The sequence below is a fragment of the Dermacentor variabilis genome, chromosome 7, assembly GCF_050947875.1.
Source record: "Dermacentor variabilis isolate Ectoservices chromosome 7, ASM5094787v1, whole genome shotgun sequence".
Classification (NCBI taxonomy): Eukaryota; Metazoa; Arthropoda; class Arachnida; order Ixodida; family Ixodidae; genus Dermacentor; species Dermacentor variabilis.
This window is the reverse complement of record NC_134574.1, coordinates 26,519,074-26,663,252: the sequence shown is the minus strand read 5'-3', so window position 1 is coordinate 26,663,252 and position 144,179 is coordinate 26,519,074. Positions and strand designations below refer to the sequence as shown.

The following is a 144,179-nucleotide window of genomic DNA, read 5'->3' as shown; positions in this document are numbered from 1 at the left end:
GTAAGACACAGCTGTTATGCACTTTTCTCTTCAGGGATAATGGCAGTCTGCTGTTCATGATCTCAGAATGCCTGCAAAACGCACCCCAGCCGATTCTTATTCTGATTATTTCAGTCTCATGATCCGGATCCGCGGTCACTACCTGCCCTAAGTAGATTTATTCCCTTACCGATTCCAGTGCCTCGCTACCTATCATAAACTGCTGTACCCTTCCGAGACTGTTAAACATTACTTTCGTTTTCTGCAGACTAATTTTTAGACCCACCCTTCTGCTTTGCCTGTCAAGGTCAGCGAGCATGCATTTCAATTGGTCCCCTGAGTTGCTAAGCAAGGCAATATCATCAGCGAATCGCCTATAAGGTATTCTCCATTAACTATTATCCCCAATTCTTCCCAATTCAGGTCTCAATACATGACAGTATCTTCACAATAACGAAGAACTCGAGCTTCGTATGGTCTCTGTCGCTAATGGGTCGAATCGAACCGTGTACGGGCCAGGTTTGAAATCACCGGGCTCGGGCTCGGGCGGGCCTACGCATAGAGCTTTAAGGCTCGGGCTGGACCCGGCCCTGAAAAAGCCCTTGCTCTCCCGTAATCCAGAGTAGATGTAAGCATGAAATGGCCTCCGGCAAAGGAGACTGGTTGGAGATGGTACACAATATTAAAATGGGTGTAGTGAATGTTCGCAACGGCACCCCCCAACACACCACACCACGCCAAACTGTGCCTTGGTCCATATGGACGCAATAGTTTCCTGTCACAGACAGAACCTCATTGCAAGTCTCGTCTCAGTTGGGAACAATTCGGAAGCACTATTCTTTAAAACTTGCTTGGGAAGTAACTAGTGTATGTAATGCTGTCTTGTATGGTTGCCCGGATGATCTAGTTTTGTTCTCGAAACTTGCCCGGATGTTCTCGTTTGAGTGCCCGGATAACAACCCTGGTTTTTGGCTCAAGGTCACTTAATTGAAGGTCGCCAACAACGGGAGCCAAAAGCATTTCGTGCTTAAAATGGCCCGTGCACTGCTTTTGTGTCGAGAGTATAGCCGCGAGGCTATGATGCTGTAAAAAAGTGGCAGTTTCGGCCGAATGGCGAAGCGTCGATTGCGATAGCTAATTAGTAGACAGCTTTACGAAGTACGGTTTTATCGCAATATCACTTGTTGTTGGGCTAGTTGGTCCATGCTTCTTACAATGAAGACGACGCCCTTTCCTTTCGCCTGTCTTGGTGTGTTGCGTCGTTTTCGTTGCAAGGCTTTATCAGCCGGATGAATTGGAAACATTCGCGTACTGACTAAATTAATAAGCATGGTGTCGCGCGCGCACAAGCAAACATGAACACGTAACACGCGATGACCACGGACACTCGTTGTCGGAACGCTGTCGTGAGGAAGCGCGGCAGCAGCAGCAAGTGAAGTGACCTTCGTGCTGTCTATGCCTTCAGCGCAAACTGAGCGGCGAGAACACAGCACGCACAAACGTATGAGCCTTCTGCAGATCGCTTTCAAGATAGGGCGCAAAGTACGCAGACGCTGCCGAAGTAGAACGACCCCCCACCCACGTCCTCCCGCGCTGCCTCCGTGATTTCCTCCCTCGCGCACGCGAGATTGAGCTGCGATCGTCGGTTCCCTTTGCGCGCGGTTGCAAAATACGCAGTTGCTGACGGACAACAACGTCACCCTCACCCTCCCATCCTGCCATCCGTCCATGGCTTTTCGCGCGACGGAAGACTCGGAGCTCGGAGACTCAGAGCTTTCCCGCCCTTGTGCCCGCCTGATTGAGCTGCGATCATCGGCTTCCTTCACGCGCTTTCACTAGTATATCAGCATACGGCGCGACGCGACGATATTATCGTCCTTGGAATTTATACGGAACATCACGGCAACGCCGACGACAAAAACGCGCCTGGCGTGTCGATATAATTGCTATCACAATATAATCTTGCCTCTACAGACCTTTCTATCGGCGAGGAGAAAGGTATCCTCGAACCAGCGTGTCACGCCTTTCTCCTCCTCGCAGCTGGTATGTGCGGATCGCCATTTCTCCAAGCGGCAGTTTGGAATGGTAGCGGTTCACTGCAATTGAATGCGATTCTAACCTATGATCAACCTGCGATATTGCCACGTGGTAGTCACGTATGAAGAACACAGTAGCAACACTGTGAAAGACGAAGCTAACTTTTATTGAGCGAACCCGTGCCCACAAAAACAGGCTTGCACTTAAAGAACGGCGACAACGGCGAACACAGTCGGCGATCGTCAAGATCTGATCAGCAGGTCAAGCGCGTCGGCTTTTATACATCATTCGTCGAATGTACCAGACTAATCGTTGTGACCCGCGTGTCTTCCACAAAGTTCTACACCATTCGCGTCACGCGATGAAATCAGATAACTTAAGGTTCGGTAAAAAGAGACAGCGGATAGAACCATCGATAACTTTCGAGAAACTTCCCGTACATGCAGGCGCGTCTTGCATTGTGCGATAACATTTGTTAGGCGGTGAAACGTGGTCGCCCGATAGAGATATACAAGTACACGTGTCAATATATCCTTCTCTTAAAAAGCATTGACCGATGCTGCAAACAAAGGAAAGTAATAAACGAAAACACCCCAAGCAGAGAAACAACAAAATAAGGAAGTTTTAATAATATTTGGGGTTTTACGTGCCAAAACCACTTTCTGATTATGAGGCACGCCGTAGTGGAGGACTCCGGAAATTTTGACCACCTGGGGTTCTTTAACGTGCACCTAAATCTAAGCACACGGGTGTTTTCGCATTTCGCCCCCATCGAAATGCGGCCGCCGTGGCCGGGATTCGATCCCGCGACCTCGTGCTCAGCAGCCCAACACCATAGCCACTGAGCAACCACGGCGGTTAATAAGGAAGTTCGTCTGCGTGCGTAAAAGGGCTTAAGACGCACCACGTGGACCACTTCAGATCGTGCGCGGCGCCGCTGTGAATGCGTAGAGTCCGAAATAGCGTCGCAATAGCTCTTCACTGAGTCCTCGTCGGTGTATTGTGGTCCAAACCAGGCACGTACCCAAGAGGGGGCCCGGGCCCCCCCCCCCCCGCCCCCGAAAATAAGACACATATCCCCCTACCCGCCCATGCCACCACTTCTCACACACATTCCAATTAAATCGGCGCGAATGAAGCCCGGCGTTGTTCCGTCTATATTCTCCCACAAGAGAAACACCTCGCCACCTCGAAGAGCGGCCTTCGCCAAGAGGCGCTCAGTTCTGAATGAAAAAAAAAAAAAAGAAAATTTACCCATAGAAACAATCCTTGTACTTCTACGGCTGCTAAAACATTGTTTTAAACCAATTTGCTTTTCGTTGTTCTTTAATTGCAGCCCGTCGCGGCACCTTCACGTGCATACTCGCGCGAGCAAAAGCCGCTCGCAAGCTGCGAAGCATAGACGGAAACGCAGAGAGTAATAAATTTTGGTGACCGGACTCCTTGCGTAGCTTCCACAGCGTTGCACCTGAGATATGAAACGGAGTATAGGCTTGCCTAGCGACCTTCGACGTATGGTTGCAGTTACCGTAAAGTTGCCATGTTTACCATACGGCGACGGCGCTAAAACTGCATATCTGTATGTCAACACTAGCATGCAGCACGCATAAAGAGTCTTGATCGAGCCACAATCGTAATGTCGTCGAACCATAGTGTGAATATTGCACACATAATTCCCCTGGCCATCTCTGGATGTGTATGATAAGCAACTTCCATGACTGTACCTCACAGCACTGCATGTGCGCGCTTTGAAACGCGGCACTTATGTTCGCGATCGTGTATCAACACGCAAAAAACCACGGAACTTTAGACAAGCAGCGGCAAGGTGCTTGACATCGCGGAATTATACTCGTGTTTACAATCTAATGAGAAGTTAGTGTTTCGGCATTCTTCCAGCAGCAAGTTCCCAGTGCCACTTTAGCGCGTTTTTTCTCCCGTCATTGGAACGTGTAACTACATGAAAAAACATGCGTACCAGCTAAGATTTCTAACACGCGAGAAGGTGCACACATCGCTCTCGCTGTTGGCACACTCAACATCGTCGTTGCCGCCGTTACCACCACCGTTTTCTGTATCGGCTGTCGGTTCGAACATGTACGGCGAAAATACACGCTGTCCAAGATAGCGAGAGCGTCCCATAATGCTTACAACTCAGCTGTGAAACCAGTACATAACAGCGTGCTACGCTCTGAAACGGCGGCGCCGACCGGCGATCCCCGTGAATGACGTCACAGTGGTCCCGACCAATCACGAGCAACAGCGGCGTTCGCGTGATGCCCTGAGGCGCTGGTGCGCGTTTTCTTGCAAAAAACAGCCGCTTGCATTTGTTTCCGCCCTTTTTAAACGAGATATTCGTGTTGGGTGGACTCGAAACTGTACTGAAAAGGACTTCTTGTTGGGCTAGTTGGTATCTATTCATTATAACATATGAAGACACCAAATAAACAGACACGCACAAGAGAAGAACACGGGCAACCTGTCCCGTTTTCTTCTCTTGTGTGTGTCTGTTTATTTGGCGTCTTCATATTTTATAATCAAAACTGTACATAGCCGCAGGGAACTCATTTTTTTCGAAAAGTGTTTCAGCTTCCCTTTAAACCCGGTCTTAGGGCAGCAGCAGAAGGCACAGGCACTGATTTAGAACCGACAAAAGAGTACATAAGCAAAAAACAATGACAAGTTGGCTTAGACAGTATGCCAGCAAACAGAAATGCAATGAAAAAACAAAACATTACAAACCATAAAAAACTACGCAACCCACAGTGTACACTAGAACAACAAAAGCAGCGATAGAATCATTAACAAAGCAATCATTGTAGGAAAGAATAAGACATGATTGAGCCGTTGACAGAGGCTAATATCAAACGGAGATGTGTGACGACAGTTACTTCAGAAAACAGTCACAAACAACAAATTAATTTGTCTTCAAATATCTCTGAAATGCTCATATAAATGCGATACAGGACAAGAAGTGACTTAGTTCAACCTCCTTTGTCTAGACTGATCCAGGGACCAGGAAAGGGATTCAGTTCGTGGTCAGCTGCTCTGTATGCACGTGGAACGAGTTGCGGCCAGAGAAAATGCCAATTGCGTTTAACTTTTCTTTTTGTTTCATTACTTCCTCGAGTGACGGCTCGCCGCGACGCTGACAGATCCTTCGCACCATATAACCGTGATATGGGTTAGATAAGGTGGAAAATCAAATAATGCGAGACAGCGTCCATCGTCAAACCCTGCAATAACCCTTAAACTCATAGTCAACATGACTGTCACCCGTTAACTCACCTGGTTTTTCCCTAATTCCCACGAAACACAGAACCTCTTAAAAACTTCTTGAAACGGCTACAAACGGCTATAGACGTCTTGGTCTATGATAAGACTGAAAATAGAATTCCTTCTAAACATAACCTCAGCACTCTGAATATGCTAGTATATATTCTATCTGCGGCAAAACCGACTACTGGTGTCACTAGAGTCTATTCTGGTAAACACATTCAGAATGTCTAACTCAAGAACTTTTCTAGATCTTTTTGTCTAAAAGTGCACTAAATGACAAACAACGTGTGAAAAGTGCGGTTGCCGTCGGCGTTAGCGAATAAAAGACGCCACAGACAAGAGGGTTGCAATGTGGGGTTGTTGGTAATGCATCTTCAAGGGGAGTATGGTAGCGCGATTCAAATACGGGACAAGAGAAGACACAAAGGGCTCTGTAGATCAAGCGCTGTGTGTGTCCCTTTGTGTCTTCTCTTCTCCCATCTTTGAATCGCGCTACCTGACTCCCCTTGAAGCCACAGACAAATCGAACTCGTTGGAAGCAACATAAGTTAATCGGCTTTAATGTTGAATAATTTCGCACCAGAACTTCACCAATCAAGGGCGTGTTATAGTTTTCCATACGGGGCGCGCACACGAGGCCTGGAAACCCTTATATGCTCACGTAGCAGGCATACTGACAGCAGCAGGAGCGAAACGCTGGCGTTGCACAGCGGCGTCACAGAGCCACCGCGCTGCGATCACTTCGGCGACACGCTCCAAATTTGTCTGACATCTCATTCCGTGCTGGAAACACTGGGAGGCAGGAAGTTTGCAAAAACGGCCATTGCCGCCCACAATTTCACGGTCGTGGGTTCGTTGCGTCATTCTAAGCCGTTTTGTACATCTATACTGGATATTAACTGGAGTCATTTAGCTCTGATGATGCCGTTTGCCGTGTGCTTTGCATCAGTGCTTCGTGACATCGGCTGTATTGCGTGTTTTCGCCGACGGCTTACTACCACAATGGCGGGATGTGCCTTCGCCGCCTTCGTGTCTCGGTGCGTCTTTGTACGTCGCACGTTCGGATAACACTTTTTCAGGTAAGTGAAATACATTGCACTTCGTTTTTCGTCAACAATGTAAATATTTTTAGGTGTTACCCGCAACAATTCTTGATGGATGGGCTCTTCTGCCCTGCGAGTTTTCGTCTTTACTTTTATACGAGGGTTCTGCTTGTGTTCAGCCGTTCAGCACTACCGCGCTCCACGACTTCCGCAACACCAGTCAAAACTTTTGCCCTGCTTGTTAGTCTTTGTGGTTAACGTAGCACGAACCAACCGAAGGGAGTGCATTCGAAGACGACGCGCTGGCTGTAATGCTGAACCAGACTGAACTGGTCCTATTTTGTGTCCTTTTGTTCTTGCGTGTGCGCGCGTGTGTCGGTGACTATGCAGTTTGTAGCATTACCACTTTATAGCAAAACAAAAATATAACTGTAATGTTTACTTCATCTATGCAATTCCCAATTAAATCGTCTGCTGATGTACAGATTTTACTTGTGTTTTGTTCTAAATAAGCAGCAAAACCTTTAGCCTAGTCAGTGGCGTAGCTAGGTTGTCTGGCACCCGGGGCCCATAGGTCTTCTGTCACCTCGCCCCCCCCCCCCCACCGGTTGTAGTCGAGGAAGGCGAGTATATCCACAATTTCCGGCTTTCACCGCCAGCACAGCCGCCTTGGATACCTCGCACGTCCCCCGGGTCCCCTTCTCCTTCGCTTTCTTTCCCAGAGATCGCGAATGCAGCAGGTATTGCCGGCGAGGAGTTACGGAGTCGCCATCTATCGGAAGCGCCTCGCTGGCGCAGTATGAGGGATCACGCGGCGCGCTCCTCATAGGTTTTGCTGTCAGCGCTCAGTGAAAACACCACGCAGGAGCTCTCCCGGACATTTCTGTGAGTACTTTCGAAACTAGAGAAGGTTTTTACTGTCTAAACAATAATATTGGGCAAACCGAAAGCACAGAATTGTTTACAGACGCTATCTCTTTACCGAATACGTACAGTGAACGCCACTGTGCGCAATTGCAACAATGGAGTCTCCCGAACCGGCTTCTTGCGTGAAAGGTAGGCAAACGCTGAGAGCAAACTATGTGAAATATGTTCTTAAAGTGTTTGTATAACTAAATGGAGCGTAATGGAATGAAGCCTAAATGCAGCGATCGCACAGCTTCGCAGCGACCGACAGCGCGTCCGCATGCTTGTCCGCGCGTTGTTTCGCTTTCGCCGCGTGCGCGTTTTCGCACCGTGCCATGAGCTTTAGGCCACTGAATATGAGCATTTGACAGTATACAAGCAACCATTGTTGCGTGTGCGCTATCAGAGCTGTTCAAAAATAATTTCGTTGTAGAGACTTCGACGCCTACGGGGACTGTGATGTGCCGTCGCGACGATTCAATCTTTTTTTTCTAAATTCTTGGACGTTTCAATTTTATTTCTCGAGTTGCGTCGCAGTATATGTTTATCGGTATTCTCAGCGTGTGATTTCCCGCTGCTTCTCTTTTTGTAATCCAGTGCATTATTTCATAACACAAACATGACCATATGCCATGCTTTCTTTTAATGTGCTTCTTATCGCTCCCTTTCTACTCCAGTCAACATGCCAGTATCTATAGCATCGACAAGTTCATAAACCAAACCATCATGACATTAGTCGGGCAGCGGACTCGGCCTAGCGTCTTAGTGCGCGTTTTGACGCGACAGCGTTAAGGAGCTCGTGTCGCAGAAAAGTCGGCGTCGGCGGCGTTGGCCGTGAGCGATAAATCCCGGCAGGCACTTCATGAATAAAAATCAACTTGCAAGATGGGCTGGGTGGGAACCGAACCAGGGTCTCCGGAGTGTGAGACGGAGACGCTAACACTCAGCCACGAGTTCGATGCTTGAAAGCGGTACAAAAGCGCCTCTAGTGAATGCGGTGTTGCCTTAGAAACGAGCCGTAGAAAGTTATACTGCGGTGTATATCAGTAATTATGAACATGTAACTTACAGAAGTCGCAGTTAGACAAGTAGCGAAGGGCGTTTCCGCTACATTTCTTCTGCGTTTTCCGCACACGCAGAGCCCCATTGCGACAAGCACAGAAGACCCCCTCCTCTCAATGTACGGCGCTGCCCCGACAGGTGGCGCGCCACGCGCGCATTGGGGCTGTGCCGGGACCGGTGCGAGGCGCGTCGCGGCCCGGACTCCCTCTCCCCTGACGACGCTTCGCCTTGCTCCCTCACGGGTTGCAGAATCAAGCGTCCTTCCTTTCCCTAGATCACTATCTGTCTATCTCTCTGCCCGTGCCGATCACGACGTTTGGCTGGCGTGCATCGTTTCCACCTCCGATACACCGAGTTCTTTGGTTCGTTCCGCTTGCTCAGGCGCACGTTTCGTTGCCGCGCCGAACGCTGCGTTGCTCGACGCTCACCGCGTCCGATGCGGGGCGCCTCGTAAGTGATCGCTGCGCCGTAGCCCATTGTCTTGCACCCCTTGGCGGGTCGCCGGGAACGCTGTCGCGTTTCACTCTTGAAGGCGAAGCTTAAGCGTCCTCCAATTTTTTTCGAACATCGCAGACCCGGCGCCGTGGCAGAAATCTTCCTCGCGTCTGCGCTTGCTGCATACCCGAGTTGTAGACGATGACTGTTTGGCGGTTTTATGTTTCACGAGCCAAGCTTCACGCAGCTTCTTGTCCTGCGGCGACGTATGATAAGGCTGACACCGGGTTCCGTTGCGTACGTCCGGCACTGCGGCACTGAGCAGTAACCTACCATGTTGCGCGCCTTCAAAGGCAGCCACTACCTATTGTAATGCTTTCAATCGTTGTAAAGGAGACACTCGAAGCGGGAAAATCTCGCCACTAAATGAAGACCGCAGCGTACAAGGGAACAAACTCTCGTTTCCAGCTGGCTTCGGCGCTCCCGAAGCAGCCGACGCGGCCGCTATGTTCACGTGATCCCTAATACACGTCACGCCGACGGTGGCGCCAGCTTTACAGTGGTGGAGCTCGAAGCCAATACGCGCTGTTTTTTTTTGCGCCAAATAACATAGGGTGCTGCACTGATAACTTGTGATAAGCGCATGTGCACATCTTCTGTCAGACTGTCTGTCTGACAGACTGTCTGTCTGTCTGTCTGTCTGTCTGTCTGGCTTGGCAACCAATACAAATGCGGCATCGTGGAAAATACGGCTCACGTCACAAGTAAAAAAATACATTTCTATAAAGTTTTAATTACCAATTTTAACGGGAACAATGTATTTGCAAAATTGAAGGCCGACATTCATATCTTGCCCAACAACAACTTCACAAAAATCGTCGTAGGTACTATGGCCCTCTGTATTTTGGCTGCGGGCAGCCCTGAAAGAAAACGAAAATTAAATTGTGTCTCAGTGACGCTGATCTCCCCACTATATTGGAAAAACGGAAAACGCCACCTGCCTCCCTGCTGCGCGGGCGCCAATAGTTCTCTTCATTCTGATCAATAAAGCCTTGTTTTATTTGCTGCTATACGGATAAACGTGATTATCCGAGCTTCGGTACCACCAAAAGATTGAGAACAGAATAGAGCACGCTTCGCGCCGATTCTTGGCGTCACCTTAAAAAAAAAATTGGAGGACGCTTAAGCTTCGCCTTTAAGAGTGGAACGCGACAGCGTTCCCGTCGACCCGCCAAGGGGTGTAAGACAATGGGCTACGGCGCAGCGACTACGCGGCCCGCATCGGACGCGGTGGGCGTCGAGCAACGCAGCGTTCGGCGCGACAACGAAATGTGCGCCTGAGCAAGCGACGCAAGCCTGAACCTTAGAAACAGCTCGTTTCTAAGGCAACACCGCGTTCACTAGAGGCGCTTTTGTACCGCTTTGAAGCATCGAACTCGTGGCTGGGAGAAGAGTTATGGGTTTTGGCATGGTGAATGGGAAGAAACGCCAGACTGCTTCGCTCGACTTCGGTGGTCAACCACTGCAACAACCTACCTAGGCGTGCCTCTCGACTCTTATCGCGACCCTGAGCCGTACTGGAATGAACAAGTGGCGAGAGCAAAGGAAAAGACTAACGCGTGGCAGGGGCGACAGCTGTCAATGTTCTCGCGCGCCACGGTCTGTAACCTATTTCTCACGTCCAAGATATGGTATGTCATGAATGTGCTATGTGCTTCGCGGATAAACATCCAAAAAATCCACCGTATCTTAGCCGTTTTCATATGGGCATCGACTTGGGAAAGGACCAGCCGCACAAACTTGTTCTTGCCAGTAAAGAAAGGGGGCCTTGGGTTGGCACATTTATTTGTGCGACAAGTTGTGTCGCGCTTTATGTACCTTCGCGATCAGAATGATGTGTTCCTTCGCACAGTCATCCAAGTGCTTTTATGTCGTCACCTTCCAGGATTTGTTGTATGCTCGTGTGAAGCAATGCATGGTGCTGCTAAAGGTTACCTGCGAGAAGTCGTGCTTGCGTACAGAATGCTGCATGTGCGGTTCTCTGTGCAGTAGCTCGCCAATATTACTAGGAAAAAACTGTATAAGGACCTAATTGACACTATGCTCCCTGTACCGATTTACCGTATGTCAAACCGTGGAGGCCCAGGAGATTTCCTCAAAAGGGTTAAAAGAATGCCAGTACCCCCTTCGGTAAAAACTTTTTTATTTAAACTACACACTAACACCTTATCAGTTAAAACATGGATGCATAACAGGGGTATTTTTGTCCCGTGGTCCATTAACTGCTTCTTATGCAGGAAACCTGAAACGATAGAGCATGCGTTTCTAGATTGCTGGGATCCCATATTTTTCTGGGATGTGCTACAAAGGACTTTAAAGAAAGAGTTACCTTTAGATCCACATGGAATAAGATTCTTACCGGTAGAAACGGAGGCTTTTCCGTATGACGCTATAATGCTCCTGGGCCTCCACAGTTTGTGGAAAGCTAGAACGCAGTTCAACAATGCCGATGTCAATTCGCGACCTACACGTGATCACTTCATTGAATCTGTAGTGCGGTTCAGGGATGTCCATCGGGCACTCCCTGAACAACCAACATGGATTGACATGCTAGATAAACTTGTAGCATTGAAGAAATTTTGATATGTCGTGCCAGCAAAATCCTTGTTGATATGTTTTTCCTTTTTCTGTGTTGTTTGTGTATGTCAAAGCCGGCAATAAAGAAAAAAAAAACTCGTGGCTCTGTGGTAAGGTCTCCGTCTCGCACTCCGGAGACCCTGGTTCGATTCCCACCCAGCCCATCTTGCAAGTTGTTTTTTATTCATGAAGTGCCTGCTGGGATTTATCGCTCACGGCCGACGCCGACGCCGACGACACCGGCTTTTCTGCGACACGAGCTCCTTAACGCTGTCGCGTTAAAAAGAAGACCGCGATGAAGCCCGTACCAGCGAAACCTGTTGGTCTGCACTCGCAATGGAGAGCGTTGAGGGATCAACGTCACTGGTCCACTATTTCATATTTCTTTCGCTACTGCCATACTTGGCGCCGCCCGCAGTGCCAAAGTACTGTAAGTTGTAGCACCCAAAACGATTTTGTTTAAGAAGTTTTTGTTGAATTAATAATATGACTTTTTGTCCTCAATTCTTGAAATTGAAGTGCTTCCTCTATAAGTACTAATTAAGGGATTATGAAGGTTATGGTTATTACTTATCTGCCATATTTTTCACGCTACCGAGTTGCCAGTAATCACAAAGACACATAACTTCATAGAATATTGGGAAGTATCCTTACAAAATTCACGTTTTTTTTGGGGTAAAATTCTGTGCAGCTGACACAGACACTGTACTTGTGACACGAAGTCATACAACAACAACAGTTTTCTGGAACTTTCGAGGGTAAGAAGGAAAGCGTGAAACATAACGGCAGGTTTCGCAGCGGCTTCTCGGAGCGAGCGGGAGAGGGGAATTAAAAGCGAGCTGAACATCGCGGCGCCCGCGACAATATACAGCCTGTCGAGTCATACGCCGCCAAACTCTTCGGCCGCCCCAAGGCTGAAGACGATCAAGAGAATCCCATTCACGACTTTTGACGGCCGCACTTATGCAACGTCGCTCTCAACGAACGTTTCGCCGTAAACGCGAGCGCCGGGCGCGCTGGTTGAACACCCTCTTTCTGCTGTCTTTGTTCGTCTTCGCTGTGCGTTCTGAACGGAAGAGGGACCCAAGAGCCTCACTGCCCAAGAGCCTCACGCCTTACAACGCCTCACTGTATGTTTAGCGACTCCTGCTCCCAGCATGAACGCACGGCAGGAGCGCACCCCACATGAAACGTTCTGCTAAGGCGAATAGTTTAGCGACCATTTTGCGAATTAAATCTTTTAGCCCGAACATTCGTGCAATTATTTCGTGGGGTGTTGGATAGAGTTGCAGCCGACAATTCTGCGGCGCAGCGCATCGGGTACATGAGCTCGGGCTACTGGATACTGGAGCAGTCTTTGCCATTTGCGCCCAGTCGAGCCGGCGGAAAGAGGGTTGTCTTCAGGCGTGCGACAACCCCTCCCCCCCCCCCTTTGGCCCCTTGCACCCGGGGCCCACGGCTCCCCGGCTCCCCCTGTTGCTACGCCACTGAGCCTAGTAGGTGCTTCATCTGGGAGTGAAATCACGACAGCTTGGCATTTATAACTGTGACTGGGACACCGTATTTGTAATTGCAAATCTGCCTTTCAACTGACTTGATGCTCTTATTTTGTTTCTTTCACTCTATAGACGGCTGGACATCCTTCTTGTACCTTGGCGCTAGCTGGATGACGGTACCTCATCATGATCAGTGTAAGCCAATGTACTGTACGCTCTCTGGTTCTCCCTGTGCTTTTTATGTAGGTTAAGGCCAGGGAGCGCTTCGTGGTAAAATAGCTAGTTGGTGTTTCACAAGCGGGCATTTTTTTGCACTGGTTCATTATAAGCTGCCACTATTATAACCAATTTCTCAGTGCCAGTGTACATACACAGTTCTACTACTAATTAGTTTCCCTAAGCCTTACAAAACTTACCTGTAGATAGTCATTGCTATGTAAGAACTCAAAAATTAACTCTTGTGCCATGCAAGTATTCCATACATGAGTAAAAATTTGTTACAACAGTGTACATTACACCTTGCTTCCCTAATGCACAAATGTATTCAAGCCAGTATTTGATTAGTTTGGTACTCTAAATGTTTTCTGCGTGATTTAGTTTCTTTGCAGGAATTTACTGTACAGCATCAGCAAACAGTCTAAGATTTGTGTGTGCTGTAAAACGTTTGCTTTGCCGCTAGAATTGATAAAACATGGGCCGAGGCTTCCATACAAGAAAAACTTCAATTTCGCTCTACCACCGTCAGCACCTGGCTGGCTCTTTTGCAAAATGAATCACATCAGGTAGCTTGTGCCGGACTATTTTTTAACCTTATTGGGAATAAATCACACAGTGATGTGTGGAAGAGCCTGCGTCTGAGAGAGATTGCGCTGCAACATATGTGCGTGTAGAACAGGCATGATGCTGAGGGTTCCAGCAGTTTGCAGAGGTGCTTTTAAAATTTTGTCATAACTATAATTTTACCTATGCTGTTTTTGTCACCTATTTCAATAATATCATTGGAGGTGTTATCAGAATTTAGCAATTTATTTATCCTGGCCCATTAGCCTGCCACATTTGCCTTTTCACTAGGTGGGCAATTATTCAACATGGACCATTACTTGAATACACCTTTTTGTGTACAGTGGCTTCTCAATTGCGAGTCAACATAGATGCTCAGAATTACCTGAGGCTATAGATGCACTGATGAATTTGCTACTATACGAATCACTTTGCACTTTCTCGTGCAAACAGCATGTTAACACTTCCAAGACAGTGGGCAATGTTATCGTTTGATCACATCATGAGATAATTCAATGTTGTATGACGCATCATCCAAGGTGTTGCATCATTTGTGTGTGGTATTGCCCTGAGCCAATTAGGGTCACATGAAAATATATCAACAAAAGTGATTGATCCAGCTAGGAGTGTTGCTTTGGAACACTACTTTATCACCAGTCCTCCTTTGCATGCTACCTGCTTGCTCTGTACTGTGTCATATTTAAGTTTGAAAGAAAGGCAACAGCTAAGCAGTGCAAAATGCCAAAGTTGCTTTTAGTTCAACAATATAAAACGCTATTTAACTTTTTAATTAAAGTAGTGCATCATTTACCTGCAGAGTGGATTACTGTTTTAAACTGATTATATTTTGCAGGAAGCTTCTCAGACTTGTTGACAGGTTGATAAGTGACTTTTTAGCCACAAAGCACCATATATTAATTTAAAATCTGACTTTGACTTTGCTGTGCAATTTAATGAGTATATGCCAGGAAATATACTAGTCGCTTTAAACATCATCACATACATGTTTTAAGATACCCGTAATTTAAGAGAAAGGAGTGGGCTTAAATTTATTTTTAATGTGAGCCAAACTTCTTAGCACATATTGCTAATTGAAGTTCCAATTTCAATATTCCCATTTCCTCCCTTGCCTTTTTTCCCCCTCTTCTGTGCAGGTATTGCTTGCCTATGTCTACAAGAACAGTTGTGTCGAGACACAAGAACCTTGACGCATGGCCTGTGGCAGCGAGCCTTTTTGGGCAGCAAGTGCTGTACTACGAAGGCTGGCCTGCTCTGGTAGCGGCGGCAATCATCTTCAAGATTTATCCATGATCACCTTTGCTGCTATTTGTCACTCTTGTTCATTACACTTTCTGCATCTTTTATAATTTATTAGGTAATAAAGTATGAGTATGTGACATGGTGTGAAGTAGATGTCTTGCTGCATTTTCGCTTGCAATAATCTTTTTATGCATGAAAAGCTCATCGTACAGTTTATGAAAAAAAATAGCATATTATGATTTATCTTTCAGTTCTGGTAACATGCAACGTACAAGGAATTCACTAATGGATGGTATGCCGAAGAACTGGCCATTATTTCTGCATGATGCTGTGCAAGCATGTGGCATTACCTTAAAGAGGCACACCCACAAAGTAAGTTACTATTTACTTTTGAATGAAGCATGGACATCAGAAAAAAATATATTTGTATTGCCAGTTAGAGTGGTTCGCAGAATGTTTTTCCAGATGTGTATTATCCTTTATTTCTTAACTCATTGCAACACAGCGTTCTGTTTCGTATACTGGTGTAAGGCTATTGTGCACCCTGTAGCTGAAACCAGGATGTAATTTTTGCCTGAACTGCAGCATCACTGACAAAATTTTTCTTTGCTGGAAACTATTTCAATTTGGTGAAGACCCAGCAGGGCGAAGTTTTGTCAATAATCACGTGTTTCATGGAGAGATGTTCTTGTTCAGGTCAATGAACGAACATTGGAATGATATCAGCATACAACACAGATCTTGTTTTATTTGCAAAATAATTCTGACAGGCGGCATTCAATTTATTCGTGTAATTAAAAAGCACTAATTGACCAATGAGGCTGTACTACACTATTCCCATGGTTCACATCTGGAAAAACTACCTGTGCATCACTCCATCCGACGATATAAAACTTTTTCTGATGTCCATGCCTCGTTTAAAATAAATTGTAACTGTGGGCAAACGTCGTGTTACTTTAACAGCTGCCGCAAGAATTTGAGGGAATGTCTAATAAAAGTCTTCAGTTGTTCTTGTCAAGCTGTCCATTAGCCAACTTTTAGCGTAACGTTATCAGGGCTTAATGAAGTACTTCTAGACGTCCATGGCTACAAAATGTCTTGATCAAGACAGCTACTAGGCTTTTGAATTAGCCGTTCAAGACATCTTTTAGACATCAAATAGCTGCTTGCGAGTTTCGTGGGTTGTACAGCACTTCTCGTGCAGAATTGGCAACTGGAAACAAGAGTCTCAAGGAGTTGAGGAATTAAGCGATCTACTAAAGGAGAGGACCGAGACAACACCCAAACAGGAAGGAAAAGCGAAAATTAACAAATTTAGTCATTTTTATGAAAATATTTATGGATCAACATCTCTTTATTTAAAAAGGAAGTAGAGAAAATGCCTCTGGAAGTGGAGGAAAATTCCGCTTGTTCTGAATGACGCTCCTACAGTTATCATTCGAGCTGCCTAACGTAGCCACTTCTCTGCTGTGCTTATGTAGGTGTTTTTCTAACCTTCCGCGGTGGGCGAAGTACGTCTAGGATCGCAGCTTCCTGCGGCATATGCAGTTGTACACGACTGGCGGCCAGGCATCGTTACGTAACTTCCCAAATAACAATACGAGTCGGTTGTGGCACTTGTTAGAGCAGTAAACAAGGGATCCAAAAGAACCTGTGACTGTTCCGCAAATACATATTTCTGTATAATTCTTCCAGAGCTAATTAGAAAAACGCTATACAAGTTAAGTCTGCAATGAATCCCCGCTCACACCCTCATAACCGTCAGCCACTGTTCCTCCGCAAGGCTGCAAATAATGCGTACTTCAAACTTTTTCTTTTACCCAAATAAGGCGGTAACTACAAAAATAAAATTATTAGCGCGTAATTTGATACCTTTTCCTTCGCCTATTATGGTGGAATGGTGAATGCCTAATTTTTTATCGAACTGAAATTACATGCTTGCTTCGCTACAACTATTTGTTGTGAAGTTTCACTTGAGTTGGCAGTGAAGTTTCATGAGTAAAACGGGTGCAGCAGTGAAATGAGCTGCACCGCAGACTTTTGAAGACTCCATACATTTTGTCCATGCGTGTTGCACACTTCATTGCTTCTGCCGATGAAAAGACTCTTCAAGAGCAGCAGACGCTCCGGAGGTATCAAGTACGACGCTATTTTAAAAAGGCCGCATGACGACGATTTTGTTTGCTTCTGTGACTGGCTGGCGGAGTAACCTAACTTCGCGTGGTCTGCGTGCCTTTGTTGCCAACTGCAGTTTTTTAAAGTTCTATTCTACTAAATTAATCTTTATTTTACACTTTTGTTTCTTTACCTGTTCTTGGCAGTGCTCTTTCTGCGCTTCTTTCCTGCGCGAGTCCATTTGACGCGGTTCTTTGTTTGCCAAGTAAAAGAGAGGTCTATCGCACAGGCGTACGTGTAAAATACACGTTATTTCATTTCTCTTTTGTGGGTTTACGCGTTTTTATGGCGAATGGTGGGCGTTTTATTCACATTTGTACTAGTAAAGGTACCCCCCCCCCCCCGCAACAAAATCCTGGGTACGTGCCTGGTCCAAACCCAAACACGGTCGCCGGGATGGTACTTGGCGTAGCGCCGTCGGAGGTTGTAGTGTCGGCTGTCACCTGTCGGTACGCTGCTGGTTCTTGATCCGTAGGCGGGTTAGCTGTCGGGCTTCTTCGGGCCGCTGGAGATAGGTGGCGATGTCAAGAGTCTCTTCATCGGTGACGTGCGGCAGCATGGCGTCGAGAGTCGTCGTCGGGTTAATGCCGTAAATCAGTTTCAACGGCGTCCATCTGTGTTGTTTGTTCCACCACCATGTTGTAAGCGAACGTAACGTACGGCAATACGGCATCCCAGGGGCGCTATAACGTAAAACTATTCCAAACTTTTCTATTCCAAGTCTGCAATCAACCCTCCGCAATTGGTGAAAAACTTTTTTGGACTACCCCCACCTCACCTGCCTGTCACTCGACGTCACAAAAACGGCTATAGCTCCCCATCTGATATGACGTGTACACGCTGATTATGCATAATTTGACCGAACAAAAGAAAAATAGTTATTTCTGACTCGACGTCTTTTCGCCCTTAGCCCTCGGCTATTGGTCAAAAGATTTCGGGCTGCAACCATTTTTTTTCAACACGACGTCACAAAACCGCAGAAACTCAAAACTCAGAAACAAACAACAAGCGAGAACGAAGACAATCCTCGCTTAAATGCCCTTGGGACAACCGTCGGTGTACGCTTTCAAATACTCGACGAGGCTTTTTAGCTCCGGGTCTGCTCGTTGCTGTTCAGCGAAGTTTTCCGCACTTATTATTCCAAGGAAGGCGTCGTCATCCTCGTCATCTTGCGGCGGCGGGTCAATGGGGGAGCGTGACAGACAACCGGCATCAGAGTGTTTTCGTCCGCACTTGTAGGTTACAGTGATGTCGCATTCTTGTAGTCTGAGGCTTCACCGCGCCAGCCATCCTGAATGATCCTTTAAATTCGCTAGCCAACACAACCCGTGATGATCGCTGACGACTTTGAACGGCCTGCCATATAGGTAAGGGCGAAATTTTGCTGTAGCCCAAACGATGGCGAGACATTCCGTTTCGGTCGTTGAATAATTGCCTTCCACTTTTGACAGCGACCAGCTAGCATAAAATATCACGCGTTCAAGTCCGTCTTTCCATTGGACTAGGACGGCACCGAGGCCTAGGCTACTAGCGTCAGTATGGATTTCTGTATCGGCGTACTAGTCGAAGTGCGCAAGTACCGGCGGCGACTGCATGCGTCGTTTGAGTTCTTCAAATGCGTCGGCTTGCGGCGTTTTCCATTTGAACTCGACGTCACATTTTGTTAGGTCTGTCAGCGGCTCAGCGATGCGTGAAAAGTCCTTGACAAATCGCCTGTAGTAGACACACATGCCAAGAAATCTACGCACTGCCTTCTTGTCGATGGGCTGCGGGAACTTTGCGATGGCAGCTGTCTTCTGCGGGTCGGGGCGGACTCCAAATTTCCTGATGCGTGGCCCAAGAACAGAAGCTCATCGTAGGTGAAGCGGCACTTTTTCGGCTTCAGAGTGAGCCCTGATGACTTGATGGCCTCTAATACTGTCGCAAGCCGCCTAAGGTGATCGTCGAAATTTCCTGCGAAGACAACGACGTCATCCAAGTAAACAAGACACGTCTGCCACTTCAACCCTGCTAACACCGTGTCCATGACGCGCTGAAACGCTGCGGACGCCGAGCACAGTCCGAGCGCCATAACCTTGAACTCGTAAAGGACGTCTGGCGTGATGAAGGCGGTCTTTTCGCGATCTCTATCGTTGACTTCTATTTGCCAGTTGCCAGACTTGAGATCCGTCGACGAGAAGTATTTTGCGTTGCAGAGCCGATCTAATGCGCCGTCTATCCGTGGTAAGGGGTATACATCCTTCTTCGGGATCTGGTTCAGTCGACGATAATCGACGCAGAAACGTAGGGTTCCGTCCTTTTTCTTCACCAAGACTACAGGAGATGCCCACGGGCTTTTCCACGGCCGGATGATGTCGTCGCGCAGCATTTCGATAACTTGTTGCCTAATAGCGTCACGTTCTCACGTCGAAACTCGGTAAGGGCTCTGGCGGAGCGGCCGAGCGCAGTCTTCGGTCATTATGCGATGCTTTGTGACTGGTGTTTGTCAAATCTCGATGATGTCGAAAAGCAGTCTTTGTATCATCGGAGAAGATTTCTGAGCTGTTACTGCTTAATCATGGGGAGACTTGGATATATGTCGAAGCCTGGTTCGGTAACTATGGTCATCGGGGTAGATGCGGTAGAATCCGAGAGGACAAACGCATTGCTGGTTTCCAGAATTTACTCGATGAATGCGATCGTCGTGCCCTTGTTGATGTGCTTGAACTCCTGGCTGAAGTTTGTCAGCAACACTACCGTTTTCCCTCCATGCAGTAGAGCGATCCCTCTTGCGACGCAAATTTCACGCTCGAGTAGTAAACGTTGGTCACCATCGATGACGCCTTCTACTTCAGCGGGTGTTCCGGTGCCGAGGGAAATAATAATGCTGGAGCGCGGCCGGATGCTCACTTCATCTTCGAGCACACTCAAGGCGTGGCGACTACGAGAGCTCTCCGGCGGTATCGCCTGATCTTCCGACAGCGTTATTGATTTCGACTTCAGATCGATGATTGCGCCATGTTGGTTCAGGAAGTTCATGCCGAGAATGACGTCTCGTGAACACTCTTGGAGGATAATGAAGGTGGCAGGGTACGTTGAGTTATGAATGGCAATTCTTGCCGTGCACATTCCAGTCGGCGTTATGAGGTGTCCGCCATCGGTCCGAATTCGCGGGCGTTCCCATGCAGTCATAACTTTCTTCAACTGGGCGGCGATGGGCGCACTCATGACGGAGTAATCGGCTCCTGTGTCTGCTAAGGCGGTGACTGAGTGGCCGTCGAGAAGCAGGTCGAGGTCGGTGGCTCTTTTTCTTGCGTTACAGTTAGGTCTTGGCGTCTGATCACGGCTGCGTCGCGTTGACCTATGACTGGTACGTGGCGTCGTCAGGTCGTCTTTCGTCGGCGTATTCTTTACTTCCAGACTTCGTCGGGACGGCGGCGTGTCGTTGTTATGTCGTCGAGATAGTCTCTTCGGCGTCCTCGTCGGCGGCAGAGGATCTTCGTCAGTTCGACGAACAGCAACCGCACCTCCATCAGCTACTGCATTTAGTTTGCCGGATATGGGCTCGCAGAGCGGCAATGGTCGGGGCTAGTGTATGGACGATGCTGCGGCGACAGGTAGAGGCCTGGTGATGGTGAACGGGACGGTCGTCGAGGGCTCCACTGAGTGGCGGCGAGGTAGTCGGCGATATCGCGAGGTCGTTCACCAATCTGTGGTCGCGCCGCGTTAACGGCGAACCCTCTGAGTCCCATTTCGCGGTATGGGCATCGGTGGTAGATATGTCCGGCTTCCCCGCAGTGATAGCAGAGCGGGCGGTGGTCAGAAGCGCACCAGACATCTGTCTTCCTCGGGTAGCTGCGCTGGGCGACGGGTGGGCGTGCTGGTGGCGACGGTGGTGGACGACGGAATTGCAGCGTTACAGGGCCCTGGCGCAGTAGTGGAGGGGGACCTTGACGACGGGCGACGGTGGCGTAGGTCATCGCTTCCGGCACGGGAAGCGACAATTCGGGCTGCACTTCGGTAACGCCCAGTGACCGTTGTAGTTCGTGCTTGACGATGTCAGTGACTGAGGACCTGAGGTCACGACGAAGGAAACATCTTGCGCAATTCTTCGTGCACAATGGCCCTGATGGTCTTTTGGAGATCACCGGACCCCAGTGCTTGGATGGCGCACTGCGGCATGAGCACTTGGCGGTTATATTGCCTATTGCGCATTTCGAGAGTTTTCCCAATCGTCGTTGCCTCTGTTAAGAACTGAGCTACAGTCTTCGGTGGGTTTCGGATTAGTCCGGCGAAAAGTTCTTGTTTTACGCCTCGCATCAAGAAACGCACTTTTTTTCTCTTCGACATTTCCGGGTGAGCGTGCAGGTAAAGACAGGTCATCTTTTCCGAGAAGGTGGCGATGGTCTCATCGGGTAGTTGGCCTCGAGTTTCCAGCAGAACTTCGGATCTTTGTTTACGGACAACGCTCGTGAATGCCCGCAGGAAGTTACTGCGGAACAGGTCCCGTGTTGTAAAGGTGGACTCCCGGTTCTCGAACCAAGTCCTCGCGGCATCTTCCAAGGAGAAGTGCACATGTCGTAGCTTATCCTCAGAGGTCACGTTGTTGAAGTTCGAGATCCTTTCGAAGGTTTCGAGCCAGGTTTCCAGATCCTCCAACGTAGCTGCACGGAAGGTAGGGGCTCTCTGGGTTGTTGAAACACGATGGGTGACACTGGGGCTGCCATTGTGGTTGTCTTGGCCACAATCTTCTTGTTCTCAGTTAGAAGACTATGCTCCGGGGGCAGCTGTTGCAGACGGCGGCTTGCTCGATGGTCTGGGACTGCGTCGGTGTTCTATTGCGGTCCGGGCTTGGATCACAGCTTGTCGGGGGAGTCCGGTACATGAACGAATATCACCTCCGCCAGATGTCACGTGGTAGTGACCTATGAAGAACACAGTAGCAACACTGTGAAAACCCGCCGTGGTTGCTCAGTGGCTATGGTGTTGGGCTGCTGAGCACGAGGTCGCGGGTCGAATCCCGGCCACGGCGGCCGCATTTCGATGGGGGCGAAATGCGAAAACACCCGTGTGCTTAGATTTAGGTGCACGTTAAAGAACCCCAGGTGGTCTAAATTTCCGGAGTCCTCCACTACGGCGTGCCTCATAATCAGAAAGTGGTTTTGGCACGTAAAACCCCAAATATTATTAACACTGTGAAAGACGAAACTAACTTTATTGGGCGAACCCGTGCCCACAAAAACAGGCTACACTTAAAGAACGGCGACAACAGCGAACACAGTCGGCGATCGCCAAAATCTGATCAGCGGGTCAAGCGCATCGGCTTTTATACATCAGTCGTCGAATGTTCGAGACTAATCGCTGGGACCCGCGTGTCTTATACAAAGTTATACGCCATTCGCGTCACACGATGAGATCAGATAACACAGAGTTCGGTAAAAAGAGACAGTGGATAGAACCATCGATAACTTTCGAGAAACTTCTGAGGCGCGTCCTGCGCTGTGCGATAACATTTGTTAGGCGGTGAAACGTGGTCACCCGATAGAGATATACAAGTACACGTGTTAATATGAATGGAACGTGCGTATTTGCGACTGTCAACTATTGCGAATGGACGGTTAACTATTTTGTCGTCCACGCTCATTAAAGTTATTCTGCTCAAATGTGTTCTAACATGATAATGCTTGGCAACCAACAATCAGGTGGAAGTTTACCAGGGACGCATTATGAAAAAAGTGCGTGCCGACTAAGAAAATGAAGGTGTGTTCCTTTTCGTTCTGTAACCAAAGTCAGGCTATTCCGTGTGCCGGCCGCCCCAAAACTCATACGGGCTCTCCGTGCTTCTACTTTCGACTTTTGTCTCTGCTTTTACGCTTTGTTTCCCTGCATTTCTGGGAACTGTCGCTCCCTCCTTGCGGCAATGGATGAAGAGATCTCCGAGGATGTTCCTGGTGCGCAGCCGTCAGGTCGGATAACGTCCGGAAAACGTGGAAGTGCGTCAAGCGATACAGACAGCGAGGCCACTGAGTTATGCTCGGACATCTACGACTCGTCGGACGATGACTTCAAGGTCGTGATGAATAGATCAGCAAAAAGAAGACATCTTCGTCGCCAAGTGCTTCTACCATGAAGAGTGCACCACAGCGCTTGCCGTACACTGCTCTTCATGCTCGTGGACCTGGTGACCAATTTGCGGCTCCCAAACAGGCAGGTCCTCTCTTCGTTTCTCAAGAGAATCGCACCAAATGAGACTAAAGACGTGAGAATAAACTCGCGCAAATATGTCCGGGCAGTTGATGCGTTACATCGCAGCGCCGTTCAAGGCCTACGTAATATAACTGAGATCGACAATGTAAAGGTGCGATCAACGATCCCTACAGGCGGCAATGGTGCTGCGGGCGTCATTTATGACATAGACATCCCTTCTTAAGACCTGTAAATACTGATCAAACCAAAGACAAGAAACTTTCATTACGAGGATTTTCAGACTGGGAGGAACACGCTGTGTGAGGAGACAGCCTTTCATTCCACGTCAACGTAGGACGCGTGCGCCATCCAATACAACCATTCGTACCGAAGCCCCTCCAGTGTTTCAAGTGTTCAGTTCAGTTCAATTTATTTTCCTTGAAGACCCCCGATTTCAGGGGTATTACATAAGGTGTGGGTACAACATTGGAATTTACACTCGTTCAAGTAACGTTCAAGTTCAAGCACGCATATATATACACATACATAGTATACACATTCAAGTATATTCACACATGTATACACACATATCAAAGCCTATATATGTAGACATATATACACGTATGTAAATAGAAACAACATATATAAGGAAAAATCATGTACAATGTAGTTGGAGATGGTCAGTAACCTGTTGTAAAATACGGGTGGGCAGATTATGTCGACAATGGCAGGGGGGAGGCCGTTCCAGTCTGCCGCCATGCGAAGAAAAAACGAGGCTAAAATGTTGATGTTCGTGAGCGTGGTCGGGAAATCTGCTTAGAGTGGCTGGTCCGGTATGATATGCGCGCTGCGGGCGTGATATAGGGTGCTTGACGAAGGATAAGAATGTATAAGAATTTGTGGTAAAGACAGAGGGAAGCGATGCGCCGACGTAAAACGAGGTCCGGAAGCCCAGATAGTGATTTCAGTGACGCGACGCTTATGTCATATGAGTACGACGAATGGATGAATCGAGCGGCATGGTTTTGTACCGCTTCAAGAGCGTCGATGAGATATGCTTGATGCGGATTCCAGACTGCTGAGGCGTGTTCTAGTTTCGGTCGTACAAGTGATGTGTGGGCAAGTAATTTCACGTGATTTGGAGCTTTCCGCAAATGACGTTTTAGGAAACCTAAAGTTTTGTTAGAAGCGGAAATGATGGTATGCACATGCGGACACCAGTTGAGGTCGTCTGATACAGTAACACCGAGGTATATATAAGTGTCAGTTGATTCAAGAGCGAAATTATTAATTCTGTATGCAAACATCCGAGGATTATGGCTGCGGGTGAACGACATGCTTTTGCATTTGTTAATGTTTAATGTCATTAACCAAGTGGTACAGCATTCTGAAATATTAGTAAGGTCACTTTGTAGGGTTATCTGATCCGAAGTGTTAAGTACGGTGCGGTAGATAACACAGTCATCCGGGAACATGCGCATATTACAGGTTACATGCATAGGTAAGTCACTGATATAGATTAAGAATAGGAGCGGGCCAAGAACCGATCCCTGGGGGACGCCTGACGTTACTGGAACCGGAGTGGATAGGTGGTTATTTATAACAACATACTGCGATCGATTAGTAAGAAATTCTGTAATCCATGTTAAGACAGTAGGATGAAAATTTAGCTGGGAGAGTTTCGCAAGTAATCGTTGGTGAGGCACTTTATCAAACGCTTTAGCATAATCAAGAAAGATCGCGTCAGTCAGTATGTTACTATCCAGGTTAGTGCGGATGTCATGTAGAAAAACTGCAAGCTGTGTTTCACATGAAAACCCCTTGCGGAAGCCATGTTGTGAAGGATGGAAAAAGAGATTACTGTCAAGGAAATTTATTATGTGGGAGTAGATCACATGCTCCATGATTTTACAGGGGACGCTCGTAAAGAGATAGGGCGGTAATTAAGTGGGGAATTTCTGCTACCTTACTTGGGAACAGGAACGACCTTCCCTGTCCTCCAGTTGTCTGGAATGACTTCTAAAGAAAGTGACTGTGAAAAAATTAGGATGAGATAAAGTGAGACGTTGTGTTTGGTGTTTTTCAAGATTTTGGTATTAATTTCGTCCATTCCAGCTGAAGATGACAATTTAATGTTTTCTATTATGGATGAAATTCCATTTTCACAACAATTTATCGCTGGCATGTCACAATAAAAGTCAAGCAAAGGTAAACATGGGGGTGCGGTCCCTTCATCAGGAAAGACAGTAGCGAACGTGGTGTTGAACAAGTTCGCACAGTACACGTCCGTAATCCTTTCATTCAGATCACTGGTGAGTACGATTTCTCGCGGTTCGTCGCCTTTCAGTGTTTTCGAAAACTGTTTGGGATTAGTTTTTAGTAGTTTGGGCAATTCCAAGTGGTTAAAAGAGTGCTTTGCTTGATGTAGAGTAGAAAGGTAGTTTTTATCTGCTTCATAATATTTCTCCCATGCTTTTGGTTGATCTCTAACCTTTGCAACCCGGAATAGACGTTTCTCTTTATTTTCAAGCCTTTTTAATGTTTTTGTAAACCATGGTTTGTGACGACTGGCTCTGAAACTTACTTTAGGTACAAATTTATAGGGTTAATTCCTTCAGCTTTTCTTTAAAACGTGTCCAATTGGCATCAACATTATGGTGGTGGAAAGTTGTCTCAAATGTGGGAAAAAATATGCTAAGGCCCTCATTTATCGCTTCATAATCACCTTTGTCATACTGATGTATCGTTTTCTTGTACATTTCGCACTGTGTTGGTCGAAAAGAAAAGCCGGCATGAATTACTTTGTGGTCGCTGATTTCATTGAGATAATGGATGTATGATAGGCTTTCGGGGTTGTTGATTAATATTAGATGTAAGATATTGGATGTATCCTGTGAAACACGTGTTGCTTCAGAAACTCACTGGGTCATGTTAAAATTGAGGCAGATATCGAGGAAGTTCCTGGCTTCGGTTAGTCCTGTCGAAGAACACAAATTATCAGTGCGCCAGTCTACTTGCGGGAAGTTAAAATCGCCAAATATTTGTATGTGTGCATTTGGGTGAGCAGCAATAAGCTGACACATGGTTTGGTTAAGCTGGCTGCAAAATTCGGAAGTAGTGTGGGGAGGTCTGTAACAAACGCCTAGTAGTACGGTGTGTGGGCGTGATTGTAAGTCACCCATAATATTTCCAGCTGTGGCTGAATATTGATGACTGCACAAGACAATCGCTCGTGGAATGCAATCAGTACACCACCACCGCGTGTAGATGCACGGTCATTGTGGTACACACGAAAGTTCGGTAGGTCCGATAGCACTTCAGTATCGCTCACGTCGTCAGTGAGCCACGTCTCGGTAAGTATTAGCAGATTACTGCTAGTGGACAATACAATGCTAGACATACGTTCACGTTTTTGAAGAAAACTGCGGATGTTAGTGTAAATTGCAGAAAGTGAAAGAGCATCGCTAGAGACAGCATATGCTCGGTTCCTTTTTTTCTTTTTTTGGCACTTCGTCTGCTATGATAATTCTTTGATGCTGTTTCTACTGTCGTCAAATATGTAACGTTTTTGTAACACTTGTTGCAAGATTGGCCACGTAAAGGATGCCTGCGTGAACGACGTCGCGTGTCCGCGGTGCTGTGAGTCCCATTCAGAAGACGCCTACAGCACACATGTTCAAGTGCCCTAACTGCAGCGGTGCTCACAAGGCCTCATGAACCGATTGCCCACGGGTGTGGGAGGAATTCGCGATCCTCAAAGGAATGGTGCGGGACATTTCAATGCATCGAAAGGCTGCTGCCGCTTTTCGGCAACGTTGGCATCGACACCGAAAACGTTCACGAAATACCGCAGCTGCAGATAGTGACAAGTCATCTTCCGTCAGGATTGCCGCATCAACGTATAGTGCAACCAACGCAGATACAAGGAAAGCAAACAAAGCGGGAACGCTCGTCCGTCCTGAAGAATGGCCTGAGCTACCGAGGGCACAACGCCCTGCGAAGTTACCTCAAAACGCACCGACCTCGACGTCTTCGGCAACTGTTGAAGCGACGCTGGCTGATGATCTCCAGGTCATCAACACTTTACGGTCGCTCACGAGTGCCATTCGCGTTCCACTTAACATGAAATCCTCGTCTGCCCAAAGCGGGCTACAGGTGCTGGACACTTCGAGTCCAGTAGTTGCACCTCTTGGTTGAAACCATGGCTCTCCAGAGGCCGTCGTTTCGTAACGAAGTCTGGAACGCGTCGATATTTCAGTGGAACGCCAGAAGATTTAAGTCACAGATGTCGGACTTTCGACAGTTTGTGTTCATGAATAATTTACCCATCATCGTCGTCTGCGAGCCCCTATCAGCTAACATCAGAGTGTCCGGGTTTGGGTGTTTCATGTCCGCCACCCACAGAGAACGCAGAAAGATAATCGTTTTCACACTACGTGGTCTTGCGTATGTCCATCGTCCAGTGCGACCTGATCAAGACAACCAGTACGTATGTCTGGCAGTAAAGAAAGGCAAGCGCACTTTCACAGTAGTTGGAGCCTACATATCTCCCTCAAGTCGGCTGGACTGCGAGCGGTTACGGCGAATCACGACAGCGACTTCGCAGCCTTTGGTGATGACGAGATTTTAATGCCCACCACTATCTCTGGGGAAGTTCTAAGATAAACTCGAGGGGCAGAGAGAGAGAGAGAGAGAGAAACTTTATTGCAATGGAAAAGATTTGAAGGAGGGGTGGTCGGAGCCACTCAGTCCAGGGCCCCATTGGCCTCTGCCGCCTGCCTGACCTGGCTAAATAAGGACTTTTGTCCTGCCAGGTCTGAGCGGGCAAGCTGTGCCTCCCACTGTTCCATTATCTTACTGGTATTTGGCCTATGAGGGTGCTTAGTGCACTCCCAGGTTATATGTATTAGGGTAGGTATGCCACTGCACCAAGGACAGTTGGCCCTATAACGAGTGGGATACATGGCGTTTAGCAATCTTAAATGGGGGAATACCCCGGTCTGTATTTTACGCCAATCAGCGGCCTCTTCCCCGTTAAGTTGTGGGTGAGGCGGCGGATATTTTCTGCGGACTCCGCGCTGATGAGCAAGGCTGTCTTTGGCATTTAAATTGGTGAAATTTTGTGAGGGATAGTGCGTGTGGTTTGGGTTAGAAGAGGACTCCGTCGCTCGGTTAGTGGACCCCAGAGCTAAAGCGTTAACCTTTTCGTTCCCCTGTACCCCCGCGTGGCCCGGGCAGCAGAGTAGACGATGATGGTGGTTGAAGGATTTGGGAATTATCGCGAGGCTAGCCGCAGTCACGTGCCCCTTGAGAAACATGCGACATGTCTCCTGGGAGTCCGTGACCACGACCGCGTCCCTGCGATCGCCACTGCTAATATTTCAGCCGAAGTGGGGGATCCCGCCGTGGCCGACGCGGTAATTTGCTGTTGGCCCATAGCGTTCACGACTGCCAGGGCGTACCTCCTTTGGTAGTGCTGCCCGGTCGCCTCTGCATACACAGCTGCGTGCGTGTAGTACGTGTTGTACCTTTGGTTATTAGAGTACGCTGATTGAATGTGTTGTGCGCGTGCTTTGCGCCTTTATTTGTTGTACTCGGCATGCATATTCTTTGGAATTGGGGCTACTGTAACTTAGTATCTCATCGAAGGAGGGAGAGATACGGCCTGCTCTGTGAGATAAATGGGGTATGCTGGGATATTGAGTCTAGCCAATATTGCCCTACCAGTTTTTGTGAAGCTGAGGCGCTCCCTCTGTCGCATCAGAGTGGCTTGCCTCAGTTCGTCGAAAGTATTGTGCACTCCTAAAGCTAACATGCGCTCCGTAGAAGTACATTTAGGCAGGCCCACAGCAGCTTTGAAAGCGGTTCGGATTATTGTGTTAGCCTGCTTTTCCTACTCCCTGTTCAGGATTTGGTACGGTAAGCCATACGTTATTCGACTAACCACAAAGGCCTGTACGAGCCTTAGGGTATCGTCTTCTAGCATTCCCACTTTTCGATACGTCACGCGACGTATCATTTGGGCTATGTAGTTGGCTGTGGATTTGAGGGTCTTGAGTGTCTGTACTGCTCTCCCTTCGCTCTGAAGCCAAAAACCCAGGACTCGCATCGTGGGTACCTCTCGGACTGATTGGCCCTCAACCACGATGTTAATTGATCCTCTGGATTTGTAGCCTTTCGCGTATATCCGGATAACCTCAGATTTTTCGCGTGCGCACTTCAGGCCACTCCATGTAGAAAATTTCTCCACCGCTAATACTGCGCTTTGGAGCGTATATTCCGTATCCCCTAGTGAACCTCTGCTCGTCCACAGCGTGATGTCGTCCGCGTAGAGCGTGTAACCTAGGTCGGGTATCCGATCCAGATCGCGCGCGAGGCGGCACATCGCCATGTTGAAGAGAAGAGGAGATAAGATAGCTCCTTGAGGTGTTCCTTTGTCAGGCATTTCAAATAAATCCGAAGTGATTTGGCCAATACTGACGCTCGCCTCGCGGTTGGAAAGAAACGCTCTTAAGTAATTGTATGTGCGCTCACCACAACCCGCGAGTTCAAGTTCCTCCAATATTTTGGCGTGAGAGACGTTGTCGAAGGCTCCTTTGAGGTCTAGTGCTAGGACTAGTCTCTCGTCGCCGTACGGTATATTAGCTAGAATTTCGTCTCTAGTAGGAGGAACGCGTCCTGGCAACATAAACCTGTGCGAAATCCTATCATGGAGTCCGGGAACCAGTTCCGCTCTTCCAGGTATCGCTGCAGAAGATTAGTGTCGTTTGCCTCCGAACAAGAACTGTGCTTGTTAAATGATGGAATATCCACCTTTCAGCATAGAACTGTCTACTGTAGCTGCCCGGACCTCACCTTTGTTTCACGCTCCTTCACTAGAAAGGTCAGATGGTTTCCGGATGTTGAAACGCGGTGAAGTGACCACCTACCCACTTATATTAGGATTTAAGGGTTGACGGGCTCCAAGTTAGCCGGCGTCACTCAATGTATCGACTGGCTGGTGTTCAAATCAATTGTTGAAGACGGTTGTCGTGATGACTTGTCCTCTAGCCTAGAGGACATCATAAAAGGTGCCCTAGAGACTGAGACGCATTCGCTTCCGAGAAAGTCTACACGCACTGAATACGACATTGAGCTGGAGAAGCTTCGTGCAATTCGTCGCCTTGCAGGACGAAGATACAGCCCACGAAACACGGAAGCAGCTATTTGATGTCTAAAAAAAGTCTTGAACGGCTCATTCAAAAGTCTAGTAGCTGTCTTGATCAAGACATTTCGTAGCCGTGGACATCTAGAAGCACTTCAGTAAGCCCTGCTAACGTTACGCCAAAAGGTGGTTAATGGGCAGCTTGACAAGAACAACTGAAGACTTCTATTAGACATTACCATAAACTTTTGCAGCAGCTGTTACAGTAACACGAGGTTTGCCCACAGTCAATTTATTTTAAACGAGGCACGGACATCAGAAGAAGAGTTTATACTGTTGAATAGAGTGATGCACAAGTAGTTTTCCCGGATGTGAGCCGTGGGGATAGTGTAGTGCAGCCTCAATGGTCTATTAGTGCTTTTTACTTAGACCAATCAGTTGAATGCCGCCTGTCAGAATTATTTTGCAAATAAAACAAGATCTGTATTTATGCCGATATCACGCCGATGCTCGCCCATTGACCTAAACAAGAACACCTCTGCATGAAACACGTCATTAATGGCAAAACTTCCCCCTGCTGAGTCTCGACCGTATTGAAATTGTTTCTAGCAGGGAAACATTTTGTCAGTGATGCTGCAGTTCAGGCAAAAATTACATCCCCGTTTCAGCTTCAGGGGGCAGGACAGCCTGACACCAGTATACGAAACAGAACGCTGTGCTGCAATGAATTGTTAAGAAATAAAGGATAGTTCACATGTGGAAAAACACTTTGCGGGCCGCTCAAACTGGCAACATAAGAATATCTTTTTCTGATGTCCATGCCTCATTTAAAAGTAAATTGTAAATTACTTTGTGGGTGCCCCTTGTAATGTAACACATGCTTGCACAGCATCACGCAGAAATAATGGCCAGTTCTTCAGCATACCACCCATTAGTGAATTCCTTGCACGTTGCATGTTACCGGAACAGAAAAAAATAGATCATAATATGCTGCTATTTTTTTCATACACTGTGCGATCAGTTTTTCATGCATAAAACATGATTGCAGGCGAAAATGCAGCAAGACATCTGCTTGACACCATGTCACATAGTCATACTGTATTACCTAATAAGTTAGAAAAGATGCAGGAAGTCTAATTAACAAGAGTGGCTAATAGCAGCAAAGGTGACCATGTATGAATCTTGATGATTGCCGCCACTGCCAGAGCAGGCCAGCCTTCGTAGGAGAGCACTGGTTACCCACGAAAGCTTGCTGCCACAGGCCACTCGTGAAGGTTCTAGTGTCTTGACACAACAGTTTTCGTAGACATAGGCAAGCAATACCTGCACAGAAGAGGGAGAAAAAAGGCAAGGGAGGAAATGGGAATGTTGAAATTGGAACTTCAATTAGCAATATGTGCTAAGTAAGAAGTTTGGCTCACATTAAAAATAAATTTAAGCACTCATTTCTCTTAAATTACTGGTATCTTAAGGTATGTATGTGATGATGTTTAATATTACTAGTATATTTCTTGGCATATAGTTATTAAATTGCAGAGCAGAGTCAGACAAAGTCAGCTTTCAGATATAATATATGGTGTTTCGTGGTTAAAAACGCACTTATCAACTTGTCAAACAAGTCTGAGAAGCTTCCTGCAGAATATAACCAGTCTAAAAGAGTAATCCACTCTGCAGGTAAATGACGTACTAAGTTTATTAAAAAAGTTAAATAGCGTTTTATATTGTTAAACCAAAGCAAATTTGGCATTTTGCACTGTCTAGCTGTCACCATTTTTTCAAACTTAAACTTGACACAGTGCAGGGTAAGCAGGTAGCATGCAAAGGAGGACTGGTGATAGTGTCCCAAAGCAACACTTCTAGGCTGGATCAGTCACTTTTGTTGATATATATTCATGTGATCCTAATTGGCTTAGGGCAATACCTCACACCAATGACGCATCATCTGGGATGATAAATCATAACAATTAAAGTATCTCATGATGTGATCAAACGATAACATTGCCCACTGTCTTGGGAATGTTAACATGCTTGTTGCGCGAGAAAGCGCAAAATGATTTGTACAGGTAGCAAATTCATAAGTGCATCCATAGCCTCAGGTAATTCTGAGCATCTACGTTGACTCGCATTTGAGAAGCCACTGCAAACAAAAATATGTATTCAAGTAATGGTCCATGTTGAATAATTGCCTACCTAGTGAAATGTCAAATGTGGCAGAAGAAGCCGGAAGAAGTAAAGAAAGCCTTGGGAGCTATGCAAAGGGGGAAGGCCGCTGGGGAGGATTAGGTAACAGCAGATTTTTTGAAGGATGGTGGGCAGATTGTTCTGGAGAAACTGGCCACCCTGTATACGCAATGCCTCATGACTTCGAGCGTACCGGAATCTTGGAAAAACGCTAACATAATCCTAATCCATGAGAAAGGGGACGCCAAAGACTTGAAAAATTATAGACCGATCAGCTTACTGTCCGTTGCGTACAAAGTATTTACTAAGGTAATTGCAAATAGAATCAGGAACACCTTAGACTTCCGTCAATCAAAGAACCAGGCAGGATTCTGTAAAGGCTACTCAACAATAGACCATATTCACACGATCAATCAGGTGATAGAAAAATGTGCGGAGTATAACCAACCTTTATATTTAGCTTTCATTGATTACGAGAAAGTGTTTGATTCAGTCGAAACCTCAGCAGTCATGGAGGCATTGCGGAATCAGGGTGCAGACGAGCAGTATGTAAAAATACTGAAAGATATCTATAGCAGCTCCACAGCCACCGTAGTCCTCCATAAAGAAAGCAACAAAATCCCAATAAAGAAAGGCGTCAGGCAGGGAGATACGATCTCTCCAATGCTATTCATAGCGTGTTTACAGGAGGTATTCAGAGACCTGGATTGGGAAGAATTGGGGATAAGAGTTAATGGAGAATACCTTAGTAACTTGCGATTCGCTGATGATATTGCCTTGCTTAATAACTCAGGGGACCAACTGCAATGCATGCTCACTGACCTGGAGAGGCAAAGCCGAAGGGTGGGTCTAAATATTAATCTGCAGAAAACTAAAGTAATGTTTAACAGTCTCGGAAGAGAACAGCAGTTTACTATAGGTAGTGAGGCACTGGAAGTGGTAAGAGAATACATCTACTTAGGAGAGATAGTGACTGCGGATCCGGATCATGGGACTGAAATAATTAGAAGAATAAGAATGGGCTGGGGTGCGTTTGGCAGGCATTCTCAGATCATGAACAGCAGGTTCCCATTATCCCTCAGGAGAAAAGTTTATAACAGCTGTGTCTTACCAGTACTCACGTACGGGGCAGAAACCTGGAGGCTTACGAAAATGGTTCTACTTAAATTGAGGACGACGCAACGAGCTATGGAATGAGCAATGATAGGTGTAACGTGAAGGGATAAGAAAAGAGCAGATTGGGTGAGGGAACAAACGCGAGGTAATGATATCTTAGTCGAAATCAAGAAAAATAAATGGGCATGGGCAGGACACGTAACGAGGAAAGAAGATAACCGATGTTCATTAAGAGTTGCGGAATGGATTCCAATGGTAGGGAAGCGTAGCAGAGTACGGCAGAAAAATAGGTGGGCGGATGAGATTAAGAAGTTTGCAGGGACAACATGGCCACAATTAGCACATGACCGGGGTAGTTGGAGAAGTATGGGAGAGGCCTTTGCCCTGCAGTGGGCGTAACCAGGCTGATGATGATGATGATGATGATGATGATGAATGGGTCAGGGCAAATAAATTGCTAAATGCTGTTAACACCTCTAATCGTATTACTGAATTATATGACAAAATACAGCACAGGTAAAGTTATAGCTATGACAAATTTTAAAAGCACCTCTGCAAACTGGTGGATCCCTTTGCATCATGCCTGTTCTACATGCCCATATGTTTCAGCACAATCTCTATCTCAGATGCAGGCGCCTCCACACATCATTGTGTGATCTCCTCACAATAAGGTTAAAACAGTCGGCACAAGCTACCTTATGTGATTCATTTGTCAAGCGGCAGCCAATTGCCGATGGTAGTAGAGCCAAATTGAAGTTTGTTATTGTATGGAAGCCTGGGACCATGTTTTATCAATTTTAGCGGCAAAGCATACCTTTTGCAGCACACACATAAATCTTAAATTAGACTGCTGATGCTGTACAGTAAGTTCGGGTAAAGAAACTAAATCACACAGAAAACATTTAGAATAGAGAACTAATCACATACTAGCTTGAATACATTTGTGCAATAGGGAAGCAAAGTGTAATGTACAGGGTGGTCCTTTATGAAAGGGAACATGCAAGCGCGTGGCCCGTGCTCTGCGGAGGCTGCTTAGAGCGCCAGCAACAGGCAGAAAGGGGAAGCACGTCTGCTTGTGGCGTGATCTGTTGGCGGCCCGAATAACCAGGCATGGCCGACAGGCAAGCGCATGCTGGAATTAGCTGGACCCGCCTTCCCCCTCCTCGCATGACTTGCGCAAAGAGCGGGGCCTGCAGCGCAACGTCTGCTGCTATCAAACCGCGTTGGATACGCAAGTGCAGTGGAAACGTTGAAGCGCGAATATACGCCCGGTAGTTATTAGGTACTCCTGGCGTACCTATATTAATACGTAAGCATTCTAGTGCTTCTTCCCTCGGAACTTTGTACGTCAGTTCATCTGTTTTTCTGTCTGCAATGCGAGACACGATGCACTACATGTATAGGTTTACATCTGGCCCGACGGAGGTGTATATGAGAATGCCTTATGACTATGCATGACTAGCGGCAAGGTGTATTTCTGAATTAGTAGCGCTCTACATAAAAAAATCCTTTTTCACACTTACCGAGAATGGCCATACCTCCCAGCATTACAGTAACCGTGGGGTGCCTCAGGGCGGAGTACTGAGCCCAATGCTCTTCAATCTAACACTCAATGGACTCGCCAACATCCTTCCGCGCACCGTTAGGATGTCCATTTATGCCGACGACATTTGTATTGGGACGTCGGGTACGTGTTATGCGGCTGCAGCTTCGCGCGCGGCTTCAGAAGGCAGCCACTTTAACATCATGCTACGTTCGAGAACAAGCAATTCATGTATCCTGTAAGAAGTGTGCAGTGATGGCATTTACTAGGAAACCAATGTCTCCGTACGTGATATCCGTCGATGGACAGCTCATCTTACACAGCACAACTCACAGATCTTCTTGGGTGGTCATTTGGTCATTGACAGAAATATCTCCTGGACCCCTGATGTGAATTGAGACAACGCCTGATAGGAATTTGCCATATGTTTAAGTTCCTAGCAGGAAAGACCTGGGGAGTGCCAATACAATCTATGCTGCAAGTGTACAGGGTCCTCTTTACTGGATTACTGCGGTACAGCCTACCGGCCATCTCGAACGCCTACAGATCTAACCTGAATATAATCCGAAGTATCCCAGCCGAAGCCCTCAAGGTATGCCTTGGTTTACCGCGGAGTGCGTCAACGACTGAAGTTATTGCAGTCGCTCAAGATTACGCTATAAGAATGCACATTACCATGGGAACAATGCGTGTGTGCATAAGGCACTTCGCCCGAACCCCTACCCACCACCTAACAAGTCTCCCAGTAGAAAGGACCCACACGACATTCAGTGCAACTGTCTTCGCACACCGTACCTCTCTCAGGTCAGGTTACGCACCTGCGGCAAGGCCTTCGATCGATTCCTCCATGGTGTGTGAGCCGTACTCAAGTAAACCTTACAATCCCAGGACTTCAGAAAATGTCGGACTTGCCGTCATCAGCACTCAAGCACCTTACTTACTACTCTTGTACGAGAAATACAGAGACTGCAAATACATCTGTACTGATGAACTAACTACATCAACCAGTTCTGGTGGCGCTGTAGTTATACAAACAATGGGACTAACCCAGCTGTTCAATACTTGCCATATTACTACGTCTACAGCTGCACAGCTCGCGGCTCTCCGCGACGCGCTTCATGCGATAAATGCTGAAAGTCCTCGAAAGTGGGCAGCCTTCTACGATTCAAGGCCAGCCTTGCACTGCGTGCAGTCGTTTTTCCGACACGGAATTCACGATCAGCTCACGTGCGAAATCGTGGAACTTGTCCATCACTTGAGAGAAAAATGTCATGATATCTCCTTTCAATGGACACCAGGTCAATGCGGTATAACTGGAAATGATGACGGCAGATAAGGCAGCTCGGACGTCAAACAAAGGAGACCGCTGTGTCCGCATTCCTCTCTCACGGACCGATGCTGCGAGACAACTTCGCATTCTAGCACGCACAGTCTCCTTAGCAGAGTGGAATACCGCACATACAAGGCGCACAAGACTGCACAGACTTAATCCTTCACTATAACTCAGACCTCTGGGCGGACTGCACCGACGCGAAGCGTCTCTTCTTTGTCGGTTGTCGCTGGGAGAAGCCTTCACGAGATCTTATTCAGCACTAATCGGAGGGGCTGATAGTCCTGCATGTGATGTTGGGAATGCGAGGAGAACATTAATCACTTATTGTGCCACTGTCCTCAACATCAGGCACAAAGACGATCTTTGTCCAACACTTTGAGGAAATTAGCTTATCGTCTTCTGAGTGAACAGACAGTACTAGAGCCCCGATCAACGGCTCAGAAGGCAGTGAAGGCACTTTTGTGCTTTCGCAGAACATCTAGTTTACACGAGTGGTTTTGACTCAATGACTGTCTGTTCTGTCTGTGCACGTCTCTATACCCCCCTCTCTCTCTTCCCCTTCTCCCTTCCCCCAGCGTAGGGTAGCCAAGCAGACTCTTGATTGTTTAACATCCCTGCCTTCCTTATATCCCTTTCTCTCTCACTCCGTGCTTCCAAATCTCACCGGTAAGCTGTCGGGTAGATGCTGCGCTGGATTACTTAAGAGAACAAACTTGCTGTTGTAGATAGTAGCATTTCGTTTTCATCCCTCTCGAGTCGGTGAGGTGTCTTTGCACAGGCACCACTCGTGACCTTAGAGTTCGCATATTCATGCTACGCGTAGCTTGCATGTGGTTTATCGTGGCATATACGCGGCCACTATCATCAGGCCGTTTTATCTTTGTGAATGGCCCTTCCGGTTCAGTTATATTATAGTTTTTATTTTGTAAAGCTTGTTGCCCGGGTTCCAGGTAAACAGCGCTTAGAGAATTGTACCGAAAAAATACTAGGAGCACGAAAGCTAGCAAAACGTGTTTCCTCCCAGCTATGCTAGTTGCCTGGATTGTAGTGTACGCTAGTGCGGCACACCGCATGGCACACGATGAAACTTCTGATTGTTGTCACCTGAGTGATACCTTAATCGTGTTCATGGCTAGACACCAAATAATAACACGTTGCACGTATGCTATGTATCGACAACGTTCAGCCTTGACTCGCCTCCTATTCGATAGTTGGCAGAGCTGTGGCAGCGCTTCTATGCCAGCCGCCGTTCGGCATTGCGACTATATCAAAGCTCAAAGCTTAGTAACGACGCCCTGCGAAGTTTCCCAATCCCAAATACACGTTCAGATCTCTCAGGAAAAAGCGAAAACTTGTCCCTCTTTGTCAATGGCATCTTCACCATGCATGTTCCAGCGCGATCCCACATACCAGCATAGGGCCGGATGATAGACGAAGCTTGTATCGCAAGATGACGGCGTCCTCAATAAAACAGTCTAGAACCCAATATAACATACCCCAGGTTGGATAGATTACACTAGATTAACCGCACTCTTAAAAAAGTTTACACCCTTTGGGGCTTATCTTGTCCCACAACGATAATCGTCTTGTGCCTTGCTTGCGTTTCCTTTCTTGGAAACTCGGCGCTCGCTACTTTCCTGTCGATAATGTTGTGTCAAGCTAATAACGCGCAAGCCGTTCGTGTCTTGAAAGTACCGGGCTCACAGCGTTGAATAAAAGAAATGCAGGCAAGACAGATGACGATTATTGTTGTGGGACACAATACAACCCAAAGGGTGTACACTTTTTTAAGAGTGTGCTGCCACTGAAAGCGAAGGAAACTGACATGAAAAAGAAGGCGACCGGGAAGATGATAAAAAAAGAAGTTAAAGGGCGTGAAGAGCGATTGGAAAAGGTGACTGCTGGTTTCCCCCGGGTAGGTTAATCCAGTGGTGCCGTCTACGTGAATCTAGGGCAAATGTGTGCATTGCCTCAGCCGAGGGTCCGAACGCCCGGCATCAGCTGAACGACAAGGATCCTCTTTTCCCCTGGCCACGCACGCTAAGCCACGCACGGCTACACGCTGGAGGGTCAAATCCTCATATGCTCGGGTCAGTGATGTCGCAACCCACCAAACGTCATCTTACGCAGACGCTCCTTTGGGGTTTACGTTCTTGAGTTCTCTTGGCGGAGTTATGCGTCTTATATTCATGACATCATCCGTGGGGCCATGCAGTGTCACTTGACAGTGGGATTTGTAAATGAATAAACAGTGAAAAAATGCGAGTGCAACACGCAAGCATGCACATGAATTGAGCTTTCGCAGACATCTCATTGCAACAGCTGAATTTTGACAGCCTCATTTATGCTGATCGTCGTTACACTCGTGTCAGCTGCAGCTGAGTTGTTTTACAAGAGAGCGGCATATCAGAAAGCGCAGGAGGACGAAGCGAAATGGCATTGATTCGGGGGAGAATCGGGTCTTTCACATCCCAGACAAGAGCACACCAGGGCAGGATATCTTGGCACGTCAGACAAGTGTTGCAATACGTACGGGAAAGCCAGATATCATAAATTTAGTGCGGCCAGTTTCCGGCCGTGTGTTTCGAGAGAAACGGTGGCCTAGTGCTCTGCGTTAGAAAACGAAAGGCGCACTTAGTGTATTTGCCTCGTGCGTCTGTTTCTCCGTGCCCGTTTTATCGGTGGTGCCGGAAAGTGTGCGACGACCAAGGTGCGTAGAATCCTTGAATGTGTACGTCTGTGCCCGTTCGCCTTTGAGGAAACGTGCGTGTGTGCACCCTTACGTCGGCAGTGCCTCAAAGACTTCCCGCGCTTCACAGGGTACCTCAAAGGTGCCACCCAAGCACCTTACCACCGCCCGCGTTCGGGCGGTGCTTCTCGCACAAACACACAGCCGCTCTTCGGAGCGTATTCGTGTGGATACAGTAACCGGGAGTCACGCACTGAAGTCACGGTGTCGAGACTACGTGCGCACTGACTGGCACGAAGGAGCCGACGGAAAGGTCCGCATACACTCTTCATTTTGGTTAGCGCCAGTAGCATTCCTTAATTAGGGTTGAGTGAATATCACAAGTTACGAATCGAATGTTATAGACTAACTATTCGTATACTGAAAAAAGAACTGTTTGATATTTTTGAGCACCGGAAGCTAATTAAATATTTGTGAAGAAGCTACGTACTGTTAAAATCATGCTACTGTTCTCTGTGCACTAAACAAAGCATCGCAAGTTTAGAGCGCAGCTCTTAAGCATAGAACGACAGAAAGCTGAGCTACTTGGTAAGGATTCATTATGCATAAAAAGGTGAGGCGTGCAGACAGGACACAAGAGAAGAGAAGTGGACAACACGAACGCCGACTATCAACTGAAGGGCGCACTGAGGCGAAAAGAAGAAAGAAGACACAAAACTCCTCTGCGCAAGCTCTGGAATGGTATCACAACGTGTCAGTCGTGTGCATGTGCCGGTCTACGTGAGAGATAACTGTTAAGGCACTTAATCTCTTCCTTATGTAATGTAATCGAAAGCTGACTAACGCACGCACTTCCAATATTACAGATATACCATGCCTCTACCATAAGACGCGTATCTTCATCCTTGTGCCTGTACAATATAGCGCATTCATCTAACTCTGGCGTGCAGTTACAATCTTGGCAATGTAGGGAAAGATTAGAAGGCGATCCACCGGTTAACGACCTTTTGTGTTCCATTAGCCTCTGATTGATACACCGCCTTGTTTGCCCTACGTAGAACTGGCCACAGCTGAGGGGAATTTTATAAACCACACCCATACGACAGTCATTAAACTGTTGTTCTTATAGTGCTTTACTGGACAAATATCTGTTCGCTTTTTGCCTTTTACCTCTTCCTTTTTCCTCTGTACGGCAGCGCATATCTTACCTAGCTTATTGGGAGCAGTGAAGGCAACATTAACATCATATCTACTTGCAACTTTTTTAGGCCTGTGCGATAGTGAATGAATGTACGGAATAGCCACTACTCTTTTGTTTGCTATTACTGCTTTCTGTAATCACGTCCGTCCCCCTCGAAACCGACTTCTTTAGGTGTTCAACCACAGTGGTCACTCCTACGCTAGGATAACCTGCTTCTAGTAGGCGCCGGACCTGTGCATTAAAACTGGCGCTCATTTTGTGCACGCAGGATCTGGTGAGAGAAGACTTAAGGCACGACATGGCGATTCCGCGTTTTACTACTTTGGAATGCTTGGATTGAAAATTTAACAATGGCTTCGAAGATGTTTGGCGGTACTGCCAACAAACGTGATTTTGTTCGAAGACCAAGGAAATGTCTAGAAACTGAATTACGCGTCGCTGAGGAAATTCCTTAGTAAGCTTTAATCTCCCTTCATAAAGTTTAAATTGCTCGATTACTGAGGTAGCAGCGGAATCGAATTCTTCGCTATTGCAGAAAATCAGGTAATCATCAACGTAACGAAATGTTTTGATAACGCAATCACCTAAGGCTTTCTCTAAGCAGCTGTCAACCTTACTCAGGTAAATATCGCTAAGTATAGGGGCAATTTTTGAGCCAATACAAATGCCTGATTTTTGCAGAAACACGCCATCTCTCCACCCAATCAGCGTCGACATTAAGTACATTGAAATAATTTCTAGAAAAGCTCCCGTGGGAACACCGCATTCGTCAATAAAAGCCGACTCTTGCGCTTGTTCTTTAATGCACTCATTTGCGGAATTTAGCAACCCGTGATGCGGCAAGGAGTAATACAGGTCTTCGATATCCATGCTAAAAGCTGTACAAACACCAGGATTTTCCTCTCTCAAATACTGAACTAGTGCCTTACTTAAACTTTATGGAGGAGGATTAAAGTTTACCAAGGAATTTCCTCAGTGACGCATAATTCACTTTCTAGACATTTCCTTGGTCTTCGAACAAAATCACGTTTGTTGGCAGTACCGCCAAACATCTTCGAAGCCATTGTTAAATTTTCAATCCAAGCATTCCAAAGTAGTAAAACGCGGAATCGCCATGTCGTGCCTTAAGTCTTCTCTCACCAGATCCTGCGTGCACAAAATGAGCGCCAGTTTTAATGCACAGGTCCGGCGCCTACTAGAAGCAGGTTATCCTAGCGTAGGAGTGACCACTGTGGCTGAACACCTAAAGAAGTCGGTTTCGAGGGGGACGGACGTGATTACAGAAAGCAGTAGTAGCAAAAAAAGAGTAGTGGCTATTCCGTATATTCATTCAGTGTCGCACAGGCTTAATGAAGTTGCAAGTAGATATGATGTTAATGTTGCTTTCACTGCTCCCAATCAGCTAGGTAAGATGTGCGCTGCGGTGCAGAGGAAAAAGGAGCAGGTAAAAGGCAAAGAAAGAACGGATGTTTGTCCTGTGAAGCACAATAAGAACAGTTTTACTGACTGTCGTATGAGTGTGGTTTAAGAAGTTCCCGTTAGCTGTGGCTAGTTCTACGTAGGGCAAACGGGGCGGTGTATCAATCCTAGGCTGATGGAACATAAAAGGTCGTTAACCGGTGGATCGCCCTCTAATCTTTCCCTACATTGCCAAGATTTTAACCGCACACCAGAATTAGATGAATGCGCGATATTGTGCAGACACAAGAATGAAGTTACGCGTCTTATGGTAGAGGCATGGCATATCTATAACGGTGGAAGTGCGTGCGGGAGTCAGCCTTCGATTACTTTACATAAGGAAGAGATTAAGATGCTCCGAAGCACCCGTTCCTGGGGATAGCGTCGGCGTCGGTGGTGGCGTAACCGAGCGAACTAGCACAGCGAAAGATGAAAGCGAACCTGTAGCGCAGCGGGGGATGAAAGAAGTGAGGAGGAAAAGGGAGAGGAGGGTGCAGCAGTTTAATGAGACAGAAAGCGGAGGAGCGTATGGTGAAAACGCGAGAAGAAAAGCGTAGTGCGGGAATGATGCCTACAAGATGGCGCCAGAGTAACGCGCACCGTCTAGGAGGTCTGTCGGTGGCGAGTGCTATGAATCGCGCCCTTGCTTTACCAAAGCACTGGCTTTTGCTATCTCTAGATTAGCAAGGCAGTCGCGCCGCACTTCGCTTCACTTGCAACGGACTGCAGGAGGCAGATTTTCAGCGCCAGCCAATATACGGCGAAATGAAACCGCATATAGAGCTTCGCTAAAATTTCGCATTAGAAGGAGAAAAGAATAAAATAAACTTTAACGAAAAGAATGGTTCGGCAGTTTTGTTTGTGGTGGCCTCAGGTGGGAGAAGGAATAAACTTTATTTTAGTACAGCAGATTTATGAGGTCTTGGCCTCTCTACCTAGATGACGGCCTCGATCCCTTGGGCCCTGGCGCCGTCTTCGGCCAGCTGGTTTGCCTTAAGTTGGTCCTCCGGGGTAGAGCTGAGCAACGCAGTCTCCCACGGCTCTCTGGCCTTGTGTGTTTTATTCTGTGTGGGTATCCGAGGACAAGCCCAAACCACTTGTTGTGGGTTCACCCTTCCTTGACAGAATCTACATCTATCCGTGTAAAGGTCCAGGTTGTAGCGTTGGAAGGCCACCGTGTTCGGATATGTATAGAAACCGCCGGCGATTTATTTTGCCATTTTCATTTTATTTGCGCAGTTAAAACGTTTGCCTGCAAGGCAAAGCAGATAGATTGCGTTGCATGGCGCGACGTTTGACTGTGTGTGTAGCGACCTGCTGCTGCAAATTGAACCATGCGAGGTTACTCCACTGACGGCTGAAGAGCCACACACGAACTATTAGTGCGGTCTTCTGCAGCTTTGATCGCTTACCATTATTGTGAGAAGGCGCGCCCTCAGTTAAAAATGTTAACAAAGCTAGAAAGTATTGAAGATGCAGGGATTTTCGGCAATCTCGATAGTCGCTCTTAAATTTGTCTTCCATTTACAGAAAATTACACAGGAAATGTGTGTACCAGCGCACATTACTTTTTTAAATAGCCGACGCTTCTACGAGAGAAACTAGACGCTATAAGTGGCAGCTGGGAATCGTTGAAGCCAAGCAAAACATAAAAAATGCGCTTTATTGGTAGATATGATTAACTTTTTGCTTTCATTCATGTATGGAATAAAACAACCTAGAGCGAGGACAACACGACGACAACGCTCTAAAAAGCTGGTGATATATAGTTATATTTTGATACCACTCCACAGTTTTGCTGACTAAATTTTCAGGTTTGAAAAATATGAATAAAGCACGAAGTCGACGCCAAGAGGGAAACGGATTCTCCTCATTTAAATGGTCGTATCGTTTCCTTCTTCGATAGTTTATTCACTGTGCCCTTCTTTATCTCGGATTGGACGCAGGCCTTAGGGTTATAATCGTTTTTAGGTGGCTAAATGTGCAAGCGACTGTCACTGGTGAAGATAAACGGGAACAGCTCACCAGCGGCGCTTCCCGACAGAGGCATCGCTCTCACAAGGTCGGCGAGCAGCGTGCGACCTGTTTATCGGCCACGTGTAGCTGAGAACTAGTGCCGCCGGCTGTTGGCGGTTCCCGGATTTGCACGATAACATCCACAAAGACTCAGAGACACGCAGAAATACGTTTGTTATCGTGTACTCGTATGCAGCTCCTCGCTGCGTTTTATCCTCGAGATATGGGAAACCATGAGCTTTTAGCGTCCAAGTTCGTAGCATAAAATGTTTCATCTTTTTCACTTTCCCTACATTTCTTCAGATGCAGAACAATTTTATAAAGAAAACACAGTATGGGTTTTGCCATAAATGTCGCTTGGTTATACGACGAATTCTGCATGCGTATGGTCTAGCCTTTTGCAAGGCACCAGATTTCTACCGCGGTCCTGCGTATTAGTGCCAGTCTCCTGACTTGAGTGTCCGACGCGGTGGACTGCAGAATTGACAGAAGACTGGGAAAGTTAATGGAAGTTGCGGCTTAAGTGTCGGGGAAGGGCGCGAAGTTGGGCGCGAAAATAGGTTTACGTGTCGAACGCCAAGGGGAACGAGGGGGTCGCTTTTTCTTATCTTCAACCACGTGAAACCAAGTGGCAATGAAGTCAAGGAAAGCACAACTGTGGCTTTCAATTCAAATGTACAAGTCAAAAGAAAAAGAGTAATGAGGGTGGACGAACCAGCGCAACCTTCGCGGCAGGTTGTATCGGTCCGCGTCGATGCGCTGCCTTTGTTGAATGCGATGTCGCGCCAGCTGACCTGTTTCTTTGGCCCTCTGTGTAAAGTCACTGATGTCAGGGTCCTGTTCTGTTCTGTTCTGATTGAGCTTTCTATTTTCAACGTAGAATCAATAAGGAAAACCGAAAAGAAAGTGGACGAAAAGACAAATTCCCGCTGGCGGGAACCGAACCCACAACCTCCGGATTACGTGCGCGATGCTCTACCACTTGAGATACGGCTAGGGCTATCAATCCGACCACTATCTTGGACATTTGTGCGTGCATACGCGATCTGGCTCAGACAGCCAGCGCCGCACCAGCGGTGTGGCTGTCTGGTGGCTGGTATGAGTCAGTTTTATAATGGATTGCGTCAGATAGGTTGTGAACGAAGTTCCTCGGTCCGTGATAATAATTGCAGGGGCACCGTGTCGTAATACTATCCTGGTGACAACGAATTCAGCCACTGCAACAGCCGTTGCACTGATTTGAGAGGATGCCTCTGCATATCGGGTTAGGTAATCCGTCGCTACTACAATCCATCCTTTCCCTGATGACGTTGTCGGAAAGGGACCGAGCAAATCCATTCCTACTTGTTCGAACGGGGCTCCTGGGGGGCAATGATACAAGGCAGAAACATATTTAAACCATGCGCACAGGTTCGTGCGCCCCCCCCCCCCCCCTCAAGAGGATTACGGCGTATTGGAAGACGACAAAATGATGTCACGTGTTTTTGCCGCACGCACTCGCATCGTAGGTGGCCGTTGTCGGCGTGTGCAAGAAGGAGAGATGAAGCGACGCTAGATAGAAGAAGAAGGCATTCCCGGTCTCCTGTTTAGAACGTGGCGGTCCTTTCCATAGCTGAAAGAGGAGGTGATTGTACCAGCGACACGCAACTCCCCCACGGCTATCCTCGCCTTAGATCTTAAAGGGGCGTTCGATAACGTCAAGAATACAGCAATCTTACAGAGGCTGAACGCGCTGGGCTGTGGGGCCAGGACGTACTCCTACATCAGAGATTTCCTCTCAGATAGAAAAGCCATCCTAAAGGTCGGGGACAAAGCCACAGACCTCTTCCTACTGGGCATGGCGCGGCACATCACAGGGCGCAGTGTTATCCCCTCTCCTTTTCAATATCGCCCTAATAGGCCTACCGCCGCTCCTCGATAACATCCCAGGTAACCATGCGGCATGGCCTATATGCCAACGACATTACCATCTGGTTATCCACAGGGTCCATCGGGGAAATGGAGAACCGCTTGCAGGAAGCTGCAGACGTGGTGAGCGACTGTGCTAAGTCATGCGAGCTCAGCTGCGCCCCCCACAAGTCGGAGCTACTCCTGGTCTCACCGCGAAAGAAGCACACATCCGACTCGCCCACTATCAACATACATCTGGAAGGGCACACCATCGTTCCGTCTTGGAGCGTAAAGATATTGGGAATGGTTTTCTAGTCGGATCGCACCAATACAATATTAATTCAAAAGCTTAAGAATACAACAGCCCAAGTTACCCACATGATCCGGCGAATAACAACCAAGACAAGAGGCATGGGGGAGGCGGACACGTTTCGGCTTGTCCAAGCCTTCGTCGTGTCTCGAATAACTTACGCTATTCCATACGCACTTCTCAACGCGACGGAACTCAAGAAAACCAACACAATGATCAGAAAGGCATACAAGCAGGCGACGGGCTTGCCAATAGGTACGTCCACAGAACGCTTACTACGACTAGGTGTTCACAACACGGCCGAGGAGCTGATCGAGGCACATTCATCCAGTCAGTGAACAAGGCTGGCGGTTACGGAAGCGGGGAGGTCCATTCTCTTACGCCTGGCGCTTTCTGCCCCTCTGAGCCATCCGCCGCCTCAGACTGTGAGCTTACGCCATGCCATCCGAAGCAACATCATCGTACGTCCTCTACATCGAAATATGCACCCAGTGCGCCATGCAGAGCGAAGGGAGGCCCGAGCTCTCGCCATACACAAGCGATACGGGACTTTGCCCTCTACAGCCTACACGGACGCGGCTTCTTACCCCAGACGCGCAGCCACAACAGCCACCGTAGTCGTCAACAAAGAACATCGGACCAGCATTTCGCTCATACGATACAATCCCATCCAAGCCGAGGAAGCGGCCATAGCCCTCGCGCACTCCCAAACAGAGGTTGAAGTCATAGTGACCGACTCCCAACAGGCGTGCCGCAACTTTTCTAGCGGCAGAATTCATACCACTACGCTCCGGATAATCAATCAAATGCCGCCAACGAGATCAGTCTGGGCGCCAGCTCATCAATGCATTCCTGGCAACGAGGTCACTAACCATGTGGCTCGAGATCTGACCCACCGAGCCGACGCCGAGGAATCTGAACCCGAGCGCATGCACCCTTTAATCTCGTACCAAGACATCACACAACCCTACAAGCTGACGCGCAGAACATATGCACCCCCACACAAGTCACTATCTAGACAGGAGCGATTCCACCGAGCTCTACAGGTTAATACATTCCCCCACCCAACCAGAAATCACCTCATAGCACCTACACAATTCTCTCCGCAATGCCGCTTCTGCGCAGAGCCCGGGTTCCTCAGACACATAGTAGGGGGTTGCAGAGCGGCACCGTTCCTCCGAACCCTTACCCCACTAACGAGCTTTGGGAGAGAGCCTTGGCCAGCTCCGACCTCGAGGATCAGCAACGGCTGATTGCGAGGGCCCAGGACGCGGTCCGAGCTCAAGGCATTCTGGAATGAGGACGGCTCTCCAAAGCTGCATTCACCCAATAAATGTGTTTATTCTCTCTCTCTCTCTCTCCATAGTTGTCGCCTCGGAGCGGAATTCGGCAACAGTGGGTGGAGGGCTGCGAACCAAACCGGCAAAAAGCTCCTGCTTCACACCGCGCATCAGGTGCCGAAGCTTCCTGTCCTCGCTCATGCTCGGATCGGCCCGGCAGAATAAGCGGGACATATCTTCGAGATACATTGCCACGCTTATCGTTGTTTCGTTGGCTACTTGCTTGCAAAGCGGCTTCAGCTCTTTCCCGGCGGTCTGTGCTCAGATACGTGGCCAAGAGCTCCCGTCGGAAGTCATCCCACGACAGGAGGACAGCTTCATGGTTTTCAAACCACGTTCGTGTACAGTCTTGCAACGCGAAGTAAACGTTGCGGAGGTTCCAGTTTTCGCCCCATCCATTGTAGTCCGCGATGCGCTCGAAGCCTTCCAACAAGTCCTGGGCGTCTTCGAAGGTGTCGCCGTGAAAAGGCTCGGGCGTCCGCGGCTGACCAACAACGATGCGGGTTGAGGCTGTCTGTGTTGTCATTTCAGTATTGTCTGCTGCCGATATTATAGTTTGCTCCGGCAAAAGAGGAAACTCAGGCGGCTCACCACGTAGGTGACGACTCGTGCGCTGGTGGACAAGCGTGAGCTCGTTGGGTCTGAGATGGCGTGGCTCCGGGTTGCTTTCTCCAACTCGAATTGGGCTGGAAATCATTACCCAGTACCTCCACCAGAATTGTAACGAACAGTTAAGGGAGTCCAGACACAACTATTTCTTGTGGGCTAACTTGTGCCCGGGGGGTAAATAAAAAGGACTGCCGCGTTCTAAACAGGATATGGGTATCGGGAGGAAGCGACGGGCATATCGAGACAACGCTGCAAGAAGCGGTCAACGCCATCGAGGAGCAGCTGGGCGGGTCTGGACTCGTTTGCTCTTCGGCCAAGTCAGAACTGCTGGTGATTCCACCGACATGAGCGGGCAGGAAAAGAAAGAATATGGAGGTCAAGTACGAGCGACCCAAGATCGCGGTCAAGACAGCGGGAGGACAAGTAATACCGGAGGTCGAGAAGATTCGAGTGCTCGGGCTGCTCATGCAGCGAAATCGAGTCAACGGTGAAACGGTCAACAAGCTCGCGGGCAAAGCGGCCGCGGCAACGAGACTCATCAAGAGGGTGTCCAACAGAAGAGCGGGGATGGAGAAGGAGAGCCTGACTAGGCTCGTTCAATCCTTCGCAGTTAGCCACATAACGGACGTGGCCGCCTTCCACAACTGGAGGCCGAGCGAACGTAACAAGATAGACGCCACCATACGCAAGGCGTATAAGGCGGCACTCGGCCTCCTCGGGAGCACGATCACCGAAAAATTCATGGCGCTGGGAGTCCACAACACGCTGGACGAAATAGCCGAAGCACAGAGAACGGCGCAACTCGAGCGTCTCTCTGAAACGAGAGCCGGAAGAAAGATACTGCGGGACCTTGGCCTCGAGCCGAGGGAAGGTGAGCAGCAGAAAGACGTACCTATACCGGATAGCATCAACAGAAAGCTCAGGGTCTGCCCGATTCCGAGGAACGTGAACCCCGAGCACAACAAGGAGCGGAGGTTGGCGAGGGCCAGGGCTCTCGTGGACCTCCACGCCAGAGACGAAGGCGCCATCTACGTGGACAAGGCGGAGTATCGAGGGAGCAGAGACGCATACGCGGTGGTGGCTGTCGGGGCATCGACGGGTGCAACAAAGACCGCGGCGAGCGTCCGGACTCGAGATGCGCACCGGGCGGAGGAGGTGGCCATTGCCTTGGCCGTCTCCGACCCCGGATGCACTACAGTGTTGTGTGACTCTAGAACGGCAGTGAAGAACTACGCCAAGGGTAGGGTATGTAGTGAGGCTGCGCGCATACTGCGCAAGGCCGAAGACATCGGACGCAAAAGCGCTGTGGTGATCAAGTGGTTTCCGGCCCACATGGGCAGTGACGTGTCGGAACGCGGGAACGTAAACCCCAACGAGACGGCCAACTCGGCCGCGCGAGGACTAACCAACCGTGCAGCTGCAAGCACGGCCGACTCGGAGTGTTGGTCGCGGTGCAGTGCCAAGGACAAGATGACCACCTTCAACGAAATAGTGAAGTGGTACAGACTTAACAGACAGACTATGCCGCCACCTCACCCGGGGCTTACCCGGAAGGAGGCGGTGCTAGCTAAGCACGTGAGTCCGAGCGTGCACGCGAGTGACGTGTGTAGACTGTGCGCTAAGGAGAGAGTCACCGCGGCTCACATCCTTTGGGACTGTAGTATAAATCCAGGAGAAGCCAGCGAGACGACGATCCTGCCGAAGCTAGAGGCTGCAACGAGGAGCTATGACCAAGATACACAACTCAAGGCCGTCCAGCAGGTCTCGGCAGCTCTAGAGAGGCAGCGACCTCGCGAAACCGAGGAGAAGGGGGCAGCACCCCCAGGAAGGGGGCGCGGCCCTCTCGGATCCGCAGAAGTAGCGAGGAACCAAGACCTCAAGGAGCACAATGCACGAGACTGACGTAGTGGCCGCGTCGCGGTAAAAGCTTGTCCTCCCTGCGTGGAGGTAGCCTAACCGACTCTGCAGGCATTTTCACTAAAGTTGTTCTCTCTCTCTCTCTCTATCAGGAATGCCTCTTTCGTCTTCTCTCGAGCGTCGCTTACCTCTTCTTCTTGTACACGCCGACAACGGCCACCTACGATGCGAGTGCGTGCGGCAAAAACACGTACAATTATTTCGTCGTCTTCCAATACGCCGTTGTCCTCTTGGGGGTGGGGGGGGGGCGCACGAACCTGCGCGCGTGGTTTAAATGTGTTTCTGCCTTGTATCAATATATTTCACACGGGGAGGCACAGGGAGTAGACAGCAACCATCTCTAGGTTAGTTGCCAAAGTTAATGTCGCGCTCATCATGAGTTACAACGCGAAAGCGCTTGGCAAAGCGGTCGCGCGTTGTAGCGGTTACTGAGCGTAACAATACCTCAGCGACAACTAGCTGTGTGTGTAGAATAACGGGACCAGAAGCAATGCAATGCGTGATGGTGCTAAGGTGCATCTGATGGTGTTAGTACGCACCATCAGGTGCGTACTAAGAGGTACGCGTGCACCTGATGTTGCGTACCTCTGCGGCACCGGCGAAAGAAAAAAAGATCTTTTTGCACTGCGTACTTGGGCACAACAGCTAAAAGCTTGCAAATGCTTCAACTTGGTTTAACATTGGACACGTTTCTCAGAGTAACGAAGGGCTGCAGAGACAATGTCAGTCGATTCACTCGCCGATAGGCACAAGTGAACGACGGAGCGCTGAAACCGAACGGGTGATGTTGAATTCCAATGGGACATCGCGAGCGCTCTGACGGATCACGAACAGAGCTCCGACTGAGATAGCTCTCATCCGCTCGCACCAAACCTTGCGAATGGAATGCGTGCGCTCCCGCCGGATCCCAGCGTGCGGTCCCAGCATTTCATGCGTTTTTCACCGACATTTCGCAAGAGCATCGCACGTGTTGGCGCGCTTGTCCGCATCGAAATAATGGATCACGCAGGCCGCTTTGCGTGTGTGAATGCCAGCCCAGCAGTGAGTGTTTTGGTGAATTCGATGATTTCAGGAGGGCCGGAAACGCAAGGTACGCGTTCATGTTACGGTCTCTTTGCGCTGAACAGATGTGAACACGAAAGCGATTGCGAACGCGGCGTTGCCACAGCAGTTGTTTATGGGCAAAGGGTCTGTAGGTTTCTCTGTAGACGTCGAGTGTATCGGCAATGCAGTTTTCTAAATTCATTTTATTTCAACATTCGTCATTCACGAATTAGGGAGTTCGAATAAGTGTGGAAAGCATGACATCAAGGCGACTGTTTTAATCCGTGTGCCGTCTCGCGCTGAGCCTATAGTTGGATGCCGTCGCTCGGCACTGGCATCTTCCACTGTACTGTCTGTATTTTGCGGGATAGAGCACACTTTACCTAACAAAGTAGGGATAATGGAGGCTACATTTAGTAAGCAGTAACTACAGTTACTGCCTAGAGCTGTATCACAGTCTGTACCGCAAGCTGTCAGCTTTGACGCAGCCATGAGCCGTGTATTGGAAGTGTTTCAATGACTCGTGATAATGCTCTTGTGAAATTGAAATGATCATTTGACCTCACAGTTCGATTACGAAAATTATGCATTTCAGACCCCACTGGTGCTTGCTCGACGAATTCATCCTCTCAGGTGATACAAAGAATACGCTCTTGCAGCAATAGGCACAATAACCACAAGTAATCAAATATATGTACAATACGTCAGTGAATGAAGTGGAGTGCAGTATATTTCTGAAGACCTTAAGCGGCATTAAACTATGTAGCTTACATTTCTCAGCATGCTTATATCGACCTACTGTTGTTGCTTAGTGGCTATGGTGTTGGGCTGCTATACACGGAATTTCATTTGTAATCATGATTCACACCCATAATTTTTTCAGGACAATCTCAAGGTGCAAAAAGTTGTAACTGCGGTAAGTTGGTGCTTTCATGAATCTTGTGCTGCTGTCTTGGAACTGCTACTATAAATGAATGAGCAGCACCGTGTGCTACGTAACATAGCTTTGTTAGTAAAAAAATGAATTTATTATCCCATTGCATATACGTCCCAGCCACTCCGACGCATGAGTGCTGATTAGCCTCGGGTAATAATAAGACTCGTATGAGCAGTTCCATTTTTTGTTTGTGTAGTTCAGCTTTTTCTTTTCTCATTTCTTCTCTGTACTGTTTCTTTTCTTCATGTTGCAACCTTCTCTTCTTCATGAGCAGGTTTTTGGTCTTCTTTTAACATTTGAAGGCGCTCCATTTCTTCAAAAACAGTTTTATTTCTTCTGCTCTTGCAGTTGACACTGCACTCTTCGATTTGACAATTTCTTGATAGAATTCGCGTGAGGCACTTGGCTGCGAGTTCTCCAGAACACTGGCAGGTTCAATATTTTTTTTAACATAAAACATTTTTTTTCGTTTCCATGTAATCTGCAATATACTTGCAGAGGATGTGTTCCAACAATTTACAAGCAGTGCATGTAATAAAAATAGGACGGTAATTGTTCACGTTGAATCTGTCTCCTTCTTTGAAGATTGGCACTACCCTGCCCATTAGCCAGTCAACAGGTAAAGTACCGGTCTAACGATGCCCTAGAAATTTGTACTAGGAATTCTGCAACCGAGTCGCTATAGCGTTTCGGAAATTCCTTTGGTATGTCATCTGGCCCTGATGATTTCTCGCAATTTAGTTTCAATAGGAGCTCTAATACTCCTTCGTTCGAAATTTGAATTTCGTCTCCGCATGTGTCCCGTGATTCCCGCATCGGGGGGTCGATTTGACCAGGCGAGAACACTGAGCAGAAGAAATGATTGAATTCCTTTGCCACGAGGTGTGGCTTGCTGCAAAAGCTATCATTCACGCGAAGTGCAGTTATTGCTGGTTTTGAACCGGTCAGGTATCTCCAGAATCTGTCCGGACTATTTAGCATGTAATTGGTCAAAGCAGTTGAAAAGAAAGTTGCCCCTGGCTGTCTTTAATTCAATTCGAACCTGCGCGCTATAAGAACAGATATCGTATCAGGGTTTCTTGAATTTGCCTGCCGGGCGCGCCGTAGTCGGTATTTCAAGTGAATAATGGTTCTAGTGATCCTCGGGATTGTCTTTTCTACGCGTTTCCGTCTGACAGGTATAAACGGCGATAAACAATCTGCAACTGTTGACTTAAAATATGTGCAAAGACGCTGCATATCATTTCCCTGTGGTATCGTGTCAAGAGCTATCTCTATATGATCGAGGATTGATGTGTCATCTGCCCTTCGAAAATTTAGCACGTGCGTATTACAATGTTTGGCAAAACCCTTATTGTCTATCCTAAGGGTGGCTGCTATCGTTTTATGGTCAGATATTCCATTTTCTACACCGATTTGTCAATTAAAGCTGTCATCCGATAAAAATACCAGATCAAGTATTGAGTGGCATAGACCCTGTATTCGCGTTGGTTCATTTACCACTTCAATTAGTATGTTTTGCCATTATTTCAAACATACAGTCGCCTATCGACAGTATTTTATATGTTTGCGTTCCAGTCAACACCAGGCAAGTTAAAATCGCCCTTTAGTATTGACATACTACTACTACTACTACTACTACTACTACTACTACTACTACTACTACTACTACTATGTTGCTATAGGAGCGATCTTGGCAGTCAAGAACACCAGGGTTTCCAGACACGTGGTGGAAAGAGAAACAATGCTGCACTCACTGATACATGGAGAGATGCACTATAGTACAAATAACCTTTAGCGCAAGTATTTTTAAAAATAGGTGAATGCCGACTTTCTAGAATTCATTCGACAGTTTTTCCATGTTGGAAGGAAACGTCACAACTGATAAACTCACGGTGAGGAGAACGTCAGCCACCCTTAGAGGGATTCTGTGAACAGAGCTCTCTGATAGATCAGAACGGCTTGCCACCTCCCTCATGCTTGTTTTGTTGGCTGCATACCTGCAAATATTTAGCGAAGTAAATAAATTTGCAGGGAATAATAGAACGCCGGTCTGAATTACGATGGTTTTTCTATGCAATTTATTAAAGCAGAATGAATTTTCGCTCTTTTCACTCGCCTTTGCGAGGCTAAACACGTTAACGTTTGGTATTCCAGTTATGCAGTTTCTGAGAACAGTAGCGGAGGTATTACAGCAATGGTATACCTGTTAACGATATTTAAACTCTGCTTCAGTGTACAAGCGATTACGCAATAACCGTGAAAATACACGAAAAAAAAAAGTAGCTGCGAAACAAACGCCAACTGGCATTTGTCTGTAGCGCGAGCGGCCGGGACGCTTCGTTACAGCGTGACCATTGTTTAGCGGCTACAACGCGGGTGGGTTGCAACCTAATCTACGTCCGATCATGGTGACAGACTGGGACCGTAGACCACTGAACTCCGGCCGCCGCACAACACTAGTAAGCACATTCTCGACGAAAAGCAGCGCATTTATGCCTCGCTTCCCGGATGCGCCGGATGGCAAACTCTGCGATCTGACAACAAGCTTCTTTTTTCAATCAATAAACGGCGCGAGAAATGGGCACAAGTACGTGAACATAAGTAAACTCACCATATAGAAGTCAGCACATGAGTTTCTGCAGATTTTGTGGGCACTCCGCCATGGATGCTTGACGGGCACGCCGGCGAAGCAGCAAATCTAGCAATCAGTTGCTCAGCTGCAGGTCGCGACAGATGAAAGTGCCTGCGGAACTAGGTAAAGAGATAACATTGCACAAAAAGGCTTTTTTTTGTTTACACTAGAACCACCTTGAGCTGTACAATACCTTGTCGTCCGAGTATCGCCGAACGACTTCCTCGACGAAGGCAACCACTTCAGGCCTCTTTGCAGGCAGGCGGAACATCACATCAAATGCCCATTGGCACACAGCAGCGTTACACTCACTGTCCGTGTCGGAAGAATCATCACTGGACTTGGAAAATGTAGTGTCCGAGTCGGAGCTGTCGCAATCTAGGAGCACGAACAAAAGTGCACGGCGCGACGCAGCGTCCATGTTTTCCATGTTGTCCAAAGCCGCCCGCAACCGGAAACAGGCGACCGTGACAGGAAGCAGAGGCGGGTGGAGGAAATACGTCACGCGGAGTTCCGGTCAAATCCGCCGATTTCGGTGGAGCAAATATTTTTGCTTCACGGAGCGATCCAAGATCGGCGGCTGGTTCCAATCTCCCATTAGAACATACAACTCACTCTCCCTTTCTGGCATTGGAATAGCATTGCTCCATACAGAGCAGAAAAACTTGATCATGATCTACCATGGGAATTAATCATCATCATCATCATCATCATGACTTTTATTTTCACCACTGGATACACAAGGTGAAAAAGGGAGAGCCGAAAAAAAAAAAGCCGAAATTTCTTCGGCTTGACAAAGCTCCGGTGTCCCAGACAGGCACAGTAGCGGGTGGTGTATTAATAAAATCACGCATAAAGTAGGGATGTAAGAGTATTTTAAACACAAGTACATGTAGAGCGGCGTAGTAGAAGACTAAATATTGAAATACATGGGATTGCGGAAACCGAGGGGGAGAATCTACTTGAGAAGGATAATAACCTAGGTGCACAGCTGGAAACGCAACCCATCACAGCCCAAGATATAATCGCTGTTCACAGATTGTCGGCCAAGACAGGGAAAGCGCGCGGGATCATTTTGCGCTTCGTGCGCCAGGAGACTAGAGACGCTTGGATGGCCAAGCGAAAGCGTTTGCGAGAAAAGAGAAACAGCGTTTTTATTAATGAAAACCTAACCTCACGAACCAGAAAGCTTCTTGCTGCCACTAAAGAATGGGCGAAGAATGCAGACTATCAGTTTCTTTGGCATTCAAATGACAAGGTGATGATGCGCAAATCGAGTGGTGAACCAGCGACGGTAGTGAAAGACGTGAATGAACTCCGGGCCATCAGCACCTGAGTCTTCGTTTTTGGTGTTACTGATCTCATTCCAATGGAGCAGCTCGGTCTTATCGATAAACAAAAATGGTTTTCTTCTTTTGCTGCAGTTAAAGGCGTGAGCTGTTTACATATGAATGTACAATCTGCTTGTAACAAACTTGGTGAACTAGAAACCTTTTTCGATGACATAAATGACCTCTGTGATATCATTATGTTATGTGAAACCTGGTAATCAAGTGACGTTAATATTCTTCGACTACCGTAAAAGAAAACACTTTGCTTGAACAGAACAACTCGACGCGGCGGTGGTGTCTCTCTGCTGGTGAAAAATTCCATACCTTGTGACATACTGGAAGACTTTACAACAATAACGCATGATGTCGAGTCATTATGCATTCAAGCTGATGGTGTTATATTTGGTGTCTGCTATCATCCACCAGACGGTATTGTGCAGGAGTTCGTCACTTTTGTAGATCATCTGTTGGCGTATGCATGCGAAAACAAGCAAAAAGTGATCCTTGGCGGCGACTATAACATTGACATGAGTGCATGTAGTGCTAAACAGCATGACTTATTAAATATAATCTTGTCGAACGGTTGTGTAAATGTTATAGAATCGAGTACTAGAATCATAATGTCCTCGGAGGGTACGTTAGATCTATTTATTACAAATTATGAGCCTTCATATGTGAAAAGCGCTGTTTTAAGCAGCCCAGTTGGTGATCATAATCCAATATACATTTTTATCGAGCGCCAATAAAAAGGTTAACAAAAATATAACTAGGATATTTCAGAACATCAATGAGCGTACAATGGCAGCGTTTCAAACAGAATTACAACGAGTAAGTTGGGAGGACGTAATTGAGGAATATAATGCAGAAAGAGCCTACAATATCGTTATTGAAAAATTCTTAGTTGTGTAGAAGAAACACTTCACCGTCAAACAATATAAGCCCAAGTCGTGCAGAAAACCATGGATAACAAGAGAGCTATTAAAGAAAATAAAAAAACGCCAGAAGTTGTACGCCAGATTCATTAAAACTCGTGAAATTGCTGATCTTAAAAAATTTAAAGTTTACGGGAACAGTCTAAACAAGGAAATAAGGAAAACCAGAGATAACTATTGTCTACAATCTTTTTTATTGTGTGATGGAAACTCAGAAAAACTGTGGAGGAACCTTGATAATATATTAGAGTGGAAACAACGCGCAGAACCTATTGAAAAAATTTGCCTAGAAGGTCGTTTACTGTCCGAAACAGACATGGTGAATGCCTTTAACGAATACTTCCTGAACAGAGAAACACAAGCGCATACGCGCCCGAAAACCACTCTCTCCCTACCCGGAAACTCAAACACAATCTTTTTCCATCCAACTAATGTTGGCGAGGTCTGCTCTGTATTTATGGCAATGAAAAACTTTAAAAGTTGTGATTCAGACGGCCTGCAGATAAAACCCATAAACTATGTCATACACGATATAGCCCCCATTCTAGTTCATATCTATAATACCTCTATTGCTGAAGGCATCTTTCCGTCAAAAATGAAGGTTGTTAAAGTCATTCCAATATATAAGAAGGCAGACAGACTCAATATTCAAAACTATCGCCCCATATCAATTTTACCGCACTTTTCTAAGGGACTTGAAAAAATAATATTGATCCAGTTAACATCCTTCTGTGAAAAATATCGTGTTGTAACGAAAGCTCAGTATGGCTTTCAAAAAAACAAATCAACCCAGTTAGCACTACTACACCAGAAAGACCATATACTGCAAAATTTTGAAAGGAAGCAACTGACAATAGGTATATTTATAGACTTTACTCAGGCCTTCGATCGTATTAACCATAACCTATTATTAACAAAGCTTGATACGTATGGTATCATGGGCCTCCCACTGCAGTTAATTAAGTCATATTTAGAAAAAAGACGGCAATATGTGCACATAAATAACTTTAAATCGTTTTCTGGAGAAATAAAAACAGGAGTCCCACAAGGAAGCATTCTAGGACCGCTGATTTTAACTTATATATAAACGATATTGTTATGATCTATCCCAAGGCAAAATTTATCATATATGCAGACGATACTAGTGTGTTTATTTCATCGGCATCCTATACTAGTTTAATAAACAGCGCAAACCAGTTTCTCCAGAACATATCCTCATGGTCTATAGAAAATTATCTAAAATTAAATTCAAATAAGACAAAAGCCGTAATCTTTTATGCGAAAGGCACAAAGATTCCATAAAGCCACACTTTAGAGATGAACAATGAGAGCATAGAAATAGTAAATGAAATTAAAGTATTAGGTACATACTTCTCTAGCACGCTAAACTGGGATCGACAAGTAGACTCTGTAGCACAAGAGCTTAGCCGTATCACAGGAATGCTAAATAAGAACAGATATCGTCTACCAACAACCGTAAAAATATTAATTTACCACTCACTATTTGCATCACACATTAATTATACGCACCTTGTGTGGGGCACAACAACTGAAACTAAGCTCAGGAAAATACTCTTACTACAGAAAAAGATCGTACGTATCATTGCAAACGTGCCATATCACAGTCACAGTGAGCACCCCTTTAAACAATACAACACACCTACAATCTACTCCTTCGTATATGGCACTCAAACTCAAACTCTGAAAACAGCGTATTTAATGAAATTGCTTGTCTGCAAAGAAATACAGCTACCTACATCACCCGTCACGGAGAATATTGGTCTATACCCCCCTCAAGAACCAACTACAGTTTGCAAATGACGAAAAATAAATTACCCAGACTCCTTAATTCATTACATGACGCTGGCATTGACATCATTAACATAACACGTTCAGAACTGTCGTTACTTATCAGAACCTTCTCCTAAATAATGAATCAAGCGTAATTTCTTTTTCACTTGTATTCACATGTGTGTCTTGTTAAATGTTTGTAATGACATAATGTTTGCTCGTCCTTTTCTTTCCCTTAATTATTCCAATATTAATCGACCATCGTATCTTTTCACCTTTAATTATGCATCGTCAAGTGTACGCGATTTTCACTTTTATTTACGTATTGCCAAGTGTATGTAATGTGGTGGTGCGTACTATCTGCATAGCTTTTATTTGTCCTTATCCCATTTCTTTGTTCCTTTTTTGTTTGTTCCGTTATAGAAAATTCTCTTGAATTGATTGATGATTGTAATTAATATTTATATGTAATGTTCTTTGCGTATGGTCGATTGCGCTACTCACTGCCACCATGTAACACGGGGGCTAAGGGCACCTCAAGCTGCCTCTTTGCGGCTTTTATCTTAGCCCCCATCATTGTATTTTAGCAATGGAAACAAATAAAGAAAGAAAGATACTTTCATGTTATTAACTAGAAACTAGTTATAATACAGTTGTTTAAAATAAGTCCCAGTATACAATTACAATCTGTTATCTTGCATATTACTCAATCGCATATACCGTAAGCATGCAAAAGCAATATATATATATATATATATATATATATATATATATATATATATATATATATATATATATATATATATATATATATATACATATATATATGGTAGTGACTACAGTGACGGGGCCCGGTACTTTAACATGTGCACTACAGTGACGGGGCCCGGCACTTCAACATCTACACTACAGAGGCGGGATCCGGCTCTTTAACCGCATTGACATGACAAAAATACGAACATATGTATGGACATGTTGATATAAGAACGGTAATCGAGGTCCCATGACCATGATCGTATACGACAAAAGGTGGAGAATAGCGTTTTTGCGATTTCGCTAAGTTCCATGTTTGGGGCCCTCCTGCATACACGATACATTTTTGTTGCACATGAATATTTTCTCAGCGATCAGTGTTCAAATCTCGATACATCTTGCGTGAAGGTTGGGCTGAAAAGTGGCTTCTTCGTAGCGCGTAGCTCGTGGAGAAATGTTTAGGAATTTCCCCCAGAATAAGAAGACAACAAAAAAAAATAGTGTTTGAAACAAGTTGTTAGGCTTACATGAGAAAATACTCAAGCATGACAAAAAAAAATTGTGCATGCCGGAGGGCCCCAGACTTGGACCTTTGCGAAATCGCAAAATATGCATGCTCCATTTTTTGTCATATAAAACGCTTTCCCAAGACAACTAGAGCATTTCGAGCTCAGGGGTATTCCTTTGTGCCAACATATTTGCCCATCACATATAAAAATTCTATAGAAAACAAAAAAAATGGTAATGGGACTTTGATTAGCGTAATATTAACACGCCCATATTGAGAAAACTTTACATAATTTCGAAAATTTCACACAGTTCCGACAATACCACACTTTACTTTTTGGCGCAGATGTGACAGACACACATTTAAAGTGCAGCCACTTCAGGCACGCGTCACACCCAATGGCGTTATCATGAACCCTTTGGCGACATGCACTACATGTCCACGAACTATGATTACGCTTGTGAGTAATTGTTGCAGTGGGAGCGGCCCAGCCATCATCGGTGAAATAGTTCCGAATCTCACCTCAACTCTGTCGTCCAGAACTGCTGAAGGAACTTTCCCAGGGGCGACTTCAATTCCTTTTTCACCAATCTTGTGTCCCCTGATAGCCTTTGGAGACATGGAACAACATACCCTCCAAAAAAAAAAGCACAACATTTCGGGAAAACATTACAATCATATTTATTAGCTATAAACCACTGATTTGGTGCCTGTATTCCTGCTTGGCGTTCTCTTCTTTCCGGTTTGATAATTTATGTCACTGGTAATATTTTTTATGCATGCTGTGAAAAATTCTTTTTTCTTCTGTTTTTAATGTGCTAATGTGTTGCATTCATTCTCTGCATTGATCCCCCTATGCTTGTACCGAACGTGTATTATATTTCGCATCCGGACCCATCCACTATATTTCGCATCTGGACCCAGCCTATTGGGTCCAACAGTTTTTTGCGTATGCACTGTAACACCTATTATGATGATAATAAAGAAAGGACGAAAGTTTACTAGAACGGAAAGGGAACGGTACAAAGCGCATTAAAAGAAACGCATGGCATATGTTGATGCTTGTGTAGCACCAGACAATGAATACTGTACTGGATTAAGAAAAAGAAGCAGCGGGTAATTGCTCGCTTAGAAGACCGATAAACATCCAGTGCGATGTAACTTGAGAAATAATGATATTGAAGCTTCGGAGACTTTAGAAGAAAAGAAAAAGAAAGCACTGAATCATCGCGACGGCACAGCACAAGTCGCCGTATAGACGTCGAAGTCCCTGGCTATAACGAAATTATTTTTGAACAGCTCTGATAGTGTACATGCAACAATGGTTGCTTGCGTACGTGTCAAGTGCTCATACACTGCGGCATAAAGCTCATGGCACGGTGCGAAAACGCTCTCGCAGCGAAAGCGAAACATTGGGCACGCGGATGCATGCAGACGCGCAGTCGGTCACTGCGAACCCGTGCGATCGCTGCATTGAAGCTTCATTCTGTGATGCTCCATTTGTTTACACAGATGGCCCACTATAAGAACTTATTTCACATAGTTTTCTCTCAGCGATTGCTGCCTTTAACGCAAGAAGCCGGTTCGGGGGAATCGATCGCGGCGACCGCGCGCAGTGTCCCAGCTTACCGTACGTAGTAGGTAACGAGATAGCGTCTGTAAACCATTCTGTGCCTTCTGTTTGTCCAAGATTGATATTTTCAAGGTAAGATACTTCTGTCATTTCGCGAGTACTTGCAAAAATGTCCAGGAGAGCTCCCGCGTAGTTTGTTTATTTAGCGCTGATAGCCAAACCTAGCCATGCAGAGCGCGCCGCGTTATTCCTCAGACTACGCAAGTGAGGCGCTTCCCACAGATGGCGACTCCGTAAGCACTCGCCCCGCATTAGAGTTTTTGTAGGAAACTCTATGCTCGCCCCCAATACCGACATCGTTAAAGGATCTATAAACGATGGTTATAGTGACGGCCCCGTCGCTACAGTGTTGTTGTTAAAGTGACGGGTCCCGTCACTGTAGTGCTGTTGTTAAAGTGCCGGGTCCCGTCACTGTAGCGCAGATGTTAAAGTACCGGGCCCTGTCTCTGTAGTCGCTACCTATATATATATATATATATATATATATATATATATATATATATATATATATATATATATATATATACACACACACACACACACACACACACACACACGTAACATCGCCCCTGTGCCTTGTGTGGAGCATAGGCGAATACATGGCTCACTTATTCTTACACTTGCAGGCTATTTACACTAGAAAGAACATCCTTAAGGAGTATTGGCACAATGGACCAAAATCTGCCGCCTTGCACTACGCGGCACAGCAACATCCAATCACAGCGCCCACATGGACGAAGCAGATTAGGTGCTCGCGGCGCAATCGACCACGGCTCAGCCGCGTCATGCTCGTCTGCGGAGTTTGGTTCGTTGTGTGAATACCCCTTAAGTGTGCGTACGAAACATTAATCAAAGAGTGTCATCCCTTGAGCTAAGACCCGTCTATGGCCCACGGGCTAGCACTGGCTTTGCATCTCGCGCAACAAACGCACATTTAGACTTCCTCGGAGAGACTGGTCTCCATACGACACTTTAGTTTATTGCGGTGTGTGTTTTGTTCATGTTATGTATTTATCGCAGCTCCGTGCATACCATTTCACTTTTCTGTGATAGCGACCTGCAGTAGCATGCCAGGCATGCCGCCCGGCAGACCTCTCCAGTACTTTGTAAAGATCCCACCTCTCTCTCTAAGCGCCGAGAACGAAAGAAGCACGCGACCCTCGCTCTGTGCACATAGCTGTACCATCTGCTACTGCAAAGCCGCTGACTAACTAGAACACCACAAAGCAAACTCACTTGCGTCAGGCACAGAGCTACACAGCTGTGGGACATTTCCTTCCCTCAGCTGGGCGTGCAGCGTGTACTTTGATGATGATGATGTAGGGGGTTTTATGGCGCAAGGGCCAGGAATGGCCAAAGAGCGCCATGTCTGTGGTAGTGGGTGTGCAGTGTAACTATGATTACTATGAAATTGGTGTGACGTGGCTGTAAAGGGGCCTTAAAGCATACGCTCTAAAGTGCGCAAAATCTGCGTAATAAAATTATGGCGATGACATATGACTTGTACTATGAACATTTCGATGCATTTAAAAAGAATGATACGATAGGTAAAATATATCAGATTATAAGAAATGCTAGAGCACTACTGCCTCCTTAGAGCCCTTGAAAACACAAGGGCCTGGAGGCATGTGCTATGCAAAACAATTATCGCAGTGGCATCCTCTGAAGAGAGGAGGCGCTGCGAATGCATGGGACTAATAACATTAAAACCACATCTCTGAGAAAACCTAGGACTGTGTCTGTATTAAAAAGCGGTTCTGGACCAAGAAACATCGCAGGATGAAGGGGAATGTGCTGTCGGTATGCTAAGGAAAAATGTCTCTTTCTCTCAGATTCGGCTTCCCGACACTCCAGGAGGACGTGGAGTACGGTCAGCCTCTCCCCGCATCTACCACAAGTTGGAGGCTCACTTCCGGTGAGTAGAAAGTTACGGGTGCCAAATGTGTGTCCTATTCTTAGACGACAGAATAGGACATCTGTTCGGCGCGATTTTGTAGTAGAGGGCCAGAATCCTAACTGTGGCTTTATCAGGTGGAGGTTATTATTCGTTTCCGCGTCCCACATGCGTTGCCAGTGGTCCCGCAATCTCCTTCGCAAGAAAGGCCTCAGATCTGTGACAGGCACCGCAGCGGTAGGGTTTACAGTTTGCGATGCGATTGACGTGGCCATCTCGTCCGCCAGAACGTTGCCTTCAATTCCCCTATGGCCAGGTACCCAGCATATTATGATATGCTGCTTAGATGAGTACGCTTTACACAAGACGGAATAGAGTTCATTAAATACGGGATTTTTATGTTTGCTGAATGTGATTAAGGCCTTCACGACGCTTAGGGAGTCTGTATAGATCGCTGCTTTTGGAAGTTTCGATTTTCTTATATGCTTCACAGCAGAGAGTAATGCGTAGGCCTCGGCCGTAAATATGCTTGTTTCCGGATGCAGTACGTCGGATTCCGAGAAGGATGGGCCGACGGCTGCATAGGATACCCCGGCATTTGACTTCGAAGCGTCTGTGTAAAACTCTGCACAGGAATGCTTGTGCTGGAGTTCTAGGAAATGCATTCTGATTTCGGCCTCAGGAGCGTGCTTTGTAACTTGAATGAAAGATGTGTCGCATTGTATCAGCTGCCACTCCCAAGGAGGTAGCAGCTTGGCTGGATGCATTAGGCGAAGCTCGAGGAGTGGAACATGCATTTCTTCACTAAGCTCCCTCACACGCAGCGAGAAAGGCTGTCTTACGGAGGGACGATTCCGAAGGAGTGTAGCATATGTCATGTCATTAACGGTATTAAAACACGGATGTTGAGGATTTGAGTGGACTTTCAGAAAATACGTTTGGCTGGTGTATGTTCTCTGCAGATGAAGTGACCACTCATTTGATTCTACATATAGACTTTGTATGGGACTCGTTCTGAAAGCACCAGTGGCCAGTCGGATTCCTAGATGGTGGACTGGGTCTAGCATCTTTAGCGCGCTCGGGGCGGCAGAGTTATATACTACAGCACCATAATCCAATCGAGACCGAATTAGGCTCTTGTATAGGTTCATTAAACACTTCCTGTCACTAGCCCATGTAGTCTGGGATAGAAGTTTCATTAAGTTCATTGTATTTAGACATTTTTCTTTCAGATATTTAATGTGTGGAATGAAAGTGAGTCTGTAGTCAAGTATGATACCTAGGAATTTGTGCTCTTTGCTGACAGGTATTCGTTGTCCACACAGTTCTAAGGAAGGATCCGGAACCAGGCCTCTGTTTCTTGCAAAAAGAACACAAGAGCTTTTGTTAGGATTGATCTTAAATCCATTCTTGTCTGCTCACATTGAGACTTTGTTCAGGCCATGCTGGACCTGTCTCTCGCACACTGCGAGGTTACAGGATTTGAAAGCTATTTGTATGTCGTCCACGTAGACAGAATAAAAGATTGCCGATGGTAATGAAGCGCGAAGCGTGTTCATCTTCACGATGAAGAGTGTGCAGCTGAGCACGCCTCCTTGGGGTACACCCGTTTCTTTCGTAAAAGGACGCGAAAGTACATTACCGACTTTTACCCGGAAGGTACGAGTGGACAGATAGCTTTCTATCAGATTTAGCATATTACCATGGATGCCCATTTCTGACAAGTCTCTTAAGATTCCGTAACGCCACGTCGTATCGTACGCCTTCTCCATATCGAGGAATATGGATAAGAAGAATTGTTTGTGTACAAATGCATCCCGGATATTTGCTTCTACACGTACAAGATGGTCAGTTGTGGAGCGCCCTTCTCGGTAGCCGCACTGACAGGGATCAAGGATTTTGCTCAGTTCAAGGAAATGAATGAGTCGCCGATTAATCATTTTTTCAAACACCTTACAAATGCAACTTGCGAGGGCTATCGGGCGGTAACTTGCCACTGAGGAGGGGTCCTTGCCTTGTTTCAACACAGGGACCACAATGGCTTCCTTCCATGCGGTTGGAAGGTACCCTGCATCCCAAATGGTGTTGAAAAGTGGGAGTAGTGTAACCTGCGTGTCATTGTGTAAGTTTTTGAGCATTTCGTACATGATTCTATCAGATCCTGGTGCGGAGCTGTTGCATGCGCTCAAGGCAGCCCTCAATTCGGCAATACAAAAAGGACGGTTGTAAGGCTCATTCTCTCGACCTTTTCTTGTTAATGGCTTACGTTCTTCTGTTTGTTTGTATTTGAGAAAGGGTTGTGTATAATTTGTTGGACTTGACACGCTCTCAAAATATTCCCCAAGTGAGTCTGCCTGGTCTTGCAGTGTATCGCCCTGTGTGTTTACCAGGGGGAGTGAATATGTTTGCCGCCCTCTAATCCTATTAACTCTTTTCCAGGCTTTGGCCTCATCCCTAAACGAGGTAATACTCGATAAAAACTTGTGCCAGCTTTCTCTTCTGGCCTGTCGGCGGGTTCGCCTGCCTTGGGACTATTTTTTTAAAGTTCATAAGATTCTCTGCAGTGGGAGAAGCGCGTAGCAACCCCCACGCCTTGTTCTGATTCTTACGGGCGATCCTACATTCACTGTTCCACCACGGTACACGTCGTTTGCATGCCAGACCACTCACTTCGGATATGCGTTTTGATGCGGCATCTATTATGAATGATGTAAGATACTCTACAGCAGCATCAATTTCTAAAGAAGACATGTCGGCCCATGAGATGTTAGTGAGAGTTCGAAATTTCTCCCAGTCGGCTGTGTCCACCTAGGAGCTTGCGGAGAATATTCGTTTTCTTTAGATGTTCTTATCAGTATAGGGAAGTGGTCGCTCCCTTAAGGATTGTTCGTAACTTCCCATTCGAGTTCGGGCAGTATGGACGGGGAAACTATGCTAAGATCTATTGAAGAAAAGGTTCTGTTTGCTAGGGAGTAATACGTGGGTTCCTTCTTATTCAGCAAGCACCCACCTGAAGAAAAAAGGAACTGTTCAACAAGACGACCTCGCGCGTCTGTACGAGAGTCGCCCCACAGGGAGCTGTGCGCATTGAAATCCCCAAGAACAACATAAGGTTCTGGCAATTCGTCTATAAATGACTGAAATTCATGTTTGTTTAATTTGTAGTGTGGGGGTACGTAAAGGCAGCAAATGGTGACGAGTTTATTTAGAAGAACAGCTCTAACCGCCACTGCTTCAAGGGGCGTTTGTAGCTGTAAACGCTGACAGGAAATGCTTTTATGAATAAAAATGGCAACACCGCCTGATGATACGACAGCATCATCGCGATCTTTGCGAAACTTGACATACGGTCGGAGAAAGTTTGTGTGTAGTGGTTTTAAGTGTGTTTCCTGTAGGCACAGCACTTTTGGATTGTGTTTTTGGATAAGCTCTTGTACGTCATCAAGGTTCCTAAGAAGACCTCTGACTTTCCATTGGATTATTTGTGTATCCATATTGGAAGTAAATAAGTGCTGTGTGTATGGAAACGTTGGTGATGTCTTAGGTTACAGAGCTCTTTCGAGGCCCTGTAACGGGAGTTCTGCCCTTTTTGGAGCGTTCGAGGGAGCCTCGCCGCTCCTTAGGCGCTTGGTACGCCTTGAGGATAGGTGTAGTGTCCATTGCCTCTTGTGAGGCGCCGGACACATGCTCTTGCGAGCGAAAAGTCACCAGGGAGAGTCCCGCCTTGGAGGGCAAGACCCCTGCGCCCACCAGCCCGGAGGTCGATGGGTCTCCTGGGGGATTTGGCTGCGCCGGCCGTTGCCAGCGCTGGAAGGGACCTGGGAGGTTGAGGCAGCCTCGGCTGCACCCAACTTCGGGGTCGATGGTCCCTTCTCCTCGGTTGGCGGAGCAGCGCTAGCTGCAACCGCCGCGGGGGCAGACGGCGTAACTGGCGACTCACTCACTGTGGGTCGGACAGCCGCCGGAAGCCTTTGTGTCGCTGCCCCCTGACGCGTCACATCGGCAAAGCTTTTCTTGGGCAGGTATGAAACCCGCCTGCGTGCTTCTTTGAAAGATATGTTTTCTTTAACCTTGATTGTAACTATTTTTTTTTTCATTTTTCCATGATGGACAGGACCGCGAGTACGCGGCATGTTCCCCATCACAGTTCACGCAGTGGAGAGAGTTCTCACAAGCTTCAGAGGTGTGTTCGTGGGCACTGCATTTCGCACAGGTTTGGCGGCCTCGGCAGCTCTGCGAGCTGTGGCCGAAACGTTGGCATTTGAAGCATCTCATGGGGTTTGGCACATATGGCCTAACAGGAAGCTTGATGTACCCGGCCTCTACAGACTCGGGCAGAATACTTGAGCCGAAAGTCAATATAAGGTGTTTGGTCTTGATTTCTTTGCTGTCACGCCTGATCTTAATTCTTTTAACATTGATAACATTCTGGTCACTGAAGCCCTCCAAGAGTTCATCCTCAGTGAGCTCCAGCAAGTCATCGTCCGAGACAACACCGCGGCTGGTGTTCATCGTACGGTGCGGGGTTGCAATTACTTGGGTTTCCCCAAACGACACTAGTTTTGTCAATTTCTCATATTGTTTCTGATCGCGGAGCTCCAAGAGGAGATCACTGCTTGCCATCCTCGACGCCTTATAACCTGGACCAAAGACTTCAGTCAATGTCTTAGAAACAAGGAATGGTGAGATAGTTCGCACTGGTTTAGCTGGTTTTTCAGAGTGGATCACGTGAAAACGAGGGAAGGATTCTTTTTGCCGACCAAAAAACTGGAATACATCATCGGTGCGCCCTCTTTTCTGAGGGCGATCAGGAAGCGGAGGGAAAGAGGTTGCCATAAAGGGATTGAATTTTCGGCAATAACGCCAGCCACCCACCGGGGTGTCCTACAAGGGGACGCTACAGGGACTGTAAGAACAGGTCCTGCAAACGCCAGCTGTACGTTATCACTATAACCAAATATGAGATAACCTAGGTTGGAAAATTGGAAGTGAGAGGAAGATAGGAGAAGACAGGTAAGATGGAAAGTAAGAGAAAGACGAAGGTTGGAGGGAGAGCGAGAGACAGGAAAAGGCAACTACGGATTTCCCCCGCGTGGGTCAGTCCGGGGGAGCCGTCTACGTGAAGCAGAGGCCAAAGAGGTGTGTTGCCTCCGCCGGGGGGCCTTAAAGGTCCTAACACCCGGCATCGGCTCAACCTCCAGGATCCCCCTTTCCCCGGACACGGCTAAGCCGCGCACGGTTACACGCGGGAGGGTCCAACCCTCGTGTGCTCGGGTACGTGGTGTCGCAACACACCAAACGCCTGCCAGCGTGTACTTTATTTGCGTCTTAATGAGGTCATGCAGCAATGTCAGGAAGAAAGTAATGATACGACAAAGCAAAAAAAAAACAGAAAAAGGAACGAAGAGGATGTGCGCCGTACTGATAACATTTTTGGCGGGTAAGAGCTTACGTGTAATGCAAGAATAACGCAAATTAAAAAGTGAGCTAGAAGAGTCCTGCACAAACCTAAGGATACTTGCTCTGTACTGAACATGAAAATGTTCATTTAAAACAACTTTTCATGTGCAAGACGAAAAAAATAACTCCAGAAAACTAAATGTCGATTGGAAAGCAATAGAAGTCGTGCCAAGTAGATACGCAATAGAGCAGTGTCCGGCCCACATATTGTACTCCCTTGCTATTTCTGCACGGCGACTTCTTAGCTATAAGGCACTAGAATTCTGGCAAATTTATTTTATCAGTTAATGGCATCCTGAAGAATTTAGAGACTTCCAATGCCTCAAGTGTTCAAGGAACGACAACAACAAGGAAATCCGAGGGACCTCACATTTTTGTTAATCAAGCATTGGAAGTAAGAGACAATCAAAGCTACAGGGAGGCATTTGTAATGTTTGATTGAAATGTGGAAAAACTAAGCAATATCTTAGCGCCGCTAACTCTCTAATTTTGTGATGTCTAGGCAGCTGCGTTCGCGTACGTTACGAACGATCTTGAACGCTCTCATTCATCAAAGTGACGTTTCCATGCCTTGTACCACTTACCCACTTTCGATTTCGTACACATAATGACGCGTTTCCATCATAAAGTTGTTTCCATCCATGATGCGTTCAAGTGTGATCGACACACATCGTGTTTTCAGTAGGATACTTCCAAAGTGGGTGAAGTCAGGCTCTACCGCTACAGGTTTGCCAGATCGATGGTGTGATCGAGCCTCTTCCTTCCAGCGGAACAGCTCTAACCATTCGGCCACGATCGCAATGCATGATTCGGTCGTGCCCAAGTTGGTCTCCCAAACGTGGCGCGTGCGTCACTTGCAAGTTTCCTGAATTCTTCACTCGTGACCGCCAGCGTTTGGGACGCTGTGTTAGACTTCGGGATCGGCCTTAGTTTTTCAGACGGCGATGCTTTTGGGATTAATTGGCTCGCCTTCTTTAGGTCTGACCATGGCGCCTCACAGTGAAGTCCGTCTATAATGTTGTTTGTTTTTCCATCCGTATATTTTTAATTCATTCAACCCTCAGACTCTGCCAAATAACATTGCGTTATTAGTAAGATACCACGAAATTAAAGTGGCGAAAAGGTAATTTGCGACAGGTAACTTGCCGCGCGTTCTACATTGCGCGTGCCGTGCTTCACTGTTACGCTACCTATCGCGGTCTTCATCTCGCTCCCTTTCACAGAGGGCGTTTGTGCACAACATTCCCTCGGCATTGTAAGCCAGTGTCGTTCATAGTCAAGGCGGCGGACATGAAACGTCCTGGTAACTGCAGAACTTACAAAGTAAGTGAGCTTAGGGGCAGGCAACTGGTCAATAACCCCTCGTATGCTACCTCGTGTTATAAAGACTGCCAAATTCGAGAATAAGGGTATCCCAGGGCTGATATCATGGGTAACAACACCTACATCAAAAATTTTACCTAGGAGTAACGTGCATTTGTTAAGGGTATTTCAGCGGTTTTTTTCTTTCTCGTTTCGTGTTGCAGTTACGTAACTTGCACAACGGCCAACCATCAAAGACCATCGGTTCTGAGGGGTAGGTGAACGTGAGGACTAAATTTATCTTTGAAACTTAGCAATGAATCAGTAGCATAAAGCATGGAGCGCACTAAATTGTAAACAATTGTATAAAACAAATTTTATCATCAGTTCTGGTAATCATATTTGCTACGAAGCCTTCTGCAAAACAAGAATGTCATATTGTACTTCGTTCAAGTTCCCTTTCTCTTGAATATAGCAGTGGTCGCATTTCGTTGTCTTTAACGTTTAGGCCACTGATCCCACAAAGATCGACATCGATAAGATTCCTGTTCTCAGGCCATATCAACGCGATTAGAACTTGCGGCTCTCAGAGACGCTGTTGACTACATACATCAACAAGACCCTAACCGATGGCCCATATCCAGTTATCCGATGGCGGTCCTCAAAACACTGCAGTCAAGCCTGATTCAGGGTCCTCATCAACAGCCGGTGTCTGAGATCCGAGAATTTGATCACCGCGCTTTTAATAACGGGCAGATATTCAAATTTCACTGGCTGCTGGGTGAAATTGTGGCATCGTCGGCAGCGAAAGAGCTGAAGAAGCAGCACGTCCGGCCTACGAACAAGTCCAGCGTGTGCCATTGACCCTTTCCCGCAAGCGAAACAACCTGCTGCTTGTGGCTGGAAGTGGCGTTCACGAACGCTTGCTCCTACCGTAAGAGAATGGGCGAGAGCCCAATGTGCGACCCTTGTAGGTGCGAGGAAACAATCGAGCCCTTATTGTGTGCCTGTTCTCGCTACGACGTACAACGCCAATCTCTCCCGACAACTACAAACCGACTGGACTCGAGACCGTTGTCTCAGTCAAAGATACTCGGACCGTGGCCACAGCCGTCCCTAGCACAAAAAACGGTTCGTGCTCTAGTACGGTATACTTGGAGCGCACCGGTTTGATATACCGTTATGGTCGCCCCGTGCATCATCCCACGCGCACTCACTGCTCGCACTTTGTTATCTTGAAGAATGCTTGACAGGGGCATTATATAAGGGGCACGTATTTACATAAATACATAATTGAACACGTAAACTTCAACAACAGAAAGAAAAGTAAAAATAACTACATGAGATAAAGTGTTAAATACGTCAGTACAAGTATAAAAACCCCAATTACAAGCTAAAATTGCACAAGCAGATAAGTGCATTAACACAAGCCAGCTGAATAGTGAAGAGTGCGCATTGGCACTCTCCTTTAGTGTACAAGGGGAAATGATGGCGGCGGTTTCGTGGGGCAGGTTGTTCAAATCTGTAGCGGCATGGCAAAAGAATGAGGTGGAAAAGGTAACAGTGCGCATGCGAGGTCGGCCCTTTCTTGGAGAGTGTGCCGCGTACGATGATATGTTCGGGAGGGCATATGGTGGTTGATTACGTGAGGTGTGATGAACTTGCAGGATACGTCGTTAGTTATTGTCACACCTAGGTACTTGTAAGAATGCTTAGCACGCACGGAAATGTTATTGTGTATTTGTAAGGAACTGGATCGCGCCGACGAGAAAATGCCGTCAAGTTGCAGTTATTAGGGTTAAGTTCCATTAACCGACGGTCGCACCATTGCTTTAAACAGCTAATGTCACATTGAAGAAAACGTTGATTAGATATGCTAGTAATTATTCGATAAATGACGCAGCAATCTGGTGAACAAACGAACGTTGCGAGACGTACGTGAACGGTTAGGTCATTAATGTATATTAGGAAGAGCAGGGGCCCAAGAACAGAGCCTTGCGATGCACCGGAAGTCACTGGTAGGATGTTAGATACGCAGCTGTTAATGTAGCGAACTGAGATCAGTTTGTCAGGAACGCTTCGATCCATCGTAAAATGTCGTGGTTAAGGTGCGCAAGAGACAGTTTCAGTAATAGACGTTGGTTAGGTACCTTGTCGAACGCTTTTGCCAAATCAAGAAATGCCGCATCTGTCTGGAGGTTAGAGTCTTAGTTGGTGTGAATATCATGCAGGAAAATGGCCATTTGTGTTTAGCAGGTAAAAGCCTTTGCAGAACCGATAGGCCATGAAGATTCAAAGCATTTATTCGAGTAAAGAAACTTCATGATTTCTGTGCACATGCCACATTCCATGAGCTTATAGGGCACACTCATTAATGAAATGGGGTGGTAATTAAGCGGACTATTCCTGTCACCTTCCTTGGCAATGGGAACCACCTTCGCCACTGTGCAGTCGTTTTTCTTTAAATTATGGGATTTTACGTGCCAAAACCACTTTCTGATTATGAGGCACGCCGTAGTGGAGGACTCCGGAAATTTCGACCACCTGGGGATCTTTAACGTGCACCTGAATCTAAGTACACGGGTGTTTTCGCATTTCGCCTCCATCGAAATGCGGCCGCCATGTCCGGGATTCGATCCCGCGACCTTGTGCTCAGCAGCCTAACACCATAGCCATTGAGCAACCAAGGCAGGTGCACTGTGCAGTCGTATGGCACATGAAAGTGACTGCGAGAACAGCAAACACAGGAACGGCGCGGTGACATATTTAGCATCCCTTAAGTTTCTGTTGTGTCTTCAAGTACGATTAGCCTACTTGCCAGAACACATGTTTATTGCCACTTGCAATACAACGGAAACCAACCACAAGGTACTTACGTGGCCGTCTTATATAGCTATACAGAGATACTAATCAGTCACGTCACACACACACACACACACACACACACACACACACACACACACACACACACACACACACACACACACACACACACACACACACACACACACACACACACACACACACACACACACACACACACACACACACACACACACACACACACACACACACACACACACACACACACACACACACACACACACACACACACACACACACACACACACACACACACACACACACACACACACACACACACACACACACACACACACACACACACACACACACACACACACACACACGCACGCACACGCACACACACACAGGCACGTGTGTTCTATCTCAGATACAACAATTCAAGGCCTCAGGGACGTCAGAGTGCCACCACACGCTCTAAGGGGTGATGACACAACAGCCCCCCCCCGAAGTGTTCTTAGTATCGGTCGGGCGGTCGTCCTTGCCGGGTGCTGCGTCGAAGCTCCTGTTGGGAAGATGGCGATGCGCCACCGCTGAACTCCCTGCCGGCAGACGATGGGTCCCGAGGGGTGGCGTGTTCTTTGTTAGTAGCTACTGCCTGCTCACCTACTTGATCGGTGTCAGGCGTCTTTCGCTCACCGTCGTCGTTTACAGGGTGTGCACCTAGAGACCTGCAAGACACGATGTCTTGGCTATATGCTGGCGGTCGGTGTCTGGAGACGGCGCTTGAACCGATTGCGGGAAGCAGTCCTCGAATGTACGCGGTCGCAGATTATCAACATGAACGTACCGCTCTTCGTTCCCTATCGCGACCACATAAGTGCTTGAACTCACATTTATTTACCTTGCCGCTCAACCACTCCCCTTCCCTGGGGCGTGGGCCCTGTACAAGGGCGCCTTCCCCTTCCTCGAAGTCTTTCCACGCACCTCGTCGCTGATTTGCCGACTGCTTTGTTCGCTTAAGTTTCTTTCATCCTTTGTTCGATATCCGGATGGAGAAGGCTCAACCTTGTCCTAGGTTTCCACGATAAAAATAGCTGGGTCGGTGAGTCTTCAGTGACCTCCGTTGGCGTGTTCCTATAGTTGAATAGGAACTAATCAATCCGGTGCTGGAGAGGCTTCGTCTGCCCATATCTTTGTTCATCCATGACCTGCATAAAAACACTTTTTTTTAAGTCTGTGCACAACGCTCTGTGCTACCTTTCGATGCCTGGTGATAAGGAGGCGATTTAGTGTGCCGAATGCTATTCCGTCTCATAAATGTCTCGAAAAGTGCTGATGTAAACTGCAGGCCATTGTCTGTTACCATTTCTTCCGGTAACTCATACGCGGCAAATACTGTGCGCAGTTTCTCTATTGTCCTTTCGCTACTTGTTGACTTCATGACAAGCACTTCAACCCACTTTGAATAGGAGTCAACTAGCACTAGAAACCAATGCTGGTCACGATTGGCAAAATTTAAGTGCACACTTATTCCACCGGCGCCTATAGACACTCCCTATGACATTACAGGAACTTTGGGTGGCGCATTTTGGGTCAACTGGCATGTGACACATTCTTTCACTGTTTGTGCAACGTCTTGCGTAAAGCGGGTCCACCACACGTGGCCTCTAGACACCATTTTCATACGTGACATTCCAGGATGACCTTCGTGCAACAGCGAAGGCACTTTTCCGAAGAGACATTGGCACTATCACTTGATTTCCCCACGTCACGCATTTTCTGTCAACAGAAAGCTCACTTCGTCGCACAAATATTGTCACGTGGACACGTGTACTTATCTTTATCGGGCGACCACGTTTCGCCGCCTAACAAATGTTATCGCACAGCGCGGGACGCGTCTGCATGTATCTGAAGTTTCTGGAAAGTTATCGATGCTTCTATCCGCTTTCTGTTGTCGCCGAACCTTATGTTATCTGATTTCATCGCCTGAGGCGAATGGTGTAGAACTTTGTGGAAGGCACGCGGGTCCCAGCGATTAGTCTGGAAGATTCGAAAATGGGTTTGTCCTCTCGGATTCCGCCGCATCTACCCCGACGACCATGGTTCCCGAACCAAACTACGACATTAATCCAGGTCTCCCCTTGATTAAGGAACAGCAACTGAGAAGCCTGCTCTGACGATGCAAAGGCTGCTTTTCGACGTCATCGAGGATTCGACAAACACCAGTCGCCAAGCATCGCATAATCACCGAGGCGTGCGCTCAACCACTCCGCCAGAGCCCTTACCGAGTTTCGCTGCGAGAACGTGAAGCTATAAGAGAAGAAGTCGACGAAATTCTGCGCGACGACATCATCCAGCCGTCGAAAAGCCCGTGGGTATCCCCTGTTGTTCTGGTGAAGAAAAAGGACGGTACTCTACGTTTCTGCGTCGATTATCGTCGTCTGAACAAGATCACGAAGAACGACGTATACCCCCTCCCACGGATAGACGACGCATTGGATCGGCTCAGCAACGCTAAATACTTCTCGTCGATGGACCTCAAGTCTGGCTATTGGCAAATAGATGTCGACGAAAGAGATCGCGAAAAGACCGCCTTCATCACCCCAGACGGCCTCTACGAGTTCAAGGTTATGCCATTTGGAGTGTGCTCGGCGCCTGCAAGGTTCCAGCGCGTGATGGACATGGTTTTAGCAGGATTGAAGTGGCAGACCTGTCTCGTTTACTTGGATGACGTCGTTGTCTTCGCCGGAAATTTCGACGATCACCTTAGGCGGCTTGCAACAGTGCTAGAGGCCATCAAGTCATCAGGGCTCACTCTGAAGCCAGAAAAGTGCCGCTTCGCTTGCGATGAGCTTCTGTTCCTAGGCCACGTCATCAGCAAGTCTGGATTCCGCCCCGACCCGCAGAAGACAGCTGCCATCGCAAAGTTCCCGCAGCCCAATGACAAGAAGGCAGTGCGTAGATTTCTTGGCATGTGTGCCTACTACAAGCGATTTGTCAAGCACTTTTCGCGCATTGCTGAGCCGCTGACACAGCTAACTAAATGTGACGTCGAGTTCAAGTGGGAAACGCCGTAGGCCGATGCATTTCAAGAACTCAAACGACGCATGCAGTCGCCACCCGTACTTGCGCACTTCGACGAGCACGCCGATACAGAAATACACACTGACGCCAGTAGCCTAGCCCTCGGTTCCGTCCTAGTCCAGAGAAAAGATGGACAAGAACACGTGATAGCTTACGCTAGCCGGTCATTGTCAAAAGCGGAAAGCAATTATTCTACAACCGAAAAGGAATGCTTCGCCATCGTTTGGTCTACAGCGAAATTTCGCCCTTACCTCTGTGGGAGGCCATTCAAAGTGGTCAGCGATCATCACGCGTTGTGTTGGCCAGCTAACCTAAAGGACCCTTCAGGACGGCTGGCACGGTGGAGCCTCAGACTACAAGAATACGACATCACTCTAACATACAAGTCCGGGCGAAAACACTCAGACGCCGATTGCCTATCACGCGCCCCCAATGACCCGCCGCCGTAAGATGACGAGGATGACGACGCCTTCCTTGGAATAATAAGCGCGGAAGGCTTCGCCGAAATAAGGTTATCCACGCAACACTGTCGATTGGCGATGAAATACCCTCTGCTAAAACGGCCATGGTCGGCATAGCACTTGTTGCATTAGTACGTGAGGGAACAGGGTAAGTGGTAGGTTCTTCTTTAAATACAGCGACAAAGATTGCATTAAAAAGGTTCACGCACTCAAGATCCTCTTCTCCTTTTCTCCTTTCTTTTACCCCAGTGTAGGGTAGGAAACGGAATGCTCGTCTCGTTGATCTTCCTGCCTTTCTTCTTCTTGCTTTCTCTCTATCTCTCTCCAGTGTTTGCCTGTGCCACTGTGAAGGCCTAATGCAGTGTGGATACTTCACCTACTTGCTCGTCGTAGTACCCTAGAACATTAGGATTCTCCGGAATGTGAAAACTCCCGACTTCACTCCCTTGACCCTTCGTTGCAACTTGGACTACCGTCTGCTCTATCTTGATGCGATCCAAATTTACTGTGTCGCTTGTGGCAGGGCGTCGCCTTCACGAACGCATACTTCTTCCTTATCGACATGAAGAACACGTGCCTCATGCAGGGTTTTTGATTGCAACGAGACCATATGACATATCTTACGATACTGTCCCTCTTTTGACAGCTAAAGGCAGGCATTGCGTGCTGCTTTGACTCGACATGATGACAGAGCGTTCATTTACCAACTTAGCAAAGAAATTCGGCAGAGCCCATGACTTTCAACGATAATGAGATCAGCATAGTTAAGCAATGTACCGACACACCATATGACCGAAACCACTTTTATTTAGAATGTGCAGTGGTTATTCTAAGGCTTTCTTGCTTCAGCTGCAAGTGACATACTATAGGGTTATATTTTTTTACCTACACTTCCTGCAAGCTTATAAAGACTAGTGTAGTGTCGGGCCGAGGCAATGACGTCGTGTGCTGCACTTGGATGACTGGTCTGTGGCCAATCAGCGCTTGCTGCACGTAGTGTTCTGCATAAACAAACGAAAGGGGCCTGGCATTGCACTTCGTCTGACTTCGCACCCACTGGCTGCGTGTATGCACTTGCCTGAGCATTAAAAGCCGATGTACTAGTTTCCTTTAAGCAACAAAACCAGGTAAACTGCATCTAAAAAGTGTGAATAGGCAGCCCATGAAAACAGCTTTTCTGTGCTGTGAAGAGATTTATTGGGTGCGGACTTAGAGCGGAATGGAATAACGAACAGGCGATGTCAATGACAGCGTGACGACAATCAGATGACGATTCTCAAATCATCACGACGGTATAAAGAAGGCAGCGTGACGCCAACGGCATGGAGACAGTGGGATGACGACGAGTGTATTAAGATGAGGTGACAACGGCAGTATCAAGAAGGCTGTATGATGACGAAGGCGGGACGACGGCGATGTGACGACAATTGGTTGACGAAACTGGAACGACGATGATGGAACGACCACGACGGCATGACGACGATGGTATAGAAATAAATGCATGACGATGACTGTCCAACGACAACGCAATGATCAGAATGGCATGCCAGCGGCGGCATAATCACGATTGAACGACGACGACATGATTACGATAGAAATACAAAGAACTAATGACTCAGATGGAACGAAGAAGGCGGTATGACGACGCTGGCTTGATGATAGTGGGATGACGTGTGTGAAGTGATGAAGTTGCTGAGACTACACTCTTAAAACGGTTGCACCCTTTGGGGAGTATATTTGTCCCACAACAGTAATCGTAATCTGCCTTGCTTGCGTTTCCTTTCTTGAAAACTCGGCGCTCGCTACTTTCCTGTCGAGAATACTGTGTCCCACTGATAACGCGCAAGCCGTTCGTGACTGGGAAGTACCGAGATCGCAACGTTAAAGAAAGAAAACGCGGGCAAAACAGGTGACGATTACTGTTGTGGGACAAGATAAGCCCTAAAGGGAGTAATTTTTTTAAGAGTGCGGGCATGGTTGACGAAGACGGCAAGACGAAAATGCTCTAATGACGGCTGTGTGAAAATTACGAGTTGACAACGGCGTGACGACACAATGACGACATTTGTGCGATGTTTTATTGACAGTGTGGGACGACAACAACGACATCGCGGCAACGCTATGACAACAAGTGCATGACGGCCTGTGTATGACGACGACGCAATGTCGGCGATGGCATGAAAACTGTGTGAGGGCAATGGGCTGGTGACAGGAGCATCACGACGAGGGCGTAACAATGACTGCGTGACGATGACTCTATGGCGACAATTTCATGACAATTACGCCGTAATGTTGACGGCATGGCGGGAATCGGATGACGAATCTGGAGTCGCGACGATGGAATAACCACGACGGCGACAGCATGAAGACGAATACATGAGGACTCCATGACGGTGATGGCGTGACGACTATGGTATGACAAAAGTTGCACGACGATGATGGAACGGTTACGACAATGCGACGGCCACGATGGCACCACGATCACGAGCAAATGTGTTGCTGCCCAAAGTATTAGACAACTTGGGTCATGGGGTCAGTGTAAAAGGTGTGACAAAATAGAGTTTTAGAATGAGGGATCTAATGCTCTGGGTTCCCATACGGCGTTGGGTAGGCTGCTCTCGGGTTTAGAGGAGCAGCAGAGTTTGAGAATTGGGTCAAACGCAGGCAGCGTTGTGTGGAGCGCTCGGGACGCTACAGTGAGAAACAAATAAAATGGTGCTTGAAAGCAAGAAACTTTCTTACAAGTGAAAATGAACAGAATGGATTTTAGAGCTTCCAAGTTTTTCAGTGAAACACTCGACATCGATTATCCTCAAATCGAAGGATGTCACAGAATTTGTAGACAATAGAGAAACAGTACCCGCCGTATTATTTTGAAACTTAGACGTTCCCATGAGAAAAGTTAGATTCTTAGAAACGCATACAAGCTGTAGCGCTCTCGTGTACGCATATCTGAGGATTCTTCAGACAACGTGCGATGTGCCAGAGGAAAGTTGTGAGAATTAACCAGAACTTAGCGTAACAACGACTCCTCCGTGGCAATAATGTACGACCACGTGTCTATCGATAATGTGTGCTTCAACAGAGATACGCATACTAACACGATTGTGAAATCTGATAATCACGACACGGGGACGTCTCCATCAGCCATTGTTTATAATTGTATATTTTGTAAACAATGGCACACTGAAAAGTGCGGCGTTCGCATCGCAGTCTTTACCATCCTCTCTAATGCTCTACCATTTCCAATAGAAGATATTGAACGTACACAGTTCTCTGGCAAAACTGGTCTCGCCCGTCATCTTTCCTATGCCGTAGTTGCGAGGCATACCCGCCGTGGTTGCTTAGTGGCTGTGGTGTTTATTCATTTATTTATTTATTTATTTGTGAGACCATCAAGGTACATAGTTGTACATTGCAGAGGGGAGGGGCGAGAACACATTGGAAGAGTAAGAAATAGTAAAAAAAAGTAATTAGTAAGGCAAAAAAAGAGTAATTGGGTTGCTAAGCACGAGGTCCCCGGATCGAATCCTGGCCACGGCGGCCCCATTTCGATGGGGGCGAAATACGGAAGCAGCTGTGCATTTAGATTTAGGTGAACGGTAATGAACCCCAGGTGGCCCGAATTTTCGAAATAACTACGGCGTGCCTCAAAATCAGATCGTGGTTATTGCATGTAAAACCGCATAATTTAATTTTTAATGTTGCGAGGCATCTGTCGAGAGGCTGAGCCAGTGTTTTCATATGGCCACGTGTATTTTCTCCACATTTCTAAACAATGTTCCTCTTTATTTTTCTTGTTAAATGGGGAAACTCTACTTTCTTACACGCGTGAAAAAGTTATCTGCTATTAGAAAGTTTAAAACAGGTGGTTTGTTCGATTTGTGCCTGCTTCTAAAGAAAAGTCGCTTCCCCTGTGTAACTTTATTTATGGTGTTTTGAAAGCAGATGCCCATTTATTTGCTGTTTTCTATTTTGCTGAAGATGTATAGTCATAAGCGATTATTGCTGTTACGTATGCGTCGATGAAGGTTACGTTTGAATACGTCATCTTGAGAAACTGCGAGGTGAGCAGGTAACGTGATAGGAAAAAGAAAGGTATTCCTTTCGAGAGACAAACATAGTATGCACCGACAATCCTTATCGCCGTAGTCTTGGCAACGCACCACTCGAACTCGGAGGCTCTCCCTGCACAACCTCTCGATATTCCTTTGTTACAACGGTGACGAGTACACGTGATACGTAGAGTATGCCCGTTGGCTGCACCGGCAAAAATCCTTTGGACAGGTGCACTGATCTCCCTCACTGCACGCAGTCTAGGTCGTGTCATTTCTGTAGTCTAGTGACGCTCGTAATTTTCAGGGCATCGCCGAAAGGTGGCCGACGCGGCATGTGACGTCATCATTTGTGAGTGAAGGCATCGGACGTCGCGGAAAACTGGAAACCATAGTTTTCAAGCTGCAACATATCCGCGGAGCGTTTTGCTGGCCATCTGGTAACGAATCAAAGACTCGCAAGAGGCTCTTGTTTACCCTTGTCCGACTGATGAGTGGGGACATTAAGCGGCTGCTACTACAGCAAGCAGGAGGCTGCTGGCTTGCATAACGTCGCAGGGCGAACATATAAGCAATCAAAATCAAATACACCAGGTATATTGTGGAGATTATTGGCGGGGCGACGACGATCACGTTTATTCCAAGGTACCCCTGTGGGTTCCAGCTGCTGACGTTCATTTCGACTACTCAGAGTCGGCATCATTCCGAGCTCGCGTTACTGTCATCGTCCTCAGCCTGTGCCAGGAGCACCGGCGTAGACGGCAGCCGCAGCTACAATCACGTTCGCTTTTGCGGTGGGCCGTGCAGGAAGAGTGCCTGTAGCTGAAGCGCTGGTCCTCTACATGGCGTCCACCAGTGCACTGCGACGGTTGGTGAGCACCATCCTGCTCCTGTCGATCGGAGTATTTCGGTGTGCACTGATGACGATCAGCCTCGCTCTTCAAGTTCTCTTGAAAGGAAAGCGCGTCTTGAAGCCTAAGGAACGCCGCGAGGAGCCCGAGTGCCTGCGGGACCCGGAGTTGGGCTCCCACGAGTTTGTCACGCTTGAGGTGAGTGATATAGCTAAGTCTATCGAAGCTCTGGCAACCACCAGTGGGATAATCGCTAAATCTCGCTTACTAAATAATTCGTGTATTACCTTAATTTCGTAACACCCCTGCCTAAAGTAGCGATAAATCTGTGCTGTGCACTTCGTTTAATTACAAAGGTTGTACCAAATGGGCATTGCTTTAACTTCTCTGAACTGCTGTCAGAGTCAAGGAGTGAGGGAACCCTCTCGGGTAGTGATTGCTTTTTAGAGCGCAGTTATTAGGCGCCGTTCCTGCGCCGAGCGTCAGCGTCGGTGTCGGCTGCATAAGAGGCGTAAACGTGCGCACGGAGACCAATGAGAGCGGTCCATTCAGCGACGTGCGAGCGGGAATCTTGTCATGCGGACCTGCCAAACCGCTCAGTGCGTACTCGTGACTGGTCTCAACCGGACCGCTCGTTTCCTACTGTCGTCCGCTCACGTCAGCTCTCGCTCGCGCTTGCTTGGTTTGCTCGGTTTGGTCTTGTTCGCTCTTGCTTCGGTTGATACGGTTTGCGATTGTTTTGTAATCTGATTCTATGCGCGACGCGAATTGTGTAGTACTTTCTGAAAGCCACGCAGCACCAGCGATTTCAGTAGAACCTTTGGCGAGTCATGCGTAAAAGCCGACGCGCTTGACCCGCAGATTATACTTTCGACAATCGCCGACTCTGCGACATGTCTCTCTCAACTTCTTTGCCTCAATATATGGCGAAATGAAAACGCGTATAAGCTGCGCTCAAATTTCGCACTAGGGAGCATCATAATCGCCTGTGAATTTTTTTCTTGCGCTCTCTGGTGATTTAATGTTATTTTAATTGATCATGAACATAGGCGAATCGGTTACTTATGACGAAGCATGAAGCCAATGCAAGCGACCGAACGAACTTAAAATTTTGCTCAGCACGTGTGCAGACTTTCTTATTCTTCTGCTATAATTATATTCCTCAGCAAAATGTTGCTGCCATTCCTGAACAGAAAAACTTGTGAAAGTATGGTCAGTTCACTCAAGTGAACTCCCAGCGTTCCTTATCTAAGGACAGCGTACCGTCACAACCGCGAAATAATGAATGTAAATAAAGTGATCACTAGATAAGCTTCGTACTGTCGCATCGTGATCGTTGCAAAAAATTAACTTAAATTATGGGGTTTTGCGTGCCAAAACCACTTTCTGATTATGAGGCACGCCGTAGTGGGGGACTCCGGAAATTTCGACCATCTGGGGTTCTTTAACGTGCACCTAAATCTAAGTACACGGGTGTTTTCGCATTTCGCCCCCATCGAAATGCGGCCGCCGTGGCCGGTGATCGTTGCAAGTAGAGGCTGGTTGAGCATTTACATGGCAGTTCCATTCCAATGGAATCAGCATAACTAGGACAGCTACGCCTTGAAAAGCGCTTAAACTAGCTAACTTTGCTCGTCAGGAGTGATAAGTCCAAGCTTTAGATACGAAAGCTTCAAGAGCGACGGTCTGAAATGTCGTTGGTGACCAGCCGCTTAAAATGTGACAGGGCAACGACGCAGGCGTTAGCTGCTTGTTTTACGCCAGCGATGCGCTTGCGTCGCGGCGATCCATCATGGCGACAAGAGGAAAGACGCGGGAGCGAATGCACGTTTAGTGTGCCCGTTGAAGAGCTCTGCAATCGCGGCGCTCAAGCGGGCACGTCGCCGGCCTTCTCTTTTTTTTTGTGTGTGTATTTAGCGATCCTTATTTAGGACGCAAAAAGCGATTACGCAGCAAGTACGAAGTGAAAAGCTGCCAAATTAAATGTTTCATAGAGCGCTTTGAAGCTTTCTCATTGGAAGCTTTGCTTTAAAGTTAATATTTGTGAAGTTCACTATGCTTCGATAACCGTACAGTAAGGTTGAATATATGAAATTGCGCGGCTTGCTACTTACTCATACAATAGCCAACAAAATGCAATTAGCCCTGTGCACCTACATTGTTTCACCCCATGTGACTGTCGTACATTTTCTGCGCATGCCCCTTCTTGTATATATACACATGATGTGGCACCGCAATACAATATTGTTGGAAGTCAGCGCTGTGTATGTCGTCTATCGCTGTCCTTGTCCTTCGCGCTGTACGTTATTTTTGATCATGAATTACCAACTAGCCCAAGCAACCACCCTAGTTCTAAACCTCGAATAAAGTTATCTAGGGCTCCCTGTATACAGGCACCAGGAACGAACCTCTTGATTTAGCTATGAAGCAAATCTTATTCATATTGGTTCAGCGGTTTCCAACTTAAAAATTATTTCATCGCTTCACATATTTCTATACTGAGCAGGGACGCAACACATTGTTTTGAGTGAAGCATGTTGTGCATTCCTCGTGGGTTGGAGCTTTCGTAGAGGAAAGGTTACATGTGCCACGACAGTGGACGTAACTGCTTTTTATCTATCTTCAGGACGCAGAACAATGCGTGTTTTTCTTTAATTGGAAACATTACCTCGCTCATGAGACGGAAAATCCGGGCAGTTGCCGTTACAGCCGACGGTCCGAAAAGGCTACGAACCCTCGACCTTTGCTGGGAGTCGAGGGTTCAATTCCCATAATTCAATTATGGGGATTTACGTTTGAAAACCACATTGTTGTTATGGCACACGCCGTAGTGGGGACTCCAGATTAATTTGGACCACATGGGGTTCCTTAACACGCACCTAAATCTAAGTACACGGGTGTTTTCGTATTTCTCCCCCATCGAAATGCGCACGCCACGGCCGCGATGAACAAAAACCGTTGAAAGTCAGCGCTGCGTTTGTGTACTTCGTGTGCCTCCTTTGTCTCCTTGGGTTATCGCGCTGTAGCCTTCTACTTCGGTGTTAAGGCGAAGTTAATTAAGGCCCAGTTAATTGGGATAGAGTTAACTAAGGCACTCTATCCCACGACCTTCGTTGGGAGTCGAATACTCGACCTTTTATGGCCTAAAGCGTTGTGGCTATAGCCGCAATGCTTTCGCACTCATCGGAATAACTAGGTGCCTCTTGAATTTAATATTTTCTGCACCGCAAAATATCGGTGTCGGGCATATGTACAGTTTTTGTATGACTTAAGCTATGTCACCACATTCGTGAAAAAAATGGTCAGTTGTAGCCCAAAAGTCACAAGTGGATTTTTGGTTTCTAAAGCTTACGTAGTTGGAACCTTTAAAATAAACATTTGGGAAACTGTGAAAAAGATTTATATAAATCAATATGTGCTGAAACATGGGTGTTGCGCCAGCAGTTATAACTACGAAATAGCAAGTGCATTTCACAAGCGATTTAGCGGGTGCATAACCAGGATGATTACTTGTGCATTTAAGCACCAGAATCGCCACATCTCTAAGCTAAGGTGCGATATCATAAAAAAAACACATCCAGCACATTTTTTTTCGAACAATTGGCCATAGTGTAAAAATTTACCACCAGTTCTTAGTCATTCTGCTTCAATGCACAGCCTATAGTATAACAAAACAACACACACAATTTTATGCAAAAATTTTTATTAGAAGGAAAGTTATCACTGCTCGCGTTACTACAGGTTGAAAAAAAATCACGTTTACAGAAAAATGGATATAAATATTTAATGCAGATCTCCAAGCAATAAGAAAGCATTAAATATGTCTATAAGCCACCAGGCTCATAGCTTGGGCCCTCCTTACACGCAGCGCCAACGGCTTTTGTTCCAGCTGAAGCGCGCAATTTTTTTCTCACCTGTTTTGCGTGTCCAGCTGACAGCTGGTTACAGTCACTGTTGTGGCACGCCGTCGTCGTGCAGTAGCCAGGTTCGATGCCTGCCTGGTTCAGAATGTCCAATATCCCCCTGTTTTCATCATTTAACAGTGCCACGGCATCATACAGCCCAAATAAATGAATGGACAGGCTTACGTCTACATCTTTTTGGATCCTCTGCCAAACCATCCCATTGAAACACTCATTAGCATTTTGAGTTTTGCAATACAGACACTTCTTTAAAAGTTCCTCGGAGCAAAGGTCGCTGCACACGGCTTTTGCCTTATTAAGTATTTCATTGGGAAGTCCTCCCTTATGATTGTAGCCCCCTTCTTCAGTTCTTTTGCTCGGTTGAATCCGCACCAGCTCTCAACTCCTTGATGGCAAAGGCCATGCCTGGGGCAGTAGTCTGTAGAGCTATAAGGAAATAAGCTTGCGAGTGTGGCTTGCTTCCTAGCGGTTAGGTTTCCAACGCCAGCCCTGATAACAATTCCATAATAATTTTGCAGCCGATCTATGAGGACACCTGACAGTTTTCTTTTCCTCCAAGGCCGCGTTCTGTCTTCCTTAGTTTCCTTAGGCGGCAGCCGACGGGTTTCTGCATATGTCCTACACATTCAAGCTTGGGAACGTTGTCTTTACCATTTTTCACTGCAGCATTACCTTTCAAGTCACCATCACCATAGAACCCCACGTACTTGAGTTGCCGTGTAGTTTCATATCTCTCAAACATGCGATATAATCCGCCTCCGTCCATGGCGCCAGCAGTACCAGCATGGTTGGCGTGACAGTTCGTATGGTCTTCTTTCCACTCGAGCTATTTCACGCTTGGATGATTCAGTTTACGTTTTGAATCACGAGCTCTACATTTACTGGAGAGTGCTCCTTCGTCGATTCCTTTGCCAGTATTGACAGAATCAATGAGACACACCCATGCAGGGACCAATGTCCGCGCTTGTGCCATGTGCCTTCCCCTGACACGCCACACTCGTTTTACTCAACAAGACTGCGCACTTCACTGGCAGCATTAGCAATGGACATCATGGCAACCATGTGCGCAGCTTGACAAAGCTTCGAAGCCGTTTTCTGCTATGTAGAACGCCAAGGAGGTGGTAGCATGTTCGTGACTTTGCAGAATGTAACAGCAGCTTTGTGTCCTTCGCCAAGTTGCCGCATAGCATGCACAAGGCTCACATTGTTTTCTATTGCACGGCCAGTCTTTCTTGAAGACTCGAAAGTACATTCAAAGCCATACGAACCACACTTAACGCCATACGTAAACGAGACACCACAGCGGGTGCGGTCGTCGAGTTTTAGCGAAATGTTTTTGCATTCCGAACAGGCCAAAGGTAATAAATGGGAGAAAGGATCTGAATATCTACGATCCTGTTACTTTCGAGGGGTGAATCTCGCAGTGGGATGTCACGGCTCTGCTTCACATTGCCTGGTTTAGCTGCACTTGCCGAAAGTGCGGCGTCCACGTGCTCCACGCCGTGTCCACGCTTGGTGTACCGACTCCCAAAGAACTTGCGTCGGCGCTTTCCTATCGCCCGGTACTTGGCCATAGTTCAAGGAATACTGAAGCTTTCACTACGAAAGGGTAGACCTGTAATCCTGCGAGCTCAAATTGGTTTGTGAACAAGCACAGACAGCTCAGACAAGAGTCAGCGCGAACGTGAACAACAGAATGCCGGAGCACACCGCCACCCTCTAGTAAAAACTCTAGTGGAAAGTCGAGAATATATGACGCCATCAAGTGCTTTAAAAAGCTGTTTTACCGTGCTCGGGTAATTTGTTATTACGTAATATATAAGCGAAGCGACATTTGAGGAAAGATTGTATATGGTTTGGAATAAGAAACTTCCAGTTTCGGATTCGTGTAGGAGGGGTTGGAAAAGTGTCATAACTTTTGAACGGCTTAAGATAACCTAACTATTTTTACTAAATAATCTTGAATAAATAGGAATATTACATATGCCAAATAAAAAAATCCTTCTTTTTTTCAAAAAAATGCGTTTTTGAAGGTGGTGACATACATAACTTTAAGTACAGCATAAAATTCTGTATACATCATTGCGCGATGCGTAAGATTTCGCCTTATGCTCTACTATTGCTTGAAGCAGTAAGCGAACGTCGTTCAGCGTGATCAGCGGACATTTTAAGAAAATAATACACGATGCAAGAAGTCAAATTTCAAGGCGAACCAAAAGCAACAATTAAGCCAAGTCAAAGAAATTGAGCAGCGTTTCAGGGTGTCCATAATGTCAGTTACGCTAAGACGAAGCTCGCGTAAGTGAGAAAATCATCGGAGATTACCAGTGCCAGTATTGTGAAAATGTACGTACCAGTTCTCGAAACGTAACATGTTAAGTGATAAATTGTTAGCATGCGCTGATAATGCAAATTTAGTCACACTGCTCTTAGACATTAGAAAATGCTATTTTGAATTTCTCGAGCTATTGGAGAACGAATGTGCTTACGGCAGCCCCACTTACCAATTCCGAGCTCATGTTACTTCAATAAGGCACTTCATCCACTTCTTTACTGATCGTAGTTTCGTGTAGTTCCATTGCTCTCTTAAACACATGGCAAATAAAAACAGATGTTGCTATAACCAAGGTGAAATCTTGCGCACACGAAAGGTTTTGCTGCTCCAGAAGGTATCAATAACATATGCTTGTATAAATAGATGTAAAACAATTTAAAAAATACATTTAAATGTTACATTGGCCTATATACGTGCGAAAAAATAATCGAATTGCGCCATAGTAAGCATCGAATTCGTCTTCATAAATAACGCAAAGTAAAAAAAAAACATTATGAAAGACCAACCCCGTTTCCCATACGAGAGTGCTTAGCATGCTTTGGAAGGTGCTTATTTGTGGCACTATGGTTGCACTATATGTTATGCGTGGCTCTCCTCTTATCACCGTACCTTACATGTACGATTGCCAATCTAGTTTTCAGACCATCTAGGCTCTAGTTGACTTTTAAAAAAGTCATATTAAACTTTTCTTCTTCTATCTTTGGCTCTGTAACATCATCGAGCCTGCCATCTTTTCCGCAATAGCAGGTTTTCTGGAATTCTAATTTTCTTGAAATGCTCATAACCGCCGTAGTGGCTTAGCGGCTATGGTGTTGCGCTGCTAAGCACGAGGTCGCGAGATCAAATCCCGGCCGTGACGGTCGCTTTTTGATGGGGGTGAAATGCAAAAACGCCCCTGTCCCGTACCTTGAGGGCACGTTAAAGATCCCCAGGTGGTGGATGGATATTTCGATGCTATGAGCTTCTTTGAAACGTGGCGGTGGGTTGCCCCACCAAGCTATTGTTCTTATTTGGCCGAATGTCCTATCTATATGTAACAATAGATGCAGGCACACATACAAAAAATTCGCGCATTAAACTTTCTGAACTTCTATTGGAAACTTTATTTTTGTACGCTTCCATTGTTTGTGGTGTCGCTGCTTCTCTGCTGCCAAACCGCCAATCGTCTCTTACTAATCTCTACTACGGGCATGTTTACTTTCCCCTTGCTATCACTGGGGTTCATGTGGTATTCAAGGAAGCCACAGGTGCCTAAATTGACCACTGGGTAGATATCTCCACATTATAATAAAACATGTTCCATAGTTTCCCTACCTCAAATTTACCGGAGAAAGCACATGCTTCGTCCTTGGCGTACCTCGCTTTATAACTACGCGTCCTAAGACATCCTGATCTGGCATCGGAAAGCCAACAGCTTTCCTTTGAGTTATCATAAACTGTTTCTTTCCTGATTTCGTTTTTTCCTCTTCGTTACTCGTAGGAGGAATAAACTTTATTTGCGCACAGCAGATTTGAGACCTAGGCCTCTCTGCCTATATGACGGCCTCGAGTCCTCGGGCCCTGGCGGCATCTTCGGCCTGCTGGATTGCCTTGAGTTGGTCTTCCGGTAGACAGCTGAACAACGCGGTCTCACACTGCTCTCTGGTCTTGTTTATTTTACTCTGTGTGGGTGTCCGAGGACAAGCCCAAACCATATGTTGTAGGTCCGCCCTTTTTTCACAGTATCTATATCTATCCGTGTAAAGGTCCGGGTAGTAGAGGTGGCAGGCCACCGGGTTCGGATGTGTATCCGCTTCTAAGAGGCGCCATGCCGTCACTTGCCGTCTATTTAACGAGGAGTGTGCCGGGGGGAAATGGGCCCTTCCCAATTTATAGTGCTTGGTGATCTCGTTAAAGCTGGTCATCCGGTCTCTCTCCGTTCCCAGTATTTGTTGCGTGTCACCTGCTCGGCCTGTCAGTTGTCGAGTCAGGTTGTGCACTACTTCGTTCCCGGGAAGGGAGGAGTGTGCGGGTGCCCATATAATGTGAAAGTCGCGATCTTCACGAAAGTTGTTTAAAATTTTCAGCGCTTCCGGCGAGACAGTGCGCTATTCCCACCGCATTTTGCCATGCCCTCAAAGGACACTGGTGATGCACCTTTGCTTGCGGTAATGTTTTATAAACATCCAGGTGTTTATCTAACACTAAATCTTTCTGAAACACTCCTGTCACTTCCGTCAACGCCAATGCAAATGTTCCGTTCTGGTTAACATGCCTGTTTTTCTCCGCTCTTCTGTCTCTCTGTCTATTATTCTCTATTTTGGTAACACAGACATTAAAGTTACTTAAGTTACGAGAATGCAAGTGCCACTGGTGTATAGCGCTTTGTTTAAAATTTTACAAAAATCACGGCAAAATATCTGTGATGCTACGAAATGCAACAAAAGCAAAAGATACCCGCCGAAAAATTGAACCTTTCTACAGGGTGCCCCGGCTAACTTTAGCCAGGATTAAAAAAAATTACCTATGCCACCTGCGCTAGTAAATATTTCGCCGCGTCCGTAGTAGTTCCCTTGCGAAACACAGCAAACATACTTTTCTGTTCTACGCAGTATATTAATGGACTGATTATTTATTGTATCAACCGTGTTCAAGGAGCTTGTGGGGCCTGTTAAACGCTGGTGGGTACTACTCTTAATTCATAAATGTCCTAAAATAAAGGGTTCACACAAATAATTGGGAAAATAATATAGTGAGAGCAGTTCCAAAGTGCAACCGTACTCGGCTTCCGGTTTAGAAACTATGAGTTCTTATATGTTCATAATGCAAAGAAGGGGTAAGTGCAGACACGCACACAACAGAAAAGGACAGCACGAACGCCGACTATCAACTGAAGGAAGCACTGAGGCGAAAAAAAGAAAGAAGGCACAAAACTCATCTGCGCATGCTCTGGAATGGTAGCACCACGTGTCGATCGGGTACACGTGCCGGTCTACGTGAGAGGTAACTGTTAAGGCACTTAATCTCTTCCTTAGGTAAGGTAATCGAAGGCTGACTAACGCACGCAGTTCCACCATATTTGATATGCCATATCTCGACCATAAGACGCGTATCGTCATTGCTATGCATGTAAAATATCGCACATTCATCTAACTCAGGCGTGCAGTTGCACTCGTGGCAGTCTTGGCAATGTAAGAAAAGATTAGAAGGCGATCCACCAGTTAACGACCTTTTATGTTCCATTAGTCTCTGTTTGATACACCGCCCCGTTTGCCCTACGTAGAAATGGCTACAGCTAAATGGAACTTTATATACCACACCCATACGACAGTCAGTAAAATTGTTCTTCCTGGTGTGCTTCACTGAACAAATATCTGTTCTTTTTTGCCTTTCACCTGCTCCTTTTTTTTCTGCACGGTAGCACATATCCTGCCTCGCTTATTAGGAGCAGTGAAAACAACATTAAGACCATATCTACTTGCAACTTTTTTAAGTCTGTGTGATACTGAATGAATGTACGGAATAGCCACTACTCTTTTCTTGCTATTACTGCCTTCTGTAATTATGTCCGTCCAACTCGAAATCGACTTCACGTTCAGCCACAGTGGCCACTGCTACGATAGGATGCCCTGCTTCTTATAGGCGCCGGACCTGTGCATTAAAACTGGCGCTCATTTTTCGAATGCACGATCTCGTGAGAGAAGACAAGGCATGACATGGCAATTTCGTTTTTTTTTACTATTTTGGAATGCTTGGATTGAAAGTTTAACAACAGCTTCGAAGATCTAGGGGAGTACTGCCAACACACGTGATTACATTCGAAGACCAAGGAAATGTCTAGAAACTGTATTGCGCGTCTCTGAGAAAATTCCTTGGTAAACTTTAATCCTCCTCCATTAAGTGTAAATTGCTCACTTACAGAGGTAGCAGCGGAATAAAAGTCCTTCCTATTGAAGAAAATCAGGTAATCATCAACGTAACGAAATACCTTAATAAGATAATCGCCCAAGGCCTTCTCTAAGCAACTGTCAATCTCGCTTAGGTAAATATCACTAAGAATAGGCGCAACCCGTTCGTGTTGTCCACTTCGCTTCGCTTGTATCCGTGTCTGCACGCCTTACCCCTTCTTTGCATAATGAATCCTTGCCAACTAGCTCAGATTTCTGTCGTTCTAATTTGTGCCTAGGTACTAAAGTAGAAAGCGACGTTCTTAAATTCCATTTGTGTGTCACCGTCCGTTTGACAGAAGCTTTGGCAAATAAAGCAGAAAACAATAATGTTGATGGGAGAACGCAGCAGAAACTAGCGTTTCAGTATCAATGCCGAGATATGAAAAGACAATCTTTAATTATGTTTAGTCATGCGCTCACATGGTATCGTTTTACCAACGACGCAGGATGTGACGTTGCACTACGTGTCGGCCGGAAGCAGAGACAAGCCGCTGGTTCTGCTCCTTCACGGCTTCCCGGACTTCTGGTTTTCCTGGAAATGCCAGATACTGGACCTAAAGAAGGACTTTTGGTACGTTCGCCAAGCCCTACACACGTGCTGTGAGAAGGGTTTCAGACATCGCATGTTAAGGAGCGAGTTTTTCGTGTGTAGGCAGTTGAAGGGTAGATTTTTTGGGGGGGCGTGCCTATGGCTTGATTAGTTATTTTCATAATCATTTTCATGTGTCTAATTTCTGCTTGCAGCAGGACCTGCGATGTTCAAATACCCATGTCTTGCGTTAGCTGACTTCATTCAATGCCAGCCAATTTCCCAGTATCTTCAGAGCGCCCGTACATTTACCTTCCTCAACTGCGCTCATTCCCTTCTCTTGGAACCTGTTCTGCCCCTCTAAAGGCTTCGTCACCTCTCAACGGTCATCTGCTGTACGCGCTACATTACCTGGCTAACTAAATGCCATCTTAATATCAATGAGATTATCTCGTACGCGTGTTTTTTGTGTCGTACATGCGGTTGTCTTCCAGTCTCATAACATTACGCATAAAATATCTTCCCCTGCTCGTTGCGCGGTTCTTGCCTTCTTCTCAAGCTTCTGTGGCATTTTCCGAGTTTCTGCCATAGCTATATATTAGTGCTAGTAACATTCAATGAGGCACCTCTCTTTTTGACAGAATTGACAACAATGTTATTAGCAGCACTTAAACTTGCTTAAAAGCTACTGCACCTACTACAATTCATTTTATCCGCTAGAAAATTATACCTCCTGTAATCTGGGCCTACTTATACTATTCGACATGATGCTTTTTAGCCCAAAAACTCGAAAAAAAAGAAAAGACAGAGGCAAAAGTAAAAGAAAGACGAGCGCTTTCCTTTCCTTTTGCCTCTCTCTGTTTTCTTTTTATTCGAGTTTTTGCGCTAGAAAGTATCATGTTAAGCAAACACCAACTAGCCCAAGAAGGAGTCCTCCTCAACTATAGTACTCGACTTCGTTAAATATACCCCCGTAGAGTTTCGAAAGGGTGCACTCAATCACCAGGTATTCCATTGCTGAGGTACTGCAGATTGCTTCAGTTTTGTGGGCGACAAACTTTAAACCTTCTTTATAGCCGATTCAAGATCTGGACACTTCCTTGTTAGTTATATTTGGCCTTGCTTAGCTGGGCGATATCGTCTGTGAACCGCTGTTTGTTGAGGTGCTCCTCGGTATCATCATCATCATCATCATCAGCCTGGTTACGCCCACTGCAGGGCAAAGGCCTCTCCCATGCTTCTCCAACACCCCGGTCATGTACTAATTGTGGCCATGCCGTCCCTGCAAACTTCTTAATCTCATCCGCCCACCTAACTTTCTGCCGCCCCCTGCTACGCTTCCCTTCCCTTGGGATCCAGTCCGTAACCCTTAATGACCATCGGTTATCTTCCCTCCTCATTACATGTCCTGCCCATGCCCATTTCTTTTTCTTGATTTCAACTAAGATGTCATTAACTCGCGTTTGTTCCCTCACCCAATCTGCTCTTTTCTTATCCCTTAACGTTACACCTATCATTCTTCTTTCCATAGCTCGTTGTGTCGTCCTCAATTTGAGTAGAACCCTTTTAGTAAGCCTCCAGGTTTCTGCCCCGTAGGTTAGTACTGGTAAGACACAGCTATTATATACTTTTCTCTTGAGGGATAATGGCAACCTGCTGTTCATGATTTGGGAATGCCTGCCAAACGCACCCCAGCCCATTCTTATTCTTCTGATTATTTCCGTCTCATGATCCGGATCCGCCGTCACTACCTCCCCTAAGTAGATGTATTCCCTTACGACTTCCAGTGCCTCGCTGCCTATTGTAAATTGCTGTTCTCTCCCGAGACTGTTAAGCATTACTTTAGTTTTCTGCAGATTAATTTTTAGACCCACTCTTCTGCTTTGCCTCTCCAGGTCAGTGAGCATGCATTGCAATTGGTACCCTGAGTTACTAAGCAAGGCAATATCATCAGCGAATCGCAAGTTACTAAGGTATTCTCCATTAACTTTTATCCCCAATTCTTCCCAATCCAGGTCTCTGAATACCTCCTGTAAACACGCTGTGAATAGCATTGGAGATATCGTATCTCCCTGCCTGACGCCTTTCTGTATTGGGATTTTGTTGCTTGCTTTATGGAGGACTACGGTGGCTGTGGAGCCGCTATAGATATCTTCCAGTATTTTTACATATGGCTCATCTACACCCTGATTCCGTAATGCCTCCATGACTGCTGAGGTTTCGACTGAATCAAACGCTTTCTCGTAATCAATGAAAGCTATATATAAGGGTTGGTTATATTCTGCACATTTCTCTATCACTTGATTGATAGTGTGAATATGGTCTATTGTTGAGTAGCCTTTACGGAATCCTGCCTGGTCCTTTGGTTGACAGAAGTCTAAGGTGTTCCTGATTCTATTTGCAATTACCTTAGTAAATACTTTGTAGGCAACGGACAGTAAGCTGATCGGTCTATAATTTTTCAAGTCTTTGGCGTCCCCTTTCTTATAGATTAGGATTATGTTAGCGTTCTTCTAAGATTGCGGTACGCTCGAGGTCATGAGGCATTGCGTATACAGGGTGGCCAGTTTCTCTAGAACAATCTGTCCACCATCCTTCAACAAATCTGCTGTTACCTGATCCTCCCCAGCTGCCTTCCCCCTTTGCATATCTCCTAAGGCTTTCTTTACTTCTTCCAGCGTTACCTTTGGGATTTCGAATTCCTCTAGACTATTTTCTCTTCCATTATCGTCGTGGATGCCACTGGTACTGTATAAATCTCTATAGAACTCCTCAGCCACTTGAACTATCTCATCCATATTAGTAATGATATTGCCGGCTTTGTCTCTTAACGCATACATCTGATTCTTGCCAATTCCTAGTTTCTTCTTCACTGTTTTTAGGCTTCCTCCGTTCCTGAGCGCATGTTCAATTCTATCCATATTATACTTCCTTATGTCAGCTGTCTTACGCTTGTTGATTAACTTCGAAAGTTCTGCAAGTTCTATTCTAGCTGTAGGGTTAGATGCTTTCATACATTGGCGTTTCTTGATCAGATCTTTCGTCTCCTGCGATAGTTTGCTGGTATCCTGTCTAACGGAGTTACCACCGACTTCTATTGCACACTCCTTAATGATGCCCACAAGATTGTCGTTCATTACTTCAACACTAAGGTCCTCTTCCTGAGTTAAAGCCGAATACCTGTTCTGTAGCTTGATCTGGAATTCCTCTATTTTCCCTCTTACCGCTAACTCATTGATCGGCTTCTTATGTACCAGTTTCTTCCGTTCCCTCCTCAGGTCTAGGCTAATTCGAGTTCTTACCATCCTGTGGTCACTGCAGCGCACCTTGCCGAGCACGTCCACATCTTGTATGATGCCAGGGTTAGCGCAGAGTATGAAGTCTATTTCATTTCTAGTCTCTAGTCTCCTCGGTATCATCTACCCCTAATTCGTTCCAGTCTAGAATTTTATTATTTCTTGCACTCATTCAATGACGAATCGTATCGTTACGTGAGGACTTTATTTGCTGTTATTTTGTGCCACCGTCTCCCAACTGTTTCAAGAATATTTTTTTTCTGGTAAGGCTGCTAACCACAAGGTCGCGGGGTCTAATCCTAATAAGGGTTACGGACTGGATTCCAAGGGAAGGGAAGCGTAGGAGGGGGCGGCAGAAAGTTAGGTGGACGGATGGGATTAAGAAGTTTGCAGGGACGATATGGCCACAATTAGTACATGACCGGGGTAGTTGGAGAAGTATGGGAGAGGCCTTTGCCCTGCAGTGGGCGTAACCAGGCTGATGATGATGATGATGTTTTAAAAAGCGGCCGAAAATGCAGTAGTCTTGAATTTGTCAATGTCAGAAATGGCAGCGATGGAGGGAGGAAGGAAGGTCGTTCCAGTCGGCACTGGTCTTGGAAATAAAAGACTGATGACTCATATTGGTTCCAAAAAATGGAACACCAACTTTAAACATGCGATCGGAGCGGGATGAATTGTATGAAGGGCGAGCAATAAGATGATTCTCTAACAATGGGTTATGGTGATACATATTGTGGAAAAGGCACAGTCTGAAACATTTACGGCGCAATGAAAGGTCCGGTAAGGTAAGTGTGTTTTTCATGGTCACGGGAGTAATTAGATAAGATGAAACGTCTTCCGCGATTTCGGATGAATTCTAGCGCGTTTATCTGTGGGATTTCAATTTCAATTTAGTTCAATTTATTTCCAACAAAATGTTGGGGGTCCTCCAGGCAAAAAGTTGTCATAGACAACTTGAGGGCGCCTGGGGACCATACAGACAGCAGGCAAAGTGATATATTTACAAAAGAAGGGATAGGGATACCATACTGCGGAAGCACATTCTAGCTTTGGCCGCACTTATGTTTTGTAGAAAGTTAGCTTTATCGGCCGAGGCGCAGCAGAGAAATTTCGACGCAAGTATTGGAGAACCCTGTTAGCGTTATTAGTGACATGTTCGATATGTGTATACCATTATAAGTTACGTGAAATATGAACGCCTAGGTATTTGTGCGAGTTGACTGATTCAAGAAAAGTGTTGCGAGATAAGTAAGTAGGTATGTTGTCGGTGTTGTTTGTGCGACTCGATACATGCATTGTTTTACATTTATTAACAGGGTACTAGACTTTTTCATTGATGCAAACGGTGGAAATCATACGGAAGTCAAGAAAATCGCCCTTAAAACGAATTGCGCGTGCAGTATGATCAGACGCCTGGAAGGAAGACACAAGGGCATGAAAGAAGATAACCTAATCAGGCTGATCAACTCGTTCGTACTTTGTCATATTTCATACGCCGCTGCCATGTACAACTGGACGTTCAACTCAAGAAGCTTGACGCAGCGATCAAAAAGGTTGTTAAAAGCGCATTGGCGCTCCCAATTCGATCCAGCACTGAAAAATTGCTCAAGTTAGGAATACACAACATGACCATGGAGATCGCGAAGGCTAAAGAAAAACCATGAATAGCGAGACTATCTACAACCAGCACGGGAAGATCAATCCTGGACAAGATCATCATCAACCCCATTACGGATCCAGCAAAGTACACTAAAGTTCATCAAGAATTTGCGCACAACATAATTGTCGCACCGCTACCCAGGAATATGCACCCAAAACATAACATCAAGAGAACAGTTGCACGAGCCAGGGCGTTAATCAAGAAAATGGATAAAGGGGGCAGAGGAGCCTGCTTTGTTGATTCGGCTGCCTACAAGGATCGAACTAAGTTCGCGGCGGCGGTAGTGGATCATTAGGGCAAATGCACCAACTGCCCCACGGTCTACACTAACAAACCTGAAGTCGCTGAACAAGTTGCCATTGCATTAGCACTAACAGACGATAGATTCACAGAAATATGTAGTGGCTCGAAAACAGCTATTAGCGCTTTCAATAGGGGAAAGATTGCCCCACAGGCTGCGGGAATAGTTTACCAAAAGCAAACAAATGTTACACGTTACATTTATTGGTTCCCGGTACACCATGGGACACTTGATGACATTCCTGTCAATCCCAATGAATCGGCCAACAGCGTCACCCGCGACCTTACAGACCGGGCCGCTTTTACACATGGTTTTGATTCTGCTGGATTGGAAAACCTACAGTGAGAGACGCTCATTACATACAATTAAATTACAAAACATCACTACATGAAAAGGAGGGAGTTTCCACCCCCTCACTATAGGCTAAACGGAGCACGAGCAATTATACTTAGGCAATTACAAACACAGTCTTATTATTCACCTGTGCAAATAAAGGAATGGTATGACGTTGCAGACATGAATAATATATGCCAAGCATGCGAAAGGGAGTTATGTACGCTTGAACATCTGCCCTGGGAGTGTGGGTCGCTCGGCCATGGCATTTCCCGGAGTCGGTTTTTAGGAATGATGAGATCTCCAGAGCATATCCCTCAAGTCCTGGCTGTCCAGTACGTCCGTGAGAGGGCTAGGAGGCTTGACCTCCCGGTCCCAACATGGGACTAGCCAGGCAGGTGGCAACACCTTGTACAGGACCAGAATAAAGCTTTTTCCTCCTCCTTCTCCTACATTTATTAACGTTTAGTCGCATAACCACTTATCGCACCAGTGGGATATGCTTGTAAGATCGTCTTGAAATTTATCAGAATCAGTGTGGTTAGTTATTTTGCGATAAATGACGCAGTCATCTGCGAAAAACCTGGTAGTTGAATAGGAGATGCATTTAGGACGATCGTTAATCTAAAACAGGAAGGGGAGAGGTCCTAGTACCGATCCATTCGGTGCACCCAATCTTACGGAAGTGTCAGTGAATGAACAGTCATTAGCAGAAACGTACTAGGTTTAATTAGATAGAAAGCTTTTAATCCAGTTCAATACATTAGGATCAATGGTAAGCATGCTAAGTTTATGTATGAGGAGGTCATGTGAAACAGTGTCGAAAGCTTTCGCATAGTCCAAAAACGCGCAGTCTACATCGAAGCCCATGTCAGTATGACTACATAGGTCATTAGTAAAACATATCAGCTGCGTTTCGCATGAAAATGTTTTCCGGAAACCGTGTTGTTCAGCCGAAAAGAAGAAATTAGTCTTAAGGAAATTGATCAGATGAGAATGTATAATATGCTCCAATTTTTTACATGGTATACTTGTGAGTGGTATAGGACGATAGCTATCGAGATAATTAGTGTTACCTGATTTAGAGACCGGAACAACCTTTTTCGACCCTCCTATCACTTGGAAGTACCGAGGAACCTAGAGACTGCGAAAAGAGCATTGGAAGCATGGTGGAATAATATGGTTCAGTAATTTTCAGCATTTTACCATTGATTGAATTTTCACCTGAGGATGAAGATATTTTCAAATTTTCGATAAACTTTTGTATGCCGACCGAATCTATAATAATGGAATTCATTGGTACATAAGAACAATAAGCTACATACGGTAGAGTAGTCGGAGCATATTTGTAGAAAACGGAAGCAAATACATCATTTAAAAAAGAACAGCACTGGTTTGGAGGGATCGCGACATTGTCAGAACGGGCTAGCTTAATTACTCTGCTTTCTTTGCCACCAACAATATTGCAGAATTTACGTGGATTAGATCGCAGTAGGGATAGGAGAGTCAGCAGTAGGGATAGGGATAGGAAAATGACTTTCTGCATTTATAATAGCAAAAACGTATTTACCGTGAATTCTACGATGTGCTGTCCAGCGTTCGGAAAGGTCAGTTGCTTTGGAGCGACGAAAAATACGCTTCTTTTTGTTGCGTAGGCGGCGTAGAATTCCTGTAAACCATGGAGAGGCAGGATTCGAAACAATCAGTCTTTTAGGGACATAGCGATCTATTAGTGTAAACAGTTTGTTCTTGTACAATGACCAGTTCTCTTCAGCGGTACGTTCAGAAAAGTTTAGTGTGTAGTCAGCAATGAATGATACCAGTTCAGTTGTAATGGATGTGGTATCGGTGGCATTGTAATCACATATAGATTTAACGACTCTTTTTGGAGCGAACTTTCTTCTTAAGTGTCAAGTGCAGAAGCGAGTGGTCATTGATTCCTTTAAGGTATGTTCAAGGAGAGACCAAATCAGGAGCTGTTCTAAAAAAGAGATCTGAAGTATTAGAGGAAGTGCTGGTAGTGCATGTAGGTTGATGAATTAGCGGGGTTAGATCGAAATCGGCGCAGATATATAAAAAATAGATGCACTCGGAAGATGACTGCGTTTGGGAGTGAGCAACGTTTTACCACACTATGTTTAACAGTTAAAATCACCTAGTAAAAATTAATGTGATTTTCGGTACCGAACAAATAATTTGTTAAGGACATCATGGAGGTCAGTGCAGAAAGTAATAGGTGAGGATGGGGACCTATAACATGCGCAACAGACAAGATTTCCAGTGGCAAAGCTACATGAGTGCAAACTATTTCTAATGGCGAATCAACAGAGACAGTGAAGGAATTGATAGCCGAATTCACGGCAATCATTACACCTACACCTGTACGAAATCGCAATCGTATCTGTAAAAGTTATGTTTTTTTAGTCTAGTATTTCACAATTTTTTATTTTTCTGAGAGCCATGTTTCCGTGAGAACGAATATATCAGCTCAGCATGCGTCGATATGTGATGACAGTGATGTTCGTTTGTTGCTGATACTTGGGAGATTCGTGAAAAGAAGTGGTATGAAGTTTGTTGGCTTTCGAACATGAGATAGGGGCTACGCTGCACCTAAATGTGAAGATTGAAAACCCGGTGGTCTGTTGTCTTGTTTTCGAGTAATCGCGATCCTAGCTGGTTCGATCTCGCATATTTCATCTGTAGCTGCGCAATCACGTAGAACTTTTTCCTATGATACTCATCCCTATACGGTGTGTTTTTCTAGAAAATAAAGTATTTTTTGCAAGTCAGTTCTGAATTAGCCTATAAAGGGGAGAAAGTGTCAGGAAAGAGAAAAATTTCATCCGCCCGAATGTAGACCGAAGCTTCAAAGAAAATCCGTACGGATTTATCAGAATGAAAGCTTCGCAGTTGAGGAAAATATTTCTCCTGGTCCGCGATCATTAAAAATAGAAATTTTAAAGTAACTTTATGGTATCAGAATTTTATGATAGCATCATTCTAGTCATCCAACTGGATTGCTCATAGAGGCAGACATTACTTGCAAGAGAAATCCTAATGCATTATCGACTAATTCACAAAAAATTGGTAATTCGTTTTTGAAATAATTACATTGCGCCACAAATGGCAATTTACCACGCGCAGCCGGTGAGTTCGCATGGCCTGTTCATTTGAAACGAATTTTCCGGATGCCATCAGTTTCGAAATATTCATCCCCAATGCACAGGAAGAAATTCATATGTGTTCCAGTTACATTTGTGCTTCCATTAATAAAATCGCTATCATTAAAAAAGCAAGTGGAACGCTATTGCGTTTTACTGCAAGTTTTACGGCCCATATCTCGAAATATGCGTTATCCTTAGAAGTCGTTCCAAGCGGATATGTCTTTCAATTTTACTGGATAAAATTCGTAAACTGCAATATGTGCCTTGAAGTAAGCTATTAAAAACTAATGAATAAGTTTTGTTAAGTACTCGATAACGCATATCGATTTTTCGTGGAGTAATGTCCACGTTTCGGGTAACCCAGCTCAAGGAATACAATTACGCTACACGCGACAAGCCATTTATAAAATTTCGTTTAGCGTAAAACAAATACCGCGTAAACGTAATGTCTTCATGAGTGTAAGTATACGTACTCAATCATAAGCCCTTTCGTATTTTATGAAGGCCAGTTAAAGGAGTTGTATAGGTTGTGGAGGTGTCTGAATAATTTGTTAGATCACGTGTGTTCTTATTGCACGGTACACCTTATTCTACCGGTTGTAGTTTACGCACTTGATTTAATCATATCGGCAATCTCTCTCACACATACCCGTGTACACACGCAACCCCCCCCCCCCCCCCGTTTCAAATACATTAATTATGCAGATCCAACCCGTATGTCGGAGTCATGTGAAGCGAAGCTTTTATCAAACTGTTTAAAAAATGCTACAATTTTGCCCATTTCGTGAAAGCATTAAGGAAACAGGCGCACAGCGCATATGTGCACTCACCCGTGCTACGCATTATTATGAACCCTTATATCGCCATATATTCCCCATTTCCTCTTGTTTGTTTCTAATGTACCCGACTCCTTTTGGCCGATTGCCCGTTGAGGGCATGTGCAATTGCATAAAAATAATCAACCTAATCAACGCACGAACACGCTCCTTAGCTAAATCTCCTTGTTTTTGGCTAATCCTTCTTGGTGCCATAGTATGGAAATCGAAATCGTCAACACGCTGTGGTCATCTTAAAGAGACAGTTGGTGTTGTCAGAATATGCACCGTTGACTTCTTGGCTAATCTCCTGTTGCGGTCATTTGACATTGTACCGCCGGATTTTCGGCATGCGCCATAGTATAAAAATGAGCATCATCATTGTCAACATGCGGACACGCTTCTTGACCGATTCCTCCCCGTGGATATGTGACATTGTAGGAAATCATACCCATCATCCGAACCCGGCGACCACCTAAAAGATCTACTCGGTGGCGCGACATGTACCCTCTGCTTCTTCTTTAATCCGCCGTCGTAGGTGTGCACCCGTAGTATTAAAATAATCACCGTAGTCAACACGTGCCGACCATAGGTAGTTGGAAAGCGCTAGTTGACGGCATTACGACGACCGCCTAACAATAGAGACATGATGGCGACTGTCTGAAGATGACGAAATGATGACGGTGACATAATACCGGTTGAATGACGACAGTGTGAATTCAGTGCACAGATGAAGAAAGATGGACGTCGCTGGAATGACGAAGACAGTATGAGGACGATGGCGAGACAATTGGATGACGCCACTGAAAGGACAATCACGAAAGTACAGCGTGACGACTGCGGTATGACGACGACTGCGTGACGACCATGGCTTTATAACGACGGCATGACAAGAGTCGGATGACAAAGCTGAAATGATGGCAATGCAACGCCAAGTCAGCCTCATGACTCCGAACGCATATCCAGAGGCCCAAGCTATCATCAACTTTTATGACTGGGTCGGAGTAGAAGGCGTGACGACTACCGCATGATAAGTCAGATAACTGACCTGGTATGAAGACCATTGAACGACCCCGATGGCATCACTATAGAAGTGTTGCAATGAATGTATACGTGAGGAAAAACCAGACAGACGCTGTTGGCTCGTGCCCACAAACTATATTTGAGCAGGGCCCACTCAATCAGGCGGGAGCGGGACCAAGCGCCGTTGGTGATCGATTTTGCAACCACCGATTCCACTGCTCGCGCATTGTCAGCGTGCTGAGCGTGCCATCGTCGTCTTTTTGGTTGGATCACTGCGGCACGTAGTAGCGCGCTACAGGGCCCCCTTTCTAGCAAGGAATCCATGAGAATGGGACGAAAGATGAAGTGCGGATGGTGGTGGTGCGAAACGCACGCGGTGAGCAGGACTGGCCCGGTCGGGAAGGAATGTGACAGCAGAAGTGGCTAGAGAGTCTGAGTCAAACTAGGTAGGTTTCAGACGGTCGACGGAGACCATATCCCGGCCGTTGATGAGCAATAGAAAGTGTTGAGGTGCACGCTTGGGCACCTTGAACTGACCATCAGACGGGGGGTCGTAAAGCACGACGCACGGCGTCGTCGCGCACAAAGACGTGCATGCAGTTCGGAACGTCAGCATTGACGTATACAGGACCGGGGCAGAACGTTGTTGTCGGTGAAACGACGGCACGCATAGCGCTACGCAGACGGTAGGCGTAGTCGGAAACTTCAGCAGGTACGGTGGGCGAGTCGTCGAAGAATTCGTCAAGGACTCGAAACGTGTTGCCAAACGTAAGCTCGGCGGCACTGGAGGAAGAGTCACCGCGGAGAGCGATTCGGATGCCAAGCATAACGATAGAAGGCGCTCGATCCATGATGAAGGAAAAGTTGAAGTCATGAGTGAAGCCTTCACTTGGCGGTGAAATCGTGCAATGATCCCATTAGATATCGGGTGGTAAGATGTAGTCTTGATGCACTTTACGCTGAGGAGCCGCGATAGATTGGCGAACACTATTGAGTCGAATTGATAATGACGGTCAGTCGTAATGGTGGAAGGGAAACCGTAGCGGTTAATCAAGCGTGTGATAAGTGCTCGAGCTGTCGAGTCCACCGCTATGTCCAGGAGGGGCATCGCTTCAGGCCATCTGGGGAACCTGTCAATGCAGGGTGACAGGTAGCGACGGTTCCCGCCGGGAGGATGGGGTTCGATAGTATCGACGCGCAGCACAATGCGTTGGCGGGCTAGTTGGTGCGAATCCATGAATACTTTGATTAGCGCAAAAAAACAGACACAAGAAAGACGACAGGACAAGGCGCTTGTCCTGTCGTCTTTCTTGTGTCTGTCTTTTTGCGCTAATCAAAGTATTCATGGATTTATCGACATGCAGATGGCTTAATGGGCGCCCGGGGATGGGAATTTGCCAATAGGAGGCGATGCACTTAAGACTGTTCGCAGTTGAAGCACGCTCGTGACCAGTGACGAATGTCAACGTTGATACTAGGCTACACACAACGAGAACTGACGAGTCGCGGTGTTGCGCGAATGCCAGGATGAGCCAAAGAATGGAGGGAATCAAAGACGGCCCGGCGGTATTGGTAAGGCAGGTTTGGACGAGGACGACCGGTCGACGTATCATAAACGAAGTTCACGTTGCAGTGAGCTGGAGCTCGGCGTGGATACTCTGGGCGGCAGCCACAGTCATAAAGTCGATGACCGGTCAGCCGTGATCCGTTGCATGCATAGCTGCGCGGGAAAGTGCGCCGGCAACAGCGCTGGACTTTTCGCTGGCGTGACGAGTGTCGCTGGTGCATTCAGAAATGTAGGCGAGCTGTCTTATTTCGTCGGGAGCGTAGGAGGTGCTACTGGACGGTAGGGCAGAAGTCAGTGGTTTATGGTCAGTAAGGACATGGAAGGCACGCCCCTCGAGCAGCTCTCGGCCGAACGTGCTGTAGCGACGCTCAGGAGGCGCAAGCTTCTTGGAAGAGAAGGTGATGGCCTGCCAAGCACGAGCAGCTAAGTGCTGCAAGACCGCCGATAGCGGTGTCCGATGCGTCAACTATGACGGATGTTGCGGTATCCCAAGTGGGGTGGACGAGGAGCGTCGCGCCAGCAATGGCCTCTTTGAGGCCTCTAAAGCTCGGCAAGTGATGTTGTTCCAGGGCGTGGGAGTATTCGCTGTCTTGAGGCCAGAGAGAAGGTCGTGAAGAGGCTGCAGTATATTGGCGTAGCGAGAAAGGAAGCAGCAGTAATACTTGGCGAGGCCAAGAAATTCGCCCAACTGCCTGGGGGTGGATGGCTGAGGAAACTCACGGAGGGCTGTGACGCGGTCGGGAGTGGACGAAGGCCGTGTGCGTTGACGCGAAGGCCGAGGAAATCCAACTCCGTGACGCCGAACTCGCTCTTCAGACCATTAACGACAAGACCAAACTTGCTGAGTCTTGCGAGCATTTGACGTAGATGGAGCTTGTGAGTTTCAGCGGTGGTTCTGAAGAGGAGGATGCCATCAAGATAGGCAAAGCAGCATAAGCGTCGTAATGGTTAGCCAACGAAATGCTGAAAGGTCTGGGCCGCACCACGAAGACCGAAATGCATGCGCAGATATACGAAAAGGCCGAAGGGTGTTATAATGGCTGTCTTGGGAATATCTGAGGGTTCCACAGTAATCTGGTGGTAGGCTTTCACCAGTTCGACCTTGATGAATATGGTGCAGCAGTGCAGTGCCGACGTAAAATCCTGATTGTGGGGCTATGGGTGCCGGTCCGGGACAGTGGCCTCGTTGAGAGCATAGTAATCGCCGCAGGGGCGCCAGTCATAGGTCTTCTTGGGCACCATATGGAGGGGTGAGGCCCAAGGTCTGGAGGAGGGATGAATGAAGTCGAAGTCAAACTCGTTTTTGGCGACAGCTAGACGCGTCGGGCTCGACGCGAAGCGACGAGCCCGAGCAAACACGGGAGGTTCGATCGTGACGATATGATGTGTCACACTGTGAGTGAGCGAGGCCTAAAAAGAGGGTGGTCAGAAGACGTCCAAAAACTCGCCAAGGACAGCTGTCTAAGGGTCAGGAACGGCCATGTGTGTCTGAAGAAGCCAGGGCGGTGGAGTGCGACAGGAAACGCCTTGGACGGTTCAGCTCATCTCGGAGTCCAGGAAGCGGCTCTGCCTATAGACGTATATACCAGCTGGAGGGGCAAGGGGAGCACTTGCCCCCCCCCCCCCTACAGTCAAAAGGGGGGGTATGTCATTTGCCCCCGCCACTTTTGAAAGAGGGCACTTTCGGCAGCAAGATAGAAAGTCCGTTAAAAAAAGCTGAAGATAATTTTTTTTATTACTAGAGTGACCACGTAAGTGGTGCTTTTGTTTACTACGTATATCCTTGCTTGGCCGACAATGGTCGTCTTGCGTGCCTTCTCGGGACGCCCTGTAGCGGATGACGCGTGGGATTCCTGCTAGTAACAGCGCAAAATATAGACAAGGGACGAGAGAAGAAGACACCACAAGCGCTTGTGGTGTCTTCTTCTCTCGTCCCTTGTCTATATTTTGCGCTGTTACTAGCAGGATGGAAAACCAACAAGCCCAAGCTGCTATTCTAGCGTGGGATTCACCGTACACGCTCGCGTTGCGGATAACGCGTGGCGCTGGGCAGTGCCCACCCTAAGAAACTGTCAGCTTGCGCAACTTGTATCATGCCCAGTTATTGGGGACCACTATATCCGTATTTTAAAACACAATCAGCTTAATCCATTTCATCACCAGCTAAGCGGGAGGTCCCGATAAATTATTATAATCAGCCGCGCCCATCGACTGCTGTGCCTTACGGCATGAAATCGTTGGACTTATCGGCTGCTTAACAATTTAATCTCTGTCCGTGGCAGCGTTGCTGTCTCAGTATCTTATCACAATCGGAAATATAATGAAACCTCTTGCAAGTATAACTGCCGAATTTCATTGTGCAATGACGACTTATCGTAGATATGCTCGTGAAAATGACCTTGGTCGATCTCACAGAGCCATTTGAATACCAATAGAACACCGACTTTTTCTAAAGACATGCGTCACTCCTGACTGACGATTTCATTTTAAGGCTGCTTCTAAATAAGAGCTACACCATTACTTGTTTCCTGGCGGGAGGCAACACGGCAGATATTTCGTATTTTCGAAAAATGAGGGCCACTTTTTGGGGACGTGTGCCGAAAATTTGCACTGTGTAGGTAGCTTGCGTACTCTGACAACAGTAACTGACTGGTCGCTTTATCCCAATTTTTATGCGTTATACACGGCATTTGGTTGTTTCCCCCGGTATCTTTGTTAAATGTGCGAGAACGTTGTTTATATTTAGTCAACGTACGAAACAATGTTCCGAGTGACGAGCGATATGTGTTTACTCTGTGTAGGTTTACTACACCCTTTGTAGAGAGTCGCTCATTGAAGCGTTCCAGGTGTGTCATACTGCCGTTATACTAAATATTTCCTAGACTCCTAAAACAACGCACGAGGTACGGACGTGAAATTCCGTGAAAATAGGAAAATTTTTAAGCGCTATGCATTGCGAAACTGGCTTTCCTGCTTTACATGCAAGTGTCGCAGATAATTACTTAACACTTGTTTTTTCATGCATTTCTGTTAAATATCTTCAGTCACGAATTACGATCGACTGTCGATAAATGTGTGAAATTTAAATAATTTTATCCCGAGCTGGGAAGGAAACTCCATATAGAAAGCAAGTCAAGGTGGGAGAATGACTGTGCACATTATAGTGACCTATCATAATTACATAGTAATTAAATATTTTACTGTACAATCAGTGACGCTACGTTTCGTCATTAAATATATTGAATCCCCCGCTCGAATTACGCGCACAGGTTAGTTATTGGTCACAAGCATTACAACAAGGGAAGAATTAACCTTTCGCGAATACTACCGAAACGCCCGACTTCAAGCGTCCCGTCAATGACGGCAGTGCCATCATGAAAGCGGTCGTGTGAAGCGATACATTTAACTCAGAAGTGAAATGGGCGTACTTTAGGAGTGCAGAATGTTCAATTTAATAAAATCTTAATGTTCATTGTCTATTACTTGTAACCAGTGCACAGTGACGGGAAAAATAAGTCGCGTTCACAAACGTGTACGCCGTGAATGAAGCAGATATTACGAGATTCGTAGTTTATTTCTCCGCTGTCCTCGGTGAGCTAAACAAAGCATGTTGTTTATATCTAAGGAAAGTTAGGGGCACGGTTTGGATAAGGTGTAGGCCATGTTCCAAATGGGTGGTTGAAATGCGAATTTTCCAGTAGAATACGTATGCAAGGGGTAGCTTTATTAGCGTGTTTTACGAGTGGTGTAAGACTTAGACGTCTGCGCCGGCATAATTGCAACAACTGAGGTGAAATTTGCTAACATAAGGGGAACAATGCTCCAATTTTATGTGTGATGGTAAATAGGAGTCGATCAAATGCAGCGTTAAAAAACTTGTAAGCAAGTGTTCGAAAGTATCATGCTACAGCTGTTTCCCATTGTCCCAAGAGCACTCTGCGTTTCACATATTTTGTACTTTGAATGAATAGGCAGCATTTTAAGTGCAATGTGTAGCGTAGTTTAAACTTTCTGGCTTATTTAGAAGCGTTAGGAATAATTATTGAACCATCATCTTTTTTTCCTTTCAACTTTTCATTGGTGATATATTAGTTTCGCCTGGTGTATTCGCTAAACTAAAGGAGGTAGCTTCATTATGTTTGGTGACTGTATAAGGAAAAGTTAAGGGGTGATGTGGAGGTGAAGTTCAAAATGGATGGGTGATCGGGGCTTTCGCCATAAATTACGCATGCAAGCAATTTAGCGTGTTATGAGCGTGTCTAACGAGCGGGAAAGAACTGAACCCGCTGCCCTGGCAGAACTACAAAAGCCGCCAAGGCCAGATTTAGAGAAAATTGATGGCACACTGTGGAAACTTTCTGTGCGAAGTTAAATGCGGTTCGATCAAACGCAGCCTTTATAAACAATTTCTTATTCAAGCGTTCACAAGGGTACCCATTAAAGGGACACTAAAGGTTACAATTAAGTCAACGTGGACTGTTGAAATACCATCACAGAAACCTCGAAACGCTTGTTTCGTGCCAAGGAGAGACTTATTTTAAGAGAAAATGCGTTTTGAAGCGTCCGCGTACCTCTAGCGCAGTTCAAATCGCCCGCCCTCCGATCGAGGAGTACTGACATCATGGTCTCATAGTGACGTTGCGCCATCGGTGAGTAGAACGGCGTCCGCAGACGGCGCTACGGCTTTTCTGCGCAAAACGCGAACGCGCGGCCAGAAACAGAGCCAAGACAGAGCCGACAGCAGAGCGAAAGCGGGAGTATGGTGGCTAGCGGAAGTAGAAACGAATTACGTCCCACATTACGTCCCACGGCACACGGAGAGTCCGTTTTCGTTAAACTATAGGCTGCGGCGAGCTCACAGCGTGGTCGGCGTGTTCTATGAGAAGTGACGAGCCTTTTCGCACTCGCAACAGGGCATAAAAATGTGCGAATCAACGCAAAACTCGGCCTAGAAACGTGCTTCGCTACAGCCAGGGCTCAATACGACCTAAGCTGGCACGACCCAGATGTCGTTTCCCGCACCGCCACCAGGCGCCGCTACTATACCTCAAACTCCAGCGCAAGACGCCCATAAGCTGGTACTTCATTCTATGACGCTAACTTCGACGCTCGTCGCAATGGACCCTGACACCGACAGATTGGCTCGCGATGGTGGGCTCAACTTCAGCGATTTGAGCACCGACGAGCGCGACCTGCTGCTGAGGGCTCGCACTGCCGGCGTCGTTGCGTACTACGACGGCGGCCTCGACACCGGCTCTCCGGAGCGGGAAAGCAACGAGGGCTTCCCACGACATCACATGGACGTGGCATTCTCGCTGCTTGTTCCAAATGAAAGTTTCGCGAGCCAGCAGAACCCTCACAGCACGACGCGATAACGAAACTACTGAAACTCCAAAGCGTGCGCGGCGCAGAGTCGAGCGCGCAGAGTCGAGCGAAAACGAAACGTTTCGTCACCCATATTACTGAAGGGTAACGTCAAAATGTTATTTTTTCTTAGAATCGAATAGACGTAGACAAGTAGCATTTTTTTCCGTCTTATAATCGAATGAAATGATATTTTTAATACGAGTAGTTGAGTATTAGTAACACAAATTATGAGGAGTCCTTTCGTCATCGGGCTAGTACCGGAATGTCGCGGGGGGGTCTCAAATCGTGTCATGCATTTACCTCAATTTCTCGGTTACTAAAGCTCTGTTCGCGATTATATTGACGCCTTAGACGTTCTAGAACATTGCTCTACCACTTTAACTTGAGTTTCTGGTAACCTTTAGTGTCCCTTTAAGTTGGCTGTTTCCGCAACTAGGGATGCCCTGGAACGCGACGATATGCTCAGCGAGAGAACCTCTTTGAGTGTAGACGAGATCTGCCGCCTTCTCGAACTGTGCCTGTCCAATACCTATTTCACCTTCCGAGGCAGCTACTACAAACAGGTTAAAAGAACTCCTATGGGGGCCTCGATTTCCGTTGTCATGGCCAACTTGACTATGGAGAGCATCGAGGAGAGAGCTTTAAATACATTTTCTCCGAAACCAAAAGTCTTCCTCAGATACGTGGATGACTGTTTTTGCATCGTGAACGCGAGCCAAGTCGAAAACTTGCAGAAGCGCTTAATTCCATAGACCCGGATATACAGTTCACATATGAGCGCGAACAGAACGGATCACTCCCATTCTTAGATGTACAAGTTACACGAAAAGACGGCATTCTAAAATTTTCAGTCTACCGCAAACAAACCCACACAGGCCGCTATCTTCCTTTCCAATCCGACCATCCGGCAAACCACAAGGCGTCTATTGTAAATTCTTTATTAAAAGAAGATTAATTCTTTATCAAAAGAAAGAAAAGAGAACGGTTCTCAACGAATTTAAGAGGAATGGCTACACAGATTACTTCATTCGAAAAAGAACCAGACAACAAAAAAGAAGAAGCAAAATGCGGGACCTTCAGCCGTTGACTTCTCCCCAACCCCAGAAGCGAGTGTCCATTCCGTACGTCAGAGGTACCAGCGAAGCGCTCAGCCGAATATTAAAAAAAGAAGGTCTCAAAGTGGCGCACAAACCAATAAACACTTTCAATATCCTCCTCCCTAAACCAAAAGATCGTCCACCTAAAGAAAAAGCTCAAGGCGTCGTCTACAAAATCAGTTGTGCCGACTGTCCGGCGTCGTACATCGGGGCAATAAAAAATCTAAAAGAAAGGGTCAGACAACACGAGAACGACGTCAGAACATTCAACCGTATTCGCAGCGTCGTCGCTGAACACTCTGAAGACGCCGATCACAAAATTGCTTTCCAGGAAACTGAAATCCTTCAAACAGAGATGAACTGGCGAAAGAGACTACTACTGGAGTCATGGCACATTCAGAATACGGGGAATAACATAAACCGCGTGAAGGGCAACCTACCCTCGGCGTATGTCCATGGCCTTGGCGACATGACGAAAAGAAGAAAAGGACGCGCAGCCAGGTAGACTCCCGCTTGTTTCACCAACACAAAAACGTTGGCGCGATCCTGTAACCTCCCCTCCCCCCCGCCCGACTCCCATAAAGGGCACCCTCGCGAGCACTCTCCCCAGCACCGGTCATCCCTGCACCACGGCAGCCGTCAACAACCTCCCCCCCCCCCTTTCGTTTCCGCCCACCTTTCCATCTGTAAAGTGCCTCCCCACCTCCCGTGCTCCCCCTTCCTTTCTTTACAAAAGACGCTTTAAAAGCGGCACACCGCCACCCCCCGAAGAACAACCCCCTGAAGAAGGAGCCGAATGGGCTCCGAAACGTCGGGCTAATAAAATTCAGTTATTTGGTTGGAGTCAGTCTCAAGTCCTAATCAATTTCCCAACCAGACAGGCAATTCTGTCGCAATGTTTAGCTTCAAATAAATAAATGGGTATAGCTGTGGTTGCGCTCTGTGTTTCTGGTTACCACATTGTCGCATGACATGTCACTGGCCCACCTCCTTCATCACTTTTTACATAACGTGTTCTCTAGCAAAAATAAAGTTGGCAGTTTGCGCTTCATCTGTCTGCGGTTTTGTTCCCTTCTCTGTAGTTTTTAGCCAGTGTAATACTCAGCGCAATGTAACCATGTAGAAAAAACTATTCGTAGTGCAGTGGGCACCAGATTGTCATGGCCGACGACAGTCCAGAACCAGCAGCACATACAAAGAAAATTAACGTCATACACAGCGACACCCTTCATCACACTAAAATGTAGAAAGCAGAAGCTAAACAACTAATTAAAAATTATATCGAACAGCTTGACAGTGATGTTGACCATAAGTGCTCCGCATATTCATCTGCAGACTGATATGTAGTACAGAGTAAACTAGTATTGGTTTTGCATTTTGGTCTCGCGTGCAGGTTTTACATAAGGTATGCAGCGCTACCAGTAAAAAATAATAGCAGGGTGCCGCAATATGTCACATACTGCGAGAATTGAGAGGAAACCCTGCGAGGTGAAAGCCTTTATGAAACCTTTTAAACAAAATGCGCTTCAGGCTTGCGTTGATAAATAAAGCTACGGACAACTAACTGGAACCATCTTCTGTGCTCGTAATAATTATTATCTACTGCTAACTGCTACGGTTTGCGCCGCGTGGTCACCGCTAATTATGAAGCTTCCGAAGGTCAATTTTCGTGCTCTTTAGGCACCATTTCACTCTAACCTTTCATGTACAACATATCCAACGCCTACGGCCACTTTTAAACGTCTACTTTGTTAGAAAAGCGAGCCCTCAGCAGTGCTGGCACTCATTGCCTTCGAAGTAACCCAACTGCACGCAAAGTAGAAAAATGAATAAGAACGTAGTTATGGGGCCGTATAAAGTAAAACTATTCCAATATGTTTTTATTTCAATCTCCTGACGTCAAATTTGCGTAACCGCCGAAGCAACCATCGGGCGGTCACTTGCAGGGTTGTCTCAACAAACCAATCCAATGCTCGCCTCGTTCACAGGAGGTAACATTTATTTGCTTGAAAAACGAATTACATTGCCTGCACTGAGTTGCTTGTCTTGTCTAATTGGCTCACAAGAGGCGAGGAGCATGCTCAAGTCGAGAGGGATTCGATGGGGCCGAGCCACGGCACTGAATATCGATAATCGGATGAAGAGGGTGGTGCCGGCGTCTGCGATTGGTCCGCTTTCTCTTACTTAGCTTGCGGTGGCTCGTCGACAATCGCGGTGGCATGCAACGGAAGCTTAAGAATCACGCTAAAACGGATCCTCAGCAAAAAAGAGTTGGCAGAACGAGGTGGTAAACGTGCCGAAAGTTCTCGAAAACGTTATATGGCCACGCAGAATGGTTTATTACACGCAAATAAACCCATGCTCTCGTGAAGGAGCGAGCAGCCAGTGCCGCAGCGATCGGTGGCAGCCATCTTTTATTCCTTTCGGAACGGGGCAGCCTGCGGCTATTCAGAAGAAAATTCAGTTTTTTTCGGCATATTAATGCATCTTTATCGCGTACACGTCACTTTGACGCGGTGAGTTTTTGCGCTTTTGTGACGTCGCCTGAGAGGCTGGTGAAGTGGGTGCAGCCCGAAAACTTTTGACCAATAGCCGAGGGCTGATGGCGAAAAGGTGTCGAATCAGAAATAACTACTTTTGTTTTGTTCGGTCAAATTATGCATAATCAGTGTGTACACGTCATATCAGATGGGGAGCTATCGCGGTTTTCGTGAAGTCGCGTGACAGACAGGTGAAGTGGGGGTGGTCCAAGAAAGTTTTCGGCCAGTCGCGGTGGACTGATTGCAGGATTGGAATAGAAAAGTTTGGAATAGTTTTACGTTATAGCGCCCATGTTTGCTGGCTTTAGTGTCTTGACATGGATCCTTTGGCGCAGGTGAAAAAAAGACGTTGGTATTCTTTTCTGTGACATGACGGCACAAATGAACTACCTCAACGCTTCGTATCATTGGACCTCGCTGCGTACTTTGTCAACTTCATCACGATTTCATCATTTATTTACCCTTAAGGGCCCCTGATGGGGCATTACATAAGGGGGGTGTAACAAATGGTAACCACGGGTCACAAAGATAAGACACATTAATACAGTTTGTAAGAACTGGTAAACACCGTAAACACCGTAAACACATGAAAATGAAAAAAAAACAGACAAGAGGGCTTACTACTGGGTCTGTGGACAAAACTGGTGTAATAATAACACTTTAAATTCTACAGAATTTGTTTCACTGACGATAGCGTCAGGAAGTACATCCCAATACAATATGGCAGTCGGCAGAAATGATTCATTGAAAGCATTAGTTGAACCTTGAATGCGTTGAACACTGACACTTAAACAGACGTCGTGATGATCTCATGGGCTGCAGAATTAGGCTCTCACGTAAATGAGGAAAATGATAACACAGCTTATGAAAAAGGCAGAGACTCGCTATCTTACGACGGCATGCCAGGGGGGTCAGACCAACCGAAGCTTTGGTGTTATTAACGCTCAACCGAGAATCATATTTGGATGTTACAAAACGAGTAGCTCGATTTTGTATAGTCTCTAACGCCTGGATTAGGTACTCCTAATGGGGGTTCCAAATAGGGGACACGTGTTCATGTTTGGTACGGATTAAAGATTATTCTAACCGTGGGCGAAGCAAACGCGAGTGATCGTCTAATGAAACCTAGTCATTCGGAGACGCTTGCAGAGAGCGACGTGATGTGCTTTGACCAGCTTAGGTTATTGGTTGTTATTTCTATGCCTGTATGCCTATAAGATTCCACTTGTGATAGCGTGGTAGTTTTTAGTGTGTATGAGAAATGTAGGATATATCTTTTACGAGACACGTGCATAAACTTACGTTTTGATATATTTAACTGCAAGAGCCAGGTCGAACACCAATTTTTGATTAAGGTTACATCATACTGCAGCAATGACTGACCGTTAGTAGTAGAGATGTGTCGGTAGAGAACGCAATCATCAGCAAACAAACGAATGGATGACAAAATTTCAGCAGGAATGTCATTCATAAAGATTAGGAACCGAAGCGGGCCAAGAACAGAGCCCTGAGGGACTCCGGAGATAACGTTAGTAGGGGCAGAAGGGCGATTTTTGATGACGGTGTAGCGCGAACGATTAGTTAAAAAGCAGTGAATACATGAACGCATCAGCGGGTCCAGTGAAAGGCGAGAAAGTATAGTCATGAGACGCTGGAGAGGAACACGGTCGAAAGCCTCAGAAAAATCAAGGTAAATGACGTCAGTTTGAAAGGATGAGTCTAGGTTTAGGTGCAGGTTAGTCGTGAATTCAAAAAGTTGAGATTCGCACGAAAAGCCAGACCGAAATCCGTGTTGGTTTGAGAAGAAAAAGGAATTATCATCCAGGTGCTTTGCCACGTGGGAGAGTAAATTATATGTTCAATAAGTTCGCATGCAATGCATGTTACCAAGATAGGACGATAATTTGACGGATCGGAGTGGCTTCCTGCCTTCAAAACTGGTACCACTCTGCTTACCTTCCACTCGGACGGAATTTCGCCACTGGAAATAGACTGCGTGAAAATTATTTGTAGTACGCGACTGGATATCACTTTTGTGCTTTCAAGGATTTTGGGAGATATGTTGTCCGGCCCAGGGGCACTGGATATCTTTAAGTTATCAATTAGTTTACAGATTCCTTCTGCCGAGATACTAACTAGTCGCATTTGAGCGAAATTTGGGCTGAGCAGTATAGGAATATTAGCAGCTGGTTCCTGAGTGAAAACGGACGTGAAGTACGCATTCAAAACGTCAGAACGAAGCTCCTTCGGAGCGACAGAACCATCCTGATATAGCAAAGAGAAGTTATGTGAGCCACTACGGTTGGGAGTTAACAAACTCCAAAACTTTTTTGGGTTATTTCGGATCATGTCTAGTAAGGACTTGTTGTAGAAGTGTCGTTTCGTGCTCCTCAGCAACTTCGTATAATTATGCAGACATTCTAAGTACTTTTCTCATTTTAGTGCTGAATTCGAGCTCTTGGCTTCCCTGAACAACCGATTTTTGTTTTACATAATTTTCCTAATGAATTTGCAAACCACGGTTTCCTGGCATCATCGCGAATGCAAATTAGGGGTACGTAGGATTCTATTAGGGATATATTTTTTTGCTTTATAGGAAGACCAGTTTTCATCAATAGACCTATTAGGAGCTGATTGTTCAAGGTGTTGGAGAAATTCGACCATTTCCTCATTGATTTTGGAAAAATCTGCTTTGCTGTAGTCGCGAATGTACTTTACTGAACGTTGGCGCGAAGGAATTGAAATATCGAGGTTGAACAACACTAACATATGATCGCTAAGACCGTCGGTGGATGACAATGACTGAATTAGCTCAGGATTTGGCACAAGGACAAGATCAAGGGTGTTACTACCACGAGTTGGTATTGCAACAGTTTGAGGGAGGTTGAACGAAAGAATAAGATCCAACATATCTCTGCATTGACGTGAAGATGCAGTTACGTTGTCCCAATCGATATCTGGGAAGTTAAAGTCACCGCAAATCACGAGGCTTGCGCAGGGAAACTGGTTTTTAATATCAAGTAGAATGGTACTAAGGTCGTCAATAAAGGAGTGATCAGAATCAGGTGGCCGGTAGCAGGTAATGAGAATAGTGGCCGGATGAGCCAATGAAATGTTCACACAAAGGATTTCGCTTTTACTACTGATTTCAACCGGAGAAGAAACCAGGGTGCCCTTAACAAGAACCATCACGCCACCTCCCCGGCGACCACATCTGTCACACCGGAAAAAAGCGAAAGACAGCTGATCTTACAAAAGTTCGTTATTCTGTATATAAGGTGTGAGCCAAATTTCGGTGAAGATGGCGATATCTGTGCTGTTGTCATCCAATGAAGTTTCGACAGCGTCTTTTTTTGGGAAATAGCTTCGGATATTGGTCAGTAAAACTGAAACAGATTTATTTCTTGGGACAGGGTTAGCACGCTAGGGAGTTCCCAAAGGTTGGTGCACCAAGCGCTTAGGTGCATGCGGTGAGCACTATGAACTTAGCTCGACCACAGAATCAGTTCCAGCATCGTACACAAACTATTTGTTGTTCATAATAAGCTTATCATAACGAATTGTGAAAAAAGCAGTACTTTGCTGACCATACGAAAAAGGTTTCGTCCTTGCCAAGCACACGCGCACAGAATAGTCTTCACAGACTGAAATCGACGAGTTTTTTAGCTTTGGACTGGCAGACAGAATTTCCCCTTTGTCTTTGAGTCTCATGAAACTGACAATTATCGGGCAGTTCTTTCCTGGCTGCAAGCGGGCAAGTCTGTGGGCACGTTCGATATCATGACTATTAATGGTGATATCGAGCTCCTGGGAGCAGAATGAAATGATACGTGGTTCAGACTGTGACCACGTTTCATCTTGCTTATCGGTGATACCAAAAAACAGTAAGTTTGAGCGGCGGAGATGATTCTCGGCGTCGTCGCATTTGTTCGAAAGTAATTTAATATCTGATGAAAGTTTAGCCATATCAGGATCGGCTACAGAGCTTGCGTAACTTAACTGATTTGTTTCCGCGATTTTTTCCAAGGCGTCGACTGACGAGGAGAGGCTTAAAATTGAATCCTCCACCTTCGACTGAGCAGCGCGAATCAGCGCTAGTTCACTTAACACAGTATTCTGAGAGCATTCAATGCGTGATATCGCCATAGCGATGAATTCAAGAAACGGCTGAGGAATACTGTTCCCATCGGGTCCTGGGTTTACTTCGATGTCCCCAGCCAACACTAACAGAAGGCATACGACGTAGGCGTTGATACATTGGTGACAAGAGGTGAACAATGTTTTTCGGAAGCAATCAATGGCGTCAGTGGGGCACGACACCGCAAGCAGAAATGCATTATGAGAGGGAATGCAATTAATATTCGGCAAATAACCAACCTGCATGAAAAAGGGCATTCTCGTGACCAGCATAGTTGCGGTGGCGTGCCCCGAGTGATTGCAGCATGGTGGCGGTATTTGTAGTCCACCCGAAGCAGCTGCGCAGAGCGTAGCACTTGGTTGACAGATGTGAAATAGGTCCGGAGTGAGAGGCAGCGGGTACGGCCCGGTGGCGCCTGCGTTGACTGTGCTGTCGGTTTGTCGCCAAACGTCCCAGTGGTAGTTCAGGTCGCAGCAGCTGCCTTGACAGCACAACGGTGTTGACGTGGCGATCCATAATAGTGCGGCCTGCATAAAAAAGGGCATTATCGTGACCAGCATAGTTGCGGTGGCGTGCCCCCGCAACTATGCTTGTCTGATAGTCTGTTGATTTGGCTTGTCTCGTTGTATGGTCCAGTGTACGACTTTAGAAAAGTTAATGCGTCTTTCGCGTCAAATATTTATAACAACATTAAACCCACAAAGTTCCAGAATTTAAAATCTAAAGCACGACTTTGGAAATGTCAGTGCACCATTCACATCAATTCTTTATTAGAAATTTATACCCATAAAGTTTTAGAATGGAAATCCGTGTGCTCCGTAGATTACGCGACCTCTGCGAGATGAAGCGACGAGCCTTCTGGCCATCAAAGCGCCCTTGAAAGTTTGTGGTCGCAAGGAACTCCTTACCTTATGTGACTCCCGGTGCATGGGCGTTGCCGAGAAATCCAGCCTGAGTTTCCAATATTCGCGCTCAAATTACTTTCCGAGTGTGAAAAAGACATTCGGGACAAAATTCAGAATGATTTCCGGTGCCGTGGTTTGTTTTGGTCAGTGGTGCATGACAGCATAAAAAAAATTTAGGGAGGGCCTGAAGCCCCATAAGACCCCCCCCCCTCCCCTGGCTACGCCCCTGGATGGATGGATGGATGGATGTTATGATCGTCCCCTTTGGAACGGGGCGTTGGGTTGCACCACCAAGCTCTTGCTATTATAGTGCTCAATGTCCTACCTAGGTTAAACAAGAAAAAAAAACACTATGAACTCCCACAAGCAAATTTTCTGATCCCCTATTGCGAACTTTGCTTTTGTACTTCTCTTTTCTTTTCATTTCTCTACTTTTCTTCCACCAATCCTCCGATCGCCTCTTACTAATCCCTATTGCGGACATGTTTACTTTTCCAGAGCTCTCGCTGAACCCAAGGGCTTCAAGAAGGCCAGTGGTGCCTAAATCGACCGCAGGGTAGACGTCTTCACGTTCTACTAAAACACGCTCCATAGTTTCCCTAGCTTTACCGCAGCAAGCACATGCTTCTTCTTCCTTCTTATATTTCGCTTTATAGGTGCGTGTTTTAAGGCATCCCGATCTCGCTTCGAAAAGTAAGCGTCCCTTTGAGTGATCATAAATTGTTTTTTTCCTGATTTCGTTTTTTCCTCTTAAGTAGTTACTCATGGCAGGTTTCTTTTCTATTGCCGCCACCCATGATATTATTTCAGCCTCTCTGACTTTCCGCTTGATGTTCTTTGTTGCTGTGTTGCCCACCCTACAGGCCGCATACTTGCTGGTCAGCTTCCTGCTTCTTTTCCTCCACTGTCAATCAATGTTTTTCCTTTTACAGATACCTCAACACTCTCCCAGCCCATTTTCTTTCTTCCATATTCCCCAGTCGTTCTTCACAACCAATTTTACTGCGACCTTCCCTCACTTCAAAACTAGTCCAGCCCATGTCACCCGGCACAGCTTCATTTGTAGTCATCCCGTGACCATCCAATGCGAGGCGTCCCACTAACCTTTGGTTACCATCGAGTTCTGATTGTACCCCTGATTTAAAGCAAGCAACCGCATTGCCAAAAGTAAGTCCTGCAACCATTACACTTTTCCACATACCTCGGAGCACCTTGTACCTATGGTATCTCCATAGCGCTCTCTGCTTCATTATAGCTGCATTTCTCTTCCCCTTCACTGTTATTGTTTTTTCCTGTGTTTCCATTTATCTATTGCCTTCGTTTATCCATATACCAAGGTATTTATATTCCGTTACCCGAAGTATTTCCTGGCCCTGTATTGCCACTGTCTGTTCACTCCTTTCGTTGAATACCATAACAACTGATTTTCTAACGCCAGATTTTCAACCTCAATTATTGCCTTGCTGTCTACAGATATTAGTCAGACATTGCAAATCACTTTGCTTGTTAGCTAGCAACACAATGTCGTCCGCATAAAATAAACCTGGAAGCGGCTGCTCTACTATTGTACCCGCCTGTTTGTATGAGAGATTAAAACCGATATTACTTCCTTCTAGCACCCTCTCCATCCCCACCATGTACAGCATAAACAGCAGCGGGGATAAAGGGCACCCCTGCCTCAGTCCCTTGTTGATATGAACTTTCTCCGCGCTTCTCATCCCTTCCCATTCAACGCAAACAGTATTTTATAGGTAAATCTCTCTCAAAAGCTGTAGACAATCGTCGCCTAAACCTTCCCCTTCCAGAATATTCCACAAAATGTGGTGGTCTACGTTGTCATATGCTCCTGTAATGTGTAAAAAGGCCACATACAATGGTCTGTTTTCTACTTTTGATATTTCAATACACTGAGTAAGAACAAATAAGTTATCATCCAAACGCCTACCTATTCTGAAGCCATTCTGAAGTTTTCCCAAAATGCCATTATTCTCTGCCCATGCTTGAAGCTCTAATTTGATTGCCGGTATTGCTAGCCTGTATATAACCGATGTAATGGTCAACGGTCTATACGAGTAAATTCTATCTTTCTCCCCCTTTCCTTTATTAATTAAATTCGTTCTACTTTGTCGCCAACTGTATGGTATTCGTCTATCTTTTAAAGTTATTTCCACTGCTTTCACCAGAGCTTCCTTACTTTTTGGTCCTACTTCATTAATCAGCCTAACGACAACCTCGTTTAGCCCCGTGGCTGTGCGCTTAGGAATTTTCTATTCGGATTTCTTCCAGCTGAACTTTGTCAGCACCAGCTCCTTTTCTACCTGGATCTCTTTCATGATGTTTTTTTCTTCAAATACAGCCTTCCCATTGCGTTGGAAAGATTGGGCTATTATTTTTCGGATGTAATTTTTTGCCGCTTCTCCTACCAGTCTATTTCCATCTTCGTCTAGGATATGTTGTTGTATTGTTGTTGACTTCCTGCATAATAATTTTATGTGCTTCTAAAATATTCCAGGTGCGGCCTACTTTTTCTCGCGTATTTCTGGCAGCCAACGTTCAATTTCACCTTTTATCTTTGCTTGCGCCAGTATTCGAACCATAGAATTTTCCCCCGGTATATTTGCCATTTACTGGCTACTTCATCCTGCGGCAATTGCGCCTTCTTTGCTTGCCTGTGCTCTCGGGATGCTTTCTGTCATTCGGCGATCACTTCTCGTATCTCCCTGTTCAACCAGCTTTTCTTTTCTTTTTTGAACGAACATGTTGTTTCTCTTTCCGTATTTATGTTGTTATTACGCCTGGAAGCTCACTATATTCCCACTCTTTATTTGGCCATTTGCCGAGTTCTTCCTCGACTCTAGTGACTATGTTTACTATCTGTTGAGCGTTCAAATTCGGACTCGCCATTTCGCACTCCTTGCTCTCTTTCCAAACTACATATCCCATTTTCAAAATGATGTGTTCATGGTCACTCCCTATACCCTTCCTCATCAATGACCATTTCTCTCAACTTATTCTGAGTTCCTTCTGTCATCAGACAGTAATCAATGATTCGTTGCCTGTTCCCCACTTCCCACGTGATCTGCACTTCACATAACGAGGTTATGTTGCTCACAGAGGTCTAGCGTCGACTTCCCGCTGTTGTCGGTATAGCCATCTAAATCCTGTATGTGGGCATTTATGTCACCTAATAGGATAATTTCAGCACCATTCCCGAAACCCTTAATATCAGCGCTTATGCATTCCACTAACTCTTTATTCTTCTCTGCGCAATTATTTCCGGTCCGCAAATACGTAACGCCCAGCCAATTTTTTCCCCACTCATTGTACCTGATAACCAAAGATGCTCTTGACATATTGAATTTACTCTTTTCCATTTTTCTTCCTGATGAATGAGCATTCTGACTCCCCCTCCCTTTCTTGCCGACTTAGTTCTATTTCACCCTTCCCAAACGTAATTCTCAATCACTGGCGGCTCTTCCGAGTCTCTAAGGTGCGTTTCTGTAACCGCATACACCCCTATTTGTTCTCTATTTAACTGCTCCTCAATCTCTGCCCAATTTTCCTTTCTTCTGCCGCGCTGAACGTTTATGTAGCCTACTGCATGGCGAGCTCTCTTTCTTGCTTTCCTCCTTTTTCTGTTATTGGGCCCGCAGGGGCGTCTGCGTAAGCAGGCGTTTGGTGTGTTGCGACACCACGTACCCGAACACACGAGGGTTGGACCCTCCCGCGTGTAGCAGTGCGCGGGTTAGCCGTGTCCGGGGAAAGGGGGATACTGGGGGTTGAGCCGATGCTGGGTGTTTGGACCTTTAAGGCCCCCCGGCGGAGGCAACACTCTCCTTTGGCCTCTGCTTCACATAGACGGCACCCCCGGACTGACCCACCTGGGGGATATTGGCAGTCGCCTTTTCCTGTCCCCCTCTTCAATCTTTTTCTGTCTCTCTCACTTTCAATCTTTCCTGTCTTCTACTCACTTATTCTTACTTCCGTATTTCTGGGCGGCGAGGGTTAACCGTGTGGCATATATTCAACCTTGGATATATACATTAGGTTATAGTGGCGCTGTATAGCTGGCGTCTGCAGGTTTCTTGGAACCTGTAGCGTCCCCTTGTTGGGCTCCGTGGTGGGTGGCCTACACCGCCGCCGAATTTTGAAACCATCCTATGGCAGAAGCGTTCCGCGACTTTCAGATCGGCCTCTGAAAAGAGGTCGCACCGAAGCAACTTTCCAGTTCTTTTTAAAACCAAGCGAAGACACATTTCCGAAATACCATGTTCTTCATAGTGAAGGCAACACCACCGTTAGAAAACTGTCACCATTCATAGTTTCGAAATGCCTAGCAAACACAAATGGATCGGGTTACAAGGCCTCAAAGATGGCTAGCGGAGACCTCCTCCTTGAACTGACCAAGAAAGGTCAACTATGAAAGCTCGCCGAACTCACCAATATCGGTGACATTAAAGTAACACTCTCTCCACACCACTCACTCAACACTAGCAGGGGAGCTATATCTGAAGAATACTTCTTGAACCTCAGCGACGAAGCGCTCCTCGAAGGATTTCAGGAGCAAAACGTAATTAAGGTTCAGAGAATCACACTACGACGAAATGACCAACAGATCCTGACGAAACATGTGATTTTGACATTTGGTAGTAGCACTGTCCCTAGTTTACTCGACGCAGGATATCTGAAAATCAACGTCTGACCGTACATACCCAACCCAAGACGATGTTTCAAGTGCCAGAGGTTCGGCATGCATCTCAATCATGCAGAGGAAAGGAAACATGCGCGAAGTGTAGTGCCAACGACCATCCATCTGACAACTGCAATGCTCCCGCACAATGTGTCAATTGCAAGGTCGATCATCCTGCTTACTCGCGGAGCTGCCCTTGCTGGAAAAGAGAAAAAGAAATAATTGCGATCACAGTAAAGGAAAAGATTTCATTCTACGAAGCGAGGAAAAGGCTAGGGCACTTAGCTCAAGCAAGCTATGCCAGTGTGACGCGGCAGGGGGCAGCGTCACACCGGCCTCAGGAATCTACAGGGTCCACGTCCGGTACCCCTGTAGAAACCCCCACCGCCCCCTTGGTGGCTGCAGCCAGTGATGCTCCATCAGCAACGAAGACGGCCCAGCAGACCACGGTGCCGCAGGGCCCGAAGTTGAACCGTATCCCACGGCCCGAGACGCGCGTCTCGGCGCCTGGCTCTCGATCGTCCAGTGCCTCGGAAAAGGCGATGGAGGTCGATCCGAAAACCCCAGCGTCATTGACGCCTAAAAACCCGCATTCATTGGAGCGCTTACAGAAGGATAAGCATATTATACCTTCGCTGAGAAAAGGAAAGGTAACCTGAACGAGGGGGGGGGGGGTTACCGCCTTTCATAAGAGTAATCAGCTTTTAAATACATGTCACCTACAACTCGTAAGCTCACACACATAAGTAACTTTTTTTTTCCAATCCCAATAACATGGCTTTCATCATTCATTGAAATTGCAGAGGCCTAATTCACAATCTAGGTGATATCAAAGCCATTATAAATAAGTTATCACCAGTGGCATTCTGCCTTCAAGAAACGAACCTAGCACCAAAGCATACAAATTTTCTTAGAGGTTTTACAGTCATAAAAAAGGACCGCGAGTACTCCAGTCGTCTATAAGGAGGTGTCGCTATTGTCGTTCAAGGCGGCATCCCTACACGGAACGTTTCACTAAATACTGCGTTTGAGGCAGTAGCTGTCACCATTTTAACTTTTAAGAATGTCACCGTCTGTTCGTTGTACATCCCTCGCCATACCCATTTCACAACTCGAGACATGGAAAATTTAATTAGCCAGCTGCCGGAGCCTTTTGTTTTAGTTGGAGATATTAATGCTCATTGCACTCTTTGGGGCAGCGATAAGAATGACCAAAGAAGACAACTTATCGAAGATTCTATTTTAACAAACAACATCTGTCTTTTAAATTCAGGTGCGCCAACTCAGTTTTCACCGAGTTCACGTACTTTTAGCTGCATTGATTCAGCATTTTGCTCTCCGGATATCTTCGCGATTTTAAATGGGATGTACTGGAGAATCCATATGGCAGTGATCATTTACCTGCCTTAATCCACCTTACATCAACACTAACCATTATATCCCACAAACCACGCCACTGGAAGTTACAAATGGCTGACTGGGCAGTTTTTACGGATAGTGCCAGGCTGGAGGAACTTATTTTAACAGACCAAAGCATTGAGGAAATTAATGAAAAGTTTACCAATTGCATAATTTCTGCAGCTGAAAAGGCCATTCCGCAATCTTCTGGCGTGGTTCAGAAAAACCTGAATCCTTGGTGGACACGTGAATGCACCGCAGCAAAAAAGCAGCAGAACAAGGCCTGGGGAATTTTACGCAGATACCCAACACAAAACAATTTTCTCAATTTCAAACAAGCCAAAGCGAAAGCTCGATTTATTCGGAGACAGGCGGAAAAATTGTATCGGCAGAAATATGTATCTACAATTAATAGCACCGTCACATCCAAAAGGATGTGGGACTAGGTGAGGAAGTTTAAGGGGACTACTCACCATACACGATACCCATACTTACACCTTCAGGCACTCAGACAACACTACAAGAACAAGCGAATATACTTGGGGGACGTTTCTATAACGTCTCTAGCTCGGCTAACTATGCAAACAGGTTCTTAAAATACAAACTTTCAGCAGAAAAAGAGCAACTACCAACTACTTGTATGTCAAGGGACGAATACAACGCTCCATTTACGTTACAAGTGCTTAACAGGGTTCTCTGTGCTGGCAAGAAAACTGCAGTAGGTCCTGACCGGATCCATTATTCCATGCTTGCACACCTATTCCCAGCATCCGTAGATGCTCTCCTTAAATTTTTCAACAAAGTACTTGAATTGGGAATCATGCCAAAAGGGTGGAAAAACGCAATAGTTGTGCCTCTTTTAAAAACAGGTAAATCCCACATTCACAAGGAGCTCTCGACCCATTGCCCTGGCTAGCTGTTTGGCGAAATGGTATGAAAGTGTCGTAAATACCAGATTAACTTTCACGCTTCATATACGGAATTCCATTGATTTTCATCAGTGCGGCTATAAAAAAGGGTGTTCAACGACAGACCACCTCGTCCTACTTGAACACGAAATATGTGAAGCATTCTTACATAAGCAGCACTGCCTGGCAGTGTTCTTCGATTTAGGAAAAGCATATGACACCACGTGGTGGTTTGGAATCTTACGTGACCTTGCCGCGTTAGGAATCCGTGGCAAAATGCTAAACTGTATCGCAGATTTTATGTCCAACAGAACATTCCAAATCCGTCTAGGCACTGGGCTCTCGCGCTCGTTTATCCAGGAAAACGGCGTGCCACAGGGTTGCGTACTTAGTACAACACTCTTTATAGTAAAAATGAACTCTATCAACATAGTCATTCTCACCTCTGTTATGCACTCCATATACGTCGATGATCTGTAAATAGCGTGCCGCGCCTCAAACTTGCCAACATGTGAAAGGCAGCTCCAGATAACAATAAATAAGCTAATGGATTGGGCTGAGAAAAATGGCTTCCGCTTCTCTACTCAGAAAACTGTTACAGTGCTATTTTCGCAAAAACGAGTGATGTACTTAGACCCGGATTTAAAATTGAATGATGTTGCGCTGCCGGTAAAACAAGAATATAAGTTCTTGGGAGTCATCTTTGACAAAAAACTAAACTTCCTTGCCCATATTAAAGCACTAAAGATTAAGGCAAATAAAGCATTGAATATTCTCAAAGTGTTATCTCATAAGCACTGGGGTTCTGACCGAACCTGTCTTTTACGTATTTACCGGTCTCTTGTTCGTAGCCTTTTAGACTACGGCTCCATTGTTTACGGTTCAGCCAGACAGTCCTACATCCAACGACTTGATCCAGTACATAACCTTGGACGGCGACTGGCCAGTGGTGCCTACAGAAGGTCACCTATTCAAAGTTTATACGTTGAGTGTAATGAACCCTCATTACAGTAACGCAGAGCATTACTCACTTTCTCTTACGTACTCAGAGTTCAGTCATCACCGCAACACATTTGCTACAACATCCTCACACAATGCAACTCACGCCTACACTATACAAGTGAACCGAACATGATTGAGCCGCTTGTCGTGCGATATGTGGATATGTCCGGGATTACGACATTCCTCGCGAAGTGCTCCTGGTTGCCAGAAAGCCAAAGCGTTTGCCCCCGTGGCACGACTTTCAACCGTTGTGTGACTGGACGTTAACACATTTAAAGAAGAAAGACACCCCACGCGAACACATTATACAAGAATTCCGTGCTTTCAGGACAAATATCAAAACCACATAGAATTTTACACTGATCGCTCTAAAACGAAAGAACACGTGGGTGTGAGGGTCGTAACGAAAAATTGGGAAAAAGTATTCGGTTGCCACAACACGCCTCTGTTCTCACAGCCAAAGTTTTCGCTATATGGGTTGTTGTTAAAAAGATTATTGCTGATAAACACTAAAATGCAGTCATATACATAGATTCGTTAAGCACACTAAAGGCTCTACACCTGAAATCTGAGTATGAACCCCTGATAGGAGACATTTTAAACATCTTGGAGCTTAACGAATACGGGAGGTCAATTCATTTCTGCTGGGTTCCAAGCCACATTGGGATACCAGGTAACGAAGCAGCTGATAGATGTGCATCGATGGCAGCGCACAAAGACATTACAAACACAACACTCCCATATAATGATAGCATCCGCGCAATTAGAAAGCCTTCACGGTAAAATGGCAACGCGAATGGGACCGTTGTGCCGACAAGCTACATCTCACGAAACCCATAGTTGGCGAGTGGAAGTCATGCTATCATCAGGAGTGGTTCATCGAAGTAGTTTTATGCCGACTACACATTGGTGACACACATCTCACACAGAATTACTTACTCACGAAAGAAGACACACCAACATGCGATAAATGTCAACAGCCAGTAACAGTTATGCACATATTACTCACATGTACGGAGACTGAAACACACAGACGAACACTTTTTCAGAAATTATATCAACTGCACATGCATTTACACTCTGCTCTAATTTTAGGTGATGATCCGCTAGTCCCACTATATGACGTCCGTTAATTTCTAGACGACACTGGATTTTTACATAAAATATATATTGCTAATGGAGCTTTTTCGTTGATAAACTGGATTTCAAAACACCTCGTGTTTGGAGTAGCATAGCCTTAGCTGCTTTTGCGCCACTAAACCCCATTTAACTGACTAACTTTTCTGTTATTGACGGCGATGCTATACTGAGGTTCCGTTAGGGGACCTCAGTATAGCATCGTGTGCTCCTGAGCGCCCGTGGGCCCCTCAAAAAGCAACAGAGCGTCCAGCAAGTCGCAAGCCCACTTCTCGTGCAAGCCTGTAATTGAAGTGGATCCCGTCTCCTTGAAAGCCTCCCCACCTTCTCACTTCCCTGTTTACTTCGACAACTTCGAAGCCTTTCTCTCGGCTCATTTTCGATATCGCCTCATTTGCCGCCACTACGGCTCTTTGTATGTGACTGTCACGTACAGGCACCTCCGGCACCGTGCACACCATGGTCTGCACCTGAGGAGACAGCTCGCGCAAGTCATCCATCCTCTTCACCAAGCGCTGGGCTAGTCCTGTCCCTTTCCTGTTTAGGACGTCATTTAGCCCACCTGCTACTATTGTCACATGGTGGTGACGTTGAAGAACACAGTAGGAATACTGTTAAAGACAAAACTAACTTTTACTGGGCGAACCTGTGCCCACAAAAACAGGCTACACTTATAGCACAACGATAGCGGCGAACACGTTCGGCGACCGTCGAAGTTTTTCTGATCAGCGGGTCAAGTGCGTCCGCTTTTATACAGCAGTCGTCGAATGTTCCAGACTAATCGTTCGGACACGCGTGCCTTCCACAAAGTCCTACACCATTCGCGTCACGCGATGAAATTAGATAACACAACGTTCGGCGACAACAGACAGCCGGATAGAAGCATCGATAACTTTCCAGAAACTTCGGATACATGCAGGCGCGTCCCGCGCTGTGCGATTACATTTGTTAGGCGGCGAAACGTGGTCGCCCGATAAAGTACACGTGTCACTATGACAGGGTTGCGTACGTGGGCATTTTCCGCGAGCTTTGCTTTTGCTCGCTCCATGACAGTACCCAGCGTCCATTCCGGAAATGCCCCTACCGCCACTCTTTTATCGCCATTCTCCCTCTCCACAGTTGCTTCTGAGCAGCAAATTAGGTTTGAGTCACCGGCGATAATCACCATTTCACTTTCTCCTACCTCTCCCGTCTTCCCTTTGTCCTTTTCTGCGTGATTCGCACTTGACAAGGGGCATTGATCCATGCGCTCCTGCTTTTCCCGCATGGCGGCATCAAGGTAGGTGCCGCTCTTTCCAGCTAACCCCTCACTATGTTGCACGCATTCCACGTACTTTGCTGGCACTCCCTTTCCTGTCACGTCGGGGCACTGCGTTCCATTGTCACGCACATTCTCATTCACAATGGCGGCCCTGTTCAGCTTTTCTTCGGCTGCTTCAAGTCGCTTTTCAACTACCTTCCGTGCATCAAGCTCCCTATTTAGCTCATCTTGAGCTCTTCAACCTGTTTGACATGCTCTTCCTGGAAAGCCTCCGTTTTCTGCAGCCTAGCATCGACATCACAGTGTGTTCCGATTGACTCGATTCCCTCTGCATTCTCATCCGTCCCCTCATCTGGCATGAGGGACCCCTCGCGCACTGTCTGCTTTCCCGGCTTTCATGCCATGTATTGCACGGCTTTTTCTAATGCAAATACTATAACACTATAATTATGAAGAGCACGTGCCCTTTGGCAAAAACCGATACGCACAGGATCTAAATCCTTAAGATGTCGCAAATAACTCTGACCAATGTTTTAAAAACAATCAATGCAGCAGAGACTTAAGGTATGACATTTTCGCACGTGTTCAACCACGCGGCCACGCTCTTACTTTTATACCAAAGCAAAATCCCCGATACCAAAGCACACACCGTTAAACCACTAATAGGTATTAGTCTGCCACTTCCAAGCTACTACTTAAAGCCTGTAAAGACTTTAAATAGTAGCTTGGAAGACTTAACGTCTCACCCGGTTGCAAGTGTTGAAGTACGTGGCACGAAAGGATGCTCTGAATGTCGTGCCAAACCACGAAACACATCCGCGCACACGAAATAAGAGAGAGAAAAAAGTGAAACTGCCCTATGTATATTTAAAGGCTAAAGAAATTAGTAAATCAAAAACAGAAGAAAGCTCAAAGCATGCACAAAGAAGTCTTATGATTTCGTCGCCGCCACGGAGCCCTCAAAAAACATGTGCATCCGCGACAAAATCCTCTGAGTGCACGGCAAAGCAACGCCACCGAAAGGAAAGTCCAGGTTGTGTTGAGCAAAGCGGGGAAGGAGAAAGGAGGCAAAACCTCGCGGAGAAGGAGCGTAGGCGGAAGCGCGCTCGGCTGGCCTTATTTGGCAACAGCTACGAGTTCTGTGTGCGCTATTAACGTGCCGGATGCGTCTATTGACTGAGCTGCCGAGCGAGAATGACGGAGCAGCTCGGCAGGCCGAGCGCGAGTCGATGGACTCCGAAGCCGTCGCCAAACAAGCTGAACAAGTCCGCCAAAAGTCGTTGGCTTGGCGTGCCTAGGAGACTCCAGAAGAGGAAGCACGGGAAAATGAATGATGTGAATAGTACATAACCAAACTATTTGATATAATAAAGACTGTGCATTTCCTTACAATGTCTTACCATAGTTCCTAATGACAATATACACTTTATCAAAATAAAAAAGGACATAAAACATTCAGACCGAGATATTAGCCTGGAAAATGCCGCAAATTTACACAACATCAGTGCATTTCTCAAATATTCTGTGCGCAATGCACAAAAAGAGAATAGCACCCATACGCTTGCGCGTAACCCGCGTTCATGAAGTACGACGTCACTGTAACTTTTTATGAGTTCGTTACTGGTTGTGTTTGGGGAGGGCGATGAGTTTTTCGACAAAACAGCAGCCGCCCTAGACGTCATGGTGAGCGAAGTGCGGGAAGGTTCACCTTGAACGCCTTGCCTCCAAACAAAATATACTTGTAGTTCCTCCCCAGTACTGATATTCAAGTCCGTGTAGTCCATCCAGCAGCGTACATTGCCCACCTATAAACTCACTCTGGAGTATGTTGTATAGGATCAGCCCCGTGGATTTAGTCACTGCTGGGACGGTTCCCTCTTTCAGCTGAATCAACGGTTTTATAGTGGCATATCGTCTCGAATCAGTGTACACCTAGTAACTTATATTTAGCGTGTCCTGCGTTTTTTAACAAGGCGGCGGTGTGAAATGAAACACCTTTATGCAGGGTCGTTGCTCCCGACCTCCGTGGTTATGGCCAGTCGTCAAAGCCCGTCAGCGTCGATGACTATCAGTCATTGAAGCTCATCGAAGACGTCCATGGACTCGTGAAATCGCTCGGTGAGGTTTGCGCAATGAGGCGCAAGGATAATGCTTCAGGCGTTTATAAAACGCTTTCATACGCATAAAACGTGTCGCGTTTAACGCAATGTTGCAATCTAACTGACGTGAATGCTGTTTTAGTTTGCGAGATAGTAGTAGTAGCCGGTGACACAAACGGAACCTGTAGTTGTACCTGTTTGTGTAACGCAGGTGAGCCGTGAAGTTTGTCGAGGAAAGAAAGTTGACAGCACGTGGTCAATATTCAAGTACGGTCGCTATTTAAGTACCTTTAAGGGTTCTATACGCGTAGAGTCACTGTGGCACATGCCTATACCGGCGGATCGGTGGCTCATATCCAGTTTCACGTACTCAGTGGTGTCGTGCGCAGGCAAAGAAACCTTCTTTTCGAAACAAAGTTTGCATGTCTGATAGCTGTACCAGCGTGAGCTTGAAGGAAGCAATCGGGGGTAAACGTGGGCCAGTTGGTGCAAGTTCACTTTAATGGAGGCGCTGTGCAGGGTGGTATTGTTAGATGTGTGATAACGTGGGTTCTTGGACTGGGCAGTCGCCCTCAAGAAGAGCACCGAGACCGGACATAGCCAAGGTTTATTCTTGTTCTAGTGAAGTCAAGTTCGCTGTGACACTTGGACGTTCTGAGCACGCACACCAGGGCTCAGCCGCAGTTGACAGGCCCGCCACAGACAGGAGCTCCACCCAGGAATGCCGATTCGCCTGTAGGGGCGAAATGCAAAAGTGCTCATATACTTATACTTAGGCGTACGTTGTTAGATACGGGCCATTTATTAGCATCGGTCAAGTTCTCCGAGCGCAACCACTAGCCGTGGCATTCCTATTATGGTGCGTCAGTCCGCGTCGACCATGCTACCAGATACGCGACAGGCCAGATATCCCGCCTTCGCGTGCGGCTCGTGGAGATTTTATCCCCCACCCCCACGTGGGACGCTTCCCGAAACTGTACTTGGAGGCACGGTTCGAGTTAGTTGACCTTAGTCCCGAGAAAAGCTGCTTTGCAGCACTGGCAGGTCGTTCAAGGACGACCAGGAGAGGAGGCAACGCCGGACGGATATGCCCATCTGAGGATAGAGCCCAGGGAGTGTCCTCATTGGCCGCTTGCATGGGCCCTACGATTGTATGAAAATGACGACACTTGTACGGGCTAAACGATTGGATGAAAATGTCGACGCCTGCACATGCTCGACGAATGGCTGAAAATGACGTGACTCCAGCAGGGAAGAAGTTTGGGCGTGTTGGTGGGATACATTCAGACTGGGATACATAGCGCAAAAAAATGATACAGGGACAAGCAGAACACAGGACGAGCGCTAACTTTCAACAATTCATTTATTACAGCTGGTGAGCATGTATATACTCACTGGGACGCCACTGCAATAGAACACACTGAAGGGAAGGAGGAAAAGACAGTCGTGTGACAACTATGCCCAAAAATTCAAGCTCTTTCCGTGATAAAAATATAGACGGCGTGGTAACGCACTCGTCACCTGCTCTGGGTATCTCAGCTGCTTGCACAATTTCCCTCGTAATCTTATTCCTGTGGCGATAGACAACAACAGTTTGTTTTAATAGCGGGAAGCATGGTGCCTTCCCGTCACATTTTCTACAATGGGCAGCCAGATGCCCATCTATTGCGATGCTCTCCACTTTGTTACTATGCTCCGCCAGACGCACGTTTAAACATCTGCCCGTCTGGCCCACGTAGTACTTCCCACACGAGAATGGGGTCTTATACACAACATTGCGAGTGCATGTAACAAAAGGATCTTTGTGCGCAGTAGTGCAACCAGGCTTTCGTTTACTCATGGGACAGCTCATCACACTCAACCTCAAGAGTTTGTTAGGTGCTGTAAACACAACGTTTACACCAGAGCGTTGCCCAACCTTTTTTAGGTTGTGGGAAACCTTATGAAAGTAGGGAATTACCGCCACTTTTCATTTGTCCCTTTCTTCTTTCCTTTCTCTTTCGTCATCCGCTCTCTGCTCATCGCTCATGCGTGAAGTTAGTTTCCTTTGACGATGCAGGCCTTCAGCAACCGAGATAATGATATGTCTCGGATAGTTCGCTGCTTCCAGACGAGCCACCTGCTTACTAAGGCCTTCATCTAGCAAGTGAGCACATGAATTAGATAGAGTGCATGACAGGAAAGAACGTACGATACTTCTTTTTGTGAGTTTTATGAGTATTATATATATATTTCATGAGTATTATAGGCCACTTACGTTCACTACTGAATTTCCAGCGCAGGGCAATATCAGGTTTTTAGACTTGCGTTTGCATTTCAAAGCTGAACACGTGTGTTGGGCATATGAGCCCAGAGCTAATAGGCGCTCTTGAGGTACAGTTCTGCACACTCTAAACTCATAAAAAGAAGTATCGTACGTTCTTTCCTGTCATGCGCTCTATCTAAGTCATGTGCTCACTTGCTAGATGAAGGCCTTAGTAAGCAGGTGGCTCGCCTGGAAGCAGCGAACTATCCGAGACATATCATTATCTCGGTTGCTGAAGGCCTGCATCGTCAAGGGAAACTAACTTCACGCATGAGCGATGAGCAGAGAGCGGATGACGAAAGAGAAAGGAAAGAAGAAAGGGACAAACGAAAAGTGGCGGTAATTCCCTACTTTCATAAGGTTTCCCACAACCTAAAAAAGGTTGGGCAACGCTCTGGTGTAAACGTTGTGTTTACAGCACCTAACAAACTCTTGAGGTTGAGTGTGATGAGCTGTCCCATGAGTAAACGAAAGCCTGGTTGCACTACTGCGCACAAAGATCCTTTTGTTACATGCACTCGCAATGTTGTGTATAAGACCCCATTCTCGTGTGGGAAGTACTACGTGGGCCAGACGGGCAGATGTTTAAACGTGCGTCTGGCGGAGCATAGTAACAAAGTGGAGAGCATCGCAATAGATGGGCATCTGGCTGCCCATTGTAGAAAATGTGACGGGAAGGCACCATGCTTCCCGCTATTAAAACAAACTGTTGTTGTCTATCGCCACAGGAATAAGATTACGAGGGAAATTGTGCAAGCAGCTGAGATACCCAGAGCAGGTGACGAGTGCGTTAGCACGCCGTCTATATTTTTATCACGGAAAGAGCTTGAATTTTTGGGCATAGTTGTCACACGACTGTCTTTTCCTCCTTCCCTTCAGTGTGTTCTATTGCAGTGGCGTCCCAGTGAGTATATATATATATATATACTCACATGCTGCAATAAATCAATTGTTGAAAGTTAGCGCTCGTCTTGTGTTCTGCTTGTCCCTGTGTCATTTTTTGGGCTATGTATCCTAGTCTGACGTGACTCCGGCAGAATGAAGGGGTTATAAGCCAGACAACCATAGGAAAGGGAGAGACGTTCTTGCCACAGGCTGTAGCATATGATCTGCTGCTGGTCGTCGATGAATTTTCACTGTTATTTTACCTGTTTCTAATCCTGTACATAATGTAAATAAACTCTCATTTCTCCAAGTCCCCCTAAACATCGGCCAACTGCCACGCTCAAGAGCAAGATCCAATAATGTTAGACGACCACAGGTGGCCATGATTATTCCGGAGTCCTTCACTATGGCGTTGCTGATATTAAAATCATGAATTTGGTACGTAAGCCCACAGAATTTATTTTTTAATATCGCGATACAAAAGCTGGCGAAGAAATCGCTAATAGACATACAAAGAGAGACTTTTGCCTTCGTGCCATTTCCCATAAATTAAAGCACAGTTCATGCCAGTACAAAACATGCCAGCTTTGGAGGGCGGCACGCTAGTTTCGTAAGGCTTATGGAACGCCTTCGAAACGACAACACACCGGAAGACAAAGTATCACCATTAATAGCGCACTGTGGTAAAACACTCCCTTGTGTCCATTTAGGAATGCCACACACTTAGTATTATTGGAATCGGTTCTTTCCAAATGGGCGTCATCGCAGGTCGGAGCAAGGTGACGGTCGTCGGCCATGACTGGGGTGCGGTGATTGCCTGGTGCTTCGCCACAGAACACGAGGACCTGGTGCAAAAGCTAATCATCGTGAATGGCCCGCATCCCATGGCCATGCAGCACCAACTTCATAACAGCCTCTGCCAGATCGTCAAGTCGTGGTAAGTGTACTCAAGTTGGAGTGCTTCAAGTTGTCCTCTATTGCCAATTACTGCAAGGCCTAGTAACTTCACCGAGTACTCTGTGTTAGTCCGACACATCATGAAGGGACACTGAAGGGACAGCCTTATATAAGAATTTAGAAGACATTAAAGTAGGAGACAGTTCAGTTTCAAAGCCTGAGTCCTCTCGCACAATCAAGAATCTGGCGCCTCTCGATGGTGTAATCTTCCTTTGTGTAAATCTTGCATGCTTTACTATCACTAATACTGCTTCGCGTTTCCGGCGGAACTGCAGCCTTTCTGTATATTTTTTTCTTTCTCTGCGAGTCCAAGTTTAAGTGCTCCTGCACATTACTGCTGTTGATTCTGATTTCAAGTGAATCCAGCTTGGCCTCATGTCGCTTATTGAGTGAATCATGCACTAACTCTTTAAACGGCCCCTGGAACAGTTCGGACAAATTTTGTAGACGCGTAGGGGTCAGCTTAAGTAGAACATTCGCACCACAATTTAAGTGAAGCGTTACGTATTAATGGAGCTACAAGCGATTAGAAGTTACCCTCCTCCCCATCCACGCTTTTCCTCCTCAACTCGTTCGCCGAGCGAGCGGGGCTACGCTCCGCCTTCACTGGTCCTGCGTCACGATGCGACGTCACATCGTCCACTTCCGGTTGTTTTGGAGCCCGCCCCCGCCCGCGCGAGACCTCTCCGCTAGCCGCTTGGCTGTCGACCCCAAGCGAGAGCTATCGAAGCAGCGTGCGTTGCGAGCATTCTGTCGTAGCGCCGAACGTGTCTGGTATTCCGTTAACCACAGGCAAGCTGGTCATTTCGGCAAATCACTGGAGGCATAAACTCAAGCTGATGAAGGAACTTTGGCGTAGACGTACGCGAGCGGCCTGATCGGTCTACACCGTCCAGACACTTGTTCGCGCAGCGCTTAACCAGCCAAACAAAGCGCTAGTATTGCTCTAACCAAGTGTAAAACATTTTAAACATTTATAAAAACAACGTGTCGATGATTACACTCCTGCGAAAAATACGCACCAGCAGCAAAGAATACGCTTCGTCGCTGCTACTGTGTATGGTTGCGTTCTATGCCACCAGGTGGCTGCACCATGCAGACCATTCACATTTGCCCTTCTGCTCATCTCGGCTCATCCCGTTACGGCACAGTCAAGCGGCCAGACCCTGTCCCCTTGCGCTTACGTTTGCCCTAATACGGGACTCGCGAAACGCTGTTGCGTTAGTAATCTTCCGGTGTAAAGTGACGGCCACAAACGCGCAAATCCTGGCGCCGATCGGATGGCGGTAGTCCGATGCGCAGCAGCCAGTTCGCTCGTACGCTGCCTTGCAGAGGGACACGATGTCGCAGCTGGACATATTGCCAGTCGCTACGTTTGCAGTCCACAAGGCAACAAAGTCGAATCATAGTGCTCGCGAAAAGACTGAGACCAACTGTGACCGCGGAGCTCTCGTCAAAATGGAGTACGTTGTAACACAAGCAGACAACACTTGCTGTGTGCCGGAAGTGCTTAATGTACTGAAAAATTGTTCTTGTGCATTCTCTTTATGCTACTTTCTTATCATAAAAACAAATTAACTAACATTCCAACTATTACGAAGATCATTTGTTTACCATAAAGTTGGAAAAATTATCGATCACGCGCCCTGGTCAGCCAATCGGATAGCTCGCCCCACTGACGTCATATGGGTGATTTTGGTCATATGGGTAGGGGCGGCTTAAAATTCCGCCGAGCAGTGCGCTGCGATCGGCAGCGATGTGCATTTTTAAAACCTTATAATAAATTACACGCTTTACGCAGAGTACTTAGATGTGTCAATTAATGATCAGAAGGACCTACTCTAACGACTCAGTACGTTTGTAGAAAATCGTCAAAAGCGTTTCAGGGTCCCTTTAAATAAGAGCAATAGCATTGCTCGAAGAAAACCTAGTGCGTATTGCTTCCAGTACATGAAATAGCCACCAGTAATTCTTTCATTACTGATATTTAATTCATTAATTGCAATAAGTTATCTAACTCGAGAAGTACTGTCCTAATTATTAAAGGGTCAATGAGGCATTTGTAGATGCTCCAGGTTCGTCAGGTTCGTCAGGCTCTTAAGTACATCGGAAAAAGAAGGTTTCTTCAATGGACCTGGACCGCTATCTTGTACGCGTTCGAAAAGCCGACGTTCTACGCTGCAGGACACCATGTAGGGGTCCATAAGCGGGACCTCTCTATTATCGTGGGCGAACTTTTTGGACGTAGAAAAATACCATGCCGAGTGTGACCTCAATTGGTGGTTAACTAGCGTCACTCGCACAGTAGCGGCTAGCATAGGAGCCCTTTCGCGTATATGATATTTGTCAATTCCGAACGAGTCATATCACTGCTACTTTTTTTCAACATGCCCCAAATACTCTCCCTGTTTCTTCTCTAAAATGTTTAATAAGGTGGTTACCCAGGCACAGTTAGATGCTAAATATGAATAATAAAATCATACGATGCAAACTTAAAAGAAGTGAGAAACAAGAACAACTAACTTTGTTTGCAGAGCCTTCTTACGTCTGTCGTGGCCACTATGTGTTTGCTCAAGTATCTGCATTCACTGTACTTGTCATTCCGTGAAAATTAGCACACATGCGAACCTTACGGTTCCTGCGCCCATCATCGAACAACCGACGCACGCATAATCTGCTTGAGAATAGAAACAGGAACAGTGCAACACAGGACGAGTAAAGAGCGCTGTTCCTGTTTTTATTCTAAAGATGAACCAACCGGTCCCGTTGAACAGACTGCTAATCTGCTTGAATACGCCGTGCGCACAGATCAGTTCAAGGGCTCCTTGTTCTCAGGCAAAATCAATCAATAGGATTAACGGCCGAGGCATGTTTTCCCATCTGACTGTGCAAATGCCTGTAAACATACATTACACTCTACAACGTAAGTGTGATATGATAGATAATGTGGGCCTAGGATCCTTAAGAGCTGACACGGCGCTCAGGTGCTCTGTATGGGCAACCCAGACTATACTTCATAGACACGATAATTTACACGCTCGGCAAACAACAGAACAATGACAGTTGTAATAAACTAGAATGTGGAGAATTCCTAACGCACATAAGCACACATCGACCGTCCTAATCGCCGGTGTGTCGTTGCCATGGCGGTTATCGTCCTGGCCAGTCCACGAGAGAGTCGTGAATCCAGCACCACCCGAGGTGGCTTTTATCAGACCATAACGTAGCAGCGGCAGTGGAAGTGTACAACAGGCCTGCAGAACACCAGGCCGCTGCAGTACAAGTCAGTGGCTAGCCAGTCACTGTTGCCGCAGGCTGCGGGCAGACCGGATCAGCTGGGGCGCAGGCGAGTGCCTCCTGGGTCCCAGGCCGCGCCACTAGGCTGGAGGGCGCCCGGTTGTAGAACGTCGCGACTCGAACCGGCGAGCAGCCGTCCGAGTCGCTCCATTCGCTCGAGCCGCACGCCGTCCTCGTGGCCACGCGTTTCCACTTCCTCGCGTGATGGCCGCGCAATAATACACATCGTCACTGCCGTTCGCCTCGTCGCTATCACACAATCCACATCATAACAGCAAGCTATATAAACGAGCATATTTCTGTATGGTTGTTATGCGTCTTATACCGATAAAAATTTATGGCTACTGGTTCTACATGTAAAATGTTGTTGAGCCTTCTCATTTTTTTAACGCGAAGCGTATAGCTTTAGCTCTTGTCGAACTCATGTGCCATTGCCTTTTTGAATGTGGTCTCGTAACCCCCGTGCGTGGTATTTATACAGATCGTAGAATGTAGTAAATAATAGATCAATATTACAAAAATGATACCTAGAATATATGGTTTTATTTCGGTTAAGATGGTACGGGATAACATGCTACAGTTAATTTCTTCCGCAGCTAAAAAATTTCAGATTCTATGTGCGACCTAGTACTGTCTTGTTCTTTAAAGGAAACAAAACAAATTATGTGAGCACCGGCATGCTGGATGGACGGCGTTCTCTTTTCCAGTCCTCAATTCGCAAGTGTTCTGTGGTTACTGTATGCCTGTTTTTTATGTTTTTTATTCTTAATATGGGGCGATCAGTCAGAAAGCTTTATCCCTAGAAAAGGGGTTGCTAGTTCCTCGTGTGCACACCAAAATACGACCTTGCACCTACAAAATAAAGTCTACTGTTCTCACGATTCTGTTCAAGTTTCTCGTTAATATCAAATCTATAAAGAGCCGTCATCGAACAGTGAGAACATTTGCGCATGAGTTTTCATACGTTTATAGGCCCCCAGCATAGATTTCACGTTCGCATTTTCTCAACGACGTGGATCACTTCGCAGGTACTTCGTGGCATTCCAGGCACCCTGCGTGCCGGAGGCATTCTTGCGCGCTAACGACATGCGGGCCCTGGACAAGGTACACGCCGCCTACAGCGTCGAGGAGCGGGAGGCCTTCAAGTACACCTTCGGGAAGCCCGGTGCGTGCACCACATGTAGGCGTGCGTCGCAAATGCTAGCACTGCATTTATTACGTGTACGTCGAAGGCGCTTTGAGGGCAAGCAGTGAGCGTTAATGGCTAATCGACAGCTAAAGAGTAATAGACAGCTTAACGGAGAGCGGCTGTTTTGAGTCTCATTCCAATTCAAATGAAGCGGATAGAACAGACACCTAATTGGTTCTGCGTGAGTCGAAATGTAACAGCATTAGTCTTTTATGTGCACGTAATCCGAAAAGCAGGCAAGGACAAGCACTGACTTTCAATTGGGAAGTTTCATTCAAGCAAGAAATATATATAAATGTTGCATAATGAAAACAAACAACGAAGGAACAGATAGCTTGCACTGGCATCATACTAGGTGCCATGCTTGGAACCTGAAAAGTAAGCATCTACGTCCGTTGGCGTCTTCGTGGCAGTTGTCTATAAAGAGGGGCAGCACAGATCAAATGCAGGTTACTACATGGCTTGCCCTATGCTATACCTATACCTATACTATACCTATACCTACCTATACCCTATGCTTTTTTGGTTCCTTGTGCGATAAATTGATAAGTGGTTCGATTAGCCTAATACTCTGTGATACTTAATACGTATGCGGAGAAGGTTTATACTGTTGTTCTCCTCTGTTTTTCAAATTTGGCCTCAGGTGCGCTGACCGGCCCAATTAACTACTACCGAGCGTCGTTCCGGAGACACTCGGCACGTCGCCTCCAGTTCCGCCGACTGGCCATCCCGGCACTCGTAGTGTGGGGTCAGCGGGACTTTGCACTCACCGAGGGGCTGGCCACGCTGAGCTTGGACTACGCCACTGGGGGCCGCGTTGCATATGTGTCTGACGCGGGACACTGGGTGCAACGAGAGCGGCCGGAAGTAGTCAACGGTCACATCAGGCACTTCCTGCTATAAACCACAATTTTGTAGCGCTTGTAGGGGGCGGCCATTTTGTTCTGCAGACTGCGGCAACAGGCGAACGAGCGAGAGAGTTACCGCCCAGCATCTTCTTGGCGCATGTGCAGCTCGCTGTCCCTGCATGGGCCGCGCGTGCTACGACGGCACGTTCAGCTGTATCCCTCTGGTACGTTCGCCTGTTGCCGCAGTCTGCAGAACAGAATGGCAGCCCCCTACAAGCGCGACAAAATTATCGTCTATTAAGAGTGAAATAAACAAACCTCCTATTCTCTCCGTAACGCTGTAAGCTAGGCTCGTCACTGGATAATCTTCATCATCATCATCATAATCATCCTATTATGTCAACTGCAGGACGAAGGCCTCTCCCTGCGATCTCCAATTACCCCATTCCTGCGCCAAGCGATTCCAACTAGCGCCCGCGAATTCCCTAATTTCATCACTCCACCTAGTCTTCTGCCGTCCTCAACTGCGTTTCTCTTCTCTTGGCACCCATTATGTAACCCGAATGGTCTAACGGTTATCTAACCTGCGTATTGCATGACCTGCCCAGCTCCATTTCTTTCTCTTAATGTCAATTAGAATATCGGCAGTACACATTTGCTCTCTGATTCAGACCGCTCTCTTTCTGTCTCTTAACGTTATGCCTTGCATTCTTCATTCCATCGCTCTTTGAACAGTCCTTGATTTGGTCTCAAGCTTCTTTGTCAGGCTCCAAGTCTCGGCCTCATATGTCAGCACCGGTAAAATGCACTGATTGTGCACCTTCCTTTTCAACGATAATGGTAAGCTTCCAGTCAGGAGCTGACAATGTCTGCCGAATGCGTTCCAATCCGTTTTTATTCCTCTATGTTTCCTTCTTACGGCCAGGGTTCCCTGTGATTAGTTGACCTAGGTAAACGTACTCCTTCACAGACTCTAAAGGCTGACTGGCGAACCTGAACTCTTGTTCCTTTGCCCGGCTATTCATCATTATCTTTGTCTTCTGCATATTAATCTTCAACCCAACTCTTGCATTTTCCCTGTTAAGGTTCTCAATCATTTGTTTTGACTCGTCTGCAGTGTTGCTGAATACAACAATGTCATCGGAAAACCGAACGTTTCTGAGATATTCGCTGTCGATCCTTACTCCTAAGCCTTCCCAGTTTAGTAGCTTGAATACTTCTTCCAAGCACGCAGCGAATAGCTGCGTGCTTGTGTATCCCTGTATGACCCCTTTCTTTATAGGTATCTTCCTACTTTTCTTGTTTAGAATTAAGGTAGCCGTAGAATCTCTGTAGATATTTTCCATGGCATTTACGTAAGCGGCCTGTACTCCTTGATTACGTAATGCCGCTATGACTGCTGGTATCTCTACTGAATGAAATGGCTTTTCGTAATCTATGAAAGCCATATAGAGACACTTATTTTAATATGCGTATTTTTCGATTACCTGATTAATGACATGGATGTGATGCATTGTAGAGTGTCCCTTCCTGAAGTCAGCCTGATCCCTGTACTAAAGTACAGTGTTGCCTTTATTCTGTTGAAGATTATGTTGGCGAATATTTTATATAATACTGGGAATAAGCTAATGGGCCTACAATTTTTCAATTTTTAACGTCTCCCTTTTTGTCGATTAATATATTGTTTGCATTCTTCCCGTTTTCTGGTCCCTTTGCAGTTGAAAGACACTTCGTATAGAAAGCCGCCAGTTTTCCAAGCATTATGTCTCTTCCATCTTTGATTAAATCGACTGTTATTTCATCTTCTCCTGCCGATTTAGGCCGTTTCATGTATTGCAAGGCCCTTCTGATCTCATCGCACGTTATTGGAAGAATTTCTGTATCCTGTTCCTTACTGTTTCGAATGGAGTTATCCTGAGACTTCTGGGTACCGTACAGGTCAGTGTAGAATTCTTCCGCTGCTTTTACTATACCTTCGAGATTGCTGATGATATTATCCTGCTTGTTTTTGAGTGCATATGTCTTCGTTTGTGTTATGCCAAGTTTTCTTCTCACTGATTTATGTCTACGTCTATTTTTTACGTCTTCTTCAGTCTTTCTGACGTTATAATTTCGAATATCGCTGATTTTCATTTTGTTTATCAGTTTTGACATTTCCGCGAATTCTATTTTATCTCTTGAGTTGGACACTCATTATTTGTCATTTATTTAATAGATCCTTTGTTACTTCGGAGAGCTTGCCTACTCGTTGCCTTGGTGCCTTGCCTCCCACTTCAATTGCTGCCTCTGAAGCCAGCCTAGTTACGGCTTCATTCCTTACCTCTACGTCATCTTCATGCCTCTGTGCTAAAGTTGCATATTTGTTTGCAAGTACCAGCCTGAATGTGTCTGCTTTTACCCACGCTGTCTCTAAGTTGACCTGTTTCTTCTTGGCCAATTTTACTCTTTCTCTCTTCAAATTAAGGTGAATCCTAGGCCTCACTCACTTATTATCACTGCACTTAACCCTATCTATCACTTCTACATCCTGCACTATGCTGGGATCGGCAGAAAGTATGAAATCAATGTCATTTCTTGTTTCATTATTAGGGCTTTTCCAGTTGCACTTTCTGTTGCTTTGCTTCTTGAAGAAGGTGTTCATTATTCAAAGATTATTTCTTTCTGGACATTATCCAAGCATCTCTCCTGTAGAGTTCCTAGAATCCACGCCGTGGTTGCCATTTGCTTGTAGACCCGTTTGCTTTTTCCCCACCTTTGCATTGAAGTCGCCCATTACCACAGTATACTGAGTTTGCACTTTCTCATCGCTAATTCCGCATCTTCATAAAACTGATCTACTTCATCATCGTGACTGGATGTGAACGCGTAGGCTTGTACTATCTTTGATCTATACCTCTTATTAAGTTTGATTACGACTACTGCTACCCTCTAATTAATGCTGTAGAATTCGTCAGTGCTGCCCGCTATGTCCTTATGGATTAGGAATTCCACACCGTATTGCTTCTTATCTGGGATACCTCTATAGCAGAATACCTGGCTGTTATTCAGCAATGTGTAAGCCTCACCAGTTCTTCTAATCTCACTAAGGCCGATGATATTCCCAACAATGTCTGATAGTTCCTCAAAGTGTCCTGCTAAGCTAGCATCACTCGACAGAGTTGGGGTTGTCAAAGGTTGACAGGGTCAGTTTACATTGGCGGCCCGTCTGGACCCAGAGATTGTTAGCACCGTCTGCTGCGTTACAGGTCTGAACGCCGCATTGGTCAGATGCTCCGCAGCTGCTGGGGTCTGAGGGCCATGTGTCAATTGCAGAAATCATCAGGAAGGTAGTGGTCGAATACGGCATCAGGGAGGCCAATTTCTATTCTGATGAGGGAGTGTCTTTATTTAAGTTTAGTGGGCCTTTCTAATTTTTTTGTATCTGGATTAGTACAGCCCCGCGCGCACTCGGCATCTTTTGCCGGTGTCAGGCGTCACTCCAAGCCTACAGATGTGCACTGGAGGAGGTGAAACTCAATCTTATCATTGTCAAAATTAAAAAAAGAAATCTTAAAGAAGGATTCCAACCTCTGACTATGGCAACCGAGCATTCAACATAGCTGAGTCAGTTAATCCCGTAGGCAGCGAGGCTACCTTATCGGCAACAAGTACAGCGCAGAGGGCCCTACGTGCCTCAAGACCTTATTGATTTATCCATTCTGACAGCCTCGGACGACACCTAAATCGAGTAAGGGGCAAAATAATGGTGCAAGCGGTTGCTTCTCTGACCCGAAAGCCGACGAG

General features: G+C 46.4%; 1 protein-coding gene and 1 pseudogene across 1 annotated transcript; one reads left to right on the top strand and one right to left on the bottom strand.

The window, feature by feature from the left end:
- Nucleotides 1–80,827: 80,827 nt before the first annotated feature.
- On the top strand, nucleotides 80,828–140,740 carry LOC142587377 (epoxide hydrolase 4-like). The gene is made up of 6 exons (XM_075698332.1): nucleotides 80,828–81,693; nucleotides 92,129–92,253; nucleotides 130,822–130,934; nucleotides 134,874–135,042; nucleotides 139,388–139,524; nucleotides 140,192–140,740. The coding sequence occupies exons 1-6, from the start codon at nucleotides 81,487–81,489 to the stop codon at nucleotides 140,449–140,451; spliced, it is 1,011 nt and encodes a 336-aa protein (XP_075554447.1). The 5' UTR covers nucleotides 80,828–81,486; the 3' UTR covers nucleotides 140,452–140,740.
- Nucleotides 85,320–86,992, bottom strand: LOC142588081 (uncharacterized; annotated as a pseudogene).
- Nucleotides 140,741–144,179: the final 3,439 nt, after the last annotated feature.

Coding starts and splice junctions, on each gene's coding strand:
- LOC142587377 (XM_075698332.1), top strand. CDS start 81,487: ATGGCGTCCACCAGTGCACTGCGACGGTTGGTGAGCACCATCCTGCTC. Junction 92,254..130,821: donor GACCTAAAGAAGGACTTTTG/GTACGTTCGCCA, acceptor ACCTTTATGCAG/GGTCGTTGCTCCCGACCTCC. Junction 135,043..139,387: donor TGCCAGATCGTCAAGTCGTG/GTAAGTGTACTC, acceptor ATCACTTCGCAG/GTACTTCGTGGCATTCCAGG.